This window comes from Lacerta agilis, chromosome 11, assembly GCF_009819535.1.
Source record: "Lacerta agilis isolate rLacAgi1 chromosome 11, rLacAgi1.pri, whole genome shotgun sequence".
Classification (NCBI taxonomy): domain Eukaryota; kingdom Metazoa; phylum Chordata; class Lepidosauria; order Squamata; family Lacertidae; genus Lacerta; species Lacerta agilis.
Genome location: NC_046322.1, coordinates 15784778 through 15904184, shown reverse-complemented (window position 1 = coordinate 15904184; position 119407 = coordinate 15784778). Strand labels below are relative to the sequence as shown.

The 119407-nt window shown below is 44.5% G+C and overlaps 1 protein-coding gene across 1 annotated transcript; it reads left to right on the top strand.

Annotated features, from left to right (window-relative positions):
• Positions 1 to 14818: 14818 nt before the first annotated feature.
• On the top strand, positions 14819 to 118174 carry ADAMTS12 (ADAM metallopeptidase with thrombospondin type 1 motif 12). The gene is made up of 23 exons (XM_033164729.1): positions 14819 to 15127; positions 17625 to 17986; positions 45385 to 45556; positions 60992 to 61188; positions 64738 to 64821; positions 66044 to 66168; positions 74081 to 74230; positions 76081 to 76224; positions 78794 to 78938; positions 83956 to 84048; positions 85805 to 85950; positions 86887 to 87056; positions 90564 to 90697; positions 94346 to 94466; positions 97240 to 97484; positions 98184 to 98325; positions 99714 to 99840; positions 104665 to 104875; positions 107566 to 108672; positions 109545 to 109697; positions 111764 to 111937; positions 114354 to 114601; positions 117471 to 118174. The coding sequence occupies exons 1-23, from the start codon at positions 15001 to 15003 to the stop codon at positions 117616 to 117618; spliced, it is 4725 nt and encodes a 1574-aa protein (XP_033020620.1). The 5' UTR covers positions 14819 to 15000; the 3' UTR covers positions 117619 to 118174.
• The last annotated feature ends 1233 nt before the right edge of the window (positions 118175 to 119407 follow it).

Sequence of the window (119407 nt, the reverse complement as noted above, 5' to 3'; positions counted from 1 at the left end):
AAGGATACTGACAAGCTGGAACGTGTCCAGAAGAGGGCAACCAAAATGGTCAAAGGCCTGGAAACGATGCCTTATGAGGAACGGCTTAGGGAGCTGGGTATGTTTAGCCTGGAGAAGAGAAGGTTAAGGGGTGATATAATAGCCATGTTCAAATATATAAAAGGATGTCATATAGAGGAGGGTGAAAGGTTGTTTTCTGTTGCTCCATGGAAGCGGACACGGGGCAATGGATTCAAACTACAAGAAAGAAGATTCCACCTAAACATTAGGAAGAACTTCCTGACAGTGAGAGCTGTTCGGCAGTGGAATTTGCTACCAAGGAGTGTGGGGGAGTCTCCTTCTTTGGAGGTCTTTAAGCAGAGGCTTGACAGCCATCTGTCAGGAGTGCTTTGATGGTGTTTCCTGCTTGGCAGGGGGTTGGACTGGATGGCCCTTGCGGTCTCTTCCAACTCTATGATTCTAATATTTCCTTTTGCCTTCCATGAATGTGAGCGCTATATTTTCATTAATTACAAAGAAGCTATCTTGGGCGTATTTAATTAGATAATTCCCAAAATGCTCACTTTCTTTCTTTTCTTTTCTTGCTTTTCATGATTTCACAAGTGAATCATTTTTTGAAAATCACCATCATGTTGCTAAACGTATGCACAAATGGTTTGAGAGCACTCGTCACAGAAGTAGCTCATTTCATTTCCCCCAACATAAAGATATAAATCAAGCTATTTTGAAAATAGTGAATGCTGAATGGATTCATCTAGCTGCTGAACGTAACCTTAATCCAATGGTTCTTGCTTTTCGAGTGCTGTTTTACAGTTAACAAATTTTGTACTACAAGGATCAGAGGGTAAATCATGAGGGCACCATGAGAAGTCAGCCAGGAACCTTCTAATCATCACTGTACTTATTATAGTGAGCAGTGCTGTTTTTCTAGGGGAGAAAAAGGTGCTGGAATTCACCAGCTGAAAAAAGCCCTGATAGTTAGCCACAAAGCTGCAGAACAGCCAGAAATAAAGCAGGGTTCAGTGTGATCCACCCCCCCTCCAATCAGCTTATTGCTTCCCCCAGACTCAGGCCTAGATGTTTGTGCTTTCACTTTCCAGCATATTGCCCTGACAGTGGCTCCTGATATTGCCTGTATCCAGCACTTCTGGATGAATACTTTGATTATAACCAGGGACGAGGAAACAATGCTTCCCCTTGAGGTGGTGTTGGAGTCTAGCGCACACCACCCTGGTTTTTTTTATATAAGGAATTTATTAGATTTGCCAATAAAACAAACATCCAAGCGAAATCTCAAGTCCTAAATCTGACTGCACTCCAGTGAAACCTAAAAAGGACCAAAGGAGACTTGATGTCCTGTATCTTGGAGGAAATTTCATGACACGTTGCTTGCGTTCCAAGGGTGAGAAAAGCTGGACCTGCTGCATTCCCCCCCATCCAATTATACAATGAAAGATTTAACAACCCCCTTGTATCTCGTTTGCACATCAACTGACCCAGTGGCGGAGCTTCATGCTCTGGTATCGGGGACGGGAAGCAGGCGGGGGTGGGGCTGGTGTGCGTTCTGGGGGTGGGGTGCGCCGAGATGGAACCCTATCGGGATCCCGCTGCCCGGGGCACCCCGCCCTTCCTACACCAGTGATCTGACCGCTTACATTGTTAGTTTTAGGCAGTAGGCTAGTCCAAAAGGCAGCAGGAAGCTCAAAACTCTACAAACTAGGGAATAGGAAATGGGAAGAAATGCAAGCAAATAAGCAAATGGGGGGAGTCAGGGAGTAACTTCAGAGTTATTCAAATGGTTGAAGGCTCATGAAGCCACTGCCTTGCTGAAGCTGAGCAGGTCTGGGCCTGGTCAATGCCTGGATGGGTGGCTGCCTGGGCACACACTACCTATGGCTGCAAATAGAGAAATCATATATAAAAAGCTAGAAACAAAAATGAATATAACTAGCAGCCTTGTACCCCATGTTTCTCAGGAATTTTTAACCCCCACCCACTGATAAAACCCAGTGCAATTTTGAAATTGGCGGTTAAAATCAGTGCTGTTTCTTAGGAGCTTCAGTTACAGGTGGGTAGCCGTGTTGGTCTGCCATAGTCGAAACAAAATAGAAAATTCTTTCCAGTAGCACCTTAGAGACCAACTGAGTTTGTTCTTGGTATGAGCTTTCGTGTGCATGCACACTTCTTCAGATACACTGAAACAGAAGTCACCAGATCCTTAAATATAGTGAGGGAGTGGGGAGGGGTATTACTCAGAAGGGTGGTGGGAATGGGTGATCAGCTGATAGGTGTGGAAAACCTGTTGACTACTCGGCTGCAATTAGTCTTGCAGGGAAAGGCAAGGGGTGAGATGGCTAAAGATAGCTTTGTTATGTATAATGAGATAAGAATCCAATATCTTTGTTCAGACCAGGTTTCTCCATGGTTTTAAATTTGGTGATTAGTTGCAATTCAGCCACTTCTCTTTTCAGTCTATTTCTGAAATTTCTTTGTATTAAGACAGCTACTTTGAGATCTTTTATAGAATGTCCTGGGAGATTGAAGTGTTCTCCTACTGGTTTCTCTGTCTTGTGATTCCTGATATCAGATTTATGTCCATTTATCCTCTGGCGTAGGGTTAGGAGCTTCTGCACCTTTAATAGTTGTGTTCTACAGGGGAATTAAAGATGCAATAATTAAAGATGCAGGCGCCCCCTGTCCTCTTTGGCAAATGACTCAAAAATATCAATTATGACTTAATCGAATATAACCTCTTGTCTTTAAGGAATTCTTTAACACAATACATGTCAGAAATGGAAGGTTTGAGGTTCTGATATATTTTCTTTACCAAGGTAAGCCCAATACAGGTAAGGATGTGCATGTGTATACTCTTTTTAAAATGTTTCATTCTCTGAGAAAGAAATCAATTATATGGAAAACACAATGATTCAGAGCACCCCCTCCCCCAAAGTATTTATGTAGTCAACATCTGCTCCAGCTACTATGATAATAACCATAATAAAGAGCTTTCTTCATTAAAAGGAAGCTTGGAAAAGAAATGAGAAACAGCAGGAATCCTTCAGGGTGAACAGAATAAAAAACTATCATTTTCGATACACATTTGTCAGAAACATTTTGAAAAATTAATTGGGGTGAGTGGAGTGGAGAAGGAGAGGGGAAATGGAATTTGATTCCCTGGGACATCTTATTCAAGTCAATAGACCACAACATTCAGCAAATGCAAAACAGGGAGAATTTGAGAGCTGTTTCGGAGAATAATGATGAAATATTGTTTCCAGTTTTCAAGGCTGCTGTCCTAAGCGGGCTAACCAAGGAGGAAGGGTAACTGAACACAATGGGATTTACTTCTGAGTAAACATGTATAGGTACAAACCTCAAAACTATTGTGTCAAAGAGGAAATACAATTTCATTGTATTTGTACAATGACAATAAAGAAATCTTATCTTATCTTAAATTAGCCTGCGAAACAATTAAGGGTGTAGACGCCCCATCTCCTTTTCAACTGTCCAACCTATTCAGAGTGGCGCTGTCATTCACAGAATTTCACTTGCAACAGCAGTGATTCTGCATCAGCAATGCATTGTTGGGCTAGGTATAAATGTAGGCTTCCAACTCTTCCTTGTCCCTTTGCATTTCTGGCTACACCTAGAGATGAGGCAGCTTTGAGTTCTCCAACCCAGTTTTTCCTCCATCTCCTGTATGGCATACCTGAAGTCCTGCTTGTTACATCAGGCAGGGAAAGGAGGCAGATGACCCCTGAGACCAAGGAAGAGATGAGTGGAAGAAGCAATAACTCCCTAGTGTATCCTGCTGTATTGGCCAGGTTAGTTCTATTGGGGGAGGGGAGAGGTGCCAGAACTCACCACAAACACCTCTCTTGTTATCTTATAATGGCACAATGCCCAGGAATTCCTCTGCAGCTTTTATTTCTCCAAATAATCAGAATCCTGACATGGATTAATTCGTAGGCTTTTGGGGAGTGTCCCCCCCCCCGACAAAACCCACTGGCGCTGTGCACACACTCCCATTAACTGCATCCAGTGTGTTCCTACTGCAAGTTTGTGAAGCCATGTGCACCCACCACTAGGCACAACCTAGTAGGGTCGTGTGTGTTGCTGTTTTGGAGAAATACTGCATATTTGAGAAATACTGCATCTTGATGTGTTCCTCCCCCAATCCAGCTTCGATCTGATTTTAAAATGTAAATCATATGTATTATTATTTATTAAATTTATATACCACCATTCATCCCAAGATCTCAGGACAGTTCACAGAGTAATTGTAGACATCCATGCCTGCTCTGACATCAAGACATCAAGAAGAGGTGGCAAGAATACACAGAGGAATTATACCAGAAAGATATGGAGGTCTCATACACCCCAGGTAATGTGGTTGCTGACCTTGAGCCAGACATCCTGGAGAGTGAAGTCAAATGGGCCTTAGAAAGCCTTGCTAACAACAAGGCCAGTGGAAGTGATGATATTCCAGCTGAACTATTTAAAATTTTAAAAGAGGATGCTGTTAAGGTGCTACACTCAATATGCCAGCAAGTTTGGAAAACTCAGCAGTGGCCAGAGGATTGGAGAAGATCAGTCTACATCCCAATCCCAAAGAAGGGCAGTGCCAAAGAATGCTCCAACTACCGCACAATTGCACTCATTTCACACGCTAGCAAGGTTATGCTTAAAATTCTACAAGGCAGGCTTAAGCAGTATGTGGACCGAGAACTCCCAGAAGTGCAAGCTGGATTTCGAAGGGGCAGAGGAACCAGAGACCAAATTGCAAACATGCGCTCGATCATGGAGAAAGCTAGAGAGTTCCAGAAAAACATCTACTTCTGCTTCATTGACTATGCAAAAGCATTTGACTGTGTCGACCACAGCAAACTATGGCAAGTTCTTAAAGAAATGGGAGTGCCGGATCACCTCATTTGTCTCCTGAGAAATCTCTATGTGGGACAAGAAGCTACAGTTAGAACTGGATATGGAACAACTGATTGGTTCAAAATTGGGAAAGGAGTACGACAAGGCTGTATATTGTCTCCCTGCTTATTTAACTTATATGCAGAATTCATCATGCGAAAGGCTGGACTGGATGAATCCCAAGCCGGAATTAAGATTGCCGGAAAAAATATCAACAACCTCAGATATGCTGATGATACTACCTTGATGGCAGAAAGTGAGGAAGAATTAAAGAACCTTTTAATGAGGGTGAAAGAAGAGAGCGCAAAATATGGTCTGAAGCTCAACATCAAAAAAACTAAGATCATGGCCACTGATCCCATCACCTCCTGGCAAATAGAAGGGGAAGAAATGGAGGCAGTGAGAGATTTCACTTTCTTGGGTTCCATGATCACTGCAGATGGTTTCCTAAACTCCTACCCACTCAAACCTCTCTTGTACCTGCGTTACATTGACGATATTTTTATTATCTGGACACATGGTCAACAGACCCTGGACACCTTCCACAAGACATTCAATGACTTTCACCCCACCATCAACCTAACTATGAACCAATCTATGCAAGAAATACACTTTTTGGACACTACTATAAAAATACAGGATGGACACATAGACACCACCTTATACCGTAAACCAACTGACCGACAAACATATCTACATGCTTCTAGCTACCATCCCAAACATACCAAACAATCCATTGTATATAGCCAGGCCCTACGTTACAGCCGCATCTGTTCCAACTCTACAGACAGAGACTCTCACCTAAGAGATCTACAGCAAACCTTTTTAGAACTAAAATATCCACCTGATGAAGTTAAACAACAGATCGACAGAGCCAGACTGATACCCAGAGAGAACTTGCTGCAAGACAGACCCAAAAAAGAAAATAACAGAACACCACTAGTCATCACATACAGCTCCCAAGTTAAAACAGTACAACGCATCATCAGAGATCTACAACCTCTCCTAGACAATGACAGTTCTCTTTCTCAAGCTCTGGGAGGAAGACCCTTCATCGCCTACAAACAGCCACCCAATCTCAAACAGCTCCTCACCCACAATAATACAAAAACAGGACTCAACATGGACACTGGTACCAGAGCCTGCAATAAACCCAGATGCCAACTTTGCTGCCACATAAACCCGGATAACACCATTACTGGTCCCAACAACATCAAACACACCATCTCAGGACTATTTAATTGCTCATCTTCCAACATTGTGTATGCAATCAAATGCCAACAGTGCCCTTCAGCTCTCTATATTGGACAAACAGGCCAAACCCTACGCCAAAGGATAAATGGACATAAATCTGATATCAGGAATCACAAGACAGAGAAACCAGTAGGAGAACACTTCAATCTCCCAGGACATTCTATAAAAGATCTCAAAGTAGCTGTCTTAATACAAAGAAATTTCAGAAATAGACTGGAAAGAGAAGTGGCTGAATTGCAACTAATCACCAAACTTAAAACCATGGAGAAACCTGGTTTGAACAAAGACATTGGATTCTTATCTCATTATACATAACAAAGCTATCTTTAGCCATCTCACCCCTTGCCTTTCCCTGCAAGACTAATTGCAGCCGTTTAGAGTCGTCAACAGGTTTTCCACACTTATCAGCCTATCACCCATTCCCACCACCCTTCTGAGTAATACCCCTCCCCACTCCCCCACTATATTTAAGGATCTGGTGACTTCTGTTTCAGTGTATCTGAAGAAGTGTGCATGCACACGAAAGCTCATACCAGCAACTAACTCAGTTGGTCTCTAAGGTGCTACTAGAAAGAATTTTCGATTTTGTTTTGACTGCAGATGGTGACAGCAGTCACGAAATTAGAAGACGCCTGCTTCTTGGGAGAAAAGAAATGACAAACCTAGACAGCATCTTAAAAAGCCAAGACATCACCTTGCCGACAAAGGTCCGTATAGTTAAAGCTATGGTTTTCCCAGTAGTAATGTACGGAAGTGAGAGCTGGACCATAAAGAAGGCTGATCGCCGTAGAATTGATGCTTTTGAATTATGGTGCTGGAGGAGACTCTTGAGAGTCCCATGGACTGCAAGAAGATCAAACCTATCCATTCTCAAAGAAATCAGCCCTGAGTGCTCACTAGAAGGACAGATCCTGAAGTTGAGGCTCCAGTACTTTGGCCACCTCATGAGAAGAGAAGACTCCCTAGAAAAGACCCTGATGTTGGGAAAGATGGAGGGCACAAGGAGAAGGGGACGACAGAGGATGAGATGGTTGGACAGTGTTCTCGAAGCTACCAACATGAGTCTGACCAAACTGCAAGAGGCAGTGAAGGATAGGCGTGCCTGGCGTGCTCTGGTCCATGGGGTCACGAAGAGTCGGACACGACTGAACGACTGAACAACAACAACAACATGCCTGCTCTCTGCCTGTGACCAGACAGTGGGTGACATGGAAGTGCATCTAACTGTACTCATGTATACAATGATGTGCATGTGTACACAGCCTGGTTTAGACCAGACCTTTTGCATAACAAAAGAGATAGTGACCACCATTGCCAGGGCCATTTTATCTGGCTCCGTTAACCATCTTGTTCAGCCTTGCAGTAATATACAAGTAGTACCTTGGTTCTCGAAGTTGGTTCTCCATTTGACTCCCAAAAACCAAAGCGCGGCTTCCGATTGGTTGCAGGAGCTTCCTGCACTCAATCGGAAGCCACGTCGGACATTCAGCTTCTGAAAAACGTTCGCAAACCGGAACACTTACTTCTGGGTTTGTGGCGTTTGGGAGCCAATTTGTTTGACAGCTAAGCCGTTCGAGAACCAATGTACCACTGTATATTTAAAGTTCATTGGCGCTGGATTATTTCTTTTCCATTGCCCACCATGGAAAAAAGTCAATTGTTTTAGCAGGACTCAAAATACTGAATCCTGGCATCTGCAAGGGGAAGGCATAATGTACCTTAAAAGGCTGCAGAGCATTAAATGCATCTCAAATTCTTATTGTGAAGCCTCTTTCTACACAATTAAACCGACAGAAGGAGCAGTCATATGGGAAACAGATTTTGATGAAATGTCTGGGTTATTGCAAGCAGATTCAGGAAAAATCTGCCCAGCAGGGATCTGTAGCAGAGGGTGGAGGGAAGGAAGATTAGTTAAGTCATCGTCGAATCTACTAAGTTTGGCTTGAGGAGTTCAAGGCTGTTGTAGATTAGTTAACAACAGCGGTGTAATTATGCAATTTAAGACTCTGGAGTTAATGATCTTAGAGAGACCCCTCTCCTTAGATGGTAATTTGAATTACTTAAGAATGCAATAACATCTGGAGCATTGCTCTATCAGAACACTTCACATACCACCAGCGACTAATCAAAGGCATCTCCCAAAAAGGATACCTTTTTGACATGATTTGGTCTCCTTTTGTTGTTCAGTCGTTCAGTCGTGTCCGACTCTTCATGACCCCATGGACCAGAGCACGCCAGGCACGCCTATCCTTCACTGCCTCTCGCAGTTTGGCCAAACTCATGTTAGTAGCTGCGAGAACACTGTCCAACCATCTCATCCTCTGTCGTCCCCTTCTCTTGTGCCCTACATCTTTCCCAACATCAGGGTATTTTTCAGGGAGTCTTCTCTTCTCATGAGGTGGCCAAAGTACTGGAGCCTCAACTTCCGGATCTGTCCTTCTAGTGAGCACTCAGGGCTGATTTCTTTAAGAATGGATAGGTTTGATGAGGAAGAACAGGACGTTTTAATGCCATCTGTGGAGGGGATATATTAACTGAAAATGTCTAGTAAACCCAGATTGGTAGCTGGGTTCCTAATTGAGGGTATTTGGCCAGCCAACATGACAGTGATGAGGGATTGAGGACTGGAGTGATCATTCTGTGATATTATGGCAGTGGACAAAGCTGTATTGTGACTTTTGAATGGATGGATGGATGGATGGATGGATGGATGGATGGATGATGCAATAAGCCACCATGCTGCATTGGGGGGGGGGCAGGGATAGTCCAAAGAGAGGGGGTATGAGAAAATCCAGATTGCAGGGGGAAGTGTGGGAAGGCAGTGCTTTAGAGGCGAATGTCAAATTGACAATGGAGAATTAATGGAGTTGCAGGAAACTTACTATCCCCTTTAAATAACAGTATGGATGAGCCCTTGATAGCTGGAGATCCTTTTGGAAGTGGGTCTCTTTCTCTCTCTCTCTCTCTCTCTCTCTCTCTCTCTCTCTCTCTCTCTCTTTCTTTGTCCATCTCCCCAGACTGAAAGTGAGCTGTGTGCATGCGGAAGAGAGAGAAGAGAAGAGACTGCAAAGGATACCGGCAGCCTTGGAACTGGGATGGAAACAGAAAGAGACCTGACTTGCTTTCTGGAAGAATTCAAAAATATGGCTTGGGTGTTCCTGCTCCCCCCGCCCCACCATCCCAAATCTGATGGAGAACAAAATCCATTGGAGTGTAAATGCTATGAACCTTCCGGTCTGAATAGATGCACAACCTTGACATTGACATCACAGTTACAGCCGATACAGGGTATCATGTTAGATGCATGCCCATTTGCAGATTCACTAAGAAGATTAGTTTTGTTCAGGTTCCAGCCAGCTTGGAACAGAAGTCGTGCAATTTTGTTCACCATTTCCTTCCCCGAGACTTCTCCCTGGTTCCGGCTAGAAAGATCAGATAGCAGGTGGTGAGAAAGATTTTCTCATGAGTGGGAAAGGGCAAAGGTGTCATATTCCTTTGCTTCCCTTTTAGCTTCATGGCACACAGTGGCGTACGGAGCCGCTTTGCCGCCCGGAGTGGCAAACGCGGGGGCACCCCCGGGGGCGGGGTGCCACTCCGTAGCGCGCGTGCATCATGACATCACGACACATGCGCGCTATGGTGTGCAGTTCATCCGTGCAGCGGCTGCTCACACGGCAACTTGCAAGGCTGCCGGGTGCAAGCAGCCACATGGACGGGCTGAGTGGCGGTTGCTTGCATCTGGCATGCGGGACAGAATGTGCAAGTGCGCACATGCACAGTCCGTGTGGGATTCCACACTTGCGCAGTCCGTCCCGGATGCCGAGCGCAAGCAGCACCCCATCCGTGCGGCAACTTGTAAGGCTGCAGTGAGCGAACAGCCACCGCATGTAAGTGGTGCTGGGCAGTGGCTTGGGAGTTGTGGGGGGTGGGGTGGCGCCGAGTGTCACCCCCCTCCAGACTGGAACCTCTCTCAACCCCCCCCCCTTCCTACGCCACTGATGGCACACATGGCAAACCAGGATGTCAAGGTATTAGGAGCTGGAACTGCCCCATTCATATGTCCTTGACTCTCCCCCCCCCCCTCGCCCCGCCATCTTTTCCATGTCCACCTCCTCAGCTGACACCACAAATGCTCTGGAGGCTCACGGGTCCTTGTCAGGATATTCTTGTAAATCGTTTATTGTTGTTGTCACAAATTCGTATATATCTGTGTGTCTAGGGATTCTCACAAGTACTGTACGTAGAAACCTCCACATTTATTTTTGGGTGGCTACATTTTGCTTCCCGACGGACAGAAGAAGAAGAGTTTGGATTTGATATCCCGCTTCATCGCTACCCGAAGGAGTCTCAAAGCGGCTAGCATTCTCCTTTCCCTTCCTCCCCCACAACAAACACTCTGTGAGGTGAGTGGGGCTGAGAGACTTCAAAGAAGTGTGACTAGCCCAAGGTCACCCAGCAGCTGCATGTGGAGGAGCGGAGACGCGAACCCGGTTCACCAGATTACGAGTCTACCACTCTTAACCACTACACCACACCACACAGGTAGTCACCCACTCAGTTTCACTATTAGAGGGAATGCATGACTTCGCAGTGCTCACTTCGTGTACGTGAAATACACAATGAAAGAAAGTGCTCCTTGGCATGTGGCTCCCGCAGAGGATTTTGTTTTACACCCCTTCTTTCAGTCAGCTGGAGCCAGAGCTGTAGCTTGGCACATACCAGGCAAAAGCTTCTATAGCTCCTGATGAGGATTTTGAGATTATTCCTTGGAAGGCATGAATATCCCTCAGCAATGTTCAAGCTGGTTAAATTCTGCATTTCTCTCAATCTTGCCGCTTCATTACTTGCCCGCAACCTCTTCTGTTTCGAGAATGAGGCTGCACTGCTATGCCTGCTTATCTGGGAGAAGGGATGCCAACCCGAATAAAATATTTTTTGGGGGGCAGGTACCGGTAAGTCCCACCATGCATAATTGATCACAAGACACAACACACACACACCATTTGAATGGCAGTACCCATCAAATTGGGGGGGGGGCAGCCCCTCAAATATTTTATTGGGGGCAAAGTGACCGTGGACCCTAGGAATTGGCTCCGTGCAGGATTACCCAGCAGGAAAGCTAAACCTGCACTTTGGCTCCCAACAAAGCAGGGATCACCCCCTAAAAAGTGAGGGTTTTGTTTTTTGTTTTTGTAAAAATGTGATATTTGATATAATAGAAATTGTAGAATTGGAAGGGACCCTGAGGGCCATGTAGCCCAACCCCCTGCAATGCAGGAATATGCAGCTGTCCCATACGGGGATCAAACCTGCAACCTTGGCATTATCAGCAGCACACTCTAACCAACTGAACTGGAAATGTCTTTTGTCTGAACTCTAGAGAGCTGCCAGTTTGCACCAGCCTTCACCAACCTGATGACCTCTAGATACTTTGGACGACAACTCCCAACAGCCACAGCAACTCAGATGGGAGTTGTACTCCAAAACATTTGGAGGGCAGGAGGCTGACGAAGGCAGAGAGGCAATAGTGAGCTAGGGAGAGTAATGGCTTGACTTGGTATAAGGAATTGTCTTATGCTAACTTCCATGGGACCAACCACATTCAAAGAGGCTGCAAGCTTGCCGCTTGCACAGATCTCTTCATCAGGCAGCAGGAGCATTGGGAGCACGAAAAGAGGGCATATTTCCCCATGTGTCCACTTTAGCTTTCAGTCCTGTAAACTAAAAGCAGGCTGGGCTGCTAATTAGATTTCCCTGGCACTGATGGTTTCTGCTGTTTCTCAGCTTAGAAAAATGGAGCGTGTCCAAGAATCCCGGGGGATCCTCTGGCACTGCCCTGAAAGGCTCAAAGGCTAAACAAGATAATGAGCAGCACCTTCTCACTGCTTGTAAATAAAAAGAAGAAGAAGACTTGTCCAAAATAATGCTCATCTCCAACTGAAAACTTGTTTCATGTCAGCCTTGGGCAGCTTCATTCCCTTGCCATATGGCCACACCATCTGCAAAGCCCATTAATGTACAATGTCCCTAAGGCTGCCTTAAACCCTTAGTCTATTTAGTTTAGTATTGTTTACACTGACTGGCAGCTCCTCTCCAGGGGTTTCAGACTTTGTGTGTTCTACCTAGGGACCTCAGAGATTGAACCTGGGACCTTCTCCCCCAACAGTGTAAAGAAACAAGAGGTCCGGGCCTTGAAGGTGAGTTGGGAGGATATATTTGTTAAGTCACTGTAACATGTCAATCTGAAGCATTTTAAGAAGAGCCTAGGCTACCTCTCAGACTTCTTGTGATGATAAAACAAGGGAGAAATGGGCAAAATGTGTTGCCTCACTGGAGGAAACTCAACAATTGGAATTCCTATTTCTTTTTTATTATATTGTACCCCACCTTTCCATTTACAGTGAAACTCTCTGGGTACCTACCCCACTCCCAGTGGGGGGTGGGGTGGGGTGGCACCTCTTGAATTCCCAACAGGTAGGAATTAAACCAGTGCAGCTCTCCCTATATCACCAAATCTCTGTGCTACAAAAAGTTGTGCCTTTTGCAGAACAGGCAGAAATCCAACTAGTGATAGAGGCTTGGCACTTTCTTTTTACAGTTGTATGACAGGCCAACAGCCAGCAGGTGCAGCTTTTCCTGGCATGGAGATGTCCAGATTTTGAAAGAAAGGCTGAACAAAAGGCGGAGCTTTTTCGCTTCAGCGCTGAAGGTAACTGGCAAGCGAGTGTGATGGATGCGCCTCCTGGCTGGTGTACAGAGGATCAAGAGCGGAAGAATTAATGGTATTGCAGGGTTGGTGGGAAACCACTAAGAGAGAAGTAAAGGTAAAGGGACCCCTGACCATTAGGTCCAGCCACGGACAACTCTGGGGTTGCAGCGCTCATCTCACTTTACTGGCCGAGGGAGCCAGCGTACAGCTTCCGGGTCATGTGGCCAGCATGATTAAGCCACTTCTGGCGAACCAGAGCAGCGCATGGAAACACCGTTTACCTTCCCGCCGGAGCGGTACCTATTTATCTACTTGCAGTTCGTGCTTTTGAACTGCTAGGTGGGCAGGAGCTGGGACCGAGCAACAGGAGCTCACCCCGTTGAGGGGATTCGAACCACCGACCTTCTGATCGGCAAGCCCTAGGCTCTGTGGTTTAACCCACAGCGCCACCCGCTGTGTAGAAATAGAAGGCATCAATTCGGAAGAATCTAGCCAAGAGCTGCTTCATGGTCAGTTTTCACTTTTAAAGTAGTTTCCAGCAGCTTGCTAATGAGGTAAAATGACCATCTTAGCGCTTGAGAAATATCCCTTTCTCAACCCCAACATCTTGCTTTTAATAACATTTTTGGTATTAAAGTGTTTTGCATAAGCCATTAAATAGTTATTAGAGAAATTGGGGACTGATAATAAGCTTCTGGCAAGATGTTCTTATCATCTGCAGTGCCTTTTACTTCTCCTGAGATTTGGGAAGTTCCAGGGGCAGCTTTGGGTAGGGCCTGGTCTCTTGGAAGGAATGGTAGGTTGGAGTGCTTTTGGTAATAAACATGTTCCAGATCACTCGAAACCAGCATTGTCTCCCATGCCCTTTCACTCTGCCCTGTTCAAACTATCCATTCACCATGAAAATATATATGAAGGATGAAGTGTTATGTCAGTTTCTGGGGAGGCGGTGTTCATAGAAATTAATTTAATAACCAAAAAAGAACTGATACCAGTCCCCTCGCTAACATTACTGGGGATATGAACAACACATTGGATAAAGGATTGGCTCAATGTTAATTTTTAGGAGCCAGGATGGTTAATGTAAGAAAGTGCAAATATTCAGAGGAGTTAAATAAGAATTCATCGTACAGTCAAGTCTGGTCTATTGCTATTGCTGAAAATTTAACTGAAAATTTGTGGTTTAGTAAAAGGCAAACAAAGAAGGATTTGTTTTCAATCATGTGGCAAAAAAATAAAAATATTTTATATATAAATGATGTCCTCTATTACATCTCATGGCAGCAGACCTTGTCCCTGGGATGAGGGCCACAAGGCATGATCTGGAAGCACCACTCTTTAATACCAGCTGTGGTTCTTTCGTTGTGAGAAAACTGCACTCTGCACATGCTCAAAGGCATTTCCTCTTATGTAGAATCATTGTGTTCCACTGAGTCTTGGAATTGTCTAAATCCTGGCTAAAATTAAACCCTGGTTGTAGTTGCTTGACATCAGAATAGTGGATCACTTTGCTCAGTTCTGAATTGTTCTGGAGCCAGAACATGCTATCATATAAATGTTATTTTTCACTTGGACACTGAAACCCGCACCTCCCTCGCTCATGCTATTTGTGCAAATGCCTTTCTATTTTCCAGCCCACATTAAAACATTTTGGGCAATGCAGAGAGCGCCTGATGGCTGAAATCCTATGCCCACTTTCCCAGGAGTAAGATTTGCACAACTCTGTGGCACTTCCTTCTGGGTACATATGCTTAGTGTTTTGTGGGGAAGAGAGGAACCTGCCAGCCTGTCTTACTCTCTTCGGATTCCTCCAAACCCAAGTATGCCTCCCAATTCCACTACATGCTCATCTCTGTGCAAAAGCGGGATTCCCTAGAAACCGCTTTCTCACTCAGCCACCACCCTCCTTCCCCCTCTCTCCAGAAACCAGACACCAAGACTCCTAAGCACTCCCCTTTTCAGGAAAAGCCTCTCTGCCTTTTCTCTCCGAGAGAATTTTCTTTTCTCTCCCCACTCTCTTTGTGCATTAATTTCCACAGCCCTTGGCCATGCAACTTGACCGTTTTCTTTCAACTAGGCATTGAAAGAGGCGCTCAGTTTCCTTCAAATAAAACATGCCATGTATTCAGAGAAACTGGCTCGCAAATGTTTCCTTCTGGGTCCACTTCCTTAATATCCAGGCGTTGTGCTATGGTAGGAATCCTCCACCGGGCAGATTTGTCTTTCCAGACAAGAGGCAAGGTCAGTCGATTCTCTTGTTTTTAATTAAAGCGGCTCTTGCATTTAGCATTTGACAACGTGGCATCTTCCCCCCACCCTCCCCTCCACATCCCTAATCTTGTTGTAGAAAAGAAGGGCCTCGCCTGTAAGCAAACCTTTTGTACGAATAAGCTTTAGCCTCTTCAACATTTGCAGATCTTCATGACTTTACGATTATTATTATTTTATTAAAAAAACTTTAATGCCGTTTTGTAAACCGTTCCCAGCTCAAAGCTGAGCAGCTTCCCGGGCACATTCTGAACATGCTGTGTGAGCGGCTGTTCACAGCGCCACAAAGATAAGAACAAGGCTGGCAAACTAAAACCAGCGATGAGCAATGACAACATTTCTTGCAAACAGACAGCTTGCAACGCTTCACCCCTGCCCGAGCAATTACAAAACGGGTGGCAGGCGAGTGTGGGTTATTTGTAGTGTGATGGACTGCTGCCTCCCTCCAGCAGTAACTGAGGGTGGCTGGTTTTGAAAACTCCTTTAACGAACCGGCTATTGCTGCCCTTTTAATGCCCACAGTTCAAAGAATCATAGAATTGTAGAGTTGGAAGGAAGGAGACCCATGGGTCATCTAGTCCAACCTCCTGCAATGCAGGAATATTCTATTCAAGGTACAGGTATCAAGTATCAAGTATCTTAATTCTGCCTGCACCATCACTCCCCTTCCTATTACTCAAAAGAAAGACAGAAATGTAATGTCAGTCACTTGGGCATTTTCGTCTTGGTAGCTACTGCACAAGAACACAGCGTGTGACTGGGGAGGGAGGATTCATATGGAAGGACCCTCACCCTGCAAGGGAAAAAAATACCTGAGTTATTGTGCATCAAACAAATTTGTGTTGTCTTCTGCTTATTGTTCTTAACCCATTTTCTTCTGCTGGAATGTGTGGAGCTATGCTGGCATTGAACTTGGTTTCTGACATTTTCACAGGCACTTCTTATGCCAGGGGTGCCCAAACTTTTATCAAAGAGGGCCAGTTTTGATTAAGTGTACACGGGTGGCCACAGAGCCTAAGGCTTGCTGATCAGAAGGTCGGCGGTTCGAATCCCCGCGACGGGGTGAGCTCCCGTTGCTCGGTCCCAGCTCCTGCCCACCTAGCAGTTCAAAAGCACGTCAAAGTGCAAGTAGATAAATAGGTACTGTTCCGGCAGGAAGGTAAATGGTGTTTCCATGCGCTGTTCTGGTTCGCCAGAAGCGGCTTAGTCATGCTGGCCACATGACCCGGAAGCTGTATGCCGGCTCCCTCGGCCAGTAATGCGAGATGAGCGCCGCAACCCCAGAGTCGTCTGCGACTGGACCTAATGGTCAGGGGTCCCTTTTCCCTTTACCTTTTTTACATGCATGAGAGCCAACCAAAGTTGTTGAGGATTAGGCCCCCAAAACGGACTTTGGACATGCCTGGCTTATGCATTTCCAAACTGTCAGCGACTGGGCAGAGGAGGAATGGTGGAAACCGCCTCCCCAGCCCGAGAAGAAGAAGACAGTTCAGAATTACAACAGGGGTTTGAGGGAGGTCACAGATCAGAGGCAGATGAGGGGGAAAGCTGGGAAATAATGGGAGAGGAAGAGTTAGCACCAGAGGGGCAACAGCTGACAGACACAACATCTTTAGAAAGCATTTCAGGCCCCCCCCTCCTAGAACCCAGCGAGTATTGAAAGTAAGAGAGCAAAGAGCTTAGAGGCAGAGGGCACTTCTCAGCACCAGTAGTGGTGGCGCATGAAGGGAGAGAGGGAGGAGGTGGAGACTCACTCGGGGGCAGCGCCATTATTCCAAGAGGCTGCATTTCCAAGCCTCTCTCTGTGCATATTGAATAAAAAGCAGCTGCTAAGGACTTTTCCTTGTCTTATTCATTCCTGGAAACATGCCATGGAGGGGGGGGGGGGTTGGATCCTCTGCTGCCTGACACAAACCCATATTTGGGAACCACAGGGGCTAGAAACTTAATTTTTAAAAGGAAGCAAGCTGAGATCCTCTCAAGTTGCTGAATTGTGCCAGTTCTCCAATTCGTAGATATTTTTCCACCGGTGCAAAATTGTGAAAGTCACACAACATACCATGTGCAACTTAAAGCCAAAGCTGATGTGATGTGTGTGTGGGGGGGGGAGGGTCCTATTCCATAAATGTGGAAAGAGTAGCCCTCCAGATATCGTTGCATCCTACCTCCCATCAGCCCTACCAGCATAGCCAGCAGTCAAGAATGGAGGGAGCTGCAGTCCAGTAGCCTCTGGTTCCCTATCCCTGCTATTTTTCTCCTTCTCTCATGAAACTAGAACTCATTGGCATCCAGTGATGCTGAATGTTGGAAAACTCAGGACCGATGAAAGGAAGACCTTCCTCACTTAGCACATAGTTAAACTATGGAACTCACTGCCGTAGGAAGCAGTGATGGCCACCAACTTGGATGGCTTTAAAAGAGGGTTGGACAAAGGTGGAAAGCTAATTTTTCTGCTCCTTTTCTTCCCTAGATAATTTTATCAAAACGTTGCAAGACTACCAAGTGGTAAGCCCAGCAAAGGTCGATGCGGCCGGGCAGTTTCTGTCTTACAATTTGCACCACCATGCTTCCACAGCCAGAAGGAAAAGAGACACCAGGAGAAAGGACAGTCAAGTGTATTATAAGATTAAGCACAAAGACAAGGACCTGTTCTTTAACTTAACCCTCCATCAAGGATTAGTGTCCAATAATTATATTCTGGAAAGGCGATCTGGCAACTATTCCCGTGCAAAGATGGTTCAGCGTTTGGAAACTTCGTGCCACCTGACTGGGACAGTCTCGCAGCCAGATTTCAGGACTGGGAAGGCAGCAATCAGCACTTGCAACGAACTAGTAAGTGGCAGATGTACCATGAAATATTTATTGCTGTTGGTAATTTCAGGTATTCACAAACCAAAAGCTTCCGGTCCAAATTCAAGAGTTAATCTTCAGGGCGTGGAAGGCAAGATCAACATTCAGATCTCTTTGTGGGTTAATTGTTTTAATTCATATGACAAAGCTGGCTAAGAATATGGATTAAGGACCTCTGTGTCTTGAGCCGCCCATGAACTGATATGACTAATTTATCTGAAGAAGTGTGCATGCACACGAAAGCTCATACCAACAACAAACTCAGTTGGTCTCTAAGGTGCTACTGGAAAGAATTTTTTTATTTTGTTTATCCTGAAGGAAGTTCACAGCTCTCCCTACATGCCATGACAGAAACCGTGCAAGGCTTGAGCAATGATGTTTGCATAACAGTTGCATGGTACGTGATAAACAATTACGTATTTGATGGTGAGAATTAAGACGATAAGTGTCCTTGGGGTCAAATTCCATCCATAAGTCCATTTCCCCAAACCATGCCCACCTGTGAATCAGGTGACACCATGCCGATGAACAAGTGATGTCAGCTGACAGGCAGAGGGTTCAGTTCTGCATTGGCTGTGCCTGCCAGCTCTCCACAGGTAACAGCCACATACAGACAAAGCAGCAGGATTTACCCATACCCCCACCTGTTAAGAATCCGGCAGGGAGTTTAGTCCTGCTCAGTGCTGCTTCACTGTCTCCCCACCACATCTGTGTGCCAACTTTGACGTAGGACTGGGATTGTACCCATCACCTGACATCAGATGATTGACAGGTGGTTAGTCCTTCCGGCCTATCAAAGTTGGTCTGCTGGGTTGCGGGGAGATAAAGATCAGGCCCACCAGACCGAAAGGTTTCCCCTGCTCCTGGCCTATGGGAAATGCACATGTAGGACACGAATAGCCCCCTTGGATTGGTCTACGGCCAAGCAGAATCCCTAGAACCTAGGAAGTATTGGATTTTTGGCCGGGCCCCCTAATCACAAAAAGAAAGAGAAGGCGTTAGCAGGCTTGCAGTAGTCTGCAAAATACATGCCCTGAGTGTGTCCTCGACCCTCCCAGCTCTCTTACGACTGCAGATCCAGCTAGGCCAATGTAAACATGTGTGGGACACCCCCCCCCCCCCCCGCTCCCACCCCATCAGTGCGGAATGAAAATTCCTTCCTTGGAAACATTACAGGCCTGCAAAATATCCTTTGACTGTTCAGAAACAAAGTCGATTGCAGCAGGCCTGGTATAGATACAAATGAAAGGCTTTCATTTCAGCACATGAAAGAATAATGAAAACTATATGGACAATTTAAAATACGATTTCCTTACATGTGCTGTGCAAATGTGACTACAGTATAGGAATATGTACATAGTCAAGGGAGCAGAGATTTAAGCCTTAGTGCTTGCCCTTGCTAGTTATATTTTGGTCACATGCCGCCGCATTGTATTTTGTCTTTCTAAAGGACTGCAAACTGCCCACAGAACTCAGGTGTCTGTAACTTGTGTACCCAAGAATTCAATTCAGAGAGAGGATGTGAGAGCTCATCCAATGCATTGTTCTAGTAAATGAACAACTGCTGTTTTGTTTGTTTGACTCCTTTGGTAAATAGCGTTTCAATATTTTTTCAAAAAAATAAATAAATGTTTTTCTACTTAGCAAAACAATGTACACCAAAGCGCTACAGTAATTGTGTCTTGGAAAAATAGCCAGTGTGAGGCTGTTTTCAAGGTAATACTTGCCTTCTGTGCCAGGCAATTGCAGACAACAAGCCACTTACAATAAGATTTTTAGAGTGTGTGTGTGTGTGTGTGTGTGTGTGTATGTGTGTGTTTTACCTGTGCAATTAGACCTGCAGCCTTACACACTTAAGGGGGAGGAAACCACTGAACATGATCAGGGCCGGATTTAGGTTTGATGAGGCCCAAACTACTGAAGGTAATGGGGCCGTTTATATGTCCAGCTGTCCTTTGTCGTCAACAAATTGTCGCTGTTTTTTTTGTTGAATATATGTTATATGGTAATTTATGGACCTAATAGGTATCTAAAGCCATTTGCACATAACAAAATATGTATTTTATCAAAGTAATTGTTGAACTGAAATACGATTAAGAAGAAGTATATTAATAGTGAAGTACAATTAAGAAGAAGTATATTAATAGCGAAATAATTATTAAGTTCTAACTTAAAATGATTTTTTATTCATAACAAACTTAATAATGCAAACACATTGGCATTTGGCAATAACAAAAGTTCCTTTAGAAACACAATTTACAAAGACTCATAATGAGCAAACCAGTGATATTTTAGGGAGCAGGCTAGCAGGCGGGGCCCATTACTTACATCATAGGAGCCTACACAACACACAACACTGTTGCTGTATGTAGGTTTTGTTTTATTTGTTTTTTATCTTATATTTCGAAAATGTACACCCAGTTTTTTCCCCTTTAATTTTTTTTTGCGGGGGGGGGGGGCAAAAGAGTGGGGCCCTAAGCTATAGTTTGTTTAGCTTATACATAAATCCGGCACTGACACGATGCATCTTATTTCTGCATAAAAATACTGAATGCTACTTTCAGCTCTTCTAAAGGCAGTTTGTTGTGAAACCTGATGCTGTTGGTGGAGATGTTTCCTTCTAAAGGCTAATCGCTCTCCATTTTCACAGATGGATAAACACTGGAAAAGTGATTCATTCTCTGTGGCAAAGGTCACATTCTCCGCCTCTCGGAATATTGCGCCTTTCAGTCGCTGATAGAAATGTAGCTTAGTAGAGTACAAAGACAATCACGAAAATAAGGAAAGCACAAGCGCCACTGAATACAAAAATAATATCATTTCATGTTCCCCCACCCTTAGAGAGTGAGGAAGCTGCCTTGGGCTCCTTTGAGAGGGAGGGTGGGATATAAATTTAATAAACAAGCAAGTCAGCAAACAAATAAAGCTCATGGCAGCCTTTGCAACATCGGTTTCATTTGGAAGAAAGAACAGGGAAATCTCAGTGGAATATTGTTACCAATCTGTCATTATAAAACGAATGAGACCTGCAGCAAAATTTTGCAATGTGAAGTGTTGCTTTTCAGGGTTTCTAGCACTCACTAACATGCTGACTCATATTCATGAGGATTGAAAAATAATAATCATAATCATAATCATAATCATGAATTGCTGTGGAAAGGTGGAGAACTGCACTTAAGATTGAAAAAAGAGAGAGAGAAGCACAGACAGCTGAAATTGATAGATCTGTCTGTTTCTGGTTCAGCAGGTTGCACATAGCTTATCCGAACAACAATCCTACAAGGCCTTTATGCTGAGGAAACATGACTGACCCAAGGTCAGTCCTTTATGACTGAGCAAAGATTTGAACTGCGATCTCTCCTCCATTCTAAATCCACACTGGCTTTTCTCCAGCAGACCCCTGATTCCATTGTCTACATGGGAATTGCAATTCCTATGATTCTGTTAATGGTCCGTGTCATTCCTTCACATGGGTACAGGATCTATCCACTTTGGGAATAACTGAATGGGTGAAATAAGAGTAAGAAGAGACTAGCTGCTAAGTGGAGAAAATTAGCAAAGTCATGGTGGACTAGGCTGCCCAAATGCTTCTGTATCAATGAATTGAATGAGTAACAGAATCCAAAAGATAGCCATGAATAACTGGCTTGTATGTTGCCCATTTTGCTGTCTGCATAGAGAAGGAACTCTCCTTTCATTACCCTTACAGTGGAAACATTATCATCAAGGATCAGTTTACAAATTCAGTAAGAAAATGCTTGGCATGGCAAGCTGTTCAATTGCTGCCAAAAGCATGGAATGACAGAAACCTTCAACACTTGGCAAGGCAAGCACAGTATAGAGAACCCCCCCCCCTTTCTTGCTTCAATCTCTATTTGTCATTGTACCCCATTCCTGATTCTGAAGTTCTTTGTACATCATGCTATAGAAATGCAGACTTCCTGCCAGCAATTCCCTTTCTCACAGCTCTGTTGCCAAATGTATACCTGCCAACATTCAAAATCTATACTTCTCAAACTTTTCTCCCTGTACTCTACAAATTCATCTCCTGGTTTATCAAACAGTTTTGGAAGTCCACATGTCTCAACCAATGCTGGACCTAATGCCAGAGGAATTCTAATATTTTCACTCCTTCTGTTATGTATTGAAGTTCTCACTCTGGACAGCAGGGGTGTTGTGTATGTAGTTTTCACTCAGGTCCACGTCAGTTAATTTAGGCGGGAAACCCTGGGCTGTTGTTGTTACAATGCTGTCAGCCGGCTGCCTATAAAAGCAGGCCAGCTGAGCTGTTTGTGTTCAGTTCAGTTCCAGCTTACGATAAAGAACTTCTTGGAGAAATATCTGTGTCGTCTGTTACATCCATCCACTACTTAATACCTTCTATGTACACAATAAAAACATACCAACAGTGTGTGTGTGTGTATACATACATACATACATACATACATACATATATACAAAGGTAGACTCCAAATTCTACAGTTAAGCAATACCTTTAATTTGATCAGACAGATTTTCACAAAATAATGGCAAGCTTCCAAGTTCCTCAGAGCTTCCCCTCAGGTAATATTTTACACAAAGCAGGGTGTGTGAGGAATGCCCCCCCCCAAATAGCCTAGTTATAATAACCGTACAATGATAAAGCATTGCCTGAAGTGTGATCTAGTCAATTTATGGAACATTAATTGTATAATGGTAGAAATGGTTTTATTGCTTATAGAGTTTTCACCAGTGGTTTATATTGTTTTTAGAGTTTGTATCTTATCAAATTCTCCCCTTATTGTGCACTGCTTCAATAGCTTCTATACTCAGCTCCAATGTGGAGGTTGCAGCCTGACTAAATCTCAGCTATGTGCTACGGGTATCAGGTAACGTCTCAGATACTGGGATAAGGGAGCAGTGACCGATCTGCATTTTTGAAAACATAAAGCCTGGCTGTTACTCCGAACTGTCCCATGCCATAAGCAAAAAACACAGGTTCCTGGTTAGGCAGAGAGAAGAAGAAAAGATAAACCTGGCACTAGGGAAGGGTGAATCTGACAGTTTTGGTTTCTCACTTTTCTGGTTTTTCGTTCAATTTCCCACATTTTCACATCAGTTTTTGATCATCATCATCATCATTATCATCATCATAATTGAAAAGCTCCCTTTGGACTGGAAGAAAGGAGAGTAAGAGAGGCCTTGAAGTTGCCCACCAACAGTTAGTGGCTGAACAGCAGTCTGAGAAAGTGGGCACATAGTTCCTCTGACCACAGTTGCCTCCACTATGATGTGTTGTATTTCTGTTTAAATTCTAGTAACTAATTATAAACTATATATAAAGGTAAAGGTAAAGGACCCCTGGATGGTTAAGTCCAGTCAAAGGTGACTATGGGGTAGAATCATAGAATCATAGAGTTGGAAGAGACCGCAAGGGCCATCCAGTCCAACCCCCTGCCAAGCAGAATTTTTGTTCAGGGTTGCGGCGCTCATCTTGCCTTCAGGCCGAGGGAGCCGGTGTTTGTCCACAGACAGCTTCCGGGTCATGTGGCCAGCAGGACTAAACTGCTACTGGCACATGGAGGACCGTGACAAGTACCAGAGTGCACAGAAATGCCGTTTACCTTCCCGCCACAGCGGTACCTATTTATCTACTTGCACTGGCGTGCTTTCGAACTGCTAGGTTGGCAGGAGCTGGGACAGAGCAATGGGAGCTCACTCTGTCGCGGGTATTCGAACCGCCGACCTTCCGATCAACAAGCCCAAGAGACTCAGTGGTTTAGACCACAGCGTGGATAAGTGTATGCAACAATCAGTATATTTTTTGCCCTCCTTTTTTTTTTTTGTTTTTTTTTTTTGCTTCTTGAAAGCAATGTGGGGAACAAATGAACACCCAAGTGTTCCTTAACAAAAAAGGATTCCTTTTGGAGTGTTTTCAATTATGGGGAGAGAGAGTGAGCTTGCGATGCAGTAACCCGGAGCAAAAGTAATGTGACTGTCATTTGTATGCAGATTCCATCTCAGCACGGGATAAACAGCACAGTTTTCAGTTCAGCCCCCTCCCACCTTTTTGATTTATTGAGAAATCTTTGTGTCAATCTGTTGCTCTCTAAGCCTTTCCTCCTTTCATAGAGAGGAAGTCTCTAATCATCCTGTCACATTTATATACCCCCCCTTCCTCTCAGCAATGACAGGTGTGTTGAGCATCTCACTGATGGAAGGGAAGACTATGGCAACAGTAAATGCTGACAGTTTCTATGACTCCCACATAGCTCTAATGCAGGCGTCCAGGGTCTCATTCTGAATCTGAAACAATCCTTCCCAAACCCAATAAAAAAAATTCCCGGTTATCTTTATGTACACGGCCTCCTTGCCAACTATCTTGGTTAATTCATAGGTCACTGTGTGTCTTCAATTGCTTTGAGGACAAAATTTTATGGTCTCACAAGTGGCATATGAAATAATCAAATCCTGAGTATGTTTCTGTAGTGTATGGACAGGGGTGTGATTTGAGAGTCATTGTCCAGGGAGTTCAGAAGTGGATACCATACAGCAGAAAAGTATGTGCTTGTCTATACTCTGTTGCTTCTGTAATGTTTGCTTTTGCATTAAAAATATAAGTGATTATACGAATAGACCTTTGGAAGCCACCCAGGTCCCATGGAATGGGAGGAAAGAGGGAGAGATAAGAGACGCTCAAGTCCCAGAGAAATAGAACCATGTGTTCTTCTTGGTTCCTTTTCCAATAGCCTTTTGGGCAGCTGGACAGCTCAGCTGTCTGGAATCCTTTGCTTATAAATTCTGAGCTGTCTTGGGTGTTTAGATGAGCGAAGAACACTGAGCATGGTGTTCTTATGGAGATGAAACATAAATACATTTTAGGAACATGTAAAGCAGGGATTTCAAAGGATGATTCACTGCAGCCTTCCCAAGCTGGTGTCCTGTGGATGTTTTGGACTATCACTCCCATCATCCCAGATCACTATCTGACTGGGGGTGATAGGAGTTATTTATTGCCAGGGATTTCTGTTTGGTGCGTTGACACTTTGCTGTAAAATAACCAAGAGGTGCCTAATCTTCTCAAGGGCCATATTCAGTCATGAAAAATCCACTGGGCACCATAAACCACACACACTCACATGTGCACACAGGAAGGTACACAGATCCCCAGCTCACCCACGCAGACCTGAGTCTGACATAATCCTTCCCCACATAGAGAAGATCCATGCGTGATCAGCTGTGGAGTGGGGTCACTGCCCCCTTGCTACGCATCAAACGATCCCTCTGAGGACAAGCTAGGGGTGATTGGTATCCCTATTGGTTTGCTGGGCTCCACCACCCCTAGTGGCGTGTCTGCTTAATTTCCCTTTGTTGTCATTGCAAAAATGGCTGAGCTCTTGGGGTGCCAGTGTAATTTGCATCGTCGGCCAGATCAGGCCCTTGAACTGGGTGCTAGGGCTGAGCTATATCTGGCTTTCAGCATCACGGTATATCACCAGCTAAACATCGCAATATACCAATATATCACAGTGTCTAGAATAAGGATGGAGGCATTGGTTGGCTTCATGGTTTCCGTCCGTCCCCCATCATGATTTTTGTTGGTGCCTCCTCTTGTGATTTGCTGCACCCTGCAGGAGGCAGGGGAGATCTGAGCCAGCTGACTTAACAGGGGCTGCAGGAATTGAGAGAAGCATTGGCTGGCTTCACGGTGTTTCCCACATTGTGATTTTTGCATAGCACACAATCACACACATCACGATCCACAATTTATTGCCAGGTCAAAAATTATAAAACCAGTGGAGTCACGATATGGACTTCAAACCAGTTTTGGATGATATATTGATGTTATCGCCCAGCCCTACTGGGTACTCCATTTTAAAAGATCACCCAGTGAGGCTTCCTCTCCACTTCTAGGCCAGTGTAATGGCTGGATTCCTGTGTTGGCTGGATTCCTGTGTAGATCCACTATTGATAATTACAGCCCTCATCATTTCCCTCCATAACCACCACCCCCGGCCAAGTAGAGACTAGATGTTTGCTTAAAAAGGGAAGGGAAATGGGAAGGGGAGAGGTAAAAGAGAGGTGAAGAAAAGCAGGCAGCAGAAAGAAAGAGAAAAGAGATGTTCCACTCACTTCTGGTACCCACCACTGGCACATGGCTCTAGACAGATTATATCTAAGGGAATTACATCCCTGGCAGAAGAAAGATTCACCACCTCTACATGTAGCTTGTTTTTCCTTAATTTACTTTAGGCATTTGGGGGAGGGATTCTTACTGTGGAGGCAGCATGTGGGAAGGGGGTGTTTCTGGCGCAATGGGTTAGTGCATCTGGCTGTTAACCAGAAGGCTGGTGGTTCAAGCCTACCCAGGAATAGCTGTGGGCAGGATCCCTGCATTGCAGGGTTCTGGACTAGATGAACCTCTGGGTCCCTTCCAACTTACAATTCTGTGATTCTGTATTCATTTTCCCCACCCCCAACTGGAACAGAGGTGGGGAATACAGTTTCTTGAAATCGGGAAAGCTGATTTCTCTTCTGAAGGCGGCCGGGGAGTGAAGAGGCAAGTCTCCCCTACCCACACTAAGTGGGTGCCTTTCCACTAAGAACACCCCCCATGTGCACCTGCAGTTAGTGAAGGGAAAGCAATACATGCATGCTGAGATTAGCAACAAAGAATATAGTGCAAAAAGAAATGGAAAGCAGAGTTTCGCCATGTGCGAAACCGAAGCAATGCCCTTCCGGTGCATGTCTTTGCTGGAGACAAAAAGACCAAGCGCTGGGAGGCCCAGCAAGTCAAGCACACCAAATGCAGGAACCGTGGGAAAGCAAGGTTGGAAACCATGCCAGTGCTAAGGGAAGGCATTTGTTTACAAGCACGGTCCTGGCCTTTCACGGCCATTTATGCAGATGAAGGAGCCAACGCATGAAGTGGCATCATTAGTCACGGTTCACGAGCCGTCCTCAAAAGGGTCAGAGCAGAAATAATGCATGCTAAGGGAAGTGGAGGAAGCCGCTGACCCAGCAGCCACTGGGGAAGAACCAGTTCAGGAACGACTAGCCATCATCTTCAGCATTGTGTGATGCTGCGTCCGTTGCCGGGCTGGATCAGTTCGGACTATAAGTGGACGATTAAGGGAAGGGCCGTAGCTGAGTGCAAAAGTGCATGCTTTGTGTGCAGAAGGTCATAAGTTCAATTCCTGGCATCTCCGATTAAAAACAATGAAGTAAGATAAGAGTTTCTGGGGAGCACAAATAGGGGAGAGTGCCGTGGAAACTCATGTTCTGCTGCTCCCCATTGGGGCATCTCAATGGCCACAGTGAGAACAGGATGCCGGACTAGATGATCCAGGAGAGCTCTTCTGTTCTTGTGCACTGCCTGTACGACATCAGACAGAATTATTCCCTAACCGTAACCCTGCTATTTGTCGTAGGTTCTGTACCAACTTGGGGGGGGGGACCTAGTTATGAATACAGTTGTGACTTAGCATGCTTAAGAGCTGAGAAGAACAGCTTGCACTCAATAAAAGCATTAATTCAAATTGCTCTCTTCCAAGTATAATCACAGGTTGGTTTTTGTTTTGTTTTGTTTTTGTTTTGGGTACTCTCCACTTCATCAAACACTTTTTGTTAATGATGTGGAACCATCACGTTGCAGAACAGCTAATTTGCATAACTTGTTTGCTCTTGATTTCATGTGTTGCCTTTCATTTCCTGACAGGTCTTTGTGTCCTAAGTTTAAAAAAAAACAAAAACAAATAAATAAATTGCAATTTCTTAAAATGAGAATGTAGCCTAGGAGAGTCTGTGATCATGTTTTTGTCTGCGTTTTATCCTGAGTCTCAACAGGCAGCTGCCTATGGAAATTAACTCCCTGTGGAAATCAATGCATAATCATAAGTCCATTTATACCACTGTGCAAACTCAAACCTCTCTCCTTGCTCTCTCCTTCTTCTTTGGCGATCACTCATAGTCAAGTAAGATTGTCTTCCATAAACACGGTTTTAGCAGTGAGTCCGTAAGTGACTGTGGAGGCCAATTCTGGATCCACACGTCCTTCCACAGTGGGGACATAATTTTCCATGATGAGTGTTTGCCAAATGTGCCTTCCTCTTTGCGTGTTTCTCCCTTTCATCCTGAGTTTGAGCGTCTTCAGAACCCATGACATCTTTGGTAAAGGCTGTTCTCCAATTGGAGTGTTTGCAGGCCAGTGTTTCCCAGTTGTCAGTGTTTATACTACATTTTTTTTAGATTTGTGCTGAGAGAGTCTTTGAACCTATTTTGTTGACCACCATCATTATGCTTACCATTTTTATGTTGGGAATAGAGTACTTGCTTTGGAAGACGATAATCAGGCATCCGCCCAACATGACCGGTCCAACAAAGTTGATGTTGAAGAATCATTGCTTCGACACTGGTGATCTTTGCTTCTTCCAGTACACTGGCATTTGTTCACCTGTCTTCCCAAGTGATGTGTATTTTTTTTCGGAGACACCTTTCATCCCCTGTGAAGAGACATTGGACAGGAACTGTTCAGTATGCCTCATCTTGAAATGTCTCATTTTAAACCCTGAGACTTGTCATTGAGTTCTGACTTAAGGCCATTTTTTCCAGGATATCTTTTCTTTTCGGGTGGTGGGGTGTGTGTGTGTGTGTGTGTGTGTGTGTGTGTGTGTGTGTGTTGTTTAGACGTGAACATATCATTGCTCTAACTTTGCCCAAGCAGGATCTGCTGTCAAGCTGAGATCTGTTGGGACTTCATTTCAGAAGGCTGCATGTCAAAATAACTTGTCAAGATTCTGTCTTTTGAGCACGGCTGTCCTGCAGAGCAGATTGCCAGTTATTCAGCGTGTAATTGCATTGCCCTGAAATCCCAGAAGAACTTCAGAATGTTCAGGGCTTTCTTGCTTTCTCCAGTAACATATAGCCTCACTAACCTGCTTCAGTCCTCTGGGGATGTATATTCTGCACAAAATTTACCTTCCTGCCTTCACCATCAGGTTTTCAGACGGAAAGAGGGCAAGGAAAGGGAAAGCTGCATGAAACAAGGTGAGGCTAAGGCTTGTTTAGGGCAGAGAACAGCAATGTGTTAAGTCCCTAGGTAACACAGCATCCTTTGGGTGACTGAATGCATTTTACTGGCAGCAGTGGCGAATGACTGCTTTACACAGTATGTGTGTGAAAGGTAACTGCAACCTGCCTTCATCTTAGGCAAATTTACTGTCTGCCTCAAGCTTTATCTTCATTATTTCTTTTCTATCCTGCCTTTCTACTCACCAAAGTAGTGCTCAAGGAGGCTAACAGCATTCAAACTACAGCAAAACAGTCAGCAAAGTGAAACAGCAGAGAGCAGATCTAATTAAAACAGACACAACCTAGAAATTAAAATTAGGGGAAAGACCACCTGAACAAAATGTTCTGACCCTGACAAAACAGTAAAAGTATTTAAAGGGAACACAAATGCAACCCTGGAACTAAAAGTACCAAGCATTAAAAAAAACCCACAAACCACCATCAACTAGTTTCCAAATCCACAAGTTATCCCCAAGTGTGCCCTTTATTGTTAGTTAATATGTTATTTCCCCTTTAAATAAAAGCAAACTCTGGGAAAAGAGAGGGAACGGGCAGACATTAGGACAACTGAGAAGAAGGTTTAGGATGGTAGACTCCTGTTTTAGGCCTTGGTTAAACCGCAGAAGCAGTTCTGTAAGAGATTAAAAGTTAATTTATTCACATCTGGAACGTAACATGACACGACCCACTTCACTATATATGAACAGAAGAACAATATTTGTTTTAAACTGATTTAAAATATTTTATTTTTAAGTTGCTGTAGCCCACTCTGGGACAACATGGATGGGTGTTGTTGTATAAGCTCTGGTGAGCCACTGGGAAGGATTGCAGGTCTTCTGCTTCCTGGCACTTAGGATTCTGATGCAGGCTTTGTGTGTCCCTCCGTCTTACTCTTGGAGGGACGCGGGTGGCGCTGTGGGTTAAACCACAGAGCCTAGGGCTTGCTAATCAGAAGGACCGTGGTTCGAATCCCTGCGACGGGGTGAGCTCCCGTTGCTTGGTCCCAGCTCCTGCCAACCTAGCAGTTCAAAAGCACGTCAAAGAGCAACTACAGTGGTACCTTGGGTTACATGCGCTTCAGGTTACATATGCTTCAGGTTACATACTCTGCTAACCCAGAAATAACGCTTCAGGTTAAGAACTGAAATGGTGCTCTGGCGGCACGGTGGCAGCCGGAGGTCCCATTAGCTAAAGTGGTGCTTCAGGTTAAGAACAGTTGCAGGTTAAGAATGGACCTCCAGAATGAATTAAGTACGTAACCAGAGGTACCACTGTAGATAAATAGGTACCACTCCAGCAGGAAGGTAAATGGCGTTTCCATGCGCTGCTCTGGTTCGACAGAAGCGGCTTAGTCATGCTGGCCACATGACCTGGAAGCTGTATGCCGGCTCCCTTGGCCAGTAAAGCGAGATGAGCGCTGCAACCCCAGAGTTGTCTGCGACTGGACCTAACGGTCAGGGGTCCCTTTACCTTTATCTTTACCTTTACTGTCTTGCTCTTCCTCCTTCTAGCATCATATCCAGTTGCTTATGCCTCTGTAGCTGATTGCCCAAAGTGCTTACTCTGCAGGAATAGCAACCACTGAATTGCTTGCAGTAAATATGTTTTTCTGGTTTAAGAACGCTGTGATTTTTCCAGGGCTCATTTTCTCAGTCAGTCACCCAGCAGTAATAGTTTCGTTCATAGAGATGTGTCATGGCTAGCTTCCCCCTGTGCCCCACCAACTGCGATTTACACTGTGCTTCCTGGAAGGCATTTTGTGAGGGCAAGGTTATACAGGATGTGGCATCAGCTCATAAACAAAATAATTGCTGCGCAATAAACTAGATGTTAAAGGTTATTGGCCTAAGCGTAAACCGACAGACACTGTTACAATGCATGTGTCTGAACCCAAATGCATATCCGTAACACATATATTCCACACACACCCTTACCAAGAAGTTTAGGACCTTTTGCTAGACATGTGCTTGCCCCCCGTCTCATGCCTGCAAGGAGTTCTCAAACAAAATAATGAAAAATGTTGGTTTATTACATGAAAAGGAAACGACAGAATATGGTAGCTCTCCCCAACCTGATGTTCTCAGTGTGCTCTGGACTCAAACACCCATCAGCCCCCAGCCAGCATTCGCAGTGGTCAGAGTTGCAGGTCAAGGTATCGTGCTCCCAGACCCCTACCCCAGATAAAGACCACAACTTTATTGAATACAGATGGAAGAGGTTTGGCTTGGGCTTGTGGCAATCGAATAATTCCGGCCTGCTCACCGGAAGTGACACATAGGTCGATCCAGGCGTGTTTTCCTAAGACTTACCGGTATATCAAATAGGGTGCCACCCGCAGGGACTGCCATCTGGGGGAGTGTCTTCGGCCCAGGCCCCACCTGGGCACACGGACATGACCACAGGTGCAGGCTGTTTAAATGGGCAGGGAGCAGACACCAAGGGATGCTTTCTCCATCCGTTGCCTCCGCCCCCTTGCCTAACCTGCATCCAGACCTGCATTCCCATTCACCAAAACTGGGATGCAGGCCAAGATCCAGCTCCTGATAGGTGGCACGGGCTTACGCCCACGCCACCAATCAGGAAGGGGCTCTGATGCCAGGATTCCCTCTGCCATCCCGCAACACCACTCAACAAAAAGGGGTGAGCAAATTTGTAGTCCAACCATAATGGAGTGCCACAGGTTCCCTCCCATCTATGCTTCCAGAGAAGACCAGAAGACTACCAGGAAAGGCTTAAGGAATTTAAATGGAGAATACTTGAGACTTCACAGAGTGCCTTGCTTATAAAGACTGTGTCTTTTAATTTGGTTTAGGCTGAGGAGAGGACAGAACTGAGTAGGATCACGTTCTTGTTTAAGCTGCAAACCATCTTGTAAGCAATTTACTAGGATGCATTAATCATAGGTGCTTGACATGGTCTGTAGCGGACGTGTAATTCCACCTTGCGGTAAGATCTTGCTTCAATTCTATTTGAAACCTAATCAGCTGTTTGATGCTGCAATGAAACCAATTTGGGGAGGAAACAGGAACCTACAGTATTACATTTCACAGAACTGAAATACCTTCATTTTCAATTTAAAGGTTTCCTGTGATTTATTATTATTATTATTAAACTGGCACACAAGTTTGCTTTATATGACATATTCATTACCCACACTCTTGAGTTTAAGAAATAAAATCAATAAACTTTGCTACACTCTGGGCAAACTGAATCATTAGCAGCACCATCATTTAAACCATTGGACTCAGCAGCAATTGGGCCTACATCACTGCATCAGTTTAGGAAGGAATTGTTAGAGATTTCAAAGTGCCTACGTGCAGAAAGTCAGCTTATCACCTCTGTAGCAATTACCAGTTGGCAGAAAGCCAAGATCTGCTCTCCCTCTAGACCCTTAGCAACGACCTGTGATTGGTCAATGAGTTCCTAAAGAATGAGCTCTGTGTGAGAGCTTGTGTGGTAGTGGTAGTTGTTAGTAGTGTACTGTACTGAAGGTTGAGAGAGAGAGACAGAGAGGGAAGGTTTTATGTTTTGTTTCTTTTATTTGTAAAGTCTGTACATAGTAACTTATGGATACTAGTTGCTTCAATAAATACTGTATATAGTTATCCAAGTGAGTTGCTGTGCTGAGATCCTGCGTTGTGCTGTCCAGTTAATGCTCTACAGCCAGAAGCTTCAAGAAAACCTGCGGTTAACTCTGCTGTGTCCAGGACTACGTTATTTCCTGACACTAAATCTTAAGAGGAATGGCCTTTTAAGAGTCAAGGGAAAGGATCATTTCATTTATGAGGAGTCACTGTCACAGTCACTGTGCTGTTGATGTGCTCAGGAGGATACTGTTCTGCTTGGAGTAGGCGAGAACAATTAACAGTCTTTTTGCATTCCTCATTGACATCTTTCTTTGCAGGGGGTCAAAGAATCACACAGTATGTCTGAATTCCCCTGTCAGATTTCCCCATAGGAAATGGCTTATAAGGACAAGTAGATGACAACCTTGCAGTGACTGTCTTATCTTTCTTTTTAATTTGTATCCTTTCCCTTCCCCAAAAAAGAACTGCATGGGGTTATTCTGTTTCATCCTCTCACCAGTGAGGCAGGCTAGGTTGAGATACAGTGGCTGCTTCCAGGTGACCTGTTTATTTAGCATCCATCCTGATTGGTTTGCAAGGAAGTGAGATGACACCAGCTATTCCTCGAGCACTCATTCTGATTTGTTTGCAGGGAGGTTAGATGAGGCCGTGTCAAATGAGTGTTCTTCTACACTTCTTCATTCACTTTTCCATCACGTTCCTTATAGCAAAAACTCTGGTCTTTGGGGGAAGCGGGCTTGTTGTGCAAGAGCTCCAGATCAGCTTTAGTTGTGCAGCCTGAATTTGCTGCCATGTGATTGAATCCCACTTGAAAATAGCCACAGTCTGGAAGCACCCAGTAACTTGTGCATTGTCACCTACAACCAGGATGGCCAGATGTGAAAACAGGGCTCCCAGACCTTTAATAGCTGTGTAGAAGATGGAAATTCAGTAACTTAAATGTGCAGGAGGCCTGCCATCTTTTGCATTTTGTCACTGTAGATAGGGCCAAAGTGCACATTGGGTGAGAGATCTAGAATCCAGCTGTATTCTCTCTCTCTCTCTCTCTCTCTCTCTCTCTCTCTCTCTCTCTCTCTGTGTGTGTGTGTGTGTGTTCAGAGGTTGCCATTTGTACCAAACTGCCTTGGGAAGGTATTCAACTGGATAGCTCAGTTGGTAGAGCATGATAGCCTACTCTTAATTTCAGAATAATGAATTCAAGCCCCACACTGGGCCAAAAGATGGCATTGCAAAGGGTAGTTCTAGATGACTCTCATGGTTCCTTCCAGCTCTACAATTCTATGATTATCCATATGCTCTTTTCCTAATTAAAAATCGCTTCTCAAGCTGCTTGTTTCCCCCACAGGTTAAAACTGCTCAGTACAAAAAAAAAAATTAGGCTATGTAATTTAAATGAAGGTATTTTACCTGTGCATTTGCAGACATTGGTTTCGTGTAAATTTCTTATCATGAGAATATGGTGTAGTTTTGACAGACGCTGCTTGTTGCATTGTTGCAGAGGCAGCTGTATCAGAAAAGGGTGTGTGTGTTGAGGGCTGAAGTTTCTTCTCTCTCTCTGCCTGTTGAACACTGTAATCTGGGTAATTGGAGACTCTGTTCCATTTTCTAGGAAAAAACATGTATTTCTTCTTTTGTAGAGAGTATTGACTGCATGGTCTGGTGCATGTTTAGATGCTTCTGTAAGCAAAGAAATGAGGTTCGCAAAAGCTTCCTTTTTGGAATAGCTAAAACGTCATGTGGGCTTTTGTTGCTGTCGTTGTTGCCATATAACCTAAGTAAGTTAAATATGAAAGAACAGAAGAAACTGCTTTATACTAGGTCAGATTAATGGTCCACTTAGTCCATTCTTGTCGACTCTGACTGGTGGTGGCTCTTCAGGACCTAAGTCCGGAAGAGATCTTTCCCATCACCTGGCACCTGGTTTGCTCAGGTGAAGATAAGGGATTAGATCTGGTGTCTTAAGCTTGCAAAGCTCACTGGTCTCTTACCGGTCCTGCTTTCTGTTGATTAAGGTTGCAGTTCCTCAGGCTTCAGCATCTTGGAGATGAGAGAAACATACAAAGTCTATGTCAGGTTAGCTGCTCCATTTTCCAATGCCAGTCCTATCATGCTCTAAACATCCATTGAAAAAGAGGAGGGGGGTGGGTTGGCAGAAAGAGAGAGAGAAAGTAGGTTGCTGTGCCCACTCTTGACTTTTCCCCTACCCCCCCCCCCCGCTGTAGTCCCACTCACCACTGGCTTGAGCCACATCTACGTACCGGTACATGCAGCTCCTGAGAGATCCCCCCCCCCCGATTACACACACACATACATACATATACATATACATACACACATACACATACACTCAGAACAGTTAAAAATAGATGCCATTAACAGATTTTCTTAAACAAGCAACCTTATCAAATTTTGATTATGTTCCTGCCTATTATTCTGCATCATCTTACAATATTCCATCTTGCATAACCTTATTTTCCCCGTAAACCCCATGATTAATTTTACAGATATCTCACTATGTTTTCAAATATCATGTGCCTCTTATGAAACAGACAGATGCACCATGCCACAAATCATCAAATAATTATTACTCCCGGAAAGCAATATTATTACTAAGAGTGTGCATCGGCTATGCATGTACAGTATCGCAAATTAGGAGGTGAATTGGGCTGATTGGGGCAAAGCTGCCATGTTTCCAAGTCAGATCATGCCTGTGAATTTCAACCAATTCTTTCAGAAAATGAAAAAGTTGTTGTTTTTAAAAAATCAAACTTTAGATTCTGTGCAAAAAAAAAAAGTCTTGGGTGTATCTGACTACAATTTGTAGCCATTTCAAAATATTCCATTATAGCGATGGTGGGTCGGGGAGGCAACAGCTTTGTTTTTTAAGAGGCCTAATCTGGTCTCAAACAAAGAGTTGAATTAGAAAGGCACAGAGTGGACCTGAAAGAAACCAGGGTGTTTCCCAAAGCTGCAGATTCAGATACAAATCCAATTTTGTGGCTGATGCACACCCCTAATTTTAAACCCCAAATGAATTCTTGTATATCCTTTCATTCTAGCTGGATTAATCTTGTCCCAGTGCATAGGAGAACAAAAGTGACTTTCATAAAAGGAAAATATCATTTACTTGCTCACAAAGCCAAGGACAACTTCTAGGGCATATAAAATTCCTTTCCCCACCCTCTATGGATATACATAACTTCAGATTGGTTCTTTCTCCACCCAATTCCCTATATTTAGAATATGATTAGGACAAAACAAGAGGGAAAATTCCTCATCACAAGCCTTTCAGAAATAGACAAAGGAACCATTGATCTCACAATATGCAAACCACCTAAATCTTTTTACATGAGATGCAACCTTGAAAAGATAAAAATGTATAAATTAGAGCTGTTTCTAAATGCAGCAGATAATATAATCCTCTGTTGCAATTCAAGAACTCTTAAGAAACTGGAAGTGTAAGCGGCTAAGAATTCAGTGTAATCCGGTTTACTGCATGGCTTGAGACACAGGGCAGTTAAGCTGAACAATTCTATTGTACGGGTGATATCCAACATCAGTTATACTCAGAATTGACCCCTTCAGATCAATGGACTGAAAGTTGGCTGTCACCCTATGTCTTCACCAGCTGCTTTTCCTGGGATATTAGCCAGAATAGTTATGACAGTCCAACTCCACCCATCATTCCTGGTGATTTGTATCTCTGAATAGGGTCTTGGATTTTGTTCTAGAAAATGTCCCAAGACAGATATCTCAAGGAACCTTCGGTCCAATTCAGTTGAAGTCAATTACTTTTAGGTCCAACTGATTTCAATGGGAAAGCAGAAGCTTAACTCTCTCATTAAAATCTACAGGAGTTGACAGTGCTTAAAGTTGATGGAGTCAGCTACCGGTATATGGTCCTTTCCCTGCTTCTAATAATACTTATTTGCAAAAGAGAGAGAGGAAAAAATACAAAGTGTCCCATGACACCTCCCCCCATCTCCTACTGTTCTGTTGTGTACATGTACTGTAAATAACATCATAAAAGTGGTCTATGGAACGTATGTTCACCTGGGGAGGTTCTGTGCTCTACCCTAGGTGGGTCTGACTTGAACCATTAGCCTCGGGCCTCTGTGGATATGCTGTAGATCAACATCAGAAGATGTTTATCTCCCGAAGCTTACTTGACTGGCCCTACTCATTGCTCTTATGCCAGGGGATCCTACTGAAGATAAACACTTTCAGGTCCCATCACCATAATGTAAAAAATATGCTGTTGGACCAGACCAAAGGTTTATCTAGTCCAGCTTCTGTTCTCTTAGTGGCCAACCAGGTGCCTTTGGGATGGCTACAAGGAGAACAAGAGTACAGTAGCACTCTCTTGAACATATTTCCCAACAACTGGTAATTCAGAGGAATTCTGTCTGTGATAGCCACTGATATCCTTATCCTCCATGAATTGTCCAAACCCTTTTTAAAGTTGTCTAGATTGGTGGCCATTATGACCTCCCATGGGAGGAAATGTCATATTGTAACCATGCACTGTGTGTACTTTTGTGTGTGTGTGTGTCTATCCTGAATTGTCTGCCACAGGTTGGGTCCTGGGTTTTACTATATTATGACAGAGGGAGGGAGAACTTCACTTTCTCTATTACACTATGCATAATTTTATACATCTGTAGCATGTTCATTCCTTGCTCTCCTTGACATTTGCCTAAGCAGCAGTCCCTCCTTGCATCCCTGCTTTTAGCTTGGAAGTGGCTCAGAAATAGACCAAGCCAACCTGTTTCTTTAGATTGGCATCATTCATTGGGGGGGGGGCTGCTTGTCTCGCCTTAAACAGCCTGGGCAGTTTGTTTTGTGTGCTGCTCCCAGCAAGGCCAGCATTCTGTTGAACCTGAAGATTGCTCCCAAATAGTCTGCGACATTAAGATAACCTTGCCTTGCCTAGGAGTGACAATAAAAAAACTTTGAGCTGCAGAAGGAACAGCAGAATTATATCCCCAAAACTGGGCTGGGGTGGGGGAATGGACATTCTCTGGTTGAGAATGATTTATTGGGGATTCTAATAAAGAACTGAACAAAGAGCAAGAGTTCATACAAAATGGAAAAAGTGCTTTTGTTAAAATGATGGCCCATGTAGAGCTGTAATTCTTATGGAAATAACTTCACTCGCCTGAATAACATGGGCTCTATCAGCAGCTGCAGGTAAGCTTCAACGCTGATTAGAAAGCTGTTTGGTTATTCCACTGAGGCACTTGCATATAACTCAAAAAATCTGCCCGATTTGTCAAACCCTTAACGACCCCTGTAGCTTGCCAATATTGGCATTTGTCCTTGTCTCCAACAATTTCATTGGCCTTGCCATCCACAACATTTCCCCGAAGCACAAGCAGCTAGGAGGGTGCTTTGTCAACCTTCCTTTCCGAGCACAATGGATTTCTGCACTGACTGCGCAATCTCCTATGTGGAAATGCCTACGTCATGCGGAACGGCTGCCAACAGGTCTCACCACTCAGCACATCACAAGTGCTCACCCAAAATGCGTAAGACATTTTGATGCCTGGAGGAAGGGCCGTCACTCAGCAGGAGGGTATGGTCCCAGGTTCAGTCGCTGGCATCTTCATGCGGAAGGTCCCAGGTTCAGTCGCTGGCATCTCCATGTAGAGTTGGGAGACAACACAGCCTGAAACCCTGGAGAGCTGCTGCCAGTCTGTGTGGACAATACTGAGCTAGATGGACCAATGGTGTGACTGACTGAGCTATTGTCCTCCTTGGGCTGGGTGTGCTTAGAACCGTGTACCTGTGCTGTTTTCTGGGATTTTGTGGTAACAAAGCTGTGCCTCCACCTATGGAGGAAACACCATAAGCCTTCACTGATCTCTTCCTTCAGAAATCTCAGGTAAATGCTGCCTCTGGAAGTTCTCACTCCTCTGGAATATAGGAAACCTGGGAATGTGCTCATACCAAGTCAGAACTTTGGTCCATCCAGTTCAATATTTTTACTGATCGGGATTTTGGGCAGAGGACTCTCCCAGCCTCACCTGGAGATGCTGGGGATTGAATCTGGGACCTTATAGATGCCAAACAGATGCTTTACCAGTGAACTACAGGCCTTTTGGTTATCATCAAGTCCCCTCCGTACCACGGATGAGTCCAGGGCTGACCAGGCTTTCCCTGGCTGCTATTTATAGAATAAAAAGCATGCTCATTAATTTCATTCATGCAATTAACATCACATCTAGTATGGCCCTAAGTGTTAGGGTGCAACGTGCACAACATAATGTGCTGTACAATGTTTCCTTTAATGCAGAGTGATCTCTTCTAAAACTTTGCAGCTGGCCCTTCTGGCAAAAGCAGGCTCCGCAGTTTGTGAAGTTATTGGTTTCGCATACCGGCTCGCCTCCCTTTTTCCTCCTTGGTGATAATCAGGAGAGGCAAGCTCCAGCCTTGTTTCTGTCAGTGTGCCCGTAACATTCTTATGGAAAGCACAGCAGATTGTGCAGCTGTTTCTTTCCAGCACCTGGGAAATGGAGCAAACTGCAATCATAAAGTCAGAAACAATCCCTTTTCTCACAAGCCCAGCGATTAAATTTGTGGCTGGCAGGATGACGGATAGCGACAGAGAAATATTTCTTCCTCCCTAACTTTACTCGTCGCCCAAGACTATTTTTTTGGCAACTGAGGCAGAAAATGCAAATGGTGCTTCTTTGCAGAAGTATAATTAAATGTCCAAAAATTTGCATCCCTTAAGAGTGTACCAGTTATGTCAACTGAGACTGAGCAAGTGTAGAAGGAAGCAGAAACCACCCTGTAGCCATCTGGGCAACTCCTTCTGCACTCTGGCTAAAATGGCTTACTTTATGGTCCTCTGTTTGAAGGGCTGCCCAGTCCCATTTAAAGATAAAGAGTTGTAAGAAGGGAGAGCAAGGGCCTGGGAGTTGCCAATCAGCAATTCACACCTAAGCAGCAGACACAATCTTCCCTGCTAGGATGAGATTTTAATTCTATTTAAATTACACTAATGACTTCTAAATGCACATCTTTAAGTGCTGTAAAGTCCTTAAAGAGACTTAAGCATTTGCTTTCCCGTTGAAATCAGTGAGAATTAACTTTAGGTGGATTGGGCCCCTCAAGAAACCCAGAAAGTCTTACAGAGGTTTCCAAACTGTTTTCAAAGGCAGCCCCACACCCAGGAGCGTAACAAGGGGCGGCGGAGGGGGCGGGGGGCCCCAGGCAGTGCCCCTGCTGGGGGTGACACATCGGGGCAGCCCCGCCCCCTGGGCTTTATTTATTTATTTCCTTTTAAGGCTATTTTCGGCACTACTGGGGTGGAGCTGCAGTGGCAGCCAGCGAGGAGGGGTGTCACCCCTCTCGCTGGCCGCCTATGCGGCTCCACCCTGGCAGCGCTGAAAATAGTCCCCTCCCCATTCCAGCGGCGGAGCTTGGCATGGAGGCAAGGGGCTGGCCAGCGAGGTGGGCTGCCTCCACCTCCTCGCTGGCCTGCCCCTTTCCTCTGTGTCGAGCTCCGCTGCTGGCGGGCTTGCGGAGCCGGGGCATGGAGAGGGGCGGGCCAGCGAGGAGGGACACCCCTCCTCGCTGGGCTGTCCCTCTCCCTGCCCCAACTTGCGCTCTGCCAAGGGAGCCCGGGCGGCGGATTCGGGAGTCTTTGCAGACCCCTTCGTGCAGTGGCTGCTCACGCAGGCACGAGCAGCCGCGGCATGAAGGGGTGCCGCCGCCGCCCGGCACCCCCAGGGGGCGGGGCGCCGCATGTGTCATGACATCATGATGCAAGCACGCACCGTGATGCCCCACCCCCAGGGGGGCCCCTTGGCTTCCCGCCCCAGGCAGCCAAAGAACGCCCCTGCCCACACCCAATGCACTGCAGTAGTCTATCAAAGCATTGCAAAACCTAGGCTGTTTCTTTCTATGAGGAGATGAATGGCACATCCATCACTTGAGAACCTAGTAACAAGGCTGGATCTAGGACACAGGTGGGCAGCCTGGGGACTGCACATGGTCCCTGGCCTCATTTTGTGTAGCCGCCTTGATATTTTATGTACAGGTAGGTGGCCGTGTTGGTCTGCCATAGTCAAAACAAAATAAAAAAAATTCCTTCCAGTAGCACCTTGGTCTCTAAGGTGCTACTGGAAGGAATTTTTTTTTATTTTGTTTTGATATTTTATGATATCGCAATACAGCCATACCTCAATAAACAAAAGCAAACAAACAAATGAGATTCTAATCTGAGATGGCTGTGATGTCATGGACAGGCTGGATGCAGAGGAGTGAAGGGTGGCACCAGCGGGGAACCCCCAGGGGATTGGTGGTGGGACAATGATGAGTGGTCAGAGGGAGAAGAGGGAGCACACTGGGGGGGAGGAAATGTCGGAAACTGAAGAGGTAACAGGGCTTAGTGAGAAGGGTATGTGTGTGGCACAGAGAAGTCAGGAACCAGAATTAGAAGTGGAAGCAGGAGAAGAGGGAGTTAACTTCACTGACACAGTGTGATTTATTGCTGACCTCCTGATTCCCACCCCTGACACATGGTAGAAACTGAACTGGGGCATGTATGTGTCTTTATTCTTGCCACCCTTGGCTCCTTGGGGAGGAAGGATGGGATATAAATAATCAACAAATAATCTATAGGTTTAAATGAGTAAGACCACAGTAAAATGAAAGTTTACAGACCACAAGGTTTCAGCTGGTCTTACTGGGCCCCATGGAGACTCAGCTGCCTGTTTAAAATACAGTTCAGAGAAGAGGGGTCTTCTTGCCAGCCTAGATGATTGACTATCAGCTCCCCCACTTTCCCTCAAGAGGACACTGGCAGCAGCAAAAGGGAAATGCTGGACAAGACATTGATGGTGAGTCCACTTTCCCAGTAGCCTCCCAGAAGTTCCAGCTGCTTTTGAGCTGAAAATATGGGAATTAACTCCATGTTGGATGATGTAACTTGCATACTTCTTTCACTTAAAAAAAAAAGTTTGAAAAATTAATCAGTGGTTGTTTTCGTTTCTCCTTTTCCCTTGCTAGTTTGGATTCTGCCAAGCTTGCCATGTCAATCAAACCTGCAACTTCTTCTGTTTTTAGTTATATTATGTTCTGAGGTTCCTAATTTTTAATAAGAGGACAAGTTGTACGGAGTCATAACAACCTGTAAAAATGCAACGTGGTGGGTTGTTGTAAAGTCAAGGAAATGTCTGCAGTACAGTGTGCCCTGAAGTAGCAGGGTAAGTAAATGCTTGAGTAGGCAAATAATTAAAACGCTCATCCGTTACATGCCAACTCTCACATTTCAGGCTGTAGAGATCCTGGAGGACAGTACAGTAGCTAATGAATATATCATAAGAACCGTACGCGGAGTCAACGGATGCCTCGGTGAAGTGGGAACGTGTCTGCACAAATTGTACAAACAACTTTAGTGAGCCGGGGAGGTGGGGGGTAGGGAATTGGCACACAAAAAGGAAAAGGATAGGTAGCTGCTAACACTGGGTATAAGTGTCCCCCCCCCCCCGCTTAACACAGGGCAGAACAACTTAGCAAACAGATGTTTACAATCCCATGTGTGCAGGAATAGTTCAAATACAGGGTGAAGCACTTGTTCTAAGGAAGTATCTGTGAGTGCGAAGGAAGTGCAGTTCACTTTTTCTGTGCCTGCTGATTCTCCTCTGCAAACCCGGCATTCCCCTCCAAATGGATTTGCTTCTGGTTTCAGAGCACAATGGGAAAGACAGTAATAACCTGGTGGAGCATTTAAGTGGGGGGAAACCAGCCACAAGGGACAGGGGTGGGTATCCTGCCCCTGCCCCTGCCAGAAAGACACATACCTCATAGTTAAGTCTTTAGTGACAAAGAAGCACTTACAGTGGTTCCAGATATGCGCGCACACAGGGGCCGCAACTCATAGGGATTGAGGTGACTTCAGCCCCCCTAAAATTGATGGGCAGCTTGTGTTGCCACTGCTGCAATGCCTGCCAGTCCACTGGCGCGAGGCCTGCCAGGCTGCTGCCGGCACCGCAAGGACTGCCAAGCTGCTAGGCTGCCAGTGCCAGTGTACTTCAGGAAGCTGGCGTCAGAAATGTGCTTCCGGAAGTACGGCGGCGGCTTCCAGAAGTGTGGTGACAGTGGCTCACTGTTTTTGCATGAGCTGGGAACGTGGTGGCATGGGTCCTCCTCTTCCTCCTGCCGTGGAGGGGAAGCAGCTCTTGGCCTGCGGCAGTGGCAGGAAGAGGAGGAGGAGCCACCAGCCACGGGAACCAAGTTGTCAGGTGATACCCAGATGCCCCATGCAACATGTCCAGGCGTTGTGCCCGACACACACTTCTAGCCTCTAAGCTAGAAGTGACACACACACAGCTGGTCACAGTCTTCCCCACCATGGTGAGATATAGAATATCTCCATTTAAATCATCGCCATTCTTTGTAAATTGGCATCTGCACATTTTAATGTGCTCTGCGACACAATTTCCCACATTGCTTTACCAGATCATAAAGAGGCGTGATTTGCTAGATGTGGATTTTCTCCCTGCAGCTGGGCTTATCTCAAACCGACTTTTGCCAGGATGAAAATGTGAGATCTTTTGCATGCTGTGAGAGTGGAACTGCCCCCAAGCCCAGCCTAGCCCAGCTCCCCCTGAAAAGAACTCCAGCTGAACTCGAGACAATCGGGGCAACAATAGCAGCTGGCATTTTGAAAGCTGTGTCATGCATTTTTATTACTTTAATGTGCTTAGGAAGAATTGAATTGCCCTTTTGCGTCTTAATATCTTTATTCAAGGGTTGGGGTTGGATTGGGTTGGGAGGGGGACTGTAGCATGTCAGCAGACTAGTGGAAAAGTGATTTCCCTGATGTTTTTATAGAAAACTGTCCGACATGGGCCTGGAACAGGAGAGTCTTGCCGACCGCTGTGACTCATCCTAGCATAGGAATGGTTGATAAGATTGGAAGAACTGCAATTGTTGGTTTTTTAGATCTCAGAGTCATGCAAATAAAGGTAAAAAAATGTGAAATTCATGAGATAAAATCTAGGGGCAAGGAGGTAAAACTAGTTATGATTCAACATAAATGAAATAAGAAACAGTTCACACATGGTGTTTTAACTGCTGGTTCAGTGTATTTGGTCCATCCTGACATCTGTCAGTGGTGTATTAGAATTGCTTCACATGTCAAAAAGCTGGTGATTATGTTATATATATATATATATATATATATATATATATATATATATATATATATATAATACACATTTTGTTCCTACTTTGCCTTCACACCAAATACGTCTTCCTGTAGGTGGTGTGCAAAATTTTGGCTGAATGGTGAATGATTCAGGCAGCAAAAGGGTAATTAATAAGGCAGCTCAGCACTAATACACCATAATATATGGGGGTTAGCACAGATCTTTTGGTCTACATCTGCTGCCAACCCCAGCTAGCATGGTGAATGGTTAAGGGTGATTGGAGTTATACCGGTAGTTCATTACACTGGCTACCCCAGCCATAGAGCGTATGGAAAATAATATGTGTTATATCCTTGCTAAAAGGGTAAACTATCACACAGGTACACTCCAACTTAGATTTGCAATGAAGTGCAATATTTATATGAGAATACAGCCCCAAAGAGGGATGTGGGTGGCGCTGTGGGTTAAACCACAGAGCCTAGGGCTTGCCGATCAGAAGGTCGGTGGTTCGAATCCCCGCAACAGGGTGAGCTCCTGTTGCTCAGTCCCTGCTCCTGCCAACATAGCAGTTTGAAAGCACATCAAAGTGCAAATAGATAAATAGGTACTGCTCCAGCAGGAAGGTAAACGGCCTTTCTGTATGCTGCTCTGGTTTGCCAGAAGCAGCTTAGTCATGCTGGCCACATGACCCGGAAGCTGTACGCTGGCTCCCTCAGCCAGTAAAGCGAGATGAGCGCTGCAACCCCAGAGTTGTCCACGACTGGACCTAAAGGTCAGGGGTCCCTTTACCTTTACAACCCCAAAGAAAGAATATCAGAAGTCCTGCTAGTCCTCCTAGAGCCATGATGGAAGTTCCTTTTTTTGTTCCTTAGGCAACTTTTTTTGTTTTAACCCAAGTGAAGTTTCCTCCACAAGGTAAGTGTCAGGGAACTGTCCCCGGCGCAGCGCAAGGTGGTGGAAGGGCTCTCGGGATGCTACAGAGAGGACCGGCCCCACCTGACCAGCAGCACCTCCTCCGGCAGCAGAGGAAGCAGCGAGGCTTCCAGTGGGGAGGGGCACGCATTTCAGGGTATGGAGGGAAGAGGCTCTGAGGATGCTGGAGAGACCCTGCACTCCCCTAGCTCAAGGGGCGATGAAGGAGACGCGCAGCTTCCAGCGCCCCAAAGGCGTCGAGGGGTGAAATGAAAGGATGGGAGGTGGGGTTTCCGTATACCAAAACTCTTTTGTTGGGGTCAGAACCGGAAGGGGCCATTCCCGGATTCTGACGATGCTTGATACAGACATGAACTTATTAGCTCTGCACTGTACATAGTTTGCACAATAAAACTAGTAAAGGAAACTGCTTACTCATGAGCAACTAACCGAGGACCTAACAGTAAGGTTATGCTTTCTCTTCTGTCTAGTTGCCAAAATTCCCACCCACCTTTCCGTGTGAGAAACAAAAGGTGGCAAAATCAAGGGAGACTCCCCAAAAAACCAGTATTGTATTTTCACATCGTTGGGCACTTTTGGTGAAGGGTGGATAACAAATAATGTAATGGTTCTATGTATTCTCTCTCTCTTTCTCTCTCTCCCTTTTCAGGCTGGATACTTCCAACTCCCTGATGGAGATTACTTCATTGAACCGGTGAAGAAATATCAGTCAGGAGAAGGACCTTACGCCCATATAGTCTACAGGGCAAATGTCTTTCAGAAAGCTTTGCGGAAACGACGAAGCACCTGTTTGAAGGAGGAACAGACTTGTGGAGTGAATGGTACACATTCAAATCTTTTTTTATTTTAATGCCTTTTCGTTCAATAATCGAATCCAAAATATCTTATCTGGGGATAAACTTGTCCCCATGGCTGTTTCATGAAGCATTAGGCAAAAACACTCTGTTTTAAAAAATCTGGACCATTTTGAAACCAGTCATAGTTTCCCTCAGAGAATCCTGGGGGTGATAGTTTGGCAACAGTTGTGAGGAGTCAAAGAGTTCAGTTTTATGAATTTCGACGGTTAAGGAGGTTTTAGATTAGTTAGTGTAGATCAGGACTGGGGACCCTGTGGCCTTCCTGATGTAGGGGACTGCAGTTCCCACCAGCCTCTGCCCAGAATGGCCAGTGTTCAGATATGGCAGAAGTTGTCGTCCCATCCCTTATATAGATATAAAATGCGCCAGAAGGCTGCTCCACTTCCCTGTGGGGCGGTGTTGTGGTCAGGCCACGTGGCCTCCACACACGGCAGGTGCTGGGCCAAGCACCGCATCATCAGGGAGTCCCTGGATTGTAGGTCAAACAGGACCAAAGTTACGATTGGCCCTCAGGGTCCTCTCCTGCCCATGAACTTTTTGGTGGGGAACAGCAGAAGGGAAAGGGCTTTAATTCCCTGCAAAGCATAGGTGACCTTAGACCAGCCACTGTTTCTCGGCCTGACCTACCTCACAGGGTTGTTGTGAGGATCAAATGGGAAGAAGGAAAACCATGTACACCAGCTTGAGCTCCTTGGAATAAAGGTGGGATATAAATGAAAAATAAATAAAGGCAGCTCTTACCTTTGTAAGAGAATCAATTGTGTTCCTTGAAAATATGTAAGAAGCTCTGGTGCGTCTTGCAGTTGCATATATACCATTTTCAGGATGCCATCACATTTTGAAGTTTGAGGATTTTGGATAGTCACTTGCAGTTGAGGTACATATTGAACTTCTGTTTTCTGTTGAGTCCCCCCCCCCAAGGTTACTGAGTCCTCCCTCCCAACTTTTGCACAGCCTGAACAAGTAAAGGGTATTTCAGAGTTGTCGTTGCTTTATAAACTCTATGGCACTTTGTGACACACACATGGAGTTACTGAAAATTAAATATCTGCCTCTGTCTCCATAGGGAATAAGCTTTCTGTGTCTGGGATTGTGCGTCTGTACGTATGTCAAGGGGGTGTTGTGTGATTGTATGTGATTCTGGCCCCACCCAACAATGCTTTCTACTGTAGTAATGCTGTCAGCAGTCCCCAAAAGGTTCCCCAACCCTGCATGACACCGTTGTGGGCTATGCCATTTGTGCGCTGGATAAATATCAACAGAATCGTAATCACCTGCTGTGGGGTTCCAGACATTCTGAATTAAAATTCAAGGCATTCCGAACATGCTGAATTAGCATGCCTGATGTGCCCCAAATCCTCTCCCTGGAAATGCTTTAAGAAAGGGGCAGGTCTGTATGCAAGCTAAAGAAAATACAGGAGATGATAATGCATGACAGGATATTCTTTCTTTTTCTTTTTCTAAAATAATTGAAGATAAACAATAACAAGCACGCATAAAGCAATGTCTGAAACACTAGGTTTTTCTGTGCTGGATGGGCTCGGCTGCTCACGAACCATTGGCTTTTGATGCCCTTTTGCTTACATTCTGAAAAGTTCATCTTACATTTCCTGAGATAATTATCTAGTTTTCATGGTTACTGGGGCCTGCTTTGAATCGACATTTTCGGAATTGCTTAAAGCATAGGAAATGAGATTCACAAAAAGTTACCTAAATTATTATTCTATTGTTATTTTTTTTACCAAAACTTCATTAGAATATGCTAGACTGTGGTTTGCTTTCCCCCCTGCTCATGAAAATGATATGAGAAATTGAGTCAGTTACTTGAAAGCTAAATGCCCAAGTGGCAGAAATATGCCTACTGATTAAGAAATATTGAATTGTGTTAAATGTGTGCTCCACACAGCTCTCTCTCTCTCTCTTTTTAGATAGGATCCTCAGAGTGTGTGCACCAGCCTTTCCCTCCTGCACCAGAAATTGTCCCTGAAGGGAGCCGTAAATGCCACCTTGAGCTCCTTGGAGAAAAAGCTGAGATACCTCAGTTGGTTAGAGCGTGATGCTGACAACGTCAAGGTTGCCGGTTTGATCCCCATAAGGGACAGTTGCACATTCCTGCATTGCAGGGGGTTGGACTTGATGATCCTCAGAGTCCCTTCCAACTCTCTGAGATTCCAACAACAAATTAAATAATATAATTCCAAGTACACCCATGGGCCCAAAAAGTTTGGTGACCCCCGTATCTTTAAACCAGACTTTTAAGTAGGACATGTGGCCACCCTCTGACACTCTATCAAAGGAAGACAGAGCAGAAGGATTGAAGAGGCATCCTAGTTGCTTCCTATAATAAGGATGGCAGGAGCATTCCTGTTGTGTATCCAGTCATCTGTGGCACCATCCATGGTGTGGTACGTTTTTGGAGAGTTTGGAGCTCTGTTCTGGCATATTTGTCGTATGGTTTAGCTAGAGGCTCTTCTGTTCTCTGCCCCCCCCCCCCGCCTATCCTGCCATGCTTGAATTCATAGCACAAAACTCAGCCACAACCTTAAAAACTTGGCTGGGGAATGTAGAAGAGTGGTATGCACAGTTCAACACACTAGATATTGTCTGTGCCGTTAGGATATTATGCTCCTGTATTTGAGGTCACGTATTCAAACGTAAGCACTCTATCATTGAAGAAGGGAAAATCACAAAGCTCCACTCACCCTTGTGTGCAGAAATGAGTACTTTACACAAACTATTAGAAAAGAAGTTATTATCATTGAGAAGCAGTCGTCATGTGTTAAGTGGGCTGATTCATATTCAGGTGGTCCAAACCTACCCTCCATTAAAAAAATGAGTTGTCTACAAAAATTACTACTAGGCCTACACAATGTAGGAAGAGCGACAACATGCCTTTTGCCGAGTGCTTAGGTAAGGCAAAGTGTCAAAATTCTGGGTTTTCTGGTTTATTCCATATTATGGTGTCTATAGCCATTATGCAATTTCTTTTTTAATGGGAAAGTGAATGAAGAGTTCAAGTATAGAGCTGGAAGCCAGCGGAAGTTATCTTTGTGGTTTGTTGGTTTGTTGGCTGGCTGGCTGGTTGGTTTTTGTTAATGATGGGGATGTGCAAAACCAAAAAATGAAACTTGTTCATCTCAGGCTTCTTAAATGTCCCAGATCTATCTATTAGGGAGGTCTGTTACACAAATGAATTCAAAGGCAGAAAATTCACCATCACCACTTGCAGGTTAAAAATTGTCTCCATCCTCACCTCCTGCCCCTGCAGTGCACAGTCCTCTCTTGTCTCTTTACTCAGTATACAGTAGGTTGCTCAACCTTGAAATTCAAATCTCCTGGTATCTTGGTGAGAGGGAAGGCTTGGAGTGCACAGACCCCATGATCCCCACCTAATGGCTCAGCAGTCTGCTGGTCAGTCAAGGCGGGAGATAGCTCTTAATCTGCATGCAGGCACTGCGTTCACACTTGAGGGGTTCATGCCCTAGGCATTTACACAGTTCTGAAAGTGCTTAGCCTTCCAGGGTGTACCCCATTGATGGAGTGGGGGTGTCTGAGATGATCTCAGGGTCCAGGTAGGATCACATGACCTTTTCCTCCCTGCTTCCTTCCTCTGTCTTGAGCACCTCAAGGTCAGGAACGTGGCCTCCAAGAGCGCAGGGGATGAGTTAGACTCAGAGATTGAACTAAGTGAACAAGGGTCTGACTCTGCAGATGAGAACTGGCTGACAGAATTGAGAGAGGGCAGCTTGACCCCCTTCCTGGGGAAGACTCATATTAGCTCTCAAGAAGAGGAGGAGTTGGAAGGCAGCCAGAGCATTGCTAGGCAACCAGCAGATAAGCAGAGATCTGAGTCTGTATCAAGTCAGTGGGGAGTAGGGGGGAGGTCAGCCTCTCAGTCCCCGTTCTAGGCATTTGGATAAAATCAGAAGGCAGCGGAAGGGCAAGAGGGGAAAGGCGGGAGTCTAGCATCCTTCCTGCTGTGGGAAGGGTGAAACTTCAGACAGACCAACAAACGTAAATGTGAGCAGGTGAGAAGCCGGGCTCTGGATGTGTCTTTTTGTAAATAAACATACATAAATTTGCCGGAGAGTCCTTAATTCTTATTGAGGCTTGCTTGCCTGCCAGCGATCATTACACTCAATCTCAAAAGACAAAGTGGCACAGTAGAGAAGGAGTGCAGCTCTAGGACATTTCCCCCTCCCCTCCAAGCAAGAGCAATGATGTCATCTGCTGGATTGAGGCTGTCGGGTGTAATTGTGAGAAATAAGCAAAGAGGGCTGTCAGAGAATGGGGAAAGCAATCAAGCCACAATCCTCCTCTTTAATAGATGTTCCTGCTCCATGTTAGCAGTTTAAATGGTTACACCGCTCTGCAAGATGGTTTGGAATTCTAATGGAAAGGCAAAGCTTGCACTTCAGTTCAGGGGCATAGCATGGGGGGTGGGGTGCCAGAGGGGCTGTGGGCGCAGATTTTTGAGGAGGCGCTCCTCTCCTGGGCCTTGAAGGAACCAAAGTCTGTGGAGAGGAGCTCTGGGTTGGGCTCATATACTTAGCTATTACGCCACCACATATCTTAAAGCAGGTTTGAAACAGATTTAAATTTGTAGTGCAGATACCTCACACCCTCTCACAAATGAGGACAACAGTTCACACACCCTAGCATCCTAGGCCTAGGGGGCTCAAAGGACCCACTGCAAATCCTGCCTCCGATTTATGAAATGCTTTCTTGTTGTTTTCCTCCTTGTACGTGATCTAATAAAAAAAAAACCCTCTTCATCCTAGTTGTCCTGAAATTGGCATTGGGCCAAATCTGCAGCAGACAGGACACGGAATTCTTTTTTTTCAAATCATTTCCACCCTCCCCTAGTTAAGACTCCCCAGCTCCTTTGGGTCAAATTCCTTCTGAATTAGTCATGGACAAAATTAGCGAAGGCCAGCTGTTTCGCCCTAATTGCCTGGGGAAATGGAAGTTTTGTCACTCACTGTAGCTGGGCTACACTTCCTTCTTTTTTTAACAAAAAATTATCTTGCCAATATAAACATTAAAAATGGCAAATTGGTCTGCCGAGTCTCACTTAGAAGGAAAGGAGACGGTCATCATCTGTAAGGACGATAATCAGTAACTGTATATCTTTATCCCAGTCCAAATTCTCAGGAATGTTTGCAGAAACCTTTTCACTCAACAGGAATGGGGTCAAGTCCCAGAGCTCTACAACCGGTGGTGAAGTGATCTGGGGTCAAAGACCTTTGACTGTTACTGCAGCAGGGTCCCTGCAGTGCACCGGTCTCCACTGTCTTAGAGTTGCTCAATCAGCATGAAAGGGAAAACATGCTTAGCCAAAGCTAAGCAGGTCGGAAAACTGAAACACATTCACATTTCAAGCGAATGGTGTGAAAGTTCTGTTATGTACAATGGAATGTCATGGGAACATCATGGAAAACACAACTTAGTCACTCCAAAAGAATATATTTGCCCATATATTTGTAGCTCTCGCTGAAAGGAAGCACATTCAGATGTCCATTAATTGTACAATCTATCCCTTATTATCACATGATTGTATAATGATAAGGTTATTGTATAATCTTAAAAGGGGCATGGCGGTGATGCCCCTTCTAAGATTATACAATAACCTTATCATTATACAATCATGTGATTTCAGGCAGAATGCCACCCACTTTGGCATCTGGCCCCTGGAAGGTTGCCCGGAACGGAACCTGGCCCTCAGGCTGAAATAGGCTCCCCTCCCCTGTCCTAGAGTATCAATACATCAACATCCATATTTCTTAAATTTCTGATAGCTGAAGCACATTGTTTGGAGAGGTCATCCCATGTGCTTCTGCTGGAGCATCTGTGCTTAGAGCAGCGTCTGGGTTGAGCGATTGGCTGCGCACTGAAGTGAGCCAGGGGCTGAGAACCAGAAGCTGGGGGGACAAGTCTCCAGCTGAGCACACAAAGGGCCAAGGCAGGAGCAAGGAACAAGCCAGGGATAAAGGATGAACCAAGAGAAAGTGTTCAGGAGTAAGCCAGGAGTCCAAATTTCTTTAAGGAAAAGGTGCTAGGCATGGGGGACCCCAAAACCAGAGAAGACTGGGTATGCAATGCTGACTTTTTCAGGTAGCATGAATATGTGGGATGTGGTGATCTCTTATTTGAATGTCTGGTATGTGTAAGGGTTTATTTCAGGCATAGAAACACATTTTATGAGTCTGCTACCATGACACTGTTCCTCTGCACATGTTCAGTCTATCAAAATTATGTCTGCAATGAGCTAAGGAACCCAAATGTGTCCCCCCCCCCACTCTAGACAGTGGGAGAAGGTGTTGTGTGAGTCGTTAAAAAGGAACCTGATTGCAGGTCTCTGGGAAATTAATGGGTGTACAGTTCACAATATTTTCTACTCCATTCAGCCATCGCCACCATCTTTATCACATTGTGACAAGAAAGCAATATGTTCCTTGAAATTAAGAAGATGATAGCATGTTGGAAATTAGAAGTGCCGGCATTTGGGTTGCATTTTCATCATTGCTGTTTTCTTTGCAAGATTACGAGTTTGATTAGCTGCGCAGAAGCTTTGTCATCTTTGTGAAAATGGTTACAATAAGCATATGAGCTCCCTATACAATTTCAGCTTTAGCTGCAACAATAATGAAACGACTTTAATTATTCTTCCTTGCAAGTATTATCTTTCCCAATCATTTCTCCCTTACTGTTTGGAAGTCAGAAAAATGGCAAAAGAAAAGTCTCTGTATAAGACAGCGTTTTGTGTGTGTGTGTGTTGTTGTTGTTGTTGTTTTTGCAAAGCTCACACACTTAAGACAGCCAGATGTGACAGACACTGCTTGTTGCTCCTGTTGCAGTGAGTGAAAGATTTGCCACAAACTCTTGTCACATCCACACCATGCATCCAAACCACTCTTATACCACTTTAACCACCCTGGAGAATGCTGGGAATTGTAGTTTGTTCAAGGTGCTGGGAACTGTGGATTTGTGACGTCAGCACCCTTAACAAACTTCATTTCCCAGCATTCTTTGGGGGAAGCCATGACTCTTAAAGTGGTATAAGAATGCTTTCATAGAATCATAGAATTGGAAGGGACCCCCAAAGGTCTTATAGTTCAACCACCTGCAATGCAGGAATCTCAAGCATCCATGACAGATGGCCATCCAACCTCTCCTTAAAAACCTCCAAGGAAGGAGAACCCACAACCTCCTGAGGGAGCCCGTTCCATTGTCTAACAGCTCTTACTGACAGAAAGTTCTTCCTGAATCCATTGGTTCGGGTCCTAGCCTCTGGAGTAGGAGAAAACAAGCTTGCTCCATCTTCCATGAGACAACCCTTGAGATATTTGAAGATGGCTATCTTATCTCCTCTCAGTGTCCTCTTTTCCACGCTCAACATACCCACCTCCCTCAACCGTTCCTCATAAGGCTTGGTTTCCAAGACCCTTGATCATTTTGGTTGCCCTCCTCTGCACACATTCCAGCTTGTCAATGTCCTCAGAGGGGCTCAGATATTTCTCGGCAGGCTTTAGAACTTATTTTGGTTTCATGGTATCACTCTGCTGGATTTCGTTAGGTTTTTAGCTGCTGTTTCTGTGCTTTTATCTTTTTTAAAAGCTTTTTATAATAATTGCACAATTGATCATACAGCACCCTGGAACTTTCATACTGAAGGGCAGCTTGTAAGTGATCGTAATAATCATAATTATTATATCACATCATGCTGGCTTATATAAAGGAACTCTGCAGAATGGTTTGCATAATAACACAGGAGGAGGGGAATGCAGAAGCTAGTTAAATAACCATTTTGCTTCCCTAATAGATAACCCAGAATACATGACTTGTCTCTGAATGCCAATTGCTGGGAATAATGAATTCTGTTGTTCTTAGGTTCTGCTTTTGGGCTTTCCATAGACATGTAGTTAGCCACTGTAAGAACTGCATGCTGAATGCCCCCTCTGCATGAAATATATATTTAACTTTGTGGTGTTTTGCCTTCAATATGTTCTTCCAATCTTATCTTGCTCACTGGCCATTCCACTCTTTACAGCTGTGCCTATGTTCCTGATATATTAAAGCAAAATATAAGCGGTTTGCTAAACAGTGTGTGTGTGTGTGTGTGTGTGTGTGTGTGTGTGTATGTGTATGTGTATGTGTGTATGTGTGTATCATAAATGCCTGAGCAGGCGCCGTTTCGAATCTTAAACTCCCTTACTGCACCACCTGACTTCAGGAATGAAATAGAATGTGCTTCTGCTACTATGATACTAAAAATATTGGGCCGGATTCAACTAAGGTGTTGCACACTAGCAGACAGCAGAGCAATGGGACACCCACCCCCCCTACACACGGGCAACTGTAAACTCCTGCAGAAATGAAGGAAGAGGGAAACTAATGAAGTTATCCATAGAGCTGCAGGGATTGCTTTTGTAGATGAGTACATTACAAAAAAGGCTTCCTTTCTGCGGCAGCTGGAGAGGCAGTCATTCTGGAATCCTGTTCCAAAAGGGGGACGGGGGACGAGCCAGTGGCCGCTCTCTCCCATCTGTTGTTATCTCTGCACCAAAGTCCAGTGATTCAGCATCGTTCCATATGTTGCGCACATGGAGTTGTATCCCAAGACAGGGGCACTTCTGCCCACTTGTTTTCTCTTCCAAACTGGTTTCCAGAATAACATTCCAGGTCTGAGAGGAGATGGCTGCACACTCTCTGAGACTGCCTTGAATACAGCTATGCCCTGTTCGCTTATAAAGTTGCCTAGTGTTGTGTTGGCCACACTAGGCTGCTCAACAATTCAATATTTTTCCTTCCCAAATGCCTTTTGTTGGCGATGTGTCTACATGGCAGTGCTGCCGTTTTGTATGTGTGTGTGCTTCTTTGTTTTAAAGCCCAGATTTGGAGCCATGGAAGCGTTTTAGGAAGTGGACTGCAAGCTATGAAAAGCCTCATTGATTTTGTCAGGCTACACAGAGATAAATTCATGCATGCTGTGATTACAATGGGACAAGTAGAAAAGGCACCAAATGTTGCAGTGAGGGCAGGATCCCAACCTCTCCATCCCTTCCTTACCCTGGTTTGCTGTGTCCTCCCCCCCCCCCCCGCCACTGAATAGCCAGTCAGTAATCTCTGACCCCTTTGTCTTCCTCCATTTGTTTGTTTGTTTATTTATACATACCGTTGCACAATTTGGGGGTTTTCATAAGCCTGCCGATATATCTGGTCACTTTAGCATTATAAATTTGAAAGCACTCTTACACCACTTTAAGTGTCATGGCTTCCACCAAAGAATCCTGGGATATGAAGTATAGTTTATTAAGGGTTTCCTAACAACACTCAGCAGCCTTAACAAACTACACAAACTACCCTTAACAAACGGCAGCTGATGCGGTGTTGCGCTCTTACCTTTCTATGGTAGGCTAGTTCCTACACACAGTACACCCTGTTTTCCAGGGACAGTCCCAGATTTACAGAAGCTGTCCCAGTTTCTGGTTTGATCCTGGAATGTCCCTATTTCCTTAGGATGTCCCTATTTTCACCGGAGAAATGTTGGAGGGTATGGAGTTATGTGACCTCCAAGCTAAGGAGATAAGTAACTATACAACCTATGAAAGACATCTGAAGGCAGCCCTGTATACAGTGATGCCCCGCTAGATGAAAATAATTCGTTCTACGAATAATAAAGTTATTGCTATTGTTGTTATGGAATAGGACATCCCTATTTTCATCAGAAATGTTGGAGGAGCGTATCACATTCCCCTTTCTGTTCTCCATCTGGGCAAGCAAGAAGCATTATCACAGTTCGACGGCAAAGGCAGTCAAAAGCACTCAAGAGGGGAGCTCTACAAAGCCAGTGTGGTGTAGTGGTTAAGAGCGGTAGACTCGTAATCTGGTGAACTGGCTTCGCGTCTCCGCTCCTCCACATGCAGCTGCTGGGTGACCTTGGGCTAGTCACATTTCTCTGAAGTCTCTCAGCCCCACTCACCTCACAGAGTGTTTGTTGTGGGAGAGGAATGGAAAGGAGAATGTTAGCCGCTTTGAGACTCCTTCGGGTAGTGATAAAGCAGGATATCAATTCCAAACTCCTCCTCTTCTTCTACAGGGCTGGGGAGGAGTGTGACCAGACGGAGACCAGTCCCAGGGGTCAAACAGAGATGCACAGAGGGTTGCATTCAGGCCCTAGGCCTGAGGTTCCCCAGCCCTTTAATACACTACCTTAGCTTAATTTCTTAAATGTGAGAAACTGGGGCGGGGGGAGGCTGGGGGGAATTGTAGAAATCACTGCCATAAAACTATGATTCCCCCCAATTTGGAAGAGCATTCGCATGCAGGCCTGAAGGTAAAACTAAAGTGCCCTTATTTATTTTTAAAAATAAACTTCATTATTAAAGGAATATGGCAGTTCCCCTTCATCACCAGACGGCTGCTTAATTACAATGTTATATACAATAGCTACCTCATGTGCAGCTGACTGTATTGTATAGGCCCTGAGATATGTGCAATTTGTGTTTTCAGAATTGGCCCTCGGTCACACAGTCTCAGTTCAGCTCTGTGCTGTATGGAAAACCATGTGGCAGTTGGAAACCATTATAGACAATTGATCTCAGAGCACTGACTCATTGGTCCATATGTTAAAATGATTTGGATTCTAAATAACTCCCTGTGACCCCTGCTGCAAAATGTGGCAAATGGGTGGTCATGTGGGAAAGAGGTGGCCGTCTGGAGTGTTAGAAGCTTTCGGCAGACTTAAAAACACCCCCGGGCTTAACATTTAGCATTTGGCAAATGATCCCAGCCCTGAAGCCAAAGGCTGTAGTCATCAGGATACCTCCTACGTAGTACTATTTCCAAGAGCTTGAGAGGCTCTGCTCCAGGCTAAATGGTTTGACAATTGTGGACCAAAAAAAATAATCTCAGATGCTGGTGGTAGTTGTTCAGGATATTTAAGTTTTGGTCCTGTGCCTACCTGATCGGGAGTAAGTCTCAGTAGCCTAATGATGATGTAAGGTAACAGTGGAAGGAATTCAACATAGTTCAGAGTTCAACATAATTCCCCCCCCCCCTTATGCTGGTCTATGACCATAATAAAGATTTGATTCAATTTGATTAAGAGGATACATAGAAAGAGGCATAAAAAAATTATGCAAGGTATGGAGAAAGGCAATAGAAGTTTTTCTCCCTTTCTCATAAGTTTAGAAACAAAATAGGAAATTCTTTCCAGTAGCACCTTAGAGACCAACTGAGTTTGTTCTTGGTATGAGCTTTCGTGTGCATGCACACTTCTTCAGATACACTGAAACAGAAGTCACCAGATCCTTAAATATAGTGGGGGAGTGGGGAGGGGTATTACTCAGAAGGGTGGTGGGAATGGGTGATCGGCTGATAAGTTTAGAGTTATGTGAACATTGTTCCAAACTGAATGTTGGAAGAATCAGGACAGACAAAAGGAAGTACTTTCCCATACAGTGCATTGTTAAACTCTCCCAGGAGGCAGTGAAGGCCACCATCTTGGATGGCTTGAAAAGAGAGTTAGACAGATTCATGGAGGGCAAGGCTATCAACTGCTACGGTGGCAACGTTCCACCCCTACGGTCAGAGGAGTCATGGGTGCGCAGAGTGCCTTTGCACTCATGTCCCTCTTGCAGGTTTCTCACAAGCGTCTGGTCGGGAACTGTGAGAACAAAATGCTGGACTAGATGAAGCCTTGGCCTGATCCAGCAGACTCTTCTGATGTTCTCCTGATGTCACATAGAGGCTGGGCAGCACAGAGTCCTGAGACCCATGTGATGGTTTTGGCTCACCTCACCTCACCCCTTCACATACAGTGGGCACTTATGCGTTGCCCCCCCCCCCAAATTAAAATTCTTCAAGAAGAAAAGAGGACCAAATAGGACTCCAATTTGCATGAAACTTGAATATGCCAATTTATATGTATAGATACAAATTTAGAAATTGATTGCTATAGTATATATAGAAATAGAATACATTTCACCACAATGGGGGGGAAGACTGTGACAAGTTGGGCTGTGTACCAGTTCAGTTTCCTGTCCAAATGCCATTGTTGGGCTACTGTAAAGGCCCCTGATTTTCCTTGCTAGGGTTATTTATTGTTAAATTGGACATTGGACAGTTTAAACTATTTCCAAATAAAGAACAGTCCTGTGTAAAGTGAGGCACATAGCTATCCTCCCTAACAAGGGATTTTAGGGAAGTAAATAGAACAAAATTATGCTAAATGGAGTTTACTCTGAGTTTAAAGCACTCAGGTTTTTTTAATTATTAAAGCATTATTAAAAGTTAAACACTATTGCATACTCTATAAAAAAATAAAAAGCCTGTTTATTTACCTCCTGCATTTCTCAGTCAATGATGCTCATTATTAAGCATTTATTTATGAGTTACTATGACAGCATGACCTGTCCTCTTGGCATTGCTGATGACTCTGTCAGCAAGAAGTCGCTTTGAAAATAAAGCACACTGGCTGCAACTTCCATGGGTTCTTTTGCCTTAGGGAAATTAAGTCCCAAGATTCCAGTGCCCCAATTCTGAGATTAATGGGGCGTAAGAGAGTAAGTGTCAGTAGGCCAAGAGCAGCAAAAATTGGGAGAATCGGCTTTGCTCTCAGTCTCACAGGTAGTTCTGTATCTATGTTCACATTAGTGGTTTGAAATAAAGTGAGGTCGTCTCCCTTATTCTCATGTTGCTGTGCAGGCCAACGGGCAAGGATCTCTTCGCCCAATGCCCACCACTTGATTTGTTTCCCCCCAACCAAATGTCAAGTCACTAAAACTGCCGTGTGTGTGGCATGTGCAACAGCTGCCTGAAATGTATACATCTCAGCTTGACGGTGGCTTCCTTTTTTCAAACCAGAAGGAAGGTGGTTTGAGGGAAAGAGCACCCAACAGAATTTCTGAAGAAGCTAGAGGATACCTATAGATTGTGGCTTGTGTCATGTGTACTCAGCTTCAAACACCAAGCGGTGGAGTCAGCTGTGATTTGGACTCGGTCTCAGTGTAATTAATTTGAAGAGACCCCAAGGCCCTCTTGTCCAATTCAGACATTTTGTTACTTTAGCTGAATTGCCAAGGAACAAGTACAAAGTTATTTCTCCCCTTCTTCCAACAAAGGATCTCTGAATAAAGTACTTCTCCTTTTTGAATGGAGCAGTGTCTACATATTATTATGAGCACTGTCCCTTAGCATGCTTTCTATGCCACAAGATGGGCCTTAAATTTATCATACGTCTGCAGAAGAAGTAACAGTGAAACAGTGAACTTAATCCGGAAATGCTGTCCGTTGGAAGATCACATTCACTAGTTTGTTCACCACTTCGGCTTTGCTGGAATACTACATTTATTTTACACGAATTATATTTTGTCATATTATCAGGATGAATTTCCCTTTGAAAGCTTATGTTGATCATTGACATCACTAAAGCTCTTTAGAGTTCATGTTACATTGTTTGGTCTTGTGTTGCTCTGTTTTTTTATTCCCTTTTTGAATGGAGACAGCCTGTGCTTTTAAAAAGTTGCCAGTAGGCTATAATGTTTCTCCACGTATGCAAAACTTTCCCTCTCTGATGGGAAGCAAGTTCATAAAAAAAAACTAATGCTACTGATTACAGCTCCCTCCATGAAGTACAGCATCCTTTGTTTAGAAAAAGAAAAAAGAAACGTCAGATACTTTTCTGAAAAGGAGGCTTGGGAGAACTTTAAGGTTTGCAGAAATAGGGGAAAAAAAATCTTAGGAAAGGCACACTAAAGGGTAGAAAACCTCAACAACAACACTAGTGTAGCTAAGAAGTAGGCTGCAGGCTTTCTGTTAGAAATACTTCTGGCTTACTGAAACTGTAGGCCCACTTCTGACACCATGTTGCATCCCTTGGGTTTGGGAAGGGTACTCCCAAACCTTCCAATGGGTCTGCTATAATACTAAGAAGGAGGTAGTAGTATTTATTTGTGAAAAACAGATCAAGAACTCAGCATAGCAGCCAGTGGGCAAGACTAAGGTTCCAACTAGCTCCCACTCAGCTGTAGAGGGAACCGCACCCAGAGCAGGGAGGGGGAGTTTCAATTGCAGGCCAGGCATTAATCTTAAAGAGACAGGCCACACACACACTATACCTAGGACTGAGAATGTGGAGTGACCACAAAACACTAGCTATTGGTGTGGGCCAAGGTGGTGGGAAACAGTTGTTTGTTTTGGATTATATAGCTCTGGATTTCCTGTATCAAGTTGAGAGGGTAGACTAGATGACATATCAGACACATGGACACACACCAGTTGTGATTCTATGAAAAAAACATGGCTTAATGTTGCTTTCCAGCAGTTACTTCATGAGGATATTGTCTTTGGAATGAAAGATTCAAATTATGTTACTTTGCAAATTATGTTAATCTTTTTAAGAATACACAACACTAATGAGAAAAAGGGTACAAAATCAAATATTTAATTGGGCAGAATTGACATTAAAGATCATTAAACCATTACATGGTTACAAGTTGCCAGTAGAAATCTTATTATGACTGATCACAGGGACTTTTTGTTCTATAGCTTATGCGTGCTAAGTCAAAGCTATTCCTAGTGCAAAATAAGATTGCTATCAATTAAGGTACATCTAAATGTTGTGGATGAAGTTGGTATGTGTATGTGTGCTTTTAAAAATAAGCCCCTATTGAAACCACAGAGGGTATTTTAAACATGTGATTTCAGAATTGGAAAAAAAAAATCTACAGGCCTTTCTGGAGGCTGTGATTTACAGGATAATAACTGGAGCAATCACTCTCTAAAGCAGGTATTGCTCCAGCAAGGGCTTCCACTGTGGGGCAATGCAGTTTCCCAGCTCTCAAGCCATAATTTGAGTAGTTCTTCTATTGAATCTAGAGGCAACCTGTGGTTCCTGGTGCATTTTCAGACAGAAAAGACAGAAATCTTGTCCAAGTTTCCAGCAGATGCTGAATAGATAGACAGCTCTTCTGTTTCACATTTTGGAAAGATATTTTGGTGTTTTTCTGTTTTTGGACAGGTTTTGTGCTCAAATATTCATAGTAGGGATGGAGAACCAGTAGCCCTCCAGATGTTGTTGGACTACAACTCCCATAATTCCTGATGATTGGCCAAGCAGGGTGGGATGGATGAGCGCTGGAGTCCAACAATATATGGAGGGCCAAAGATTCCCTATCCCTGGTTGATGAGAAGATACCCCAGCATTTTGAAAGTCCTTTCTAAAACACAAATGCCAGTTATCTGCTCTGAAGTGCCAGGCATTCCCAGAGAGTACTCCATGTATTGTTTTGAGCGATTTTTCTCCAAGAGAAGGGGAAACGTGCCCATTTCTTTCTGTAACATAACAGTATGCCTACATGGGAAAGAAGGCCAATGCATTTTGTCTTCCATTTTCAGAAACTTTGAGCTTTTTCCAACAGCAAGAGCTTCGTAGGGAGAAATGGGAGAGGAACCGGGCGACGGGGAAAGCCATCTCCCGCCGTTCTGTCAGCAAAGAACGATGGGTGGAGACGTTGGTGGTTGCTGACAGCAAGATGATTGAATACCACGGAAGTGAGAATGTGGAATCCTATATCCTCACTATCATAAACATGGTACGTAATATACAGAACTAGTACCCCGTTGAATTAATGGGCGCTAGAACATATGTGGTCAAACTGTTGCCCTAGCAACGTCGGGGACATGCGCAGAGCTGACTGAGCGGCTCTCGCTTATCTCGGTTTTTTTTCCCTAACAACCGAGCAGCTCTCGCTTGACATCGCTCGCCCGCCGCCACTTGTAACGGCCGCTGCCGCTTAGAAGTAAGTCCACGCGAGCGCACACCCGCCGCATGCCCGCGCACACCCGCCACTTCAACAGTTTCGCCCGGCCACCCGAAGTCTCTGCGCTCCAACTCCCAACGGCTGTCCGTGGGGCACATGCGCAGTAGCGCAATCCCACGGACACAGGGACTGGACGCAGAGACACTTGCACTTTATTATAGAGGATGCAGAAGCGAGGGTGTTACCGGGGTCCACACAGTATGAGCACATAGCACCGGTCCTTTCTTGCATTTGCTGACTTCTGGACCCAACTCAAAGGGCTGGTTTTAACAATAAAGCATTACACTATATGGCTTGGGACCAGAATTCCCCACCTGTTACGTCCCCAATGTTGTTGGATTCCAGTTCCCATCACCCCCAGCCTTCATAGCTGACAGTCAGGGATGGTGGGAGTTGTAGCTGGGGAAGGTTGCTTTATGTATTGGGGTCCCAATCAGATTGGGAAAAGCTGAGCTAAAAGAATGCTCCTTCCCATGTGCATATCTACCCATCTCTTCAGGTTATTGAGGGAGGCTGTCCTCCCAGGGCTCCCTCTAAATGAAATTTGGAGGATTGCCACAAGGGAGAGGTTCCCCCCCCCCATAATGCCTCCCCTCCCCCCAAAAAATCTGTGGAATGATCTCCCTTCTGCCTGGCACCATATCTTTTTTGTGGGGAGGGGACTATAGCTCAGCAGTAGAGCATATGCTTTCAAAGCATCACAGGCCTGCGGCAAAGATTTGTTGTTGTTGTTGTTGTTCAGTTGTTCAGTTGTGTCCAACTCTTTGTGACCCCATGGACCAGAGCACGCCAGGCATGCCTATCTTTCATTGCCTCTCGCAGTTTGGCCAAACTCATGTTAGTAGCTTCAAGAACACTGTCCAACCATCTCATCCTCTGTCGTCCCCTTCTCCTTGTGCCCTCCATCTTTCCCAACATCAGGGTCTTTTCTAGGGAATCTTCTCTTCTCATGATGTGGCCAAAGTACTGGAGCCTCAACTTCAGGATCTGTCCTTCTAGTGAGCACTCAGGGCTGATTTCTTTGAGAATGGATAGGTTTGATCTTCTTGCAGTCCATGGGACTCTCAAGAGTCTCCTCCAGCACCAAAGATTATTGAAGCCCAATTTATGGACTGGTTCAGATATAAGAGTTCCAAGCTGATAACTTGTGTTATCTCCAGTTGTGAGCAAGTTGGTGGGCAGGATCTGAAAACCCTGTTAAGGTGTCCTGTCACTGGTACTTTCCTTCAATGGACAAATGCCCCACTTGTCTAATGGATTACTTGACCTTGGCTATCCCTGTCTCACATGAAGTGAAGGTTGCCTGAACTAGCTCTGACAGGAACGCAGCCAAGAGCTGTTAGTAATTAATCCCTTTTCAACGTAATGCATGAATGCTAACAAAATGTCATAACTCATGGTTAGAGCTTCCTTGTCACAAAAGAAACGAATAAGGCAGAATCAACGCTCAGCTGCACTTCCAAATGTAACTAATGGTGTTCTGATATGTTTCGATTTTGATTGTGTATGAATTGTGTTTTAGTGTGTTGGAGGCTATCTTGTGAGGGCAAAAAGCAGCTTTAAGAAAATTAAAAATCTTTAAAATAAAGCCAGCAATTAAAGCAGGGATGAGGAACCTGTGACCTTCCAGGTATGGTTGAACTACGACACCCATCACCCCTGACCACTGGATGCTGCCTGGGGGCTGATGGGAACTGGAGTCCGTTAGAGCATGTTGCTGATAACACCAAGGTTGCAGGTTCGATCCCTGTATGGGACAGCTGCATATTCCTGCATAGGACAAGATGATCCTCAGGGCCCCTTCCAACTCTACAATTCTATGATTCTATATCAGGAGGGCCACAGGTTCCACATGCCTGGGTTAAACAATGGAGAACAAGCTGCTGCAAGCTCCCCCTTGATTTCTGCCATTGAGACCGATAATGCTAGAACTCTTATTCATACGGCTGCACTGCCCTCTGCAGTAGATTCCAGAATTTATTGTAATTCTGACTGAATCAAGTGTAGGCAAATATTCCAGAGGGCATTGGGGGAAGCAGTGAGCCAAGAAAGGTTTGTTCCATCCAGCTTCTGCATAGGCTAATTCTGGGACAAGGGAACAATCCCTAGCATTGTCTGTCGGATGTTTGTCTGATCCAAGTGGTCACTGGGTGGACGTCAGTAATATGTGGCATGGTCAAAAGTGCCTCTCCTAAAAAACACAGTGCATTCCACAAGCAGTGTTAGAAACTGGGGTAGAAAAACTAGGAGCCAAATGGCTTCTGGGACCTGGGTTGTGGGCGCCAAAGCAGAATGTCTAGTCACCACTGGGGTGGGGGGGGGGCGGTGGCAACACTTTTTATTTATTATTTTGATAAGTATGAATTAATATGCAATTCACATAAGTGACACATTGTCAAGACCACATTTTTAGTAGAAATCATTAATACATGTTTAATTTGGTGTTTACAATAAAAATGTTGGTACCATACTTCAGTTTTCAAAACACTCCGGTCTTTATAGTTAAACTCCTTAACATATTGGCTATCCTTAACATATACTTTGAGGCTTCAAAGCAAATACATTTCAGTAATCCTTGAGTGTGAGCCAGGTGCAAAAAATGGCACCCATACTTTTTGATTTGCTCGCAGATGGATCATCTTTAGGCGCAAAATGTGCCTGGCGCCCTGCTAATTTCGAACCCTGCCCACAAGTATGTATGGAATGAGGCAGTCCCTCAAGCACCTGGTCACAAGTTCTTTAGGACTTCGTTACCACCACCATGGGATGCAGGTGGTGCTGTGGTCTAAACCACAGTCTAGGGCTTGCCAATCACAAGGTCAGCGGTTCAAATCCCCATGACGGGGTGAGCTCCCATTGCTCGGTCCCTGCTCCTGCCAACCTAGCAGTTCGAAAGCACGTCAAAGTGTAAGTAGATAAATAGGTACTGATCTGGTAGGAAGGTAAACGGCATTTCTGTGCACTGCTCTGGTTCGCCAGAAGCGGCTTAGTCATGCTGGCCACATGACCCGGAAGCTGTACGCCGGCTCCCTTGGCCAGTAAAGCGAGATGAGCGCTGCAACCCCACAGCCGTCCATGACTGGACTTATCGGCCAGGGGTCCCTTTACCTTTTACCACCAGCAAGAAGACCTTAAAGCTGGTCTGCTATCATACTATATATAGACAAGGACTTATATTTTGTTACTCTGTGCAATGCCAGACATGTCTGTGATGGTGCTATGGAAATAGATCATCATCATCATCATAACTGGGGTGGTGGGGACAGGGATATTGCTGCAGAAAATGAATTAATAAACTTTTTATTGTCTGGCTTTGCCCAGGTGTCTGGCTTGTTCCATGATCCAAGCATTGGTAATGCAATTCATATTGTGCTGGTTCGACTGATTCTTCTAGAGGAAGAGGAGGTAAGACCCCCACTTAACAATTATGTAGTTCATTGACATTCTTCTTAAGGAATAGTTTTTGATAGACTTCAGAGAAGGGGAAGGAAGCCAGACAAAAGCAGGCTTTTTCAGTGGCGGCACTGGTGTTCTGGAAGGCCACTGTACAGTCACATGCAAGCATTGTGGGATGCCACCAGTGCTGTGGAAGGTTGTTCTGTTGTGTGTTTCAATGCATATCTATGTTCCAACAGCTGAACAAATAGGTCTTTACCATGAGTGTCTACTGTACTGCTGCTTTTGTGTATTTGACTTTTTAAAAATTATCTTTAGTGTATATTGCCTTGAGATGGTCGTTTGGAAGGTGATTAATAAATCAGTGATCATGATGACAATGATGATGATAATTTAATTATAAATGCATATGTTTTAAATGTTGTGTAATTGTATCAAGTGTAGTGAACTGCTTCTCTTTCAATGATGATGATGAGGTAATCTACTACTACTACTACTACTACTACTACTACTACTAATAATAATAATAATATGTGCTTTTCACATGACTTTCAAGATGATTCCCTATTCCATGATTGAGAACTTGTGGTCCTCCAGATGTTATTGGACTATAAATCCCATCAGCCCTAGCCTCATGGCCAATGGTCAGGGATTATTGGAGTTTAGGTTTAAAAATTTGTATGTGTTTGTTTTTCTCAGAGCTTGACCCTGGAGCGGAAAGATTTGGATTGATTAGGGAACAATGTTTCCAAATTGGCTCCACATTGTTCTCAGCATGTTGGAAGGCATTCTGAAAAATTGTGCCACAAGGTTGCGTAGCTGCTAAGAACATTGCATCTTTCTTAACCCTAGAATTGTGTTTCAATTTTTCTCTGATTTAGGGATAACAGTTGTTTCAAAACAGAAAACAAAGGGAAACATTTTTGCTTGATAACTTATTTAAGCACTTCTGGTGGTTTTTTTAAAGAGTTGTGAAGGCCTCTTAATGTGCTGTTTTGCTCTGTTTTTTATTGTTTTGGTATTCTTTTTCCATTGTTTTCCAAATGACACAGTTTTATCTCAACTTTCTGGACTCAGTAAACAGCTATCATAATTACGTCTCCTGCTTCATGCAAAAGGACCATTTGTTACATCTAAATTACCTTACTGAGCTTGATCATTAAAGTAGATGCTATTAGTGTTCCAGCAGCATAATTTTACATATATATATATATTATTTCCCTCTCTTTAGCAAGGGCTGAAAATAGTTCACCACGCAGACAAGACCTTAGCCAGCTTTTGTAAATGGCAAAAGAGTATCAACCCCAAAACTGATGCCAACCCACTGCATCATGATGTGGCAGTTCTTCTTACCAGGTAAGAGGATACAAGAAAGAAGGTTCCACCTAAACATTAGGAAGAACTTCCTGACAGTGAGAGCTGTTCGACAGTGGAATTTGCTGCCAAGGAGTGTGGTGGAGTCTCCTTCTTTGGAGGTCTTTAAGTGGAGGCTTGACAGCCATCTGTCAGGAATGCTTTGATAGTGTTTCCTGCTTGGCATGGGGTTGGACTGGATGGCCCTTGTGGTCTCTTCCAACTCATGATTCTATGATTCTATAGGATACTGTGCCAGAGACACCATGTTTGATTTTGTTTTTTAAACTATTATTACTTCAGTAAGAGAGGAGACCAAATAAATTTCAGTAACAGGGTAAGATTCTCAGCAAGGCTTAAATGCCGACCGTAGAATTATTTTTTCGTAGGCTTGTAAATTAGATGAGTCAAGGGTTAATAAAGGCCAGTTCTATCATTAGGCAAGTGAGGAATCTGCCTCAGGTGGCAGTTGCTGGGGTGGTGGTGAAATGGTGAAGGACACAACTGTGTGTGCCATGCAGCCTCTTCTTCACCACTAAGCTGCAAGCCTGTTGCCCTTAGTTACAGCAGAGGATGCTGTCTAGCCAGTTGGCTTCTGCGCATGTCATGGAGGGGCACCATCTTGTTATTCCCCTTGGGCAAAAAAATATATTGGGCTGGCCCAGTGACTTCTGGAGATTAATAGCCCAGGAAGTATCTCTTTTATTAAGGAAATTACAGGGAAATGGCCCAGAATGACTAGGAAACTGGACTGGGTACCACTCCCTCCCTACTCATCTCCAGGACTTTCTCACCATCCAGAAGCGGGAAGCAGATAGTGTCGCACAGCGTAAATTAATAATGCAGAGTTTTTCAGTGAAAGAATGAGAGCTTTACTGAGTTAAAGTAAACTTCTTCATAAACAACATGGTTCCAAACAGTTTGACTGAGATTACATACTGACTCTGCTCACAACTGAGGCAGACTGACTCTGACTGAAATCTTACCGAGAACACAGAGAGAAAATGGCTGCTACTTTTTAGGATAATGAGTCACATGCAGTGCTGTCAAGTATCCCGTTTCCCCCGGGATTCTCCCTTATTTTAAGCAGTTTCCCACTGCTCTCCCTTATTTTTTATTTCCCTTAAATTTCCCGTTTTTAATGGAAGCAGCTCCTCCCCTGCTGGCCAGGGACTGGGTGGGAAGACCTCGCCTACTTGGAGAGAAAAGCCTCAGCCCTCAAAGCAAGTGGGAGCCGTTTCCCGTGCTTACAGGGGGGTGTATTCCTCCCCCTGCATCAGCCCCTATCCTTTGCCGCCAAGCCCCTCAGCCGGCCAAAAGGGTTAGCTGGTGGGCGGAGCCTGGCTGCCTTTGAGCAGCTGCTGCTTCCTGTCCTGTTTTGATGGGATCAGACAAGAAGACGATGGGGCTCCATCGCGCGGAGCACATGCCTGCCCTCCTCTTTGCTCCGCTCCGAGCCTGAGGCCACTTGGAGTTTACATTGCTGCTCCGCCCACTTTTGCTTCTGGCTCCGCCCACCACTGACATGTGACTGTACCCGGGATAGGTGAGACTGCTGATCCCTTATTTTCAAATCCGAAACTTGACAGCTATGGTCACATGTCAGAGTGACTCAGCAGTTAGCAGTTAGGCGTGAATAACTTTAGTAGGCCCGAATGATTGTGCAGTTCCAGCACTTCCCAGCCTGCTTTGCTGCTTCTGCTCTCATGTGGCTTGGATTCTAATTTTACTCCCATGAAGGGAATAGAGTTCACATTCACAGGAAAGGGATTCTCGGCTTCCTCCTTCCCTGAATATGTGTGCCTGGGGTTGGGGGACTTTTGGGAATGGTGTGAAATATGACACGTAGCATCCAGGTGGAGGGAAGAGTTGAGAGAAATCAACACACTTCCATGAATGGAGGAGCACCATAGAATGTAAGCCAGCTTTCCCTTACCTGGCACTTTCCAAATGTTACAACACCCATAACCCCTGACCATTGGCCATGCTGGCTGAGGCTGATGGAAGTGCAGATCATGTCATTTGAAGGGTGCCAGGTTGGGAACAGGTAATCTAAGACAATATATCTAAGGCCCTATTAGTTCTACGTGTTACTTAGCTTCATTCTGTTGTCCTTCCAGCTTTATGCCAGTTAGGAGTTCAGTTTCATTTGGTCTTCTGTTTCTCTCCTGTCCTCAGTCTGGCCTTTGCTTCCTTTCTCTCTAGTGAAAAGGAGACATGAGTGCACATGAGCGTCAGTGTGGTATAGTGGTTAAAGTGTTGGACTAGGAGGCCAGGATTCAAATCCCCACTTGGGCCAGAGTCACTGGCTTGGGCCAGTCACCCAAGTTTCCTCACAAGAGTTGTGGGGGTTAAAAGACCAGCATCCTGTTCTCACAGTGGTCAACCAGGTGCCTCTGGGAAGCCTCCAAGCAGGACTCTCCTCTCCTGTGGTTTCCAGCAACTGGTATTCAGAAGCATACTGCCTTCGACAGTGGAGGGAGAAAATATGCTGTTCTCATTTGAGTGCAAAATTGATGTGGGGTTATTTTACATGGAAAAATAATTCCTTCTGTAGAAAGGAATTAACTGCCTCAGGCCTGCAGTTAATAAGGCTGATCCAAGATATTTTGGTGCTTGTTGTAAATGCAAATGATGCCTTTCCTTGCCTAGTGACACCAACAGTTAGCAACGCCTCATATAAGTGACCCTGTGTCCTGTGCTTAATTGGACCCTGAATCTGAAAGCTGGTGCAGCATAACGAATAAGAGACTCATCTGTGTATTGAAAAAGCCCCCATTTTTAAAACCATTTTTCATGGCTAACAAAGGTAGACATAGTGCTCTGTTTTCAGTTCATAGAGCCCTTCCTATAGGTCAGTTCCATCTGGTTTGAGACACTGCTATCATAGGCATTGTGAGGTTGTGGTGGGGTAGGGGGAGAGAAGGGGGATTGAGACATTTCCTTCTTTTGCATGGTGCATATGCAGAGGTTTTTTGTAACAGCATCATGTGGATAGGTTCTTTATCCATTCATTCATTCATTCATTCATTTTCATTGGCGGTGCGAGAGATTGGGGAGCCTAGTTGGTTGCATTTGTTTGGTTGCAGTGTGTTTTGTTGGGGGGGGGGGGTTGGAGTCAAATTAGCCATATCGATTGGGATGCTGTCAGGGAGGATTATGTTGTTATATTGTTGTTCCATGTTCACTCCTGAAAGGTCCCTTTCAGTGAATCTTGCCTCTGCTTTGAACTCACCTTTTGCAAGCTGTTCTCCCTCAGCCTCAGCCTCCCGCCATCCATATTTTATTTTATTTTATTTATACCCCACCCATCTGACTGGGTTGCCCCAGCCACTCTGGGTGGCTTCCAGCATATACAAAAACCTAATAAGACAAGAAACATGACAAACTTCCCTATACAGGGCTGCCTTCAGATGTCTTCTAAAGGTTGTATAATTACTTCTCTCCATGACATCTGATGGGAGGGCGTTCCACAGGGTGGGCACCACCATCGAGAAGGCCCTCTGTCTGGTTCCTTGTAACCTCACTTCTTGTAGTGCTGGTGCTGGATATCAGCCCTTGGTATGGGGTCTCAGTGTTTGGGCTGAACGACAGAGGTGGAGACGCTCCTTCAGGTATACAGGGCCGAGGGCCATTTAGGGCTTTAAAGGTCAGCACCAATAAAAGCAGTGATCTATCTTACAGGGTTGTTGTTAGGACCGCAGCAAGATAATGCATGTGAAGTGCTTTGAACGCTCAAAAGCACTATGTGTTAACAATAAACTAAGGGATGAATCCCCAACCGGAATTAAGATTGCCGGAAAAAATATCAACAACCTCAGATATGCTGATGATACTACCTTGATGGCAGAAAGTGAGGAAGAATTGAAGAACCTTTTAATGAGGGTGAAAGAAGAGAGCGCAAAATATGGTCTGAAGCTCAACATCAAAAAAACTAAGATCATGGCCACTGGTCCCATCACCTCCTGGCAAATAGAAGGGGAAGAAATGGAGGCAGTGAGAGATTTCACTTTCTTGGGTTCCATGATCACTGCAGATGGTGACAGCAGTCACGAAATCAGAAGACGCCTGCTTCTTGGGAGAAAAGCAATGACAAACCTAGACAGCATCTTAAAAAGCAAAGACATCACCTTGCCGACAAAAGTCCGTATAGTTAAAGCTATGGTTTTCCCAGTAGTAATGTACGGAAGTGAGAGCTGGACCATAAAGAAGGCTGATTGCCGTAGAATTGATGCTTTTGAATTATGGTGCTGGAGGAGACTCTTGAGAGTCCCGTGGACTGCAAGAAGATCAAACCTATCCATTCTCAAAGAAATCAGCCCTGAGTACTCACTAGAAGGACAGATCCTGAAGTTGAGGCTCCAGTACTTTGGCCACCTCATGAGAAGAGAAGAATCCCTAGAAAAGACCCTGATGTTGGGAAAGATGGAGGGCACAAGGAGAAGGGGACGACAGAGGATGAGATGGTTGGACAGTGTTCTTGAAGCTACTAACATGAGTTTGGCCAAACTGCGAGAGGCAGTGAAAGATAGGCGTGCCTGGCGTACTCTGGTCCATGGGGTCACGAAGAGTCGGACACGACTGAACGACTGAACAACAACAAGTGTTAAGAGTTTGGAGTTTGGATTTGGATTTGATATCCCGCTTTATCACTACCCGAAGGAGTCTCAAAGCGGCTAACATTCTCCTTTCCCTTCCTCCCCCACAACAAACACTCTGTGAGGTGAGTGGGGCTGAGAGACTTCAAAGAAGTGTGACTAGCCCAAGGTCACCCAGCAGCTGCGGAGGAGTGGAGACATGAACCCGGTTCCCCAGATTACGAGTCTACCGCTCTTAACCACTACACCACACTGGCTCTATGGCCTAATCTGGTCAGCTGCAGGACAACCAGAAACACCACACACACTAAGAACATAAGAAGAGCCTGCTGCCAAAGACCATCATCCTGTTCTTGCAGTAGGCAACCAGATGTCCTGAGCATAACATTGCTCTCTTTGTTTGTGATTCCCTGTTATTTAGAGACATACTTCTTTGAACAGTGGAGATAGCCACCATGGCTAGCAGCCATTGATAGCCTTTCCTTCCATGAAGGTATCCATCTTTCTATCAATCTAAGCACACACTTTTAAAGCCACTAGTACAATCACAATGCTGTTGCTTTCATTCAACCCCAACATTCCCATTTATTCTAATTAACTGCTCAAATAATAAGCTACTCATAATGCTAATCACGCTAAATCGTACTCAGAAGCATTTTTATGAGCAAAACTAAACAGAACGAAGCACAAACACTTTTGGAAACACACAAAGCCCTTTCCAAACAGAACAAAACACAAAAGCAAATATTTTTGGTCCTTACTGCTATTGTCTGCTTGCTAAAAAATCGCACGCCCTTCATTGCTTTCCCAAGAACAGCACTCGTTAATGATAATTGCATGCTTGTGAATACTGCCATAATGATCAGAAATCTGTGACCTTGTTTGCCCGGGTTTTATTTTACTTTTTAGACAGTGCCGTGTGCTGCTTGCATTTCTCATTTAGAGAATTATGATTCAGCATCTGAAAACAATTTACATTAAAAAGTGGCAGTGCTCAGAATTAAAAGAAAGATCAAACTGGACCACATACTGCACTAGCAGTAGGAACATAAGGAGCTTGAACAAACACAGAAAGAGAAGGAGGAAGTGTGTTTAAATCAGGGATGGGAACCTGTATCATTCCTGATGTTGTTGGGCAGGAATGATGGAAGCTGGAGTCCTGCATCATCTGGAGGGGCACAGGTTCCCCACCCAATGTTTCCAAACTTGGGTCTCCAGCAGCTTTTCAACTTCAGTTCTCATCATCCCTGACTACTGGTCCTGCTAGCTAGGGATGATGGGAGTTGTAGTTCAAAAACTGCTGGAGACTCAAGTTTGGGAAACACTGGGTGGAATCTACACACATATAAAAACCATTCTGAAAATGCTTTTTTTAAAAGCGTTTTTAAAAATACATTGAATTTTCCATAAAGCTCACCATTGGCCATCTAGTGTCACATTGTATATTGCACTTAAAACACACTTAAAACATTTTATTTGCAGCTGTAGAGCTGAGTCCCTGGTTTAGAGTTTGTTCATTGCATGTTGAATATATGTGAACACCCATGCCGTTATTAATATTAGCTTCATTTGTATATTTAATATACTCAGTTATACATTTGGTTATATGTTCTGGGTTCATTTGTGTGCACAAATGGCTTTCTTTATCATTCTTTAGCAAACATGGAAGAAACCAGAAGTCAACTTTAGGCTTTTGAGTTTAAGGCTTTAGATAAATGAATGGATAGATAGGAAGTTGCATGATAAATAAAAGAATGGTGAAGTTGTCCAACTAGCTTGATATGCTTGATATAGAACCTAAAATCAATTTCAGTGACATAACATGCAAAAGCAAAGCATCCTTTGTCATGTCACCAATCAAGAGCCAGTGTGGTGTAGTGGTTAAGAGCGGTAGACTCATAATCTGGGGAACCGGCTTCGCGTCTCCACTCCTCCACATGCAGCTGCTGGGTCACCTTGGGCTAGTCACACTTCTTTGAAGTCTCTCAGCCCCACTCACCTCACAGAGTGTTTGTTGTGGGGGAGGAAGGGAAAGGAGAATGTTAGCCGCTTTGAGACTCCTTCGGGTAGTGATAAAGCGGGATATCAAATCCAAAACTCTTCAGTGGGGGTGTTGGGTTTTCTCAGGTTTTATATATACACAGAATGGCCTTTTGTAGCACATTATTGGCCTCTGGAAACAGCTTTCAAAGTTATAAAAAGGAAGCAATCATCTTTTCCTGGGTCATAAACAGGACTGAGGGGGGGATGTCCCTTTGTGTATTCTAACAAAAGCTCTTGATCTATGTTGAAGTTTCGTGGGAGGGATTCGATCGCATACTGGCAAATTCAGATTGCACAATTAAAGCTGATGTGGCGCTCTTGCACAGCTTAGCCCTAACACAAAGTGACAGGAAAATGCACTGAAAAGTGTGGGATAATTGCTTGGTATAACCTCTCTGCAAACAACTCAGAATGAATATCCAAATCGATAGTCAACTTTGTGCAAACAAATCAGGATGAATGTTCAATGAAAGATTGCCCAGAAACAATCTATGTGCCTTTCTAGCCTTGCAGGAAGGAAGGAAAGAGTTTGTGACAGAGAATTGTGTGTGTGTGTGTGTGTTTAAGGGACTTTGGGAGGGGTTTCAGGCTTTGCTCTGTTGCAATTTGTTTAATGGACAAGGGGTTGTTTAATGGACAAGGGAAGTCTGCTGCTCCCCTTAAGATGAGACAATATTTCTGCTTCGGGTGTGTAATAAGCTTTCTTGTGCAGTCTGTGTCAGTGTTTATTGCTTCTCTCTATTGTGTGGGATGTGTAGTCCCTCCCCTTACCTGGCCAATCCCCCGGCAACACCTTCCCAGGCGGGATTGGGCAGCTGACTGGGTAGGCGGAGAGCTCAGGTATCCAGCCAGGGAATGTGGTGCCAGTCCGAACTGCCAGGTGCTGCTCTGGGATCAAAGTGGGCTGCGCGCGACCAAAACATTATGAGAACTGACCGCAACCATCCTTCAAAGTCTGCACTTCTCCAGATTTTGTATTGCAGTTCTCCTGTCAAGTACTGTGTATAAAATGCTTGTGCTAGGGGGAAGTGTGTGTAAGAATGCATACGTTAGTGAAAATAACACAGACAATTGCGTTATAGAAGGGTAGATTGCTTGACAAATGCGTACATTAAGGGAAAATTTGCACAAAACATTGATGAGGGCAGAACAGAACAGTGGAAAGATGAGGAACTGAAACATTCAGATTCACCCATCCCTGCTTCCGAGACTGAACATGCACAGGATCATGCTACAAAGTTCTTTTTATTTCACGTATTTTGCTTTGCTCCCAGAAAGGACATTTGTGCTGGCATGAATCGTCCATGCGAAACCTTAGGCTTGTCCCATCTCTCTGGAATGTGCCAGCCTCACCGGAGCTGCAATATCAATGAAGACTCTGGCCTGCCTTTGGCATTCACAATTGCACATGAACTTGGACACAGGTATGAAAACTCTGGGAGTCTAGCGAGCGGCAGGTCACATGATTAACCAGAACTGAAATTGCTTCTAAAGCTCTTACATTCTGAGGAGGAAGTAACAAAACTTGGTGATGGTTGTAGCAAGGAGTTCTAAGGTCAGGATAATGAGTCAAAACAAACAGCAGAAACCTAAATGCAGGCACTCATATATATTTCGAGATTTTTATGTTGATTTGGCCAACACTGCAATACTTTTTTTGTATATCTCTCAAAGTAAAAAAGGCTAGTGACCTGCCTAGCTTTAAATCTTCCAGAAGATGCTTGGATGGGCTTTTCTTTTTGTTTCTTGAATCATTCCAATGTCTGCATGGTCTGTTTGTAATTCAGAAAATACCTTTCTTAGAAACGGATCTGTTAGCATTGATAAGCAATTTGTGTTTGCACTGTTCCATTCATGCACTTAAAAAAATATCAAATTAACAGCCAGTAATTGCATTCACTTCCAACCTAACTTTGTACTTCTTTCAACATCAACTGAGTCAATATTTAACTTTGGCACTAAGGCATTTGTGAGTATCTTTCTCTGACTGGGGCTGATAGAAGTTGAAATCCAATAACAACCACTGGAGGGCCACAGGCTCCCCGCCCCCCTTGCCATGAAGGCTCTTGGGCAATCTTATTTCAGGTGTACCAGTAAAGCACTATGCAGTTTGATAGCTTCATCCCAAGATTCCTTGCAACGCTGGGCATGTATGCTGGGCTACATACAGAATCATTCTTGAGTATCCTCCAGCTGTGCATAACCCAAGAGGTGTCTCTTTTGACATCCTCTATGACCAGGGCCAGCCCTACCATTAGGCAAAGTGACCTTAGGTGGTAGATGTTTTGGAGCAGCAGTGACAGCTCCTTGGCCATTCCTTTTAAGCCCCCTGCCAATTCTCATCTGTTAGAGGACAGATATGTTAGCAGCCAGCAGCAGTTATACTTAGGTGATTGCAGCTTCTGGGAGCTCATTACCAGGAGCTAGTAACCAGGACTCGTAAACAGGGGCATTTAGTAGGGGAGTTTGAGGGAGAGGCCCGGAGGACTTTCTCACAGTGTGCAGGACCAAGAGACATGGAAGGTGAGGGAGCTGCTGCACCTGTACCACCTCTGTTTTCCTGCTGGAGAAAATGCAGCAGTACACCCGTAGCAAGTGTAAACTGGTTGCCTTGCTGAAAGTGAAGGTGCAGCAATTTGAGGCCCACCTAAACACCCTACGAGCTACAGGACAAAATGTGGAATTTCTCGATAGAGCTAGGTGGACTATGCTGGAACAGCAACACAGGTGGGGTGCCCCTACAGAGGAGGAAGATTGCCCATTGCACGAGATGAACCGCTGGAAGAACGTGACACATTGTCTTGTCATTTGTCAGTCAGCAAAATTATTTGTCTATGACGTTGCCAGGGCTTATTGGAGCCCTCCGATTTTTGCAGTGTAGCTAATGGGAGCAGCGGGGGAGGTGAGACAAATGTCCCGGGCTGACCCTATTGATGCCTTTCATCCCAAATCCTAGCCACTTTTATTTTGCCTAGATGCCACCCACAGTTGGTGACTGGAAGGCAGGTATTAATGAAACCAACTTTTCAGCATCCACAGAAATATAGCAGAAAAATACTGACTTCTTTCACAGCGCTGTTCATCTTTTGGAATATTCTGCTATGAACCTTCACCCAGGCCAGTCAGATAACAGACTTTACACTACCTGATAACCAGAAGCAATTCCCCAGCATATTTTCTGCAGTACTTGAGGTTATTTGTAGATATGGTACGTATTCTGGTTTTTTGAAGCTTCCCTGACAGTATCTTGCACCTGGATTTGTTTCCCTCCCAGTTTTGGTATTCAGCATGATGGAAAGGAAAATGACTGTGAGCCAGTGGGAAGGCGACCATACATCATGTCCCGGCAGCTGCAGTATGACCCCAGTCCTCTCACCTGGTCCAGGTGCAGCAAGGAATATGTCACACGCTTCCTAGAGTGAGTCAATGTGACAGTTTTGCTACAGGGAAATGGAACGCATTAAGCAAAATCCTGATTGCCATTGCCTTTGAGGATATTGCAGCTATTTTTTTAAACTCCATTGGGTGTGTTCGGGCATCATGCTAAACCATAGTTTAGCATGATAACAACAAGCTGTGGTAAGCCTTGGTATCAAATAGCATCACAAGCTGTTGTTAATGGAAAGGGGAAGCGAGAAGCTTCCAAACTCCTCCTCATTCCTCTACTGGAGAAGGAGAGGAGAGCACAGCAACCTGAGACTCACTGTACCTTGCTTCCATAGTTTATTGTGACATCTAACCATCATCATAAGCACAACCATTGATTGCAAAGCAAGCACAAGAGATAACAGAAGCTAGGTTACCTTGTGACTAGGTGCCCCAATTTATTACACTAGTAAATTGATGTAGATCAGGGGTCAGCAACCTTTTTCAGCCGTGGGCTGGTTTACCGTCCCTCAGACCATGTGGTGGGCCGGACTATATTTTTTTGGGGGGGGGGGATGAATTCCTATGCCCCATAAATAACCCAGGGATGCATTTTAAATAAAAGCACATATTCCACTCATTTAAAAGCACACATTCCACTCATATAAAAACACCAGACAGGCCCCACAAATAACCCAGAGATGCATTTTAAATAAAAGGACACATTCTACTCATGTAAAAAACACGCTGATTCCCAACCGTTCGCGGGCCCGATTTAGAAGGTGATTGGGCCGCATCTGGCCCCCGTGCCTTAGGTTGCCTACCCCTGATGTAGATTATAGAATCATAGAATTGTAGAGTTGGAAGATACCTCAAGGGTCCAACCCCCTGCAGTGCAGGGCTTGCTGACAGATGAAGATGGATCTTTGGACAGACACTTGTTATTAGCCAGAATGCTGAGAAGCAGTGGGAAGAGCATTTTAACCATGGGTAAGCAAACTAAGGTCCGGGGGCCAGATGCGGCCCAATCACCTTCTAAATCTGGCCCACAGATGGTCTGGGAATCAGCGTGTTTTTACATGAATAGAATATGTCCTTTTATTTAAAATGCATCTCTGGGTTATTTGTGGCGCCTGCCTGGTGTTTTTACATGAGTAGAATGTGCCCTTTTACAGCATTTAAAATGCATCTCTGGGTTATTTGTGGAGACTGCCAGGTGTTTTTGCATGAGTAGAATATGTGCTTTTATTTAAAATGCATCTCTGGGTTATTTGTGGGGCATAGGAATTCGTTCATCCCCCCCCCCAAAAAAAAATATAGCCCGGCCCCCCACAAGGTCTGAGGGACAGTGGACCAGTCCCCTGCTGGAAAAGTTTGCTGACTCCTGATTTTAACCATATATACAATTATTCTGGTGAGGGTTCAGTGATTAGGTGTTTACCAGTAATTTTTCCTGATAAAAGATACCAACCACCACATAGCCCCCAGTTTCAGAGTATGAAATTAGAAAGTTTATTCAGAGTCTTGCTAATAACAAGGTAAAGATATGACACCCCCAAAATATGTAACAAACTATTAACTAATGGGCTCCTGTACTTGCAGAGCTCTAAAATAAAAATAATAAATCTTTGGAAGTAAATTCTGTTAGAATCCTGGGGTAACATTAATGTTTCTTATTGCTAAATGCATTATTACTGGGGGAGCATGTAAGGCAAAAGCAACGCAAGGAAGTCCATTTTATTTTAGTGTATTTCAAAGGTGTATAGAAAAGGTTCCAAAGGAAAAACAACATTTGTGACATCCCCATTGCCCTAGAGCAGGGAAGCTGGGGTTTGTGTGCATCTGCACTGCCAGGAACATAAGATTGGCAGTGGCAGTTCCACTGGTGCAACCTCATGGCTCCAACTTCGCCAAGCAGCAGTAACTGCGGTGTCAGGCGGGTGTCTCTACTCTCACCCATCTGCTTCAGCTATGTAACTGGAGATTATGGTGACTGAACAGTCATTCTTCTGCATGGGAACTACAGATCTACGGTCCCTCTGCATGAAGCCTTGAGTGGAAGAGGGAGAACTTGATACGGAGATGCTATTTTCAGCAGCCATCTTAGGTTTCTTACAGCATTTTGTTCTTTCCTGGGTGTATGAAGATTGCCAATTGCCTTTTCCCTGAGCTAAAATATGCCCATATTCTTCAGCTTTCTTTTTTTAATATGCCATTCATCTCAAGCTATTGATTGTCATCATTTTTCTGAATCATCTTGTTAGTAGTTTAGCTTATCATGTTCTTCCTGGAAATTTAGCGAGCAAAACAGGATACTGTGATCAAGCTGGTGTCTTGAAAAGCAATGAAGAGGACAGTATTTTTGCCTCCTACACACAGTTGCACATAATGCTTCTGTGAAAATAACCTAATATAGCCAGCACTGGCAGTCTTGTCTGCGGGGACTCCTCTCAACTCACTTTCCTGTTTTCCCATCCTTCCACCATTGGGGTAAGGGTGAGGTGAAGGAGATGCTGCTTCACCACAATTGCCACACCATGAGAAGCAGGTGTCAGTATTGTTGTTGTTGTTTTTAAAAGCCTCCACAAATGTTAATACTTAATCTCACATCTCATATTTAGCCGAGGATGGGGCTTCTGCCTGGATGATCTACCCAAGAAGAAAGATCTAAAGACACCTTTCATTGCACCTGGAGTGATTTATGATGTGCACCACCAATGCCAGTTGCAATATGGACCCAATGCAACATTCTGCGACCAAGTGGATGTAAGTTCAGTGTTGCTTCTCTCACAACACCCCACATTTTATTTCAAGGTGGCAACATTAATCGTCTGAACCTAATGGAGAAATGGAGGAGGAAGGAGGTGGTGACAACAACCTGTATTGCAGATATTAATATTGTGCAGCTTGTAGCAATAGGATGAAGAAAAACAGACTCCTCTTGGGGTAAAAATTGTCCAGACCCAAAATATGGTTTCAAAGCTTTGCTAAAAGAACTTGTTCCAAAACAGAGACAAAACAATCAATGTTACATCCAGATAGTTGTATAAATCATATGCTTGTCCAGGCATAGATTCAGCTTCATACAAACATAAAAGAACTATGATCAGAAGCTAAAAACAAAGCTCTGTCTTTCTCATAGCCTATATTCCAGCCTAAGAGTATGTTCTCCTGGAGAGAAGCCATTATCACATCCTTTGCCCTCTGTGGCTTTCAGAGAGAAAACTCAACTTACGACACCCAAAATGGAAATTTGCAACTGAATACCTTACTCATGTGATCTAAAGTTAAACACCTTGTGACAGAATAGCAGCTGCATTCTCAGTTAATTATCAACCCATTAGGCACTTAGAGAGCTTTACAATGCTTCAATGGAGTTTCCCAGTTAGCAATACACATGCAGGCATATACAGAGTTATTTCCATGTCCATGTACAATTAAACCATTATACGTAACAACTTCAAAGGGGGAGACATGCCACAGTTCAATTTGCCAGTATACTACAGATACAAGGATGCTTAAAAAGAAGCTCACCATGCTCTGAATGTACTTTGCGCTATATCTTTTTGTGTTGCATCTCTATTCACCATCTTTGCTGTTTGATGGTGCCCACAATGTCACTGGTTCTAGCAGCTTTCTAGGTCTCTTCAGTGTAGCAGGGTTGATCTTGTTGTTGTCGTTGTTGACATGCTGGCAATGAGTGGGGCCAGAGACAAAAGAGTTTTTAGCTTTGAAGGACTGCATAGCACTCTTTCTCTCAGTCCCACCTCATGTCCCACTCCCTGTCTCTTTCTTCTTCCTGCTCCTCTCTCTTTCTCTCTCTCTCCCCCACACACAATGGAAGAAGAAGTGATTCCCAAAAAGGTGGTCTGGAGGGCAAGTGCAGGACCCAAGTGTCCAGAGGGCCACATGAAATTAGGACAGGTGCCACAGGTTCCTCACTACTGTTTTCACGGAATGGAGAGAGAACCATTCCCAGTGTTTATTTTTATTCCATTTATATCATACTTTCCCTTCATGCTGGAATTGAGCACAGACACATCCAGGGGTGGTCTTCCACAGGCACTTGGTTAGACCTTGTCCCTAGCACTTTATATTTGCTATTTCAGCATGTAGGAGGGTGTATTTCTCTCCCTTTGGTTGTGAGAGCTCTTGCTCTTAAAATACCAGACAAGGCATAGATAGTGACAAGGCATTTAATAGAAACCTTACTTTCTTCTGCACAGTAGACCAAAGGGAATCTCAACCAGGCAAAACTAGTACTAAGTTTGGTCTCTGTAGCTCAATCGTGGGACTAGGTATGTACTGTGTACGCATTTGATATAGACTCAAAGCAACACACAATCTGTCAGATGGCTATAGCTGGCAGTGAAGTCAGATCAGCAAAATTCTAGAGGAGATCATCTACCAGGCTTTCTCCATGGTTACTAAACCCACGAGGCACAGCAGGCACAATCCTAGAAAGATATGTGCTCAGCTGAGAGGGAAGGGAAGGAGTAATTCTACAGCCAATGATGCTTCTATTGCAGCTATGAAAACGCTTAATTGGGCAAGGTGTTGTAAAACTGACGCATGGTTTTCTCATCCTGCCATGTATGTGCCTGCAATGGAAATGTAAAAGATGCCTGCAGTTATATGTGTAATTCCTCCCACCCCATTCCCCATGCCCACATAGGTTCCAAAGATTGCTGCCAGCATGAGGTTTTTTATATTTGTACTATCTAGAGTCAGATAAAGTGCACTTGGGCAGGTGGGCTTTCAATCAATGCCCACATGTATGACATCATTTGAGTGACGCATGATTTACCAGTCTCTTCAAGGCTTGATAAACTGTTTGGTTATATACATAGCAGACCAGTGGGGTCTATACCAAAGCTGAACCCCAATTGTAGTGAAATTGTTTGGCTTCTCCTAAGTGAGAAAAGTATATTCTTCAAATTGTCCTTGGCTCTGAGCATGATGACTTTGTCATTGTTAGAGGCACACATTAATTGTGTAACAAATGAAGAATTGAACCAAATGGTCCCGTTTTCCCCGTGGAAGTGCAGCTGACTTCAACCTTTTTCTTTCCCCAGATGCCCTGAATGGTGTGTTGACCCAGGGCATTCTTTGGGGAGCAAGATTTCTTGTAGCAGCTGCCATCCCTGCTCTCCAAGAACATTCCAGAGTGGTAGAACTTCCAGGTATCAGGGACATAGCTGTCAAGTTTCGGATTTGAAAATAAGGGATCAGCAGCCTCACCTATCCTGGGGACAGTCACATGGCAGTGGTGGGCAGAGCCAGAAGCAAAAGTGGGCGGCACTGGTGTGAACGCGCACAGTAGGCTTACTGTATTTTGGAAACGCTGCCCGTGGGCTACGACGCCTGTAAGCGCGGGAAATGGCTCCCGCTTGCTTTGAGGCTGCAAGGAGGCGAGGTCTTCCCAGTCCCTGGCCAGCAGGGGGAGGGAGAGGAGCTGCTTCCTTTGAAAAAAACGGGAAATTAAAGGGATATAAAAAACAAGGGATAGCAGTGGGAAACTGCTTGAAATAAGGGAGATTCCCGGGGAAAACGGGATACTTGACAGCACTGGGAAAGAAAATGGCAACCACCAGGAAAAGGCTGCTGAAATCAGTTCTACTGCTAATGCAAACAGCAGCAAAATGAAATGAGCACTGGGGCCAAATTGAATGCAACGAATGGACAGCAAAAGGAACATGAATGTCCCAAAATGAGAAATGAAACGGATCATTATTTATTACGCCAGTTTATACACAGCTTAATTATTTTTTAAAGAAGTCAGAGCAGTGTACAATGTAAAACTACATTTGACATGAAAACAATATAAATAGCTAGGGTTGCACTTCAGGGAACAAAAGGGAGGGAAAGCCTTAAGCAAGTGACTGAAGCTTAACCCAGTTGGCATTTGACTGATATCACTAGGAAGTGATCAGGCAGGAACATAGTAAAGCGGTCCCTGAGATAACACGATCCCAAGTTGTTTAGGGCTTTGTATACTAACAATGACCCTTGATTGCTAGTCATCCTCACAGTGCAGAGGAGCATTGGCCTTGTTCATAAGTGGGATGGAAGACAGGAAGATGAGGGAGCTCCATGCAGAGTCACTGTGGATTTCAGCTGTGACTTAGGAGGGCAGCCTTCAATGTGCAGTTGGGTTTTCCTGTCTTATGTTTCCGTATTCGTCTTACTGGACTGTGAACATCAAATTGCGTAGAAAAGTTGCTTTAGAATATTGGCTTTCAAACTCTCTTAACAGGGAGCCCTTTCTATATTGATTTCTGGCAAGGACCCCCTGCGTGATTTGTTTTGCATTTCTGTTCTTCGGCTTCCCGGAATATTTGGCAGTGAATTAAAACTGCACATCAGCAAGAGGAAAAACAGTAAAGCTTCTAGTGTGCATCATGGGGAGAGGGGTGAATCCAACTATAGACATGTCTAGCTTACGTATCCCCATAGCTCCAAAATCCCAGAATCCCCTGCAATGTGCAGAGGATGTAAGTTTCATGGCAGATGCTTGAATGAGTTATTGTGGCAAACGGGTCAGTGTGAAAAGTACTGCATGCCCTGAAGGTAGAAAATTTGAAAAAACTCTGCTTATACTGTATGCTTCCTACTTTATCCTGTTGCTCTTTATTCTAATTATTCCATTGCATTTCCTATGCTTTAAAGCAAATAACTTCCTTAACTGGCTTTGTGTGCATAGTGGATGGGTTGTTGTTGTTGTTGTTGTTGTTGTTGTTGTTTATTAAACTTATTAGTCACTTGTCACCTGAATGTCTCCAAGTGACTTACAGTAAAGAAAAATATACAACTCATAATACCAGAGGGGAAAGGGGGGGAAGAATCATATCATTTAAAGCCCTTAACGATACACTTTTCAGAAAAGTAAGTGCTAGGAGCTCTTTGCTGTTTACCTCATTCCCAGTAGGCATGAGTTCCATTGGCGTAACTGTGCTTTTTATACAAAGAGTAGTTGAGAGCAGTGTCAGCTCACAGCTCCAAAATCTACCAAATGTGGAAATTCATTTTCTTGGCAAATGTTAACTTTCACAAAAATGATACTTATTTTTCATTCCCCCCCCCCAAAAAAAAACTAATGGGCACTAATGCTAGACTCCTGACTCATCCCATCCCGTTTTTGAGGGTTAACTGGGCAAAAGAAAAGTTTGCTTTCTCCTTCAAAACCAATGAAATGCAAGTGTCTGTGTGGATCCCCAGTGTCCCAGCGGGTAGTAGCTGGTGCTTGACAGGAAATGAGGTTTATCCATTTCCTGTCTTCCATGACTAGAACTAACTGCAGAGTTTTGACTACTGGGAGTAGGGTAAAGTGCTACGGTTTAAGTAATAACTGATTTAGGAAGCATGATATACAACGAGGGTTGAGAGCCTAAGGCTAGGTAATAATGAAGTTAAAATTCAGCTGCATTCTGCAGAATTTAGTTAGGTAGTTGACGAGTAAGTAAAACCTCACTCAAGGTTATTCCACTGGATCTCATTATTTTCCACAATTCTCCCACTTGCTGTAGCCAGCCTGGTGTCCTCCAGATGTTGTAGACTACAACTCCCATCATCCTTGGCTATTGGTGATGCTTGCTGGGGCTGATAGGAGTTGCCATCCATAACATCTGGAGAGCACCACATTGGCTACGCCTGCAGGCATGAAATCAAGCCTCTTAAAGACAACCCATGCTGAAATAGCCCTCTCAAAAAAACACAAAAAACCCCACAATTCCCTAAAGTCTCAATTGTTTTTTCTTTACAACATTTGAGGTTGTCGTTGCAGAATATTTGCCAGACATTGTGGTGCTTTGTGAAAGGTTCCTGCCGGTCGAAACTGGATGCTGCGGCAGATGGAACAAGATGCGGTGAAAATAAGGTATCTGTCACAAGGAGAGACCAGAATGGGAAATTATGACTCGGTACCCGACTTTCTTTATGCTGCAAGAACACAATGCAAAACAAAGTGGCATCCTTATAAAATATATTTTATTTGCTACATTTTGCATTCACTCACATTCTTATTGTTGCCTTTCACTCTGAAAGGCTAACCATATCAGATGCTTTTTTCATTAAGTTATCATTTTACAACTGCATTTATATCCCCAATCTGGAAGGCAAGGAAATTGCCTTCTTTTCAAATCAATGCCAGCCCCTTCAGCATCAGGGAGTTTGCATGCCTAGCTCCTGCAGATCAAATGAAAGATATACTTTTGGTGTTTCTCCATAGCAGTGACAGCTAGATGACCTTCCTCTGAGCAAAGCAGAGCTGAGTCTCTAACCTAGCAACATCCCAGCAGTTGGGATGGTTCATTATTCTGAAATGTGTCCTGTGTTTCCAGGTGCATGATTTGCAGCTCCTATCACATTCCCCAATTTACGGACTCATCACCATAACAAGCTCCCCGCTTCTTCAGAATACCCAAGCCTGCTCAGTGTCTCCAAGCAGGCTTATGGCTCAGGACTGATGGCATGTCATTTCTATGGAGTGATTCAGCTATAACACCAAACCAGAAACACAGTTTGCTGTTGCACTGAAACCCAGCAAACAGTTGTTTTTCTCAAACCCGGATTAAACTGTGGCAGAGTATTCTCAGGATCTAGTTATGCTTTCATTATACATGTATATGTTAATGATAATTATTATTATTGTTGTTATTGTTATTTATTATTTAAGACATGCATACTATTTTTTAAATGGGCCAAATTCTGTCTTACCCTGAACTGTAGGACTATGTGATTTTGTTTTGTTGTGCAAAAGACACCAATTTGCCTGATGAAAACGTCTGAAGAAGGGCGAGGTACATGTGACATCAGTGACCTCCAGATTTTTCTTCCTCAAAAAACAGCCATTGCAGTTGCATCACATACCACCACAAAGGGGGACCCAATTTTTTAAATCAAATTTGCATGTGCTAATAAAGTATATGTATAACTTGGACATAATTGCTGTAATTTAAATAGAAATACAATACATTCCACCATAGTAAGGAAGGCTGTAACTAGGTGACTCTGTGTGAGTCAGATATCGTGGGGGGATCCATTGATGATCTCCCACTTCCCTTCCCATGGTGCCCTTAAGCCCAATTTGAACTAGACAACATTTCACATACAATACTTCTCCAGACAGAGGACTGTTCTTTGTAAAGTTGACAGGTAAGCACTCTGCACAGGGGAAGAGATTAACCTTTTGCTCCTGTGCCAATTCCCCAATGCAAATCTCCCCTCACCACCTCCCAAGCTGCTATTGACTTAGAAGCACAATGCAAGTTCCTGTATGCCTGCCCTGTGCAATTCAAAACAGCTGTGGGAATTTGGTAGTGAGGCACAGAGTTAAACCTTTGCCTCCTGCACCCAGCCTCAGTCTGAAATGGGCCCCTCCACGCTGGCTTTGCAGAAAAGAAAAGAAAAAGTCTAGACTTAAGAGATTCTCCTGCTTCATATATACAGCTGGCCCTGACTTAGAAATGCCTACAGTGTTCACTGAAAGTCACAAAAGCAGGAAGGTGATCTCTCTCTTAACACCAGTCTCCAGCAAGCTACCATTACTATGAAAGAGATGTGTTGCAGTGTCAATAGTGTGTTTGGGGTTTTTTCCCCCCCTGACCCATTGTGTTTGCTGCTTTATTGTCCAGTGGTGCTTCACGGGGGAATGCATAACCGTAGGCAAGAGCCCCGAAGCAGTGAACGGTGCATGGGGTTTGTGGTCATCGTGGTCGCACTGCACACGGACCTGTGGGGCTGGAGTCCAGACTGCGGAGAGACAATGCACTAGCCCAGAGTAAGTCTCACGCCTGGCGGTTTGCTTAACGTTTGATGTTTCAAAATCTTGAAATCTAAACAGCTTGGATGTAGGGCTTTCTCAGTGGTGGCACCCGCCCTGTGGAATGCCCTCCCATCAGACGTCAAGGAAATAAACAACTATCTGACATTTAGAAGACATCTGAAGGCAGCCCTGTTTAGGGAAGTTTTTAATGTGTGATGTTTTATTCTGTTTTTAATCTGTTGGCAGCTGCCCAGAGTGGCTGGGGAAACCCAGCTGGATGGGAGGGGTATAAATAATAAATTATTATTATTATTATTATTATTATTATTATTATTATTATTATATCTAAAGCATGGGTAGGCAGACTTCAAACTTTGCAAGAGGATCTACTTTGGGCATGTGTGGATTTTCTGAAAATGTGTCCGGAAGGCCCTAGGTTCACCATCCCTGGATTAGAGTGTCAGACTTGGACATGGAAGGCCCAGGTTTAGATCCACACACAGCATTACTAACCCTCTTAGCTTAATCTACCTTGCAGGGTTGTTATGAAGATTAAATATGAGGAGGGAACCTACGTATGCCGCTGTGAGCTCCTTGAAGGAAAGGCAGGGTATAAATGTAATAAATAAATTCCTGTTTTTGAAACCAGTGTGGTGTAGTGGTTAACAGCTGTAGACTCGTAATCTGGTGAACTGGGTTCGCCTTTCCGCTCCTCCACATGCAGCTGCTGGGTGACCTTGGGCTAGTCACACCTCTTTGAAGTCTCTCAGCCCCACTCACCTCACAGAGTGTTTGTTGTGGGGGAGGAAGGGAAAGGAGAATGTTGGCCGCTTTGAGACTCCTTCGGGTAGTGATAAAGCGGGATACCAAATCCAAACTCCTCCTCCTCCTCCTCTTCTTCTTCTTCTTCTTCTTCTTCTTCTTCTTCTTCTTCACTTTTGTCGCTTCCAGGCCACAGTTTGGAGGGAAGTACTGCACAGGTGAGAGGAAGCGCTATCGCATGTGTAACATCAAGCTGTGCCCCAGAGCCTCACCAAACTTCCGTCAAATGCAGTGCAGTGAATTTGATACGGTTGCCTACAAAAATAAGTTCTACCAGTGGATTCCGGTGTACAACACAGGTAAGGTTAAATAAGTTGCACAATGCCTGTTTATTGAACTTTTGCTTTTTACCTGCGGGTTTCACTTTTGTTTTAAGCACTGTATTATTTGATTGACGGGTTGCTTTGCAGATTGTAGTGTGAACCACTTTGTGAAAACCTATGGTAAAAAGCAGTCTGCAATATTTTTGGAAATTAATTATTTTAATACCCATTATTGATAATGAATTTTTCATGTCATCTGGTAAAGTTTTTACATTTGGATTTTGACTGTAAAACATTTGGATTTTGATAGTAAAGCATCAAATGTTAAAATCTTCCCTATACTGGGCTGCCTTGAGATGTCTTTTAAAAGTCAGGTAGTTGTTTCTTTCCTTAGAGTTCCTATGCCTAATTTTTCTTTCGTTTGATATACGATAGGGAACTGCACAGAGTTCTTTGGACTCCGGCTTTTAAGAGTTGTTAATCTGGTTCTGATCTGCACAGCTAAGGAAGACTTGCTGTCTGCATCTGTGTAGCATTAGATCACCATTTAAATGAAAAGAGATTAGTATTGTCTCTCAAGTCCACACTGTACACTGAAAGCACTATTAGTGTGCGCATCCCAGAACTTATTCCAGAGTACTCTGCAAAGCACCAGGGTTCCACAGTGAATTTGCATGTGTTCCTTAGCAAATAAGTAAATTGAAAAGGTTCTCTGAATGTAGAAAGAGAGGGAAACTATTGCTCTGTTAATTCTGAGATTCAAGTATCTTGCAGATAGCGCCTGCAGCAGTCACTCAAAATTCCAAATATGTCCAACACACCTAAAAAGGTTGATCACCCCTGCCCTATGATCACTGAACACTTTGCATATATCCCAACATTTAAGTGTCTGACTAAGTGATTAGCTTCACTTTGTACTAGCATTGGATAACGAAAGAAATTGCTGGGTTTAATTACATTACACATATTGCCATGCTTATCCAACTTCTGTATTGCAACTGCTGACACTTTGTTTAAAAGTACTTACTTATCGGAGAAGAAATGTCCCAAGATTTTATATTACAGGTCTAGCCTCCCCTTAAAAATAAACATATATTTAACGCCTTGCGGAGAAACTGGGGGGGGGGGTATTTTTTTCCAGGAAGTTCTTGTATCTGAAAGTTTGCTACTTTCACAGGAGGAATGTTGAAGCATTGCTCATTTGCAGGTGTTGATTCATTCAAATATGTGCAATGTTTAAAAAATGATGATTAAAGCTAATTATTGTGATAATTAAAGCTAATTATCATGATAATTAAAGCTAATTATCATGACAATTAAAGCTAAGCCCAGTCAAAGCCTGGAGTACCAGGTAACCTTCTCTGCAATTCCTGAAGGAAGCAAGGCCATAATACCAGCATGCCAAATCCATATAATTGTCTATTGACTAGTGTTGAGGCTGATCTAAAACACGCCCAACCCGTTGACACAAAAAAGTCCAGTTTGTTTCCTGCTCTCTTCAGTGATTTCCACTGCTGCTCTTCAAAGTGGGGAAAACAGGCAGCAGTTTTTTAATTGTTTAGTCTGCTCCCGTCAGTAATTGTCCTCCCACCACTTTCTTTTCTATGTTTGATTGCCGCAAAAATAAACCTCATACGTATTGTAAATGCCACACATTTTCATTTAATAAGTACACTGCTGGGAATGAACAGGAGGAGATCGTTTCTGAAGGCGTTTACAAAAGTCTGTAAATATGGCAAGCTCTTGTGGCCATTTTGGGAGCTGGCACAATGCATTCTTTATCTAAAGTGGCTGGTATGGGGCTCATCCAAATTTACCTTTTGCCCCGCACAGGTCTGCACTTTCCCTGTTCTTAATTTCTTTTCTTTTCTTTTCTTTTCTTTTCTTTTCTTTTCTTTTCTTTTCTTTTCTGCCCCACTGCTTTCCCTAGGAATACCTGCTCTTCAACACCGAATCAAAACAAACAGCAATTTGGGTTTTCTGTGGGTTGCCATTTGCTCCGATTCAGCAGTAAAGAGCAGGTTTTCTCAGGGGAAGTAAAAGGGCAAAAAGAAAAGCACTCACACAGAGACCTGGAAAGCTCAGACCTGCTCCTAGAAATATGGAGCAAAGGTAACCTTGGGTGAGCCCTGGCAGTGACTCTCCAGAGTTTCAGGCAGGGTTTTCTCCCAGCTCTACCCCAAAGTAAGGAGCCAGATTCAGGAGTAGGTCAGCAATTTTTTAAAAAAACTAGTGTCAGTGAAGTTAATTCTTTATTCAAAGAAACTCAGACAGTGCGAGCCTAGTGAGCACAGCAACCCTTCCCAGTAGGTCTTGCCCCAATGAGGCAGTTGCAAGGTCTGAAGGTCCCCACCTTCTCACCTCTCTCTAAGGCTCCTTCCCCTGTTCCTTCCCCAGCAGACTAGGGCTCCATCATCTTCTCTCCCTTTGCTCTGCCCTCTTCATTCCTCTATATGTTCTGGGAGACCAGTGGAGAGGGGAGCTGGTCGCAGCAGGAGGGGGAGAGTCCCTGGATTCTTCAGCAGCCTGCCTCCACCCTGTCTCTTGACCTCCCTCTGAGTCTAGACTGCCCTCTGCCACAGCCTCTTCCTGCTCACTAAGCTCTGTCACTTCTTCTGCTTCCGACACCTCCTCTTCCAAGTCTGCTCCCTCTACTCCCTCTGACCACACATTGTCATCTGTCAGGGGCAGGTCTGAATCAGAAGATGGGGGTATGCAATGGCAGGAAGATCAGCTTCTAACAGAAGAGGAGGGGGAATATTCCCCCCCCCTCTGTTTCCAGAGCCCTGCGAAGCAGAGAGACAGGCAAATTCCGAGATTGCACAGCTGAGACAGGAACTGCCCAGCTTTGAAATAGTAGCTAAGCAACAGGAGGGAGGGAGGGAGGGAGCTGGGTGGTGCATCAATCGAGAGTGGGGGGGAACTCCCTCCCTCCCCCCAAATTAGGAAGTATGAGCGTGCCAGAGAGCAAAGGAGAAGCAAGAGGGGAGGGACTTCCCATTGGCGTGCTTCTTGCTGCGGAAGTGGGGGGGGAGGAGTCAGAGTGAGCGACTACGATCCTTGCAGAGAGATGCCGATCTGTATTCGCAACATGATACTGTAATAAAAAGACTATCAATCTACCAGATACTCGTTAATTCTTATCGGTGAGCTACCAAGAGGGAGAGGGGAACTCTCGTACTTGACATCATCTCACCACGAATCCCCTGGCTCTGAGCCTTCTCGCCCCGGGGGTTCCCCGCTGGTGGCTCCACCACTCCTCTGCATCGAGCCAGTCCATGACACTTGATGTGTCTGGGATTGAACTTGCGACCTCCTGCATGCAAACCAAGTGCTCTGCCCCTGAGCTCTGGCCCATGCAAGGTGATTGTAGCAATGATCCCTCTAGCACGTGCTGCTCTCAGATTTCTGCTGCAAATGTCTCTTCATGGGAGGCAGTGTCTTACTGTCACTTTTAACTTTTCGTTTTATACTTGCATTGCAACCTTGCCGTTGTGTGTGTGTCTATAGTAGCTGATATAACTTTGGGGGTTTTCCCTTCAGCTAATCCTTGTGAGCTACAATGCCGTCCTACGAACAACCACTTTTCAGAGAAAATGCTTGACGCTGTCATTGACGGTACGCCTTGCTTTGAAGGAAACAACAGCAGAGACGTCTGTGTTAATGGCATGTGTAAGGTATTGGGTATGTTTCCTTCTTTGAACACTTCATGGGTCTACAGATTTTCAGGCCTCAAATGGCCATCAGAGTCATAGTCTTAAACCCCTGTGCTGTTCTTTATGTTTGGGATCATTTTAACAAGCGAGATCCTCAAAAACTAATATTTCCTGTTTTGGGGGCTGGTTAGAATGGGGAAGGGGGTTGGGGGCTCATGAATATGGGGTTGATATTGGGGCTGCATTCTGAATTAACTGGAGTTTCCAAACAATCTACAAAGGCAGCATTACAGTAGTTTACCCTGCGTATCCCAGATTACTTGTTTGTTTACTATTTGTACTTATAGCCTGCCCTTCCCCAAATGGTCCCAGAGTGAGTTACAAAGATGTCACAATTAAATCAAGTACAATTTTGTATGAAAATAATAAAATAACGCCACAAAGCAACCAATAACAACATAACAAAATGGCACCACAGAACAGCATTGCACAGCAACACAACAGGAGGACAAATATCCACTCAACCAAAAGGCTGAGTCGAGAGAACATGATATTGATGTGAAAAGTGTTTCCTGTTGGTCGGGAATTTGAGAAATAACCACTACTGTAATAAACAGTTGGGTCTGATCGCAAGTTTTCTGTGTGAACTGCCTTGAGCAGTAACAGCACTGCATGGTCAGTCCGCTTTTCCTTATCCCGGAAATCCATCAGGGGCTAAATTTGGTGGAAATTGGCCTTCAGCAAAAAAAAAAAAAAAAAAAAAAAGGAAATTGGCCTTCAGCAATGGTAGTTACAAAATATTCCTAGGCTGGGCATGTAAAGAGCTATTCTCGTATGATCCCAGGCAACAGCTTTGATAATGGCCCAACTAAGCGAGTCTTTTTATCAATTGTCACTGCTGAGCCACTATGACCTTTGAAAATTCACTCATCGCTACAGATGATGACTGTTCCAAGTCACAAGAAGAAAAGGTTCCAATCTGTTTTTCCCCCCAATGAAGATGCCCTGACACATCTCTTTGGAAGGCTCTTCATAGGGCAACACTAATTTTGTTCTGTTTTGCACCGTTCTGGGGCGTTGTGGTTTGGAAAATGTTCAAGAAGCCAAAAGCGTTTTTGTTCTAATAGAATTTTGATAGCAGCTTGCTCAAGATCCCTTGAAATAAATGAATTTGATATTTGGGTGAGTCAATAAGACACATAAACTATTAATCCAAGTTAAACTGGATGGCTTTAAAAGAGTGCCAGGCAAATTGATGGAGGATAACACTAACATTGGCTGCTAGACATGATATCTATGCTCTGCCTCCACGGTCAGAGAAAGTCATGCTTCTGAATAACAGTCGCTGGAAGCCACAGGAAGGGAGAATGCTCTTGTGCTCTGGTCCTGGTTTGCCCACAGTAAGAACAGAATACTGCACCAGAGGGCCATTGGCCTGATCCAGGAGGTTCATTCTATGTTCTTACAAGAACCGATTAGTCAATAAATACGAACTAATTGTATTTGCCAGCCAACAGTATCAGGGGCATTGTTAAGCACATGAAACACTTGGGACACACAAGCCCATAACACGGATTTGTGAGTATGTGTGCATGAATTTGTCCATATTTATAGTTCCACAAGGTGGTTCTTAGTTTTCACATATATTTAATAGTCTTCCAAGATGGCGTCTGTCGGCTGCCTCACACAATGCCAGCTGATTAAGAAGCTGCAAGGAGTTATACGAGTGTCTTTGAGGCCCACGAAAATTGCCCTTTGGTGTCTGCTGCAGAACTGGTGATTAAGAAGTGTCAAGAGTTTTAACGGGCAGAGCCAGTTGCTGAGCTCCAGGGAACAAAAGGACGTTTTGTCAAGTGTCAAAATGAATGATAAGCGTGTTCCCTACTGATAGTCATTCAACCTGCCACAAATGCAGTTTGATATCATCAAGATGTACAGATATGGAAATGTTACAGCTGGAAGTGAAAATGCATTCAGAATACAGGTGGAGACACGGAGAGAGAGCAGTAGTTTACCATCCTTTTTATTTTATTTTCTTCTGTTTATGGCTCTTTTTGCATCCCCTCACATTATCCGTGTAGCTGACGCCAAAATAAAAATAAAATACGGTTGTTACAGCTGAGCAGGGAGGAAATCCTCTTTACCTTTTGTGATGGCTGCTTCAGGGCCAAACTAGATGTTATGTGTTTGTCACATGTTTCGTTCCTGAATGCAATATTTTTCTTTCACAGGGGTCGGGGGGGGGTCCATATCTGGAGCCTGGTGGTGAGATGGGGGGGGGAAGCAGCCTTAGGGGGCTCCATTCTAACGAGGGGAAATGACATCAGAATCCCCCTGATGAATCAGGCTACTGGCATGTCTAGTTTTCACAGTGACCAACCAGTGGCCCACAGGAAGCCTGCAAGCAAGGCCTGGGTGTAAGAGACCCTCTCCCTCTGAACTTTCAAGCCACTGGTATTTAGAAGCAAATTATCAAAACTGTATGGGCATACGTGTAATATTCAGACGCATACTGCTTCCAACAGTGGAGGGAGAACATAGCCAGCATCAGTGCTTTTTTTCTTTAAAAAAATGTTTAGGGGTACTCTGAAGTTTTTTAAACTGTGATATTTTAAATGTATTTTAATATTTGATGGAAGCCACCCAGAGTGGCTGGGGAAACCCAGTCAGATGGGTGGGGTACAAATAATAAATTATTATTATTATTATTATTATTATTATTATTCCTACTCATATTGAAATACTGCCCCTCAATGAGGCCAAACTTAGATTTGCAAAATGTTTAGGGGTATGCGTACCCCTGTCTCCCCCCAGGAAAAATGCGCCGGCCATCATGATGAGCAGCCATTGATAGCCCTGTATTCCAGGGTCTAATCTTCTTTTAATGCCACCACTGCTTCCTGTAGGAGCAAGTTCCTTAGTTTAACTATGTGCTGTGTGAAGAAGGGCTTTCTTTTGCGTGTCCTGAATCTTCCAACATTCAGCTGCTTTGGATGTCCATGAGCTCTAGTGTTCTGAGAGGGAGAAAGACTTTTCTCCATCATATGCATAATTTTGCACACTTGTGTCATGTCACCTCTTGTTTGCCTATTCTCTAGACTTAAAAGCCCCAAATGCTGCATCCTGTCCTTTTAGAGGTGCTACTCCGGCCTCTTTATCATTTGGGTTGCCCTCTCCTAAAACTTTTTCCCAATCCACAATACCCTTTGACCAGTGCTAATGCCTCCCTCCTCTCCTCAGGCTAAGGTCCCAATCTAGAGCAGCCGCAGCCGCTGTATGCCGGCTATATGCAGAAGAAAAATCTTGCACTGAAATGCAAATCAGATGACCATTATAATGTGTAATTTCTTCCTTAGTTACTGTCTTTAGACGGTTACAGGTGAAGCCATATTTTGAGTAAAACTGGAGGGAGTCGAGGTTAGACTAGTGGGCTTCTTCCCTTGTAAATGAAGCCTTGTTGCTCTGCAGCCTGGAAAGGTCAGCTGGACTCTTAAGATGTTTCAAATTGGCTTTGACCTGCAGAAAATACCCGCCACATGGACACACCTTATGATATGGGAATGATGCAAATAGAGAAATAGTCTCTGGCAGGCATTTGCTGATTGGTTAGTGCTGATCCCGTAATGAATGCAACCTGTATTCTGAAAGAAAAACCATGTCTTCCATCAGACCATCGGTTGTGATTATGAGATGGATTCCAATGCCACAGAAGATCAATGCGGAGTTTGCCTGGGAGATGGATCCTCTTGCCAGACAGTGAAGATAGCATTCAACCAAAGTGAAGGAGCAGGTGAATAATGCTTCCCCCCCTACAGTGTTTTTCTGCAGCAATTTCAATGAGCAATGACGCTTGCTAACAAAACATACTCTGAGACACTAGCACTCTGTCACCAAAGGAGAGAAAATGAACCGGTAGAAGGAATTGGGGGATGTGAAGCAATACTGAATGCAGTATCTCCTTTATTAAGGAGGGCATATTGGATCCACTTGGATCAAGAGAGCGATTAATATGATTGTCGGGTTGCACAGGACTGGACTGCATGACTCAGCCTCTTTGAGTACGTAGGTACAATTTCCAGAGGGGTAGCCATGTCAATCTATTACAGCAAAAATTGCAGCCTTTGGCACCAGGCTCAAGCTGCTATCTTATACCCATTCACCTGAGAATTCACCCCCTTGTGTGTTAATTCTCAGCAGTCATGCATAGCAGGGGTCATAGCCCAGGGAGGATGGCTGTGGCTGACAGACTACCTGCTTTGCATACTGAAGTTCCCAGGTTCAATTTCTGGCATCTCCAAGAAGGTGGGGAAGAGAGAGCTCTGTCTGAAACCCTGGAGGGCCAATGCCAGTCATTGCAGATGAGACTCAGCTTGATAAACCTCCTTCTGTGACTTAGTATTAAGGACTCTTCCTGTGTTCCTTGGACTGCGCTGCAAGCGGATTTATTGCGGCATAAGCACTGGCGGACTGTTTTGAGAAGTAGACGCTAGTCCGCAAAAGCTAACGCCACGATAAATCTTTTCATCTCTACAACATCACGTTTTATTTTTATTTTTTTTACCTTGTGAAAAGTTTCTGTTGTATCTTTACAAGAACTTTCAGGGTTTTTTTTCCTTTCAAGATCATGGAACGGGGAGAAAAGAGAGAGAAAGAGAGCAGATACCTTTGAGAAGTGGCGCTATAGGGAAAAGCTTTTCGTCCAAACCAGAAGCATATCTCTATCTTTTGTTAAATTTTCTAAGATTATGTTAGACTTTTATTCTTGCCTGTGGTTACATGGAAAGGAGAGCCGAATGTTAATGATTTCAGTTTTATCATGCTGGACACCTTGTTTTATCTGTCAGTTTCTGGCAGCTTTATAGTTCTGCGGATCCAGCCTTGCTGTGTGAATCCATGTTGCGATCACAGTCAGAGGCTGTACTTAGGCTTTAAAGACCCTGGCCATATTGAAGAGAAACCTCTGAGCCAAAGGTATGTGTGCAGGCTCCCACCCATTGCAAATGTAGGCCTGAAAGGCTATTCTGTCAGGATGTGGTAATAACAGATATAAATCATTGATCTAAAGCTGCCTGCAAAATTTAGTACATCTGCTCCTCTTTGATAATCCTTTCATTAAAAAAAAAACTGCTGGAGGAGCACATTCTTCTCTACTTTCTAATCAGCTGAATCCTGCAGGAAAGGCTTTCTGCTGAGGACATAGTGTATCTTGATTTCACTAAGGCTTTTGACAAAGTCCCCCATGATATTCTTGCGGTGGTGCTGGTAAAATGTGGGCTGAGCAAATAACTCTTGTAGCTGGTTTACTGACCAAACCCAACGAGTGCTCACTTAATGGTTCCTCATCATCCTGGGGAAAAAGTGACAAGTGGGGTGCCGCAGGGTTCTGTCCTGGGCCCGTTGTTGTTCAACAACTTTATAAATAACTTGGATGAAGGAATTGAGAAACGTTTCAAAAAAGCTGTGCCTAGTTAATCCCTCTGGTACGGCCCATGATTAACAGCGCTGAGCCAAGACATTTTGCCATCTCGGGCAAAGGACAATATGCCCTTGCCCTTTCATGTACAGGAATGGCAACTGATTCTCACTTCAACACTAGGCTGGTATGGGGAGTAAGTCACAGACAGAAGCCAGCTTGCGGAGGCAGTGAAGTGGGTCTGGCTGAGGTGGCTATTTCCCAAAATGTTCTGGGGTAGCAGCAGTAGCTGGGTAAATAGTGGTCATCAGTGGCGTAGCATGGGTTGCCAGTGCCCAGGGACACACAAAGGAGGGGGTGGGAGGGAGGGGAATTCACACAGGAATTCCACTTTCAGGGTGGAGCCCAATGCAACATGGTTGCATTTCTAGACCTCCAACACATACCCCGCAGAGTGTCTTTTCCTTCAGAACTATTTTCTTCTTTCATATGCAAATTTCATACTCATGCATTATTTATAAAAACCACCTGAAAAGTGCATTGCTGTGCAGAAAAGAAAATGAGTGGGTCGATACCCAGAGGCTCATCACCTCAAGCAAGAGGTTGCCGGGGGTGGGGTGGAGGACTTGGAGGGGAGGGGGAAGGAAATGAAAGTGGGTGGGATTAAATTTATGCTGTTTTAATTAAGTAATTAACGGATATTCATGCAATTAATCAACTAAGACATTTTTTAAAAAATCAAGTGATGGTGGAAAAATTAGACTCAATTGTTTCGGAGGCCTTTTCAGCGATAATTTGTTCAAAATATTAAACCTGACTAGGCAAGATAAGAAGTACCCAATTATGCTGCAAACCTGTAGCTGCGTACCTGGGAACCAGACCTACCAAACTCAATGGAACATGTGTGGTTAATGTGCTGTTATGGAAATGTTCACATTAGATTTGTCCAAGGGCAGTAATTTGGAATTAAACTGTAGTTCATTAAGTGTGCTGCTAATTGTGGCTCTGTGAGGGGTAAACAATAGTTCCCAAGGTGAAAACTTGCAATGTGTGTTAAATGTGCTCTAACTGTATGGCATAGATGTGACCTAGGCACAGTGCATTAATATTCTGTTGTTAAAACTGGTGAATGTTGCTTCTTCCCCCATAGGGTATGTTGATATTGGCCTAATTCCAAAAGGCGCAAGGAACATCAAGGTGCTGGAAGTGGCAGAAGCTGGAAATTTCCTTGCGCTACGGAGTGAGGACCCGGGAAAGTATTACCTAAATGGAGGGTTTATTATCCAATGGAATGGAGACTACAAAGTGGCAGGAACGATATTTCAATATGGGAGAAAAGGCGACCTGGAAAACCTCACTGCCGCTGGACCCACGAATGAATCATTGTGGCTACAAGTAGGGGAACGTGTCATATGTGCAAGTGGCTTTAGGAAATTGCTGGGAGGTTTGGACTGGGCGGCTTTTCCGGATCTGTGCCCTCTAAATGTTATTGGACCCCTGTTCTCATCAGCCCCAGCCAACAGGGGTCAGGGAGGGTGGAGAAATTCTAAGGCTTGATTTCCAGACCCTTGATCATCTTCCCCTCCTCTGCACACACTCCCATTTCATTTCTCTGTGAGTTCTAGGAGACCAGGGGGAAAGGGAGCTGGTCGCAGCAGGAGGGCGAGATTCCCTGGCTTGTTCAGCAGCCTGTCCCCACTCTGCCTCTTGGCCACTCTCCTCTCTGCCACAGCCTCTTCCTGTTCATTAAACCCTGCCACCTCTCCTGCTGCTGTCACCTCCTCTCAGTCTGTTCCTTCTCCCTCTGACCACTCATTGTCACCCCACCACCAACCCCCTGGCTCGGAGCCTTCTTCCCTCTTCCCCGAAGGGTTCCCTAGGGGTTTCCGTGGCTGGTACCTCCCGCCACTCCTCTGCATCCAGCCAGTTCATGGCCAAAAATGATGCCTTCTCCCATCCCTAGTCAGGTATGATGGAAGATGCATTCTAGCAATACCTGGAAGGTGCTTTAGAACATACCTAAGCTTTCTTGCTTTGTCCATTTGTTTGCTTGGAACCATTTTGTGACCAAAATTGACAGCTGTTTCTTTTCAGCTCCTTTTTCAGGAAAATAACCCTGGAGTGAAATATGAGTATACTGTCCGTAAAGGCTGGAGCTCTGAGAATGATGTGGAAGAGCCAGAGTATTTTTGGCGATATGGAACCTGGACAAGTTGCAGTGTGACTTGTGGGAGAGGTAAGCAACATTAGTGCTGCCGTCTTCCTCTCTCTGCTAGCTGCTTTGGCGTTAATTATCTTAACAGCATGTTCATCAAGGAACAAATGGGTTGCTCAGAAGCTGGCAAAGCGAGTTTTATTAACGCTTACCTTGAGCCATGTGCCCTGGGATGTGCTGAATTTTTCAACTTTCAAATTCCAGAAAAAAGAGGGGTGCTAACTAGTTGTCACATGACTTGGGAATTCAAAAGGCATTTTGGTTAAATTAATATAATTTGGTTTGGCTTGGTAAGTAAAATGTGTATGAAATTGCAGAGAAATCATAAAAAAATAATTACCAAGTACAGTACTTGTATTTATCCATCCATCCATCCATTCATTTAGCATTGCCTGACATTTTCAAAGGGTAAAATTAAAATTATTTGGTTTTCCAAAAGCTCTTTATGTGCCTCTTCATCAAACCAAAGCAAAATGTTGTCCGGCAACAAAAATGGCAGATTTGAATTCCTCACACCCAACACCATATTTTTAAGACCCTTCCAGATGTTGGACTACAGTTCCTATCATCCATGACCATTACTCATGCATGCTGATTGTAGTTGAAAAATCCAACAACATCTGGAGTACCATCAGTTCCCCACCCCTGTGATAGATAGAAGTGAGCACTGCCTTAGAGTTGACATCTTCTTCTTTTTTTATCCCATCTGTGCAGGATGGGACAAAATTCTACCAGGACAGCTTTTCCTGACATGGGACTTTAGAAAGCTCCCCCTGTTGAATTTGTCTGTTGTGTAGTTGTTAAAAATGCAGAGACTTTGGTAAGAAGGAAAAATGACATCCTGAACCTAAGATTTTCAGGCTTATGTAGGCTATGTAGCAAATGTCCAAATTTGTCAAAATGTTTCGGTAGGGCACTGTGGATGCAGCCATCATTCAGACCTGCAATTCCTGAGCTGTTCAGTTCCATTTTATTGATGTACCACTGTGCTAATCTTGCTTGATCCTAGGCATGGTACACCCCCACTTCCTAGTCATTTTGTAAGGATAATTGCTTAACTACCCTAAAGGAAATTGCTTAATTTCATGTTAGGCTGGACAGCTGATTAAGACAAGTCATGGTTTTCTGCTCTCAGATAAATTAATGAATAAACGATTAGCTGCTTGCCTGGTTCGTGAGTACACTGAAAATTGGGCATTGCTCAGTGTTTCTGAGGGTCATGGAACTGATCAGAGAACAGCCCGAGGCTGCCGGAGATGCTGTGGTTGCATCCTGCATTGTAGATCCTGCAGTGAGAAAAGGGGCCAGACTGGATGACCAGCAACACAACTCTAAAATTCTGTGATGGCTTCTCTCTTCGAAGCCAGGCATTGCCTCTGAATGCAGCACGTGTCCATCCTTTCTTGCAGGTTTCCAACAGCAGACGGCCCACTGTGTGAGAAAAGGGAGAGGTGTGGTGAAAAACCTGTTTTGTGATCTCGAAACGCAGCCTAGTGGGAAACAAAAGAAATGCATGGAAAGGGACTGTCCACCAAGGTAGGGTGTGTGTGTGTGTGTGTGTGTGTGATTTAGAGGAATATACTCATGGGTAAAGATGGCAATAAACAGCAGTCTGACAGAAGAATGTAGGCCAAACGACATTGTGATAGGTAAATACATGATAGAAGAAAGGACACATTTTAAAAAGAAACTGATAAAACAGCTTAAGAAATGAATAATATTAAACTGGTATAGTATAGTGAATAAGAGAACAATGTTTCAGCCAGCATCCTCTATCCCAATTTCATTTCAGCGACAGGCTTGCTAGGTAGACAGCCCTCTAAGGCAGGGATGGAAGAACACATGGCTCTCCAGAGACTGGGCTCCATCATTCCTGACCATTTGCCATACTAGCTTTTGGGGTGATGGAAGCTGGAGCCCAACCATGTCTGGATGCTCACAGGTCCCCACCTCTTCTGTAAAGCAAACCGAGATCTCTCAGCTCCCGTTCCGTTTCTGCAACGCAGCCTGCCTTAAGGAGCAGCTGTAAGTGAACTCAGAAAAGGCACCATTTAAGTGCTTGGTATTATCCATCTTCTGTCATAATTCCCCAGGTGTCTACAAGGAAACACCTGTTGACTTACACCTGACCTGTCTCACTAGGCTGGGCAGGAGAGGTGCCATCAGCCAGCTGAGAGGTTAACAGGTTGTGTTTGGGGAAGCTGTGATGCTTTCGCTGAGGAGAGAAGCATCAATGGTCCTCTTTCCCTTAGGAAACACAGTAAGGGGGGGAGGTTTTTCAGTCCACAGTGATGGGCAGTTTTGACAACACTGGTCGCTCGACAAACCTGCTCTGGTATTTACAGCATGTTTGAACATTGAAGGTTCTGGTTGCAAAGCGAGTCATGCGACAGGTTTCCATTTTGGTGTGCATCTTGATAGCAATAATATCTAATGATTCCAGAGAAGATATGGCATGTGTGAGTTTACGAAAAGGCCAACTCCTGAGACACAAGGCAGCTGTTTTAAATGCTTGACTGATGTGACGAACCTACCTAAATGTGGTCCACACATTTAGAAGGGACACTAAATATGTGGTTTGCTGTTGCCTTTTACTTTTTAATTGCCCGTAGGAGGTATGGGGGGACTTTAATTGGGACAATGGTGCATGGGGACTTTAAAAACAACAACACTTTCCACCTTCCCCTGCTGTGGTCCTGATGAAAATCACACCTCCATCACTACTTTTAGTCTCAGTGTGCTATCAGCCTCAGCTGTAACCAAAATGAACACTTTCCTCCTGGAGCTCAGAGGAGATTTCCATGAGTGGGTGTGAATGAGAATTCCTCTCCTTGCCCCCTGCTATCAGCAATTACGAAACAACAGCTGCAAGAGCATTTAGCATCATTTCGCAAATCCCATTGAATTCAATGGTGCTTATGGTGCTTACTACCCAGGTCAGTGAATATAGGGTTGAACTTTGGCATAATGTTGAGCCCAGAAGTGGCTTCTTTAGCTGAGAACATTCCTCCTAACTAACCTTGCTTTGCATCTGTCAGCAATTGATTTTATAACACATCCTGCTGATTTTACAGTTGAAACACTGATCATCAGTTAGGGAAATTGCCACTTTTCATGCCTCCTTAGTAGCTATGCATACCAGTGTGATCAGAAGAGAAATGACCGCTGGAAGGAGCGCAGAGAAAAAAAACTCACTGGTGCACCTGCACCACACCAGCAAAACCGGACACCTTCATCTCCCCCAGCTGCAATAAAACATGTCTCTCCTGTATTGGTCTTTAAAGCAGGTGCTGTAACTCTCCAATGTCTTGACTTTACCCTCAATGGCACACTATTCCATCTTCTCCTGAAATATATGGATGCCAACAATAATAAGCAGTAGCATCTCAGCAGGGCAATGTCTTTGAATGTCAAGACAGCCCATGTAAATAATTTTGTAAAGTATCTGAATTAAACAATGCAGTGATTCCTCAGGTCTAATTACCGGGAAGCCAGCTGACAGCATAATCCAATTTGATAACTAATGGCCTCTCTTAATATCTGAGTGTAAGCTAGAGACTCAGAGGAATTTTGTGGTTAAATTAAAAAGAGGTGAAATTTGAATTGCTAGAGTCACGAAGGAAGGTACATGTTTGCTCAGAAGTAAGCCCCACTAAATTAAATCAGATTCATTCCCAAGTAAGTCGCAGCCCCCTGGATCTTTTAACCCATAGTTTTCAGTGAATGGGGCTTGTGTAGCAACACAGTTCCATTTCACTGGCTCCATTTGGGATCTGAAGTGTAACATTTGTGGGCCCATGATGGGATGCACAGGCAGCAAATGAATACCAGGAGAGATGTGTTGGGTTCAAAGTCATAGGGTCACAACCATATGAATTACAGACAAAATAGGTTTGGCGTAGGCATTGGGCATATATCCCATGATCAACCAGCCTACCTACTGGTTGATAGACAGTTGTGGTTGACCACAGGCGTCCCCATGGAACAAACCACTTCCAGCAGACTCCAGTGGCAGGGGGTGCTATAGCCCTTCAGCCCCCAAGCTGGACATGAAGCATCACTTTCCAATACAGTCATACCTCGGGTTACAATAGCTGCGGGTTGCATTTTTTCATGTTGCAAACGTGGAAGTGTTTACTTCTGGGTTTCACAGCGCGAGCATGCGCAGAAGCAGTCTGTGCGGTCTGTGCATGTGCAAAAGTCCAATATCGCACTTTTGCGCATGTGCGATATCACCACTCAGGTTACAGACTTTTCGGGGTGCGAATGGCACCCCGGAACGGATCAGGTCCGTAACCCAAGGTACCACTGTACACCTTAAGGGGATACCCCATGGAACAGGCAGGGAGCTTTCCCGCCATCTACCCCCACTAAGAAAGTAATGTAATTATATACATACTATTCACAGACTAAAAATCCCCCCAGCAATAGCAAATACTGCTATTATTATTATTAGTAGTAGTAGTAGCAGCAGTAGTAGTAGTTGCTTCAGGATGAGAACAGAAATTGTGCTCTGGCAGTGGGAGGCCCCATTAGCTAAAGTGGTACCTCAGGTTGAGAACAGTTTCAGGTTAAGAACGGACCTCTGGAACGAATAAAGTTCTTAACCCAAGGTACTACTGTACTACTATTATTATTAATCTGATTTCCTTTCCTGATCTGTGATGAACGCAGAAATTGTGGTAATTCCCACTCCTGTTTCCATTTCTAATGGCATTCTCCAGCGTTTCTAATCGCTTGGCAGAAAACATCTAAGATGCCCCCGTCTTTGTTGATCAATTTATTAAGAAATTACTTCTTCCCCTTTGCTGTGCATTGATATTTAGCAATGCTGTGGGCTGGAGAGATCAATACGTAATTTCCCAAAGGTGTTTGCTTTTGAACAAATAAGTGAAAATCTAAGATTTCAGACGAAGGCCAGTACTGTCACTGTTTTCCAGCAATGCTACTCCTATCCCCTGGACATGTAATTGGCAACGGCAGATGTGCAGTCAGAGGGGATTAAAGGGCTTACCAGCTCCAAGTTAATATATGGGGAGGATTATGTAGGCTTCCTAGAAAATGTCAAAGGTGTAGACTACAGTAATTAAAACAAGTGTGCAAAGGACCACGTTCTGTTTCTCATCGCCAGCTGTCCATCATTCAGAAATGGTTTGTCCAAGTGAGACAGAGAGTTTGTTAATACATAATTTTTTAAATACTGGTTTTCTTTCATCTGAAGGTTTTTTGAAAATAGAAGCACAGAAACAGAAACGATTAACTGGGCACCTGCTCCCAATTAATCAGACACCAGGTCGTCTTCAAAGCAGCCCTTCTCTCATATAGGATGAGGACTGTAGCCTGCCTTGCTAACTGAAGTAGTGCTGAAGTCTTGCACTAACTACCAAATTGGTGCAAACACACACACACACTGGGTTGTGCTTCGCATGCCATTTTCAGAATGTGCTAGAAGAGGCATACAACCTACATTCTGAATAGCAACCATCCCATGCAGAAGTAATCACGGGAGCTTCTTTGATACATAATGGGGTGTAGCATATGCCACCATGCTAAAGGCCCGTTTCCTAAATTGTATATCACAGACTTCCTGGTGCGATGGTATCTACAGGAGGCCCTCTCTTGGAGATTTGCAGCCATCAGATGATTGCAATGACCTTCTAATGTTGGTTCTTGGGTTTGTTTATAGGAAATATTTCTATACCACCAGAATGTGTAACATCAAGGTGGTGTACAACTATTAAGCATACAGCATCCTTAAAAACAATTCAGGTCATCATTAAAGTGGCTGGCTAATTAATTGAAACAGCTGCAAAGGCTTGTCGGCATAAGACGTTTTTCTAGAGAGGCCCAAAAGTCAAAAGTAAGGATGCCTCTACAGGAAGTGTGTTCCATATCATGGGATTTGTGATGCTAAACGCCTGACTTCTAGTGGAGGCCAGCTGGCCACTGTAACTCTCTGTAATTAGATCTTTGCTCCCATCTCTAAAATGGGTATAATAAGGGTCTGTTTCCAGGTGTGGTTATTGTGAGTGTGAACACGATAGGACATCACAAATAAAATATGATATGTGCATGATAGACAATAATGAAATACAGGCAACTAATGTTTTAGGTGCGACTGATAAGTGCACAATTATGATCCTGCACAAATTGGGGTTGCCTGTACTTCTGCTGAGCTGATAAGAGTTTGCCTTGATGCAGTTTCCCATAACCCAGAGGAGGAAAAGTTGCAAGCCTGGAACATAACATTTAAGCGATATACTCTTCTCAAAGTTACCTTTGTATTACTAACATTCATTCTCTGGTTCAGCATGCATGCCCTTTTTGATGCTCCCCATTTCTTTTTGGCTTGCTCTGAAGATGGTGGGCAGGAGAATGGCAGAAGTGTTCAACCTCCTGCGGCCCAACAGGAGAGAAGAAACGGACCGTCCTTTGCATCCAGGCAGTGGGATTGGATGAGCAAGCTTTGCCTGTTGAGAAGTGCAAACATCTGCTGAAACCAAAGACTTACCTTTCATGTAACAGAGACGTCCTGTGCCCATCAGACTGGACAGTAAGCAACTGGACTGAGGTACGTTCACAGCACACTGTAGTTGTATGTGTTACATGCTCAGACCTTGGTCTTTTCTTAAAGAGCTCAGAGCAGAGTACATATCCCAGTGATGCCTCATTCTTGTGGCAGCTTCAGCAAATGGAATGCATCGTGTGCCTTCAAGACCATTCTCATGGCCTATGAAAAGACCTTTTTGTCTATTGCCCTTGTACAGCGGGATGAACAAACAAGCCACAAAGTCTTCCATTAACCATTGTTTCCCATTTCCTCTAAACCAGGAAACTGTGGTTACCTTCTCTGGAACAATCCAGGATATTACACCGTGTTTTGAAGTTGATTTGATATCTTGGTTTGTTTCCCAGTTTGGAGGAAATGGGGAAACTGCTGTTAAAGGCTTGCTCACTATCTTGACTCATTAAGATGAGATGTAACTTTCCAAATGGACTCACAGAAAGCCTTGGAAGTTGTGGTTAATGGAAGACTTTCTGTTGCCTCCTGCCCTGTAGAATAAATAAGTAAAATTAAAACTCTGTGGTTATAAGAACTGTTTATTTCCCCTTGGCTGTGGAGTGTCAGGTTTTGCAGGCTCCCACCATTACAAAATCTTGGTTTGATTTTGCTGTGGTTAGTTACTAGCAGGTGCATAGCAGGTGTGTTGCTTCTGCCCTCGGTTCCTTCAAGCTGTTTTCTCCCGCCCTCCTGAAAAGAACTGAAGCGTGAGATTGGATTTGTGTACCAAAAATTCCTCTGTTGCCCATTTTGTATGCCCCATCAACTCCCTCTGCTTTCGATATAAATGAAAACGTGACGCTACTGTTAATTGAATTAAACTTGGGTTTAATTTCAGCTAATTTTGTTGATGGCGCATAAAGCATGTATGAATTACTGTACTCTGCTTTCAACAGAGCCGTGTCCCAGTTGTCTGTGGGGCAGGTTTGCATATGAAGCGCAGTTTGCGTCTGCTAAAAAGTAACTGAAGAAGTGTGCTTGAACACGAAAGCTCATACCAAGAACAAACTTAGTTGGTCTCTAAGGTGCCACTGGAAGGATTTTTTAAATTTTTTATTTTGCCAAAGAGTAGTGCAACTTGGGCAGGGTGATAAAACCACCTGCCCCCAAGCAGCATAGACAAAATGGACACCAAAGATCATAGGGGTTGTTGGGCAAGTTAAAATCCTGCTTCATTATGCAGTGTTTTGTTTTTCAATGTGGCTAATGAAAAGACAGATATCGGCTTATTCACAAGCTTAGTGCGGTCCGCATGTGGAGCCGAGACTGTGGCACTTTTTCTCTCTTTTATAATTTCTTTTATTGAAACTTTTCAACATGCAATACAATAAAAGCCAAACTATTCTAAATAAAAAGAGGGGGGCATAATATAACAAACACACAAGAAAGAAAGAAAGAAAGAAAGAAAGAAAGAAAGAAAGAAAGAAAGAAAGAAAGAAAGACAACACAGAAAAAGCGGAAGAATAAAAAATATCAAAGTCCCCTATCAGAGGTGTATCTTAATCCTTGCCCCCCACAAAAGGTGGTGGACCCTCCCAGCTCTCACCTGGGAGCTTCCTGTTCTTCTCCCGGCCTCCCACCCTGGGAGATCTTCCTTTCCCTGCCTCTCACAAAGGGTCCTTAATCATCTGTCCATCACCTTCTTGTGTGGAACCTCATTAACTGAGTTGTTGTTGTTCAGTCGTTCAGTTGTGTCCAACTCTTCGTGACCCCATGGACCAGAGCACGCCAGGCACACCTATCCTTCACTGCCTCCTGCAGTTTGGCCAAACTCATACCAGTCTCTTCGAGAACACTGTCCAACCATCTCATGCTCTGTCGTCCCCTTCTCCTTGTGCCCTCCATCTTTCCCAACATCAGGGTCTTTTCCAGGGAGTCTTCTCTTCTCATGAGGTGGCCAAAGTACTGGAGCCTCAACTTCAGGATCTGTCCTTCCAGTGAGCACTCAGGGCTGATTTCTTTAAGGATGGATAAGTTTGATCTTCTTTCAGTCCATGGGACTCTCAAGAGTCTCCTCCAGCACCATAATTCAAAAGCATCAATTCTTCGGCGATCATGGTCCAGCTCTCACTTCCGTACATTACTACGGGGAAAACCATAGCTTTAACTATATGAACCTTTGTCGGCAAGGTGATGTCTCTGCTTTTTAAGATGCTGTCTAGGTTTGTCATTGCTTTCCTCCCAAGAAGCAGGCGTCTTTTAATTTCGTGACTGCTGTCACCATCTGCAGTGATCATGGAGCCCAAGAAAGTAAAATCTCTCACTGCCTCCATTTCTAACTGAGTAGAGGACATAAAAAAAAAAAAAACAGAACGAAATGTGAGTATAGGTAGAGTTAACGGAAGGGGGGGAAAGCTAGAAATCATATAAAATAAAAATAAGAATAAAGATAGAAGAGGACTTCCAGTTCTCCATCTACCAATTATGTAAATAAAGATTATTCTTCAATCCCAGGCATCTTAAGTTCCTTCATTCTTCTTTCCACACAAAAAGTCCAAAAGGGCTCTTCAATTGTTACTCTCTCTAAAGGTCAAGCATAGTCTTTCTCCGGTCCAAAACTGTGGCACAAAACCAAATACAGCCACTGAACTCTGCTTATGGGTGTCAGGACCGTCTGGGTCTGTGCAAGTATGCATGTATGCAAGTGTACAAGGTGAGAAGTGGGTGAGATATCTGAATAAATGTTATTTATTTTGCAGTGTACAGTGACCTGTGGTGGAGGTATACGGACTCGTAACATCACCTGTACCAAGAACAATGGAGAACCATGTGATTCTTCAAAGAGACCCCATTCTAAAGCTCTGTGTGGCCTCCAGCAGTGTCCATACTCCAGACGATTGCTGATACCTAATTTCAAACTGCATGGTGGAAAGATAATCAGGAGAACTGGAACAGATCCCAGAAAAGGCCCTGGGGTCAACTGGCCAACTACCAAACCAAGCCCAAGAATCCTTACAACAACAAAAGGACTTGAGCCCAGAAATGTTACTTTGATGCCTACATCCTCAAGCATTGCAAACTCTTCCGAAAAAGAAAACTTGGATGTAAAAATATTACTAAGTAATTCCAGTGGATCAGACTTTCCTAAAAATTGTTCCTATGTATTTAGTGACGGCACCTTACTGCAAAATAGTACTTCCGGGCCTGCTACAAATAATTCAGGTGTTTTGAATTCTACAAATTTGGGGAACATATCCCCCATAAAACCATACAATTCTTCAGATGTTGGCTTTATAAACAGGGACTCCTTTACCACTAATCCCAAGTCTTCAGCTGTAACCGCCAGGTATTTAACGGAAGAATCCAGTACCATGTCTAAAAGTGCAGATGGAGAAACAAAAAATAAAGCCCAGAGCAAATGGCCAACGAGAGGTTCTCCTACTACCATCACTGATGGTAATACATCAAGCAACTTGCCGACAGATGATCATGCAGACAGTTTTAGACACATTTCTGTTACTCCGGTAGCAGAGGTAGGAATTTCCATGGCAACGATAGGTCTCAGAGGCCTTAATGTTCAAATAAATACACCTGCAAATACAACAGCAGATCCTGTCACAGTACAACCAGCGGTGCTAAATGATACTTCAAGAGACAAGTTTGCAAATAGAACAAAACCAACATCCTCTGTGGATGAGGCATCTGCTTATCCCACACAAGGTCCATTTCTGCAGGATACTGACATGCCAAAGACCTGGGATGAAGCTTCCAGGAGAATTTTGTTGAATGACTCTGAGCCAGAGCATCCAATGGAGTCCAGGAACTCACCCAATGATGCCTACTGGTTGGTGGGGAACTGGAGTGAGGTGAGTCTTGAGATTTCATTCTGTTGACTATAGTCACTTCGCTACCGCCTTTATCATTATTTCAGCTGCATTCCTAATGAAAGCAATTATCTATGCACAGTGTCTATAAACCAGCCTTTAAAGGCAGAGGGCCTTCTCGGTAGTGGCGCCCGCCCAGTGGAACGCCCTCCCATCAGATGTCAAGGAAATAAACAACTATCTGACTTTTAGTAGACACTTGAAGGCAGCCCTGTTTAGGGAAGTTTTTAATGTTTGATGTTTTATTGTATTTTTAATATTTTGGTGGAAGCCACCCAGAGTGGCTGGGGAAACCCAGCCAGATGGGCGGGGTATAAATAAATTATTATTATTATTATTATTATTATTATTATTATTATTATTATTATCATCATCATCATCATCATCATTATCATTTGGGCCTCTGCATACCCATTTTATCATTCATTCAAGATGTGGTTGAACTGAGTTGAACTGATAGAAATGTGAGGAGGCCGTGGTTTCATACAGTAGCAATTAAATCCCGAGGCATAAATGAGTTTGCCCCTTTGCCCTTCTGATGTTGCTGAACTACAACTCCCATGATCCCTAGCCATTGGCCATGATTGATGGGAGCTATGATCACTCGCCTGCAATTTTTTTTCATATTGACTGTTTTGCACCAGCCAGCCAATTCTTTGGCTGCCAGCTTTTAGTTACGTATTTTATTTTGTAGTATGTGCCAGAAACAGCTGGGGGGTGCGATGAAATGAGCTTCTTTCCCCATTTACTCTCTGCTTTCCTGGGCTGCAGATGAAGTGCTAGATTTGCATCTCAGCAATGCGATTAAAAACATCAAGTCTCAAAAGACCTTTATTTCTGTTTTGTTTTTGCAGTGCTCCACCACGTGTGGTGTGGGGGCTTTTTGGAGAGTGGTGGAATGCAGCACCAAGAACGAATCCGATTGCCGGCACACGAGAAAGCCTGATCCGGCAAGGAGGTGTTACCTCCGCCCATGTGCCCAGTGGAAAGCAGAGGACTGGAGCAAAGTAATTGTGCTTTGGAAACAAGTCTTTCCAATTTTGCAGGGTCTTTGAAAATTATTATGATGTTAGGTATCTGGCTTTTAGAACTGGAAGGGGCTTCAATGTGGCAAACTCTCCGACTCTGATTTCTTGATTATTCAAATTGCAGCTGTTTTTCTCATCATAAAAGATTGCTTATTATTATTATTACTCCAGGAAGCTGGTCAAAGGCACTATCTGATTATAACAAGCCAGGAATATTAAGTGTGGGAACTTACGTAGTCTACTTGCTGAGGCAGGATCAGTGTTGTTGAAAGAACTGAAAAGTTTCACTTCCTTGGTCCTTGATCTAAGTTTTGGGCCCAGTACCATATTTTCCCTTTTCAGTCTCACAGAGGTGGGGGCTGGATAAAAATCCAACAGGAAGGGAGATATTGCCCAAAACATTTTTTTAGAGGAAGTTGCCTTTCATATGAAATAATTAAACAATGAACAGGGTGGTGATACAATGACTACTGCAATCGTAGTCTATTGCATCTGTAACTGTTTAAGATAAAACCTATTGGGGAAAGAAACTACTTTTGCTGTTTTTATGGACGTTTATTGTTTTATTTTATGGATGTTTATTATCGCCAGTGGAAGTAGATAAATAGGTACCGCTGCGGCGGGAAGGTAACTGGCGTTTCCGTGAGCTCTGGTTTCCGTCACGGTGTCCTGTTGCACCAGAAGCAGTTTAGTTATGCTGGCCACATGACCCGGAAAGCTGTCTGTGGACAAACGCAGGGGCGTCGCAGGGGGGGCGGGGGGCCCTAGGCAGCGCCCCTGCTGGGGGTGACACACTGGGGGGGGCGCCCCCGCCCACTGGGCTTTAAAAAAACTTATTTTATTTTATTTTTTTAATTCTTTTTAGGCTATTTTCGGCACTGCCGGGGTGGAGCCGCAGGGGCGGCCAGCGAGGAGGGGTGTCACCCCCCTCGCTGGCCGCCCCTGTGGCTCCGCTCCAGCAGCGCCGAAAATAGCCCCCCCCCTTCCAGCGGCGCAGCTCGGCATGGAGGCAAGGGGTGGGCCAGCGAGGTGGGTGCCACCCCCTCCTGGCTGGCCCGCCCCTTGCCTCTTTGCCGAGCTCCGCTGCTGGCTGGCTTGCGGAGCCGGGACATGGAGAGGGGACGTCCCTCTCCCTGCCCCGAGTTGCGCTCCGCCAAGGGAGCCCAGGTGGCGGATTCGGGAGTCTTTGCAGCCCGCAAAGACTCCCGAATCCGCCTCCCAGCACCCCTTCGTGCAGCGGCTGCTCACGCAGGCATGAGCAGCCGCGGCACGAAGGGGTGCCACCGCCGGGTGGCGGCTTCGGGAGTGTCCCAAAGCTGCCACCCGGCACCCCCGGGGGCGGGGCATTGCGTGTGTCATGACGTCATGACGCACGCACGCACCACGATGCCCCGCCCCCAGAGGTGCCTCTTGGCTTCCCGCCCCCGGCAGCCAAGGTGCTACGAACGCCCCTGGACAAACGCCAGCTCCCTTGGCCTGAAAGCGAGATGAGCACCGCAACCCCATAGTCGTCTTTGACTGGACTTAATGGTCCAGGGGTCCTTTATCTTTTACCTAACTCCTGATAGTGTGGGAAACCCATTGCAGATTCTCTTGTAGCTTACAGTAGAAGAGCAATGGCTGGATATTGCTAGAAGCTGCTTGTCCGGAAGCAGCCTGCGAGATGGTAACCGGCCCAAGTTCACTTGGGAAACTTCATGCCACTTCATGCCAGTTGGGGATTTTGAATATTTCTTATGAGAAGGGCTGCATTGCTTACATGGCTTCCTAACACTGCCTGTTATTGAGATGTGCCCACCATTGTGCCAGTCCTGCGCTGCCCCCTCTGCTACTTCACCCTGTCGGTAAGCAGCAGCAACCCCAGCATTGGGAAACCAGGAAAGCGGACCCACCCCGCCCTGCCCCAACAATTGCTACTGGATTTGGACCTAGGTTTCCCAGCACTTCCTCCATCACACTAGGCCTGTAGTGCAGTTGCCTGCAGATCCCTGCCAGGGCTCCCTGACACTGCAGAGACCATCTCCTTCTTGTCCTTCTTTCTACAGTGCTCCTCCAGCTGCGGAGGCGGTTTCAAGACCCGCAGTGTCCTTTGCCTCGATGTTCACAGCAACAGAACCCTGAGGCCATTTCACTGCCAGTTTGCAGGACGCAAGCCGCCACTGAACATCAGCTGTAACGCAGAGCCCTGCTACGAGTGGCGGGTGGAGCCCTGGAAGGAGGTACGTTGCCTCTACGGCAAGCTATTAGGCTGAGTTATTAACTGCTAATTGGGGCCACCACCTTGCCGACAAAGGTCCTTATAGTTAAATCTATGGTTTTCCCAGTAGTGATGTATGGAAGTGAGAGCTGGACCATAAAGAAGGCTGATCGTCGAAAAATTGATACTTTTGAATTATGGTGCTGGAGGAAGCTTTTGAGAGTCCCATGGGCTGCAAGAAGTTCAAACCTATCCATTCTGATGGAAATTAGCCCTGAGTGCTCACTGGAAGGACAGATCCTGAAGCTGAGGCTCCAATACTTTGGCCACCTCATGAGAAGAGAAGACTCCCTGGAAAAGACCCTGATGTTGAGAAAGATGGAGGGCACAAAGAGAAGGGGACAACAGAGGACGAGATGGTTGGACAGTGTTCTCGAAGCTACCAACATGAGTCTGACCAAACTGCGGGAGGCAGTGGAAGACAGGAGTGCCTGGCATGTTGGTTCATGGGGTCACGAAGAGTCAGACATGACTAAACGACTAAACAACAACAACAACAACAAGGGCCACCACTGTGACACGCCGCAACATTATGTGCATTTAATCTCAGTGGAAGGTGCACAGCTATCACCGAATAGCTCTTCAGTTCCTCTTGGGGCTCATTTTTGACATATAACTGCTTGAGCCACAGCTTGAGTGGTCCAGAGCTGCCACCCCCAACAGCCCAACAACCCATCAACCCCAGGCCTGTGTGGCACCAGTAGTATTGCCACCAGCCTTTTAAAATCACCACGCTTATAAGAGACAGGAGAGAGGAAAAGAGTCTGCCAGATTTGGAAGGCTGGCCAGATGAAAAAGGGCCTGTACTGTTTGAAAAGAGAAATTTAGCATGCACAACTTCATATACCCCAACACTGAGAAAGAAATGATCGTGACAGTGAATGGGGCATGATGGATCGTTTTGCCCCTCCCCTGCAAGCTTCCCCCTCTCCCCCCCCCAATGAAGAAGGTGCCTTTCTTGCTCCACATCCAATGCAGATTAGCAAGCCAGTAATTTCTTTTTGCATGCCAGTATTATTTTTTTTGTAGGCAACTTAAACTGATGGAATACACGCAGTTTGTGGATCTAATGTGTAGAACAAGAGAACAAGAAGAACATTCATTTAAAGAAGACTGGAAAATGTTTATTGAATATATGGGGGGGAATTGTGTACACTTGAAAACGCTGGCAGCATTAAGATAAATTCAACAGTATCAATAAGTTTTGATGGAAGTAATAATGGATTACTGAACTGTTTAGTTTATATAAAAGCTGCAGGGATTTATGCTATGTAAAATGAACCACAGAAAGAGAAGAAGGGAAGTCACTGATATTTTAAGGTTGTATAACTGCCACTGGGCCCCATCTGATAGATGGTATTTTTGTCTTAAAACAGTAAGAGTCAAAACACTTGTTCCCATCCAGTTTTTCTATATTACCATCCTTTCAGTAATTTTTAATATAGTATAGGATTTCCCTACAAAGGGAGTTTGGCATGCGAGTATTGTAATTTATTTTTATTAGACAATATGTTACATATGTTTCTAACTGACTTAGTTGTTTCTAGAGACACCTGAGATTTCAAGTATTTTGATCCAAGTATTGCCCAGCCCACCAAAGCTGCTGTATATGCAAATTCTAAGGTGCCCACGTCAGAAAATTATTACCAACAGTGAGTTTCCAGTATTTAATGTTGTTGTTCAGTCGTTCAGTCGTGTCCGATTCTTCGTGACCCCATGGACCAGAGCACGCCAGGCACGCCTATCCTTCACTGCCTCCCGCAGTTTGGCCAAACTCATGTTAGTAGCTTCGAGAACACTTTCCAACCATCTCATCCTCTGTCGTCCCCTTCTCCTTGTGCCCTCCATCTTTCCCAACATCAGGGTCTTTTCTAGGGAGTCTTCTCTTCTCATGATGTGGCCAAAGTACTGGAGCCTCAACTTCAGGATCTGTCCTTCTAGTGAGCACTCAGGGCTGATTTCTTTAAGAATGGATAGGTTTGATCTTCTTGCAGTCCATGGGACTCTCAAGAGTCTCCTCCAGCACCAGTATTTAATACATGACAGTAAATAAACATAATGATATAGTTCTAAGTTTGGAATTCCGAAACCACCTTTTTAAATTTGTAACTGCATTCTCAGCAAGGATAATCTCAGTGTTATTGAGCCCCAAAGGCATTTCCTAAGTAGGGAGTTTATCTTTTGGAAATATGACCCTGATATAAAAACTGGAAGTCCTCTCCGTAAGATGTGTTCTTAATGATGTACACTGCCTGGGGAATCTTTTGATACATAAAAATGGAACAAATAAAATAATAATGGTACGTTTATTGTTGCAACCTCCCCTGGGACCTCATGGTAAAATAACAACCACAACAGTAATGCAAAATGTCTTCCAGTGTTCTGCTTCATGCGGAGGAGGCATTCAGCAAAGAGTGGTGGAGTGTGTCAACGTGGAAGACAGCGCCGCTCATGCCCAGAGCCTCTGTGAGCAGAAGTCCAAGCCTGCGGGTTCTCGGAAATGCAACCTGCGAGAATGCGTTGGTAGCAGAGGTGGGTGTCTCTCGACAGCAACAAGTACAAAGGAGCCGCCTTCCTTCAGAAATCAGCCAGATGCTGCTTCATTTGCTCCGTCCCTGTTTAGCTGGCAAGTTTCTCGAGGACTGCATCTTAAGACCTGGGTCAACACCACTGAACAATAGCTAGGTGCATGTTGACGGTATATCAGTTTCAATTCCCAAGAAAGGTTCAGAAGGGCACAGAAGGGCTTTCCCCTTGTCTCTGGACTGAAACTGATTTGGAATTTAAATGCCTGCCATTGCTCTATTGTGGCACTGACACAGGTCTTAGGGTTATGCTACAGACTAATGGGGAATAGTAATTAGAGCTGCGGAATGATGGTGTTCTTACTGAAAACGGGGGATTTCTTCAGATGCATGGCTTTCTGGATAAAAAACTGCAGGCATGAATCGGGTATTCATTGGCACATTCGACTTGGTGGAAATGTTATCTGTCTTCACCCCAATGCTTTCAGTGGATGCATGCATAACATGACTGCGAATCTTCTATCCACCATCTGATACAACTAGTCAGACAGGAATGCAAGTCTTCCAGGAGAAACGTGCCTTAGCTGAGTGGCAGAACACATGATCTTTATGGTCCTTGGTTCAATCCCTGTTTTCTTTCGGTGGGGCTGAGAAAAACTCCTGGCTGAAACCCTGGAGTCACTGCCTGACAGTTTAGACCAGGGTTTCCCAAACCGGGGTCCCCAGCTGTTTTGGGACTACAACTCCCATCACCCCTAGCTAGCAGGACCAGTGGTCAGGGATGATGGGAATTGTAGTCCAAAAACAGCTGGAGAGCCAAGTTTGGGAAACCCTGGTTTAGATAAGGCTAGAGGTAGACGTAGGCTCAGTGAGAGGCAGCTTCCTAGAGCTGGATCAGGGCAAACATGCAGAAGGGAAAAAGTCAAGAAAAACTCTGCAATGACTTTCTGGAAAATATTGCTCATTTTTGTATAGACATATGGTATGCATGATTGCTCAGATAATGCTGATATATGCTCCATAGTTATTGTATTTTTAGATATGTGGGATATACATAAGTCCATATGTTGATCTCCCTCATTTTTCTGCATCTGATAACTAAGGCTCTTGCTTCTTTTTCCAAAGTAAACTCTACAAAAAAGAAGCACGCTTGCTTTTATGGTACCTATAATTGAGTCACAATTTCTGTGGGAGTGGGGTGCTTCAGGTTTTTTTCTGTAGAACACATGTGCACATTGGTAAAACACCACACAAAAAGAATGTTGATGCTGTCATTCATACAGTCGCATCAAGATTACGGTACCTTTTTGCATTGTTCTAGCAAAGCACACAGGTGCCTAAGTAGCACAGAGGGAGGATGCAAACACACAGCAGAAGCGGAAAAGCTGCAGCAAACTCTGCAGTCCCCATTCTGGCAGATGATTACAGAAATTATCCTAGTTCAGGCTTCCTCAAACTCGGCCCTCCAGATTTTTTGAGACTGCAATCCCCCTCATCCCTGACCACTGGTCCTGCTAGCTAGGGATCATGGGAATTGTAGGCCAAAATCATCTGGAGGGCTGAGTTTGAGGAAGCCTGTAGTTAAACCAGAATTCAGGGAGACTGGCAGAGTGAATGACAGAACCAAGAAGGAAATTATATGTGAGAAATCATCTCATCCATAATAACAAATAAAAGATATGCAGGATGCTGAATTCTTCCATCATTGCACTATTTCATGTTTATTTCTTGTGTGGACTCTATGAACTTGACTATGTGAACATATGAAGCTGACTTACACTCAGGGCTTAGCCACCCTTACCCTCCAGAGCTTTCCCCACAAAAATCCACTCTTTAAAGCTGAATTGGAGCAAACAGCAATCCACTGAAAACCTGAATTGACGTTCTTTCTGATTGAGCAGTAAAGAGCAGGTTGCCGTAGGGAAAGCTCGGGGGCAAACACACACACACACACACACACACACACACACACAAAGAGTGCTTGGACATGGAGCTTTAAAGTGCAGACCTATGCCTGGAATGAGAGAGGCAAAAGGTAAGTGTGACTAAGGCCTTTTGTCAGACTGTTGGTCCATCTGTCTCAGTATCCTCTGAATACTGAATAACAGCCACTCTCCAGGGTGACGACAGCCTTTGCCAGCCTTACCTGGAGATACCGGGGATTGAACCTGGGACGTTCTGTGTGCAAAACAGATGCTCTACCACTGAACCACAGCCCCAACCCACAGCAATCACTATAGTCAGTGACTAAAACTTTGGTCAGGGCAGGGATGTGGAGCCTGCAGCTCTCCAAATAATGTTGGATGACAGATCCCATCATCCCTAACTGTTGGCATGCTAGCTAGAGCTGATGGGAGTCCGATAACGTCTAGAGAGGTTTGGAGGGTGGCAACATAAGAACGGGCCTTCTCTGCAGTGGCTCCCCATCTGTGGAATGATCTCCCCAGGGAAGTTCGCCTGGTGCCTTCATTATACACCTTTAGATGCCAGACAAAACAATTCTCTTTAACCAGGCCTTTGGTTGATCCGATTTACATCCGATGCCCTTTTAAAGGGGGGGGGGCGTGTATTGGGTTGCTGTTTTTCTTTTTATTAGGTATTTTGTGGTTTTATATCTTGATTTTATTCTGTGAACTGCCCTGAGACCCCTGTGTATAGGGTGGTATATAAATTCAATTTTAAAAAATAATAATAATAGAGTCCCGCAAGTTCACCACCAGTGCTTTCGGTGATTAACAGCACACTTAGACTGCAACCTTAAGCACACTTCCTAGGACGAGAAGCGCCAGCGAAAACTATGGGACTTACTTCCAAGTAAGCAAACATATGGTTATGCTGTCAATTTCTTTCCTTCTGCCTCTCTCTGATGTCCTATGGTGTTGCCCTAACTCTGTAGGCACTGATAGCTACTGCTGTTTCCTTTTATGAATGTGTGTGGGTGTCTTTCTTCACTACAGGTTTCCCTTGCAGCAAGGACAGGCTGTCGGCGAATTTCTGCGAGAGGGTGAGGGATCTTGGGAAATGTTTCATGCCATTGGTGAGGAATCAGTGCTGCGCCACTTGCAAGATACCCGGAGATGCTAACGCAACAGGACCTCAAAAAGCGACCCATGCCTGAAACTGCATGACTGAGAACTAGGACTGCTAAATCAGAATGTGAAACGGAAGAACGTGATCCAGCAGAGGGTAGGGAAGCTGTAGCATCCCAGAGGCCGCTGGGTGCCTGCCCCAGCCAGCATGGCCAAAGGTCAGGACTGATGGGAGTTGTAGTCCAAAGCCGAAAAGCCAAAGACTAGTGGGGTGGAGCTGCAATGCTAGCTTCCCAGCAGTGGTGGCGCTGTGGCTTACCAAGTGGGAGAGGGTCGTGGCAGCAAAGAGGGCAGGGCTGTGCAGACACCAGGATGCAAGAACTGCAGCTCTGCCCCAGCAGATGAGCCACAACTGCCTGAAGGGCCGCACCTTCCCCACTCTTGCTAGAGAGCTACACTGCCACTGCCACCGCCACCATGGAGCCACAGAACTATAATGCAGTGGATTTGAACCGTCTCCAAATCCAAAGATCGCCTGTACCCTTTGTCCTGATTTGCAACGTCGGATTCACTTATTGTGCTGTCTGTTCTGCATTATAAGATTTTCACCTTCACTGTTTATTTCCCCCTTTCCTGCCTTCTTCCCTCTGCTTTTCCACCTCTATTTAAAAACACACACACCAAAAAATGCTTTTGGTGCCATGCCGGAAGTGCCTCAAGATACTAAAGAGTTGTCATCATAATCACAGTAAACCTAGTTATTTTCCATAAATTGCCACCTTGTTAATTCTGGATTTCCATGTGGGGAGATTAAGCCTCAGAGGGAAGTTTGAAAAATAAAGGCATCAAAACAAACCTACCTTACCTGGAGATCATTGGAAATCCTGTCCAAGGTGAGGTTTGTCATGTTCTTTTTACCTTTATACAGCAGCTTAATCGACACATATACCTCTAAGGCAGTGTTTTTCAACCTTTTTTGGGCAAAGGCACACTTGTTTCATGAAAAAAATCACGAGGCACACCACCATTAGAAAATGTTAAAAAAATTAACTCTGTGCCTATATTGACTATATATAAAGTAATTCTCTTGAATTTTTCAATTTTTCCCACGGCACACCAGGCAACATCTCGCGGCACACTAGTGTGCCGCGGAACAGTGGTTGAAAAACACTGCTCTAAGGGACGAGCAATTTTTGTTTTGGTCTTTAAATATGGTGCTATTATACCACCACGGTGCTAAAACTTGCATGGTGCCTAAAAACTTCTGTAGAATGGGCTGACAGATGTAGTTCTAAATCTACACCTGCTCTGGAAATTATCATTTGGGCAAGGCGTTGCTGTGCAATGCTGCCATATTGCCTTTTCGAGAGTTATGTGGTGTATTTTTCTAAAGCGGCTTCAGTTTGTAAAATACAGAACGTTTTATAACCCCTCATGAGAATAAAAAGTATATCTGCTTCTTTGATGCTGGAAAGAGCTGTAATTGGGTTTCTGCATGAAAGGGCATCTGTGTGCGTGAGACCAAGGTTTGATGTGCTCAAACAAGATTCAGATAGATGGCCACTTCGAATGACACCGTCACGTGAAGGCTGCTGTGTGCAGAAAGCGGCATGGATGCCAGCCGGTGGAGTTGAGCCCTTGTGCATTCCGCGTTGAGAAGACCCGATTCCCTAAAGCTATCTAGTAAGGTGGTACACAAATCTGTATAATAATATTTCACATTTATGTAGTGTCCTGTCCTCCAGGAATCAAGCGGCAGATAGCGAGGCTTTTCCCAATCATTTTTAACGAGAGAAAACGTTGGTGCGTTAGCACCTCAAGGCACTTTGGACAATACACATAGCTAAGCTTTGGTTCTTTGCTGCACAATGCTAAGTC

Bases quoted from the DNA above. Each gene is read 5' to 3' on its own strand.
- ADAMTS12 (XM_033164729.1), top strand. From the start codon at position 15,001: ATGCCATGTATTCAGAGAAACTGGCTCGCAAATGTTTCCTTCTGGGTC. The intron at 78,939-83,955 runs GTAAGTTCAGTG...TTGTCGTTGCAG, and splicing joins CATTCTGCGACCAAGTGGAT to AATATTTGCCAGACATTGTG. The intron at 98,326-99,713 runs GTAAGCAACATT...CCTTTCTTGCAG, and splicing joins CAGTGTGACTTGTGGGAGAG to GTTTCCAACAGCAGACGGCC.